Raw genomic sequence first — 144,179 nt, 5'->3', positions numbered from 1 at the left:
AGGTGCAGGAGCTGTAGAATGTGGGGGCAACTCTGATTGACCCAGGGCCCGAAATCCTCGGCGTCGGGAGGACGTGTTCTGTCCCAAGGTCCGACTGGGTCCTGGCTTCCACTATGTTAACCCAGTGTGCCGTCAGCGAGATGTACCGTCCCTGCCCACAAGCACTGGTCCACATGTCCTGGTTAGGTGGACTTTCCCCGTAACTGCATTGTTGAGGGCATGGCTAATGTTGTGGGACACGTGCTTGTGTAATGCGGGGACTGCATACCGAGAAAAATAGTGGCGCCTGGGGACTGAGTACCAAGGGACGGCCGCCGTCATCAGGTTGTGGAAAGCTTCCATCTCCACGAGCCTAAAAGGCAAGATTTCGAGCGCAAGCATTCGCGAAATGTGTGAATTTAGTAGTGAGGCCTGTGTGGCGTTGGCTGCGTATTTGCGCTTGCATTCCAAGGACTGGGGTAGGGACAACTGAACGCTGCGCTGGGACAAGGACTTGGACGTGTTTGCTAATAGTCCTACTTGAGAGTGTGCCACGACAGGTGCAGGGCAGGATGCATCTTCGCATGCGCCATGGACAGAGGATTGGCTTGCACGCACAGCAGAAGAAGCAGTGGTCACCCGCAGACATTGTTCCTGGACCCTGAGGTTCGGCCCACTTAGTCGGTTGCTTTGCTGCCATGTGCCTGATCATGCTGGTGGTGGTCAGGCTTGTAGTTTTGCTACCCCTGCTGATGCTGGCCTGGCAGGTGGTGCAAGTGGCCTTTTTAGGATTATCGGCAGAGTCTTTAAAAAACAACCAGACTTGGGAAGACCTAACAGTTGTACTGGCAACTTCCTTCGTGTTGATGTTACGGGGAACGTTTGCCCGCCTGCTGTCTGCGGCCACCACACTGCTTCTTCCTGCCTGTTGTGGTGCTACACCTCCCTCCCCCTGTGTGCTGCTGTCCTTGCTCTGTATGTCCCCCTGCCAGGTTGGGTCAGTTACTATTTCATCCACCACCTCGTCTTCCCCTTCCGCACCCTGGTCCTCCTCCTGACTTTCTGGCAATTGTGTCTCATCATCATCCACCTCTTGTGACAGTTTCCCACTGTCGCCTTCGTGTGACCGTGACTGCTCAAATATTTGGGCATCGCTACATGCGATCTCCTCTTGCCCCACTTCAAGTGGACCAGGCGAGAGGCCCGAATCTATAAATGGAAAAGTGAATAGCTCTTCGAAGTGTCCAAGTGTGAGATCAGTTGTCTCCGGGCACTCGGCATGGTGGGAGGAAGGAGGATCAGGGTGAGGAATATGCAGTCCAGACTCACGGCTATTGAGACTTGACCGTGTGGAAGACAGTGTGGTGGTGGTGGTGGTGGTTAAGTGACTGGAAGCATTATCCGCTATCCAACCAATAACCTTTTCACACTGCTCTGGGTTCAATAGTGGTGTTCTGCGGTCCCCTATTAATTGGAACAGGAAGGTCGAGCGAGAAGATGTGGGTGTTTGTTGTGGCACAATTTCAGCTTACCCACTGCCTCTGTCTCGTCCTCTGCATGCACCATCATCACCATCACGTCCACTTCCCCGTCCCTTGCCACGCGCCTTATCTATTTTAAATGGAGGACAATATTTTCCACATTCAGTACAAATGGCTGGATTTGAACCACAGTGATATTTGATACGTGTGATGGAAAACCACAGTTTTAAATAACTGGCCTGTAGGTAACTATTTTTAAAAGAAACCTCATGTCAATAACTTCGCTGACACACTGCAACAAAATTTCAATGGAGGCCAGAAATGGCTGAATTTTCAGCGCAATTATATGTGATCCGTGTGATGGACAAACCACAGTTTTAAATAGCTGGCTGTATTATATTCGATCCATGTGATGGACAAACAACAGTTTTAAATAGCTTGCCTGTAGATAACTATTGTTAACAACGACCTTGTGTCAATAACTTCGCTGAAACACTGCAACAAAATTTCAATGGAGGCCTGAAATGGCTGAATTTTCAGCGCAATTATATGTGATCCGTGTGACGGACAAGCCACAGTTTTAAATAGCTTGCCTGTAGGTATCTATTTTTAACAGCGACCTTGTGTCAATAACTTCGCTGACACACTGCAACTAAATTTCAATGGAGGCCAGGAAATGCAGAATTTTCAGTGCACTTATATTTGATCCGTGTGACGGACAAACCACAGTTTTAAATAGTTTGCCTGTAGGTAGCTATTTTTAACATTGACCTCTTGTCAATAACTTCGCTGACACACTGCAACAAAATTTCAATGGAGGCCAGAAATGGCAGAATTTTCAGCGCAATTATATGTGATCCGTGTGACATACAAACCACAGTTTTAAATAGATGGATTTTTAGCGCTGTAATATGGAAAGGATCTGGCTGTATTCTGCAGTGCCAACAAGCAAATGGAGGAGAAAAACAGCTGATCTTCACCTGATGAACTCCAGTGAACTCAGTCCCAGCAGCAGAGCACTATTCACTGAAACGAGTGATTATACTCCTGTCAGTATATAGTGCTGTCTTCTACAACAGTCACATCAGTGATTGCTGATGTGACTGCTGTAGATGTGACCCAGATCTTGTAGATGTGACCCAGATAATGGCGGCAGACAGGTGAGCGACATGGTTGTTTTTTATTTTTGGCTTCTTACAGCAGATGATGGCTTCGGGGATTGGGCATTAGGTGACTATACAGTGTTTTTTATCTTTAAATAAAAGATTAAAACTGTGTGTAATTATATTTAAAATAAAATACTTTATTCTGGCCATGGCTTTATTTAAAAAACATCAAAAATCTTACTACGGGGTTTAGTAGTTTATTATATCTTATAGCCTCATGTCAGCAGCCTATACAAGGCTGACATGAACCTCAACATTATTACCCCACTCACCACCACTACACGACAGTGGGAAGAGCAGAGGCCAAGTGCCAGATTTGGCCGATCTTAAGGATGCGCCAGTTCTGGGGCTGCTGAGGGCTGATATTATTAGCCTCGGAGGGGGCTAGTATCCATGGCCCCTTCATTGGTTATTAATATCAGCCCATAGTTGTCTGCCTATCCCTTTCTGGTTAGATTTTATAGGGGGACCCTACGTCAATTTTTTTCTGGGGTCCCCCTATTATCTAGCCAGTAAAGGCTAAGCAAACAGCTGTGGGCTGTTATTAATAGCCAGGGAACATTTTGGGCTAATGGCCCCGTCCCCGGCTACTAATATCAGATACCAGCGGTCAGTTTTCCCTCTACTGGTTATGAAAATTACTCGGGAGCCCACGCCATTTTTTTTAAATTTTAGGCTATGTGTCCACGATCCAGACGTAGCAGCGCTTTGGAGTCAGCATATTTTTGCTGCGTCCAAAACTCTGCGTTCTATTGATAACAGGTAATCCGCATGTGTTCACTGAACCATGTGGATTTACCGCATTCAATGCATTGTAGTGGTCAAATTTCTGTTGCGGACACTAGCGACTCTGCAAGTGAATTTGACATTCTGTGGTCCTGAAAGACGCGCCATATGTTAGTGTCCACGGGTGATCCGCAACCTCAGATGCACACATAGTGGATATGGGATGTCTAGAAATCCCATCCACTATGCTGTAACATCTGTCCACTGCAGGTTTGATGCTGCATAAACACGCAGCTTCAAACCGGCAGCATTTCCTGATCATGGGCACATGCCCAAACTCACCCGCAGCATGTCAATTTCTGTAGCAGATTTTGACTTATTGAAATGTCATTACTAGTGTTGAGCATTCCGATACTGAAATATCGGGTATCGACCGATATTCGCTGTATCGGAGTTCCGATACTGAGTTCCGATACTTTTACAATATCGAATACCGGAATCGGAAGTTCACATAATGCCTGCGCGCTGCAGTATCTCTGAAGGATGACAAGCTGGATGGCAGCGCTCAGCTGCAATCCAGCCTGTCATCAGAATGCCATCCCAGCGTGGGAGAATTCTCCTGCTCAAGCGCTGACATTACATTATCTCCCTTACATTACAATTAAATGGAATAGCAGGAATTAATATTTTTTTAAGACGTTAATGCCACAGCCATGGTGGTTGTGGCATTACAGTGGTTGCCCAAATCGATGGGAACAGTGCTCACAGTGAAACATGAAAAGCCGGCAATTCATCAGCGGCATATACCGGTACCCGACAATTTAGAACAGAAAGAATAGAGCTTCACACATAGATTAGATAGATAGAAACATGTCAGTCACATATATAATAAGTACAGTGACAGTGTTGGTAACTGTAATTGTCATTTAGTGTTAAAGGATTTATTTAAAAAAATAATAGTGTTTTCATGCACTGTCTCTTTAAAAAAGCCGGCCGGCAATTCAGCATCGGTACCCGACAATTTAGAAGAGAAAGAATAGAGCATCACACATAGATTAGATAGATAGAAACATGTCAGTCACATATATAATAAGTACAGTGACAGTGTTGGTAACTGTAATTGTCATTTAGTGTTAAAGGATTTATTTAAAAAAATAATAGTGTTTTCATGCACTGTCTCTTTAAAAAAGCCGGCCGGCAATTCAGCATCGGTACCCGACAATTTAGAAGAGAAAGAATAGAGCATCACACATAGATTAGATAGATAGAAACATGTCAGTCACATATATAATAAGTACAGTGACAGTGTTGGTTACTGTACTTGTCATTTAGTGTTAAAATAAAGGATTTATTAAAAAAAAAATTGGCGTAGGGTTCCCCATAATTTTAGTCTCTAGCGGAGGTTAAGCAGACGGCTGGGGCAGATGTTTGAAGCCTGGGAAGGGGGTAATACCCACGGAGCTTCCCAGGCTACTAATATCAGCCCCCAGCTGAATACCTAGCCTTTACTAGCTATTAAAATGGGGGACCCCAAAAAAAAGACGTGGGGTCCCCCCTATTTTAATAGCTAGCAAAGGCTAGGCAGACAGCTGGGGGCTGATATTAATAGCCCAGGAAGGGTGCCATGAATATTGGCCCCCTCCCAGGCTAGAAACACCAGCCGTCAGCCGCCCCAGAAATGGCACATCCATAGGATGCGCCAATTCTGGCACTTAGCCTCGCTCTTCCCACTGCCCTGTAGCGGTGACAGTGGGGTAATAGGGTTGGGGTTGATGTCAGCTTATAATGCCAGCTGACATCAAGCCCAGGTTAGTAATGGAGAGGCGTCTATAAGACACCCACATTACTAACCCCATAGTCAAAGTTAAAAAAAACCACAAACACCCAGAATAAAGTCCCTTAATTGAAATAAACACACAATTCTTTATTGTTCTAAATTAAACCATACTTACCATCACGCCCATTCCAGCTGAAGCCAACGATCTCCTGCAATAAAAGAAAAATAATAAACCAACATCATCCTTACCTTTCAATGGTTCCCAGGACAGCTCCAGCTCTGCTACATCGAGATGACAGGCTGGACCGCAGCAGAAAGCTGCCATCCAGCCTGTCATCCCGCAGACACTGAGAAGCGCAGGCATGCTTGCGCTCCTCAGTGTCAGGCTGTGACGGCATCCAGATGAGCCGAGTCTCTCACGCTCACCGCATGCGCAGGAAAATTCTCCCATGCTGTCAGTGACGTGCATGAGTTGAGCTCATGTCCAATGAACTCAGCTCACCTCATGCACGTCACTGACAGCGTGGGAGAATTCTCCTGCGCATGCGGTGAGCGTGAGAGACTCGGCTCATCTGGATGCCGTCACAGCCTGACACCGAGGAGCGCAAGCATGCCTGCGCTTCTCAGTGTCTGCGGCATGGCAAGCTGGATAGCAGCTTTCTGCTGCGATCCAGCCTGTCATGTGAATGTAGCAGAGCTGAAGCTGTCCTGGGAACCATCGAAAGGTAAGGATGATGTTGCTTTATTAATTTTTCTTTTATTGCAGGAGATCGTTGGCTTCAGCTGGAATGGGCGTGACGGTAAGTATGGTTTAATTTAGAACAATAAAGAATTGTGTGTTTATTTTAATTAAAGGACTTTATTCTGGGTGTTTGTGTTTTTTTTTAACTTTGACTATGGGGTTAGTAATGGGGGTGTCTTATAGACGCCTCTCCATTACTAACCTGGGCTTGATGTCAGCTGGCATTATAGCTGACATCAACCCCAGCCCTATTACCCCACTGCCACCGCTACAGGGCAGTGGGAAGAGCGAGGCTAAGTGCCAGAATTGGCGCATCCTATGGATGCGCCATTTCTGGGACGGCTGGTGTTTCTAGCCTGGGAGGGGGCCAATATTCATGGCACCCTTCCTGGGCTATTAATATCAGCCCCCAGCTGTCTGCCTAGCCTTTGCTAGCTATTAAAATAGGGGGGACCACGTCATATTTTTTTTGTGGTCCCCCATTTTAATAGCTAGTAAAGGCTAATTATTCAGCTGGGGGCTGATATTAGTAGCCTGGGAAGCTCCGTGGGTATTACCCCCTTCCCAGGCTTCAAACATCTGCCCCAGCTGTCTGCTTAACCTCCGCTAGAGACTAAAATTACGGGGAACCCCACGCCAATTTTTTTTTTAATAAATCCTTTATTTTAACACTAAATGACAAGTACAGTAACCAACACTGTCACTGTACTTATTATATATGTGACTGACATGTTTCTATCTATCTAATCTATGTGTGAAGCTCTATTCTTTCTGTTATAAATTGTCGGGTACCGGTATATGCTGCTGCTGAATTGCCGGCTTTTCATGTTTCACTGTGAGCACTGTTCCCATCGATTTGGGCAACCACCTCCCCCAATACATTCTACATTATTGTTAGTTGTTTTCCTTCATGTAGATTTAACCTACAAGGAAAGAAAGGGTTTATTTTCATTCCGATATTTGTGTCCCATTGACTTGCATTGGTTTCCGGTATCGGAATCGGCGATATCCAATACTTTTTGGGTATCGGCCCGATCCAATCCGATCCGATATTTCCTGATATCGGAAGGTATCGCTCAACACTAGTCATTACATGTGGTCGATCTGCATGTATTGAAAAAAAAAAGTGCGGCATTAGAACACAGTGTTTTGGACGCAAATACGCTGCATCCAAACCGCCGCTGGTTGCTGATCGTGGGGACATAGCGGCTAACGAAACTACTGTGAGCTATTATTAATAACCAGGGAACATGTTTGCCTAATGGCACCTTTCTAGGCTAAAAATAGCAGCTCTCAACTGCCCCAGAAATGACATGAATGGGAATTAATGCTAATGACATTAGGGTATATGGGAGTAAGTGTCGCTGACACTGAACCCTTTGTTTAGTGATGAAGAGGTGTCAACCAAACACCCTTATTACTCAACAAACCTGTAAGTAAACAGTTAAATAAACACACACAGCGTAAAACACGTTATTTGAAATACAGCAGACACATTCTTTAATCATTTAAATTAACCAATATAGTCACCCCAGTTCTGACGGTAATCCAAGGGTTAAAGCGATGTCCGAGGTTTTTTTTTCAAATATCTTTATTTAGATCCAAAAAGCATTTATTTCTGTACAAAAACGCATCAAAAAATGCATCAAAAACACATCAAAAAATGCATCAAAAGCGCGGCAAAACACGCTTTTTTTTCTGCAACGTTTTTACTGCCAAGAGATGCAGAAACCTTAAGGAATTTTTTGCATTCAAATCCTGAACGTACGCACATACCATAATGTGCTGGGATGCTGGGTCTGCCCCCCGAAGAAGAGGACTATGGAGAAATAACACCACCAAGACACAGAGAGAGTGAGTTGAAGTTGGGACAAAGCCCTGACCAGTGGGATTAACCTCTTAAATTGGGATAGTCCCGCTCAATCCGGGATGGCTGGAAGCTATGCAAGTGATGTAGAGCGCACTCTATCACAGAGTTCTAGGCAGAACTGATCAGGGGTATAGCAACGTACCAAGTGACATAACAGAACAACGTAAGTAGAGTAAGAGTGAGGAACACTCATTTACACTATATTTAAAACCCCCAAATCATCAAATATTATTCTGACACTATATGGCAGTATTATGTTGTGGACACTGTATGACAGTATTATTTTGGCACTGCATGGGGTTATTTTTTAGACACTAAATGTGCAGCACTATATGAAAGTATTATTTTCAGAAATGAACAAATGTGCTCAAAATCTGACAAGAAAATTCTTTTTCCATCAAATTTATTTAGATGTGAATCAAAAGAGACTAAAAAAAAAAGTCGTTTATTTTGAAATGAGGACTTTCAACTCCAAAAGCATAAAAAACTGCCGAAAAGGGATGAAACACATAATAATTCACACTTGCTGTGCCCACACCTTCACTCTTTGATGATGGTGATTCCGGTATACATGCCTCCTCAATATGCGTTCTAACATCATGATGTTATGACATGCACCATCCCATATGCAACAGCGTGGGGCGATGATGATCATGATGTCAGATGCTTGTGAAGGCTTACTGGGTACCGGAAGCACGAACATAGAGTGAAGAGGAGACCGTTGCCGGAGTAGAGTGGCGACCAGCGCTGACAATAAGAGCTCACACTCTACAGGAGAGAGAAGGAGAGGACCCCGCTGACCAAAAGAGCTTACACTCTACAGGAGAGAGAGGACCCTGCTGACCATAAGAGCTTACACTCTTCAGGAGAGAGAGAGGACCCCGCTGACCAAAAGAGCTTACACTCTACAGGAGAGAGAGGACCCTGCTGACCATAAGAGCTTACATTCTTCAGGAGAGAGAGAGGACCCCGCTGACCAAAAGAGCTTACACTCTACAGGAGAGAGAGAGGGGACCCTGATGACCATAAGAGCTTACAATCTACAGGAGAGAGAGGACCCTGCTGACCATAAAAGGTTACACTCTACAGGATAGAGAGAGGACCCTGCTGACCATAAGAGCTTATACTCCACAGGAGAAAGAGAGGACACCACTGACCATAAGAGATTACACTCTACAGGAGAGAGAGAAAAGACCCTGCTGATCATAAGAGCTTAAACTCTACAGGAGAGAGGATCCCACTGATCATAAGAGTTTTCACTGTACAGGAGAGGGAGAAAGGACCCTGCTGATCATAAGAGCTTACACTGTACAGGAGAGAGAGAGGACCCCGCTGATCAGAAGAGCTTACACTCTACAGGAGAGAGGACCCCACTGACCATAAGAGCTTACATTCTACAGGAGAGAGAGGACCCCTTGACCATAAGAGCTTACACTCTACAGGAGACAGAGAGAGGACACCATTAACCATAAGAGCTTACACTCTACAGGAGAGAGAGAGGACCCCGCTGACTATAAGAGCTTACACTCTACAGGAGAGAGAGCCCCAAAGACCATAAGAGCTTACAATCTACAGGAGAGAGAAAGGACCCCACTGACCATAAGAGGTTACACTCTACATGAGACAGAGAGAGGACCCCGCTGACCATAAGAACTTACACTCTACCGGAGACAGAAGGAGGACCCCGCTGACCAAAAGAGTTTACACTCTACAGGAGAAAGAGGACCCCGCTGACCATAAGAGCTTACACTCTACAGGAGAGAGAGAGAGGACCCTGCTGACCATAAGAGCTTACACTCTACAGGAGAGAGAGAGGAACCCGCTAACCAAAAGAGCTTACACTCTACAGGAGAGAGAGAGGACCCTGCTGACCATAAGAGCTTACAATCTGCAAAAGAGAGAAAGAGAGAGAGGACTCTGCTGACCATAAGAGCTTACACTCTACAGGAGAGAGAGAGGACCCTGCTGACCAAAAGAGCTTACACTCTACAGGAGAGAGAGAGGACCCTGCTGACCATAAGAGCTTACAATCTGCAGAAGAGAGAAAGAGAGAGAGGACCCTGCTGACCATAAGAGCTTACACTCTACAGGAGAGAGAGAGGACCCCGCTGACTAAAAGAGCTTACACTCTACAGGAGAGAGAGAGGACCCTGCTGACCATAAGAGCTTACAATCTGCAGAAGAGAGAAAGAGAGAGAGGACCCTGCTGACCATAAGAGCTTACACTCTACAGGAGAGAGAGAGGATCCCGCTTACCATAAGAGCTTACACTCTATAGGAGAGAGAGAGGACCCTGCTGACCATAAGAGCTTACAATCTGCAGAAGAGAGAAAGAGAGAGAAGACCCTGCTGACCATAAGAGCTTACACTCTACAGGAGAGAGAGAGGATCCCGCTTACTATAAGAGCTTGCACTCTGCAGAAGAGAGAGACTTACTCAGTGACTCTGGAGATGGAAATGACTCTGCCGTGCAAACTGCACTAGACTGGGAACCATACTGTATGACATTGCTACAGGGCATTATGGAAAGGTCATGGGGCAATGCCATATGATGTTAGCCCGCTCCCTAATGCTTCATGCTTCATCAGTGTGGAAAATGGTAATGGGGAAGTTATTATTTGCTTGTGAATCAAATCTCAAAATTTTCAAATTCGCGCGAAACCCAAATTTCGAACTATAACATAAATTAATCCGCTCATCTCCAGCACTAACTAAAAGAAGAACAAGGCTACAATGCAAAACAGTTAAAAAACACCAAACCAAATAGACAAAAAAAGAGGCTCAAATGCAACAATGAATCGGGCATTAAGTATATTTGAAGTCCATTAGGAACTTTTCAAATTGTCAACTTGACAAACCATCCAGTTTCTTCGAAAGTCTGAAACGAGGCAGGAAAACTGTCCACAAATCCCAACAATTTTGCTTTTGTAGACTTGCTCTCTCACCCTTGGACATGTCTCTAAATCATTTCTCATGTATGCACATATACTATATATATATATATATTTTTTTTTAATGACCGTTTCCTGCAGGAAATTTACATTTGGAATTTTGTGAAGTGATTTTAATTATCTGCACTTCAAAAAAGCAATTGAAATTTGATGAGTTCATCTGGCTTCCGCATCGCACACTGTTTCCTAAATATGTCGGAGAGGCAGCTCCGCATGCACAACGTGGTGTACAGATAATTAAAAACACCTCCGAACCCCATCCAGCTCAACAATTAACAGCAATATGCTAAGTAGTAAAAGACTTTACGCTCGTTTCCAGTACTCGCCGACTGGAGATTCTGCTGTGGCGCTCAGTCACTGACGGCCAATTACATTACGCTCTCGGAGATAGTTTTGCCAAGGCCGGTTTGTTGAGCGAGGAAGACTGACATGCTCCATTGATTATGAGCTTGAATGTAAAGTTTAATTCGAAAGAAATATGCCACTTTAATGGACGAAAGACAGATGTGCTTTACTCTAGACCGCTGACAGCTAGAAAGATCGTAATGCCGAGAAATCGTTTTGTTGGCTTTTACTTTTTTTTTGTTTTCTATCAAAACTTTTATTTTTTTTATTGCTTGTAAATCTTTGGAGTTTTATGTTTGAGTTTGTTTTTTTTTTTGGTTTTTATTGAGCTGCATCATCGAATAAAATAAGAAAAGAGGATTTTTTTTTATGTCGGATTCACAAGTAAAAATATGAATAGAATACGAGAGTAGGATTTGCATAGACTCGAGACATAAAAGTCTGTTTGTTATGCCATGTCTTTACCGAGATGTTGCTTGTTCCTGTACACGATCCTTAACCTTCTCTTGTGCGTTTTGTCCTCACGTTGCATGGTTACACTGAGTTGTTTTCTTTCTTTTCGAGCTATCGATTGCCTGAGTAGCATGAAAAGAAGTCTGTGGAGTCTGAAAAGGCATTCTGATGTATAGCATGAAGGGCTTATAACAAGTCTGTGTGGCCTGAAGAGGCTGAATGTTTTATAGCATGAAAGGCTTGTAATAAGTCTGTGTGGTCTACAGAGGCAGTCTTTGCTATAGCTTGATGGGCTAATGACAAGTCTGTGTCGTTTGAAGAAGCTGCATGTTATATAGCATGAAGGACTTATAACAAGTTTGTGTAGTATTTAGTATTTGTTATTTTGCATGAAAGGCTTATAACAAGTCTTTGTAGCCTGAAAAGGTAGTCTTTTATGTAGCATGAAGGGCATATGATCAGTCTGTGCAGTTTTAAGGGGCAGTGTGTTGTATAGTATGAAGGGCTTTTAACATGTCTGTGTACCACATGAGGTAGTCTCTTATATAGCATGAAGGGCTTATGATCAGTCTGCGTAGTATTAAGAGGCAGTCTGTTATATAGTATGAAGGGCTTATAACAAGTCTGTGTAGCCCGAAGATGTAGTCTGTTATATAGCATGAAGGTCTTATGATCAGTCTGTGCAGTATTAAGAGACAGTCTTTTATATAGTATGAAGGGCTTATAACAAGTCTGTGTAGCCCGAAGACGTAATATGTTACATAGCATGAAAGTCTTATGGTCATTCTGTGTAGTACAAAGAGACAGTCTGTTTTATTGCATGAAGGGCATATAACAACACTGTGCAGCCCCAATATGTAGTCTGTTATATAGCATGAAGGGCTTATAATGTCTGCGTAGGCTAAAGAGGAGTCTGTTATATACAGTAGTATGAACGGCTCAATAACAAGTCTCTGTGACCTGAAGAGGTAGTCTGTTGTATAGCGTGAAGGAACAATTTAGTTTTATTTCATCTGTTACAAAAACTCACTAAAACACTTAGTCTGCTTCCGGCCATCATCACGCACAATGCTTGTATAAAGATAAAATACGGCATTATAACTTTTCAATTGCTTTTTTTTAAATCAATAAAATAAAAGCTATTTTTTTTCTGAGAAAAACTTTGATGTCTGAACTGAATTAATTATGATAATCAGTTTGGTTAGAATGGGTGAATTCTAATTAATTAGAAGGGTAAATTTTGCTAGTGATGTACTCCAGTCCCTGACTGGAGTGCACATCTGGCATCAGCACACCACAATTAAGATATGTTCCCAGTTCACTAATTGGCGCACACCACTAATGAATTAGGCACATCTTACTTCAGCACACCCATCGGTAAGACTGGTGTGCCCAATGCTAGTCTTCATCTATCAGGTCCTGTTTTTTTAGGTGTTTTTGGTGTGGATCCATTCTGGAGTCCTCTTCAAAAACTGCTTACAAAATGCTTGGAAATCTCTTAAAAAGTCATTGTTTTGGGAAATCCACTTTTGGAGTATGAGCAAAACTGCCACAAAAAAAGTGAACATAGTGCACAGCAATGTAAAAACGTGATTGCTGTGCACATGTTCTGTCTCTGGCTAGTGCCCAGAAAAAAAGTGCAAAATACAGCAAAAGATGACAGCAAACCCACCAGCTAAGCTGCTTCACAAAAAAGACCACTGGCGCTTTCTCAAAACCGTTTTGGCTATAAAAATTTGACAGCCCCACCGGCGGGAACAAAATATTGTGTTCACCTACTCTAAGGTGCCTAATTCTCAGGAGGGTTCTGCCTGAGACCACCAGAAAATGCTCAATATAATGAACATAGGCAGGTCTATGTAAAAAACACTCGCTGTGCACATGTTCAGTCTTTTTAGCATCTTTTAACCACTTCAAGTCTCTAAAAGCGGCATGCAGTAAAAAAGTGACATGTTCATTGTTCCGGTGTTTTTCGCTCAGAAGATGTCCGGCACTTTAGAAGTCAATGGGAAAGCTGGAAAGATGTTCAAAAGACGCCCGGACATCTTTTGGAGCATTTTTGCCATCATTTTTACTTAAGAAGCTGTCAGCGGTTTCTTCATTATACAATGGAGTGGGTGAAAAAAGGCAAATGGAAAACAGCAGTAAAAAAAGACATCACAGAAACCATCTGAAAAAAACCCCACGACAAAAAGATCAGAAAACTGCTCAGTAAAGGACAGAAAAAAATTACACAAAAGACACTTCAGTGAAAAAAAACACCAGAGTTTCCTGAAGTGTCTTCTGTTCAGCCCCTTAACACAAATTGATGGTTATTCACTTCCTGGGAAGGGGTCCTCATGTAGAGGGGGCTCAGGAGCTGAACGCCCTCCACATATGGCAGATACTGGCAATATTAAATAACCAGCATTCGTCTCCAACAGCCACGGCTGGCCCCGAATTCCAGCTGCGGCTGTTATCCATTTAAGTTCTGCTTTCAATCTCTGACAGCAGCATTTAAATGGATGACCACCTACCTTTGGCCCCCTACAACATGATCACAGTGGACTAATAGGTTACTATGAAAGCTGGAGACTGTTGAAGACCCCTGTTGCTGTCATCCCGATTCTCATATAAAGCTCAGATGTAGACTGAGCTCCATAGGAGACCAAGATTTTCACGATGTACTGTAATCAAACAATCACAGGTTCAAGTCCCCTAAGGGGGCTGAAAGATAATGTGAAAAAAAATGTTTTTAAAAATATAAATAATTTAAAAAATAATTTAAAAAATTGAAATCCCTCCTATTTAACATATTTGAAGCAAATCCTGAAGGAAACCCTGAAGCAGTTAAAAGAAGAGATTTGCTCCGGTTGAGCAGGGGACTAGCTCTCCTTAAAGGAACCAGCTGAATATGGAGTCCAATTAGCAATGCTACATGGGAAAAAAAACTATGCAAATTAATTCTCTCCCAGAACGAAAGAAAACTCTCTTGCAATTGCCAAGAAAGTAGAATTACCTATCTTAGAAGTCAATGTCTGATTTTTTGGTTTTCGTGGTTCTATCTTTTTTCATTGCTTCTTCTCATGAGCCGTAACGTTGTTTTTCATTCTTCCATCATCACAACTGTGTAAGTGACGCGCCCCCTGGGCCATGGGGATACCCGGAGCCGGGCCCTTGTAGTAGATGCTGGGGGTTGTAGTCACCGTGGCGGTGACCCGGTCCGTGACCCAGGGCGGTCAAACCAAAGGGGTAGTCTATGTGTACAAATGTTGTTAATGTCCGACTACGCCACCTGTGGATTGCGATTATCGGTAACCGCCGCTGCGAAGCGGTCCGCTGAAGCTGGTGGTATGTGCAGCAAGTGTAGTATGACTCCCCACAGGAAGAGGGTAGCTTCAGGGCAGCGCGTGTGAATGATGGTGGTTGTGCAGTGCGTCCCAGTGCAGTTAGTGCTGGCGCGGTAGGAAACACGGAGACAAGGTGGTGCAGTCCCAGGGTCTTTACTCACAGTTATTAGCTTCCAAGTTACAGACGTCAAGGCAACTTCCCACGTCGTGCTGTGCGTAGTCAGTGAGGGGTTCAGTCCACCCCCAGGTAATTCCAGAGCACTTATCAGGACCCCGTTCTGTGTACCTTTCTCTGGCCTCTTCCCGTACCTCACACCCAGCGCCACTTCTATCCGGTACTCTCGGGCCTTGGCGGGCGACGTATGTTCCGTCCCCTGGTCCTATGTGGCTACCTTCTTAGTGCAACTGGTGTGGATTATGGCTGCAGCACGTTAGACACTGCAACCGCCGGTTTCTAGTTGAGCTGACGCGCCCCTGGGCCTGTGTCGCGCTGCGTTGCGCACGCGGGAGCTTACCCGGAGCCGGATCTGTTTAGGGTTGTAGTCTCGTGGCGGTGACCCGGTCCGTGCCCAGGGAGTCAAACTGGACGGCAGTCTGTTAGCGGTAGAAAATGGTTGATGACTACGCCACCCGTTGAATGCAGCCAGGGGGCTGCTGCTGCAGGGCAGACCGCTGAGGCCGGTGGAAGGATGGTGCAGCGTGATAGTATAACCCCCAACGGGAGGGGTATGGCCTCAGGGCAGCCGACGTGGATGATGGGGGTAGCAGGAACCACTCAGAGACGGTATGGTAGCGTTCAGGGTCTTTACTGGTAACAACGATAGACCCTCCCGGAGTACTTGCTAGCGAACGGGGCCTGGTCAGTCCTTGAGCAGATGGGATCTCCCCTGGCCAGGCGTAGTTGTAGGCCTCCCAAGCTGACTGTACTCTTCTGGCTACCTTGCTAGAAGCTGATGTAAGTAGCCCACGTCCCTGAGTGTACCGTGTGGTGCTCACCCGTATGGCCGGTGACTCGGGGCCTTCTAATGGCTTCCGCTCCACGATGGCGGTGCTGGTCCCACGCGTGTGACCGGGCCTTCGGGCTTCTGGGCCAGGGGACCTGAAATCCCCTGCCTGACGGATTCTGCTGCTGGGTAGAAGTTAGTCCCCACAGCCTCGGACTCCGGGTCCGGTAAAGAATCTTCTTAGTCAGGGCGAGCTCTTTAGCTGCCAGCCCCTGACTCCTTGTGACTCTGCTGCTTCCTATGCTGCTCTTGTCTCTACTCTTCCTGGACTCACTAACCCTGCCTCAGCCCCGGGTTTATACAGGGGAAGTTCTTCCCCTCCCAAGGCTGGGCAGGAGGTGTGGCATGCACAGGATCCCTGACCAAAGGACCTCCCACCTGCTCTCAGACGTAATATCTCTATCACTGTGACAACCAGACCCCTGGGGTGTCACACTCCCCCCTAGTGAAATTTAGTACTCCGGGACTAAACACTTTTTAGAAAAATATAACAAGGTATATCAAAGAACAATAAAATACAATAAGGAAACACAATAAGATGGTCACGGATGTCCGCAACCGGGTGCAGTCTTTGAAGAAAAGTAAAGGTGTCCATTTCACCAACACAGGGAGACGTAACCAGGTAGGGGTCTGTCCTACCCCGAGTCCTTAACAGTCTCTAGTCCATCCTGGGTTACGCTCCAACTATATACAAAGGATTCCCGGTAAATCCACCGAAGACTCCTAAAAACAACTAGAAACACAAAATTACACACAAGCAACAATAAACAGGTAAACATTGTAAAACAACTTAAACATTTAGATCCTCCAACGTGCGGGTAACTGGCCTCTAGTGGCCCTAGTGGACCTACGGAGCTGACTGTCTGGCCCTGAACTACAGGGTGTAGGAGCTGTCAAGGGTAAACTGGGCAGCTGTCTACCGGCTCTTTGTCTCACTAGGGGTACGGCAGGCTCACTATAAGCAGAGGGTGGATTCTCCTGTTCCGCTTGGGTGGAGTCTTCTGCCTCCTGGACCGGCTGCTCTTCCAGCTCTACCCGTTGCTCCGTAGGTTCTTGGGATGATGGTTGGAGGAAGGTGAGTACGGGTACCACAACTGCACCATTGACTTGAGTCCAAGACCGAGGGAAGTCCCCGAGCACGGTACTAACCATATCTTCCCTTTCTTCCACGGGTCGATGGTCTTCCTGTTCCTCCTCAGGGTTCCTCAGTTGTTCGGGGCACTTCTTCAGGTGGTCCCGGGATACAATGGCTGTGGTTTCCCCTCCGTCTTTACTGATGGTACAGACCTTCGGGTTCTCGTGGCTTGAGGGCAGTACGGTGTACGGGTCCTTCTCCCACTGGTCGTCCAACTTGTGGAGCCGTCTCTTCCTCTTCAAGACCTGCTCTCCGGGTACCAGGGGAACAGCGGGAGCATACTGGTTGTAAGTCTTCTCTTGTCTTTCCCTAGCCTGACAGAGACTTCGCTCCACGCTCTCCTGTACTTTCCGGTACTGCTGCTGCCTCTCTGTGTCCCAGTCCGTTTCTGGTGAAGTGTCCTCGGGCGTCAGGACTCCCATTTCCAGGTCAACAGGTAACTTACCAGGTCTTGCCCTCATTAGGTAAGCCGGGGTACAGTTGGTGGAACCTACCGGGATGTGGTTGTATAGGTCCACCAGATCGGGCAACTTCTCAGGCCACAGACTGCGTTCTTCCAGGGGCAACGTTTTTAGAAGATCCATTACCACCTGGTTCATTTTCTCACAAAGTCCATTAGTTTGCGGATGGTAGGGTGTCGTCCTTATCTTCCGGCAGCCATACAGATTGCAGAATTCCTGGAAGACCTCCGCTTCAAAGGCAGGTCCCTGGTCCGTCAGCACTTGGTCCGGGTACCCGTGTGGACGGCAAAAGTGCTGCTGGAAGGCTCTAGCTGCTGTTCGAGCCGTTAAGTCCTTGACGGGGACGACAACCAGAAACCGGGAGTAATGATCCACGATGGTTAACGCGTAGACGTAGCCACTTCTGCTGGGGGTCAGTTTTACATGATCCAAGGCTACCAGTTCCAACGGTTGCCGGGTGACGATGGACTGCAGGGGAGTCTTCTGGCTGGCCCGGTCCTTCCTTCTCAGATTGCACGGGCCACAGTCTCTGCACCACTTCTCGATGGTTCCCCTCATGCCTACCCAGTGGAACCGCTCGCGCAGCAGGAACTCCAGCTTTTTCCACCCGAAGTGTCCAGCTCCGTCGTGGTATGCCTCCATCACCATGGCTGCGTCTCTTCGTGGCACCACTACTTGCCAGAGTAGTTCATGCGTCCTGGAGTTAACCATTCTGCGGCACAACTTCCCCTTGTAAAGGAACAGTCGACTCTTCTCTGCCCATAGTTGTTTGGCTTCCTCTGGAGCGTCTGATTCCAGGCTAGCCTCCGGGCGAGTCAGCATCTCCTTCACCAGTCGGACGGCAGGGTCGCTGTCTTGCGTTTCCGCCCAGTTGTAGTGAGGTAAGGGGTTCAACGTAGCAGCCTGCTTACTCCTTACCCGGTGGGAATACTGGATAGTCCCATGACGGTGGAACGCAGGGAGTTCAACTTCTTCCAGTCCCTCCGGATCTTCTCCTCCGTCCGGCAGGTTGGGCATCCTGGACAGGGCGTCCGCGTTGGTATTGGAGCGCCCTGCCCGGTATTTAATTGTGAACTCGTAGTTGGACAGACGGGCCATCCACCTCTGCTCCAGGGCACCGAGTCTTGCCGTGTCCAGGTGTGTCAGCGGGTTGTTATCCGTGTATACGGTGAACCGGGAAGAAGCGAGGTAATGCCTAAAGCGCTCGGTGACTGCCCATACCACGGCCAGGAACTCTAGCTTAAATGAGCTGTAATTTTCGGGGTTCCTTTCGGTGGGTCGCAGTTTTCGGCTGGCATAGGAGATTACTCGTTCTCTCCCCTGCTGAATCTGGGACAGTACAGCTCCTAGCCCGATGTTACTGGCGTCGGTGTAGAGGATGAAGGGCTGGCTATAGTCCGGGTACGCCAAGATTTCATCCCCCGTGAGGGCCATCTTCAGCTGGCGGAAGGACTCTTCTTCTAGCTTTTCCCATTTGAAGGGCGGCTTCTGGTTCTTGGCCTTCCGGGACTGGCCTATCAGGAGGTCCTGCATAGGTGCTGCCTTTTTGGTGAAACCGGGAATAAACCTTCGGTAGTAGCCTACCAACCCTAGGAACTGCCGCACTTCTTTTACGCTGGAGGGGCTTGGCCATCCCTTAATTGCGGTGATCTTATCGGGGTCGGGAGCCACTCCGTCAGCGCTCACCACGTGTCCCAGGTATTGCACCTTTGGTTTCAGGAGGTGACACTTGGAGGGTTTCACCTTTAGGCCGTAACTCGCCAGAGCTTCGAACACCTCCGCCAGGTGTTTCAGGTGGTCCTCATAAGTTTTGGAGTATACGATGACATCGTCCAGGTACAACAGGACCGTCTCGAAGTTTCTGTGGCCCAGACAGCACTCCATTAATCGTTGGAAGGTTCCTGGGGCGTTGCAGAGTCCGAACGGCATGCAGGTGAACTCGCTAAGTCCCATCGGGGTGGTGAATGCGGTCTTCTCCCGGTCCGCCTCTGCTACAGGAACCTGCCAGTACCCGCTAGTGAGATCCAAGGTAGAGAAGAAGTTAGCAGATCTTAAAGCAGCCAATGACTCCTCTATCCTTGGTAAGGGGTACGCATCCTTGTGTGTGATACGGTTGATTTTCCGGTAATCTACACACATCCTCATGGTGTTGTCTTTCTTTTTGACTAAAACTAGTGGGGCTGCCCAGGGGCTACAGCTATCCCGGATTACCCCAGCCTCCTTCATGTCTCTAAGCATCCCCTTGGCGTGTTGGTAATGTGCAGGGGGTACGGGTCGATACCTCTCTTTTATGGGAGGATGATCTCCCGTGGGGATGCGGTGTTCTACCCCCTTGACTCGCCCGAAGTCTAACGGGTGTTTACTAAACACTCTCTCATACTCTTGAACCACCCGATAGACTCCTTGTTTCTGGTGTGAGGGAGTGGAGTCAGTACCCAGATGTAGTTGCTGACACCAGTCCTCCATGTCTTTCTTAGAGCCGTTACCTTCCTCCGGGTGAGATGGAGGCAAGGGTTCCACAGATTGTATAGAATTTTGATTAGTGGTATATAATTTGGCTAGCGTGGCATACCGGGGCAGGTACACTTCCCTCTCCCCGATATTTATTATGCGAACGGGCACCCTCCCATGGCGTACATTGACCACCCCCCGTGCTGTCAAAATGGTGGGCCTACTGTCTGAGTAAACTGGTTCTACCATTGCCTGGTAATCTCTACCTCTCAGACCAATAGCTGCCCGGCACCAAATCATCATTTCACTTTTTGGGGGCATGGCAATAGGAAAAGGGTCACACATTCTTACGCTACCAATCTCACCGCCGGAGAGTTCCACTTGTTGCCGTTGCATCAGTGCCCGGATCTCTTTCTGGAGCACCCGCTGCTCGCCGGAGCTGGCATTCTTGGCAACCTGCTGTAAAAGGAAAATCACCTCTGCAAGACAATTTTCAATTACATTAGTTCCTAGAGTTATTTTTGGGTGACTCTCATGTTTGTCAATATCTACAATGATCAGTCCCTGTGCGGCCAGTTCGACTCTACCAATTTTGATGGTCACCTCTTTAAATCCGATCTGTGGCACGGGCTGACCATTGCTGGCGATGATACTCAAGTCGTCGTCAGGGTAGCGGGTAATATCCGAGTCATTCCAGTACTGCTTGAAGAGCACGTACGGGATGGTGGTGACCTGTGACCCGGTGTCCAGTAGGGCACTCATGGGAATGCCATCCAGTACCACAGGCAAGACTGGACGTCCTCCCACATATCTGTCGCGCCAGTTCGATGGGCCTGGTGATCTTTTTCCTGGGGGTTGGCCCTCTACCCCAGGTTGTGCCCGTTTAAAGAACAGTACCTTTCCATATGTCCGGGTTGATTGCAGCGGCGGCAGATGGGTCGTCCGTCCTCGCTGTATCGGTCACTGGGTCTTCCTCTGGCCGGTGGGGTCCTCCTTGGTCGACGCCACGGGATGTCCTCCGGTCCGGATGCCAGCTGGATCTTCCCTGGAGTGGAAACCTGTAAAGACTGCACAGTTCGGGTTAGCGCAGCAACGCTTTTAGCTAGCTCTTGGACCTGATGGTGTAGGTCTGGAGCCGGGTCATTGTCCAAAGCCTGCGCATCAGCTCCCACAGGCCCTGCTGACAAGGGCGCCGCCTCCTGGTAGTAAGTGGTAGTGGGGCGTCTGTGGGTCACAACGCCACCTGGTGCCGGTTCTCGGAGCACCCGGATGGCTCTGTCCTTGAACTGTGCAAATTCTAGATGAGGGTCCTGTAAGGCCATTGCCCGCAACTGGGTGCGGTGGGCATTGCAATATAAACCCTCTATAAATTGTTCGGTCAACAGCCTGTCCTCGTTTCCCACTCCATTAGGGTCGGTCTGCTTAATGGCCCTCAGGGCCTCTTGTAGGTTGAGTGCATAGTCCCTTATACTCTCATGCGCTCGCTGCTTGCACCCGTAGAATCTAAGTTTAATCTCGGCTGAGGTGCGGGTATCAAAGGTGTCCTTCAGCCGGGTTAGTATCCCTGCGACAGTCTTCCTCCCAGGTGGCCAGGATTTTACTTCCCTTTTGGCTGCCCCAGTTAGTTGGGCCACCAGGATGCTCACTTTTTGCTCTTCTGTGAGGGGGTACACCTGGAAGAGGCTATCCAGCTTTTCTCTAAAGTCATGCAGGGTATGTGACTCCCCTGAGTACTGGGGTAGCCAAGCTGCTCCCGGGATATAGGGCATGGTGAAGGGCATAACTGCAACAGCGGTAGCGCTGGCGGGGGTTGAGGCAGTGGAGCTCTCCTCCGTATCCGACATCTTCCTCCCCCCTAGTGGACCGTGGCCTACCTTGCGATGATCCTGTTCCGTAGGCCGCGGCTCCGCAGTGGATCGTCAGGGTTGAGGACCTTCCGTCGCGCTCCTGTGACGTCGGCGTCTGCTGGGCTCCTTCCAGGACCTTACGCAACGTCCGGACGTGAGGCGGGGCTTCAGTTCTCGCGCGCTTTCGGAGTCCACGCCCTCTTCTTCCCGCGCGGCGTCCTCAAGATGGCGTCCAATGGCGGGAAAACTCCACGGATGGCGGGAAGAAGGCTGAAGATGGCGCCGGATGGCGGGAAACTTCACCGATGGCGGGAAGAAGGCTGAAGATGGCGCCGGATGGCGGGAATCTTCACCACTGGTAAGTTTGAACAGTCTTTGCTTTTCAGGCACGCAGTACCCGGTGGTTGCGGGCACGTGATCCTGCCGACTACGCCAAAGTTGACGCGCCCCTGGGCCTGTGTCGCGCTGCGTTGCGCACGCGGGAGCTTACCCGGAGCCGGATCTGTTTAGGGTTGTAGTCTCGTGGCGGTGACCCGGTCCGTGCCCAGGGAGTCAAACTGGACGGCAGTCTGTTAGCGGTAGAAAATGGTTGATGACTACGCCACCCGTTGAATGCAGCCAGGGGGCTGCTGCTGCAGGGCAGACCGCTGAGGCCGGTGGAAGGATGGTGCAGCGTGATAGTATAACCCCCAACGGGAGGGGTATGGCCTCAGGGCAGCCGACGTGGATGATGGGGGTAGCAGGAACCACTCAGAGACGGTATGGTAGCGTTCAGGGTCTTTACTGGTAACAACGATAGACCCTCCCGGAGTACTTGCTAGCGAACGGGGCCTGGTCAGTCCTTGAGCAGATGGGATCTCCCCTGGCCAGGCGTAGTTGTAGGCCTCCCAAGCTGACTGTACTCTTCTGGCTACCTTGCTAGAAGCTGATGTAAGTAGCCCACGTCCCTGAGTGTACCGTGTGGTGCTCACCCGTATGGCCGGTGACTCGGGGCCTTCTAATGGCTTCCGCTCCACGATGGCGGTGCTGGTCCCACGCGTGTGACCGGGCCTTCGGGCTTCTGGGCCAGGGGACCTGAAATCCCCTGCCTGACGGATTCTGCTGCTGGGTAGAAGTTAGTCCCCACAGCCTCGGACTCCGGGTCCGGTAAAGAATCTTCTTAGTCAGGGCGAGCTCTTTAGCTGCCAGCCCCTGACTCCTTGTGACTCTGCTGCTTCCTATGCTGCTCTTGTCTCTACTCTTCCTGGACTCACTAACCCTGCCTCAGCCCCGGGTTTATACAGGGGAAGTTCTTCCCCTCCCAAGGCTGGGCAGGAGGTGTGGCATGCACAGGATCCCTGACCAAAGGACCTCCCACCTGCTCTCAGACGTAATATCTCTATCACTGTGACAACCAGACCCCTGGGGTGTCACAGAGCCTTTAACGTTTCTCCACTAGTTGAGGGATCCGGTTCCCTACTCTGGCCTCGACCCCTCTACCTCTTGGTAGCAGCGGGCGTACGGGTGGCCTTCTGCACGGCCCGTACCCCTAGGTTCCCTTCTTGACTCCCGGAGCCTTCCTGCCCCTTTCTCCTTCTTGCTTCTCTCTCCTTTCAGGCTCAGGCCTCCTGGCTAGGCCTGCTCGTGGAGCAGAGCTCATACAGAGCCTCTGCTCCCTGACTCCTCCTCAGTCTGTCTGACTGGAACTGACTACTGAACTAAGATGGCTACTCTCTTTTATACCTTTCACTATGTGCTCCCCTTAACTACTTCCTCCACGCATCCACTACATAGTTCCCCCTAACTAGGTGGTTCCCCCCACTCCAGCCAGGGATCAGGGGCAGCTGTGCTCTCCCTTAGGAGCATTGTCGCCCTGTCCCACGGAAATGTGGTGTAGTGAATGCAGTGTTAGGGTGAGATACCACACCTCTGGGTGAGATGCAATAACTCTGAAGCGACCGAACCCTCAGGGGCGCCACATAAGCACTTGATTTCTCATGGGGACGAGTGATCATTTTGAATAACACCATATAATGTCCTGGAAAATGGGAAAAAAAAATAAAAAAATTTCCATCAGCTTGAACTTTGTTGGTGGATTATAGGTTCATAATTAGGCAGAGCAGCCTAAAGACCACCTCCCCCACCAGATAATGCTGTAAGGTACGCCCCCTTGGTAAAAAACATAATAATTATCATTGATTAAAAAGGCCCATATCTCTAAAACCGTATGGTGGATTTAAAAAAAAAAAGTGGAAAACTCAGGGGAGCATCGAGAATAAAATAAGAGCAATAGCTAGCAACTTTGTATATGGTGACAGGTCCTCTTTAAGACCAGATGAGTTTGGAGTCCTAGTGGCAATGCTTCATGGTAAAGAGTATGCAAAGCAGCTCTCTTCCAGAAAGAAAGAATAATTGCCACCAATTGGAAGTTGTCTTCGTGAGATGTTTTGTTTAGTTCTGACAGAGAGATACTTTGCAATCCCCGACACTAAAACTCCGCAGACTGTTCACTAAAACTGATACCTGTCGGTAAAACAAATGTGAAAAATTTTGATTCCAAAACCCCCGGGGCTGAAGCCATAGGATTGTCATGTCTGCAGACATTTTTCACACAACTTCATCTTCTCTGCCCTTTTCCTAATCACGCTGACTTTTTAAAATATTTTGTTGCCAGTTGGATGGAAGTGTCATGTCTTCGGTGTAATTAATGATCAGACTTTGCAGGCTTTGCAGATGTCATTTCATATGGTTCATTACCCGCAAGACAGACGCTACCTTAGAGCTAAAGGTTTTGTATCGCTGGGTTCTTTATGAAGGATGAACTCATTAAGATAACCTTAACTAAAGAAGATGCGGGAACATGTCACGTTGTTCTACGCTCAAGACGTCTGGAGGGGCAACAGTGTTTTATAGGTGCCAACTATAGCCGGGGCCATCATTGAAAGTGGACACCCGGACTATAAGGCAACTGTAGAATTACCATGCAGATTCTCTGACTGCTATGTCCAAAATCAATCTTTAAACTTTTTTTTAACGCTTTTTAACTTATTAACTCTTTTTTATTTTAACTCTTTTTAATGTATTTCTGGAGGGTCATCCTTAACAAGAGTGCCTAAGATCAGCCAAACTCAACTATCTCCGGAGGCCCCATAGAGAATGAATGAAGCAGAGTTGCACACGATCGACCACCGTTTCATTCACATACATGGAACTCTTCCGAACCGCAATTCTAGGGATTGGTGGGGAACCGCTGGTCAGATCAACAGTAAATTGGACGTTGTCCTCTGTATTATAGATAGAAGATCACTTACAAGCTTGGTAAAACCCTTTTAAGGAGCATCTTTGTTGCAGAAGATTGGTACTGAGGTCTTGGAAGGCTCTTAGTAATGGGGGTTGGGACCCATCGAAAGTATGGGATCCTTGGTTAGGGAAGGAGATTTTGAAGGTCTTGCTAGATGTGGTCACATGTAACAGGGTACGAGGTAAGCAATACTGTGGTACCATGACAGTTTCCCAATGCTGGACTAGAGCAGTGTTACTGGGTATGGATTTACCACTGTCCAATGGGGACAGTGATGATATCTGTAAAGCGCTGCAAAATTAATGTAAGCAAACAAATGTGAATAGGGGGGAAGCAAAGAGGGGTAGGACAAGGGTTTAAGGAGGAAATCTGGGATTCTTTTGTCCGGGAAATATACAATGACATAGTTATGAGCTTTACATTGTGTTACAGGAAATTTAAACAAGACACACCCTGTTCCAAAAGACACCCAGCTAACCACAGAGAGCTTTTTCCAGGTTCTCACACCTCATCAGTGCACAGCTGGCTGAATAAGGGTCCTTTGACCGATGTCTTTGGGGGTACAAATTCTGCAGAGAAAAATGACTCTTAAAATGCAAGAATGAAAGAAAAAACAATTCTTGTTCTTTACACCATACCTATACTATCACATAAAACCTGTGAAAAATCAAGGTATTGCTGTCCTTAACACCATCGACCAGTTAAAACTTCTTGTAGTGCACATAACAGTTAAATATGTCCAGGAAATCTCCAGATTCTCATGTTCTTTTACTTACCATATACTCTTTTTAAGTGGGAGGTTTCTCTTTGTCAATTTTCTGCCAGCACTATAACTGCTGGGACTACCTTTCACTTCACAGCACACATTGCTCCTGTCATTGCCCAATGACTTGCTTTGCAAAAACTGAAAGCTAACCTCTCTGTTATGCCTGTTTGTTGAGTGAAAGACAATAAAGCAAGAGCAGAAAGACAAAGACACACATCCACTTCCTGTAGAGAAACTAAGACCCACTCCACTTCCTGTAGAGAGATGAAGACCTACCCCCACTTCCTGTACAGATACAACCCCCCCCACTTCCTGTAGAGACAAAGACCCGCCCACACATCCTGGACAGAAAAAAAGAACTCCAGCTTCCTGTAGAAACTAATAAACAAATGACCACCCCCACATCTTGTAGAGACAAAGACCCTTTCACTTCCTGTAGAGAAGCCCCCATTCCTGCAAAGTCAAATACCTGCCACATTAACTGTACAGAAATAAAAGACCCACCTCCATTTATCATAGAAAGACAAAAACATTTCCCATTTCCCGTAAAGAGATAAAGATCCACCCTTACTTCCTATAGAAATACAAATGCCCACCCCTATTTCCTGTAGAAAGATAAAGACCCACCCAACTTCCTGTACAGAAATAAAGAGATAGAGATATAAAGACCCACCCCCACTTTAGATAATCAAAGACCTGCTCCCACTTCCTGTAGAGAGACAAAGACCCACCCCCATTTAGTATAGAAAGACAAAGACACCCCCCACTTCCTTTAGAGAGATAAAGACCTGCCCTCACTTCCTGTACAGAGATAAAGACCCATCATTTCCCTTAAAGAGATAAAGAGCCACCCTTACTTCCTATAGAAATACAAATACTTACCCCTAGTTCCTGTAGAAAGATAAAGACCCACCCAACTTCCTGTACAGAGATAAACACCCGCCCCCATTTCCTGTAGAGAGATAAGGACACAACCACACTTTAGATAAAGACCTGCTCCCACTTCCTGTAAAGAGACAAAGACCCACCCCCATTTAGTATAGAAAGACAAAGACCCACACCCACTTTCTTTAGAGAGATAAAGACCCACCTCCACTTCCTGTACAGGAGACAAACACCCACCCCCACTTCCTGTACAGAGATAAAGACCCACCCACACTCCCTGTACAGAGATAAAGACCCATCCCCATTTCCTGTACAGAGATAAAGACCCACCCCCACTTCCTGTACAGAGATAAAGACCCACCACACTTCCTGTACAGAGATAAAGACCCACCTCCACTTCCTGTACAGAGCTAAAGACCCACCCCCACTTCCTGTACAGAGATAAAGACCCACCCCCACTTCCTGTACAGAGCTAAAGACCCACCCCCACTTCCTGTACAGAGCTAAAGACCCACCCCCATTTATTATAGAAAAATAAGGAACCGCCATCACATCTTGTAGAGACAAAGACCTCCCCCTACTTCCTGTAATTCAGAGATGGATTACACTTGACTACAAGCAGTGGATAGCCAGCTAACTAAAAGGGGGACACAAAGTGGATGGCTTTTCAAAGGATTTTTATGGGGTAAATAAACATAGTTTACAAAAAAAGTGATTTAAGGCCAATAATAGGTAGGTTCTAATGGGGTTAAAGTCCAAAAGCCGTAAGAGGAACCGGGGGCAAATAGGTTCCTATATCATTATTTAAAGACGGAGCCAAAATATTGTGTGAAAGCGTCTGAAATGTGATTGATCTTTCAGTTACTTCCATTAATCAGATTAACTCCCTAATTTAATAACATATTTTGCATCCTGAAGCATTTCTCCCTCCTCGAACAATAAAACAGTCATTACGGGGAGGACGCCAAGCTGGCGCTGGGTCTTCTTCTCCACTGCTCCTCTAACATTAAGACAAAACCGCATTAAAGAAAGTGTAATTAACAGTATCGAGCATGACGAATATAGGTGATACTTTTAGATTAATTAGCATAATTTGAATTAAATGTATGACAACAGATTTAAAGAGTCCCCGAGCTGAGGAAGACGTCTAATGATCACACCCATGTGCCCGCGACAGGTGTACGGCAAGTAAGAAGAGGAATATCTGCAGAATAATAAATAAGATTTTCATTGGAAGTACAGATACAAATGGCCGACAGCTGGCACTCCAGAAGGCAGACGCTTCTTCACAATGCCATTTTTTTTTTTTTGTTACTTTTTAAAAAAAAAAAAAATAAATGTGAAAAGTATATTTAGGCATATTTTGGGTGAATTTGAAATACAAACAAAGTATGCAAGACCATCTTCATAGACATCAGGGCTGCAACGTCACCGGGGGCACTCTAAAAAGGTCTGCAGAGAATGGCTATGTAGCCTCCGGCCCTATAGGATATATTCACACATAGATTTTTTTGATGCATTTCTTTCTGCATGAAATATGCAGGCGACAGCCAGAAAACTGTCGCGGAAATTTGGTGCATTTTTCTTTTTCATGCTAAACTGCTTTGCTTTGGAAACTTCCTGTTACTTAGCTCTGATAAAAACTTTTTTGATGAAGTCATGTGCGGATTGCATGCATTTTTTTTGGTGATTCTGCTGCATAAAAAAAAGCACTAATGGCGCTTATGCTTTTTTACCTGTGGATTTTCCTCATCTCATTGAAGTCTATGTGGAAAATCCGCAAATAAAGCAAACATTTATTGCCAAAAAGCACAATGCCCATGAGATTTATATACATCCCATACACACTTTTTGCACAATACATCCCATACACAACTGTAATCTGCTGCATTTTTAGGGCATGTAAATTTACAGCAGAAAACATTGCACCAAATACTCATCATTGAAACTTAGGTTGTAAAAGACAAATGCATTTTTTTCACACTCCTTTTTTCAGGCTCACCATTAAACATTATAAGAAAAAAAACTGCACCAAAACCCCTAGTTCAACAATGTAATTAAATGGCAGTGAGCACAAGCCACCGACCTTATCATCACAGTCAATGACTGATAACCTCAGTACTCAGTTGATAACACAGGATCCACCATTCATAATAGACGATGTCACAGCTCCCCTGCTCCCCCTCCCTTCATAATGACCTTTGCACACGCTCATTAGATGCTTCAATACAAAAAAATAGATGCACAGTCTGTTCATTGCTGCTAATGTACTGTGGGGGTCGTGATGACATTCCACTCGTCCTCCAGTCACTCCAAATTCAAACTATGAGCATGGGTCAACCATTCAAAGAATGAGTCAGACAACAAGCTGGTTCAAACTCAGAGCATGCTCAAAAGACTACTACAGACAACGTTCTCAGCAATGTTCTGTGTTTATTCCTACATACACAAAACTAAATACACTACATAATGGGGAGGGGAAAGGGGTTGTCCGGGGCGGGGTAAGCCATGAAAGTCCAGTGTCTGGCCACTCCTGATTGGTCCACATCTCCTTATCTCAGTCTCTGGGCAGATATTGCAGCCGTCAGCTTATAATCTTGTTTCGTTTCTCTGAAATAAATCTTGGCAACACTGGAACTGTCTTAGTTTAAGTTTCGATTTGAGTAATATGTAGCAAGGAAAGCTTATTGTTATATGACACAAAATGGTGGTTAGTACATAAGCAAAAAAGCGTATAAAAGTTACAAAAGTATAAAAGTTACAAAAATATATATTCTCTTTTACCCCGACATTCCCCCCTAAACACTAAGCTTTCCTTTGCTTCGGGGCCTTTGAGACTGTCCATGTGTGGGGAGAGAGGAGGTGGATTTCTTCACCCAATCATCTTAGAAACTGCCCCCTTATGGGACGCCCCCAGACAATCGAGCCCTATCCTGGGTGACACATGGAGTTCTCCCAACTGTCCCTAAACTAAATCTCTCAATTGAACTTTGTCATGGGGGGGCTGGTCAGGCTTGTTCAAAAAAAAATGTATTTCTCCATATCTTCTCTTGATTCAGAGAGGTCCCGGAGATTGGGACAGCATTGGTTATATTTTTCCTGTATAAGGGGATTATGCAGCACAGGACCACCAGGCCCAATACTAGTAGACCTCCCATTACTAGACAAACTTGTTGGAGGAATCCCTTGAGCCCTCCCAACCAACCTGAGAAAAAGGAGGTATCTACCCCTGTGTGGTAGCTGTCCACCCTGGGACAGACAGTAAGCATATGGAAAGGATATAGAAGAAGGTAGTCATCTTTTATAGACTCGTTCTGTCTCTCTTGCAGTGGGAGGCGTGAATCCAGGTGCTCTTGCCCTTAAGCTTCAGAGCCGTCGGGGTGGTGAGAAGCACAGTGTACGGTCCCTCGAACCGCGGCTGGAGGCAGTCTTTCCGGACAAACTTCTTCACATACACTAGATCGCCTGGGATGAAATCATGTACTGCATCACCTGTAGATTCTGGGAGAGAAGCAGATACTGGAGAGCGGGTGTTAGTCAATTCTCTAGACAAGGCAATCATAAATTTTACTACTCTATCATGTGTTTCAGACAACTCTTGGGGCCTAATCTCTCCTATCTTGGGTGGGGTCCCAAACAAAATTTTATAGGGAGTCAGCCCATGTTTGGCCTGAGGAGTGTGTGTGATATGATACAATACTATAGGGAGTAGGTCGGGCCAGGGGAGGGGATGATCTTGGGTCATTTTCAAGAGCTGGGTCTTGAGTGTGGAATTCATTCTCTCCACTTTGCCTGAACTGGCAGGATGGTATGGAGTGTGGAGGCCCAAAACTGTTCCCAACATGTTCCAGAGTTCTTCGTAGATATTTGCTGTGAAAGCTGGTCCTTGGTCCGATTCTATGACTTGGGGAACTCCAAATCTGTAGGCAATTTCGGTGATCAGTTTCTTGGCTGTGACTTTAGCAGTCATGTTGACAACCGGGTAGGCCTCGGGCCAGGCTGAGAACATATCCACGGCTACCAAAACGTACTCCTATTTTCCTGCTTTAGGCATTTGGATATGGTCGACTTGTATTCTCTGCCAAGGGTAGTCTGGTTTAGCCAGGTGTTGAAAAGGGACCCGTGCCGTACACGTTGGGTTGCAGGTAGCGCAGACAGAGCAGGATTTTGAGTACGCAGTCACAGTGGAAGAGATTCCGGGTGCAAAGTACAGTTTCTTGATACATGCCAAGGCTTGATTCTTTCCTCTGTGTGTAGGCCCGTGAGCCCATGCTGCCACAGCTGAGTACATGCGTCTAGGCAAGCAAGGCTTCCCATCCACTTGGTAAAGAGTCGAGTTGACCTTTGAATCTTTGTGACTTGCCAGCACGGCTCCTGCCGCTTTCCATTGCTTAACTTCTTCAGTGGGGGGTCTTCCTTTGTTCCTCACACAATTTTTCTTCAGGCATCCTGACCCCCCTGGATTCCACTCGTGTCTCCGCTGGACTTGTATGGTCTTCCGCCGGCTGTTCTTTGGCTCTTGCTCTAGTGAGCGCCACAGCTACGGTTTGCAGGGTCTCCCCCATCTCTTCTTCCTTTTCCTGCCACTTTGATGACACATTCTCTACTGCTGCAGTCTTGGCTGCTTGGTCAGCTAGGTGGTTGCCCCTGGCTTCTCTGGATTCTAGTCTTCCATGAGCCTTGACCTTGATAACAGCAACATGAATGGGTAGTTCCAGGGCCTTCATTAGGGCCTTAATCCATGAGACATGTTCCACTGGTGTACCTGCAGCTGTGATGAATCCTCTAGACTTCTACAAGAGTCCAGAATCATTGCAAATTCCATGTCCATACCTGGAATCGGTATATATATTCGCCGTTGTTCCTGCAGAGAGGTGGCAGGCCTCTGTGAGAGCCACAAGTTCAGCTTCTTGTGCAGACATGTATGGTGGTAGAGCTTCAGCCTTGAGGACTGTTAGGTCCGTTGTGACAGCATATCCCGTGTGGAACTTCCCTTGAGGGTCTGCGAGCGGATGTGCCACCATATTCTCTGGAGCAGAAGTCTCTTCCTGCAAAATTTTTATACAATCATGAGGTTCCACCAATGGACCTTCACCCTCTTCACCTTCCCCCCTAGAAGGTGGAAGCAAAGTGGCAGGATTGATAGTCAGACATCTGGTAAATGTTATATTGGAGGGCAACAATAGGGAACACTGCAGCCGCAGGTGTCTTTGGTTGGTTAGATGTTTCGGAGATGTTTGTTGCAGAACAGCTGAGAGATCATGGCCGGCCTGTATAACTAGATCATGTCCAAGGACGATATCAGCTGACTTGTCAAGGAGGATGTGAGCAGCGTGGACCGCCTTAAGGCACGTGGGGGCAGTTCGGGCGACAAGGCCGATACTTATGATCATAGCGTTGTGCTAGAACTCCAGAGGCATGACCTTCCGATTCCGAGACAAAAAAGGTGAAATGGCTGAGTATAGTCTGGTAAGCCCAAGGCCGGGGCAGAGACAACAGCCTGTTTAAGGCGGTCAAAACATAGTCTGTGTTGATGAGAAACACGTGGATCTTCAGCATGAAACCAAACTGAGCCTTCATTCTTGAGACAGTCGTACAGAGGTTGCATGAGCTTTGAGGCATCAGGGATCCAATGCCTGCAGTAAGTGATGAGGCCAAGGAAAGTCTGCATAGCGGAGTAGGTGGTTGGGAAAATGATATCCATGATGGCTTGTTTTCTTTCTTCAGTCAAATGTTTAGTACCTTGTGATATACAATATCCGAGGAAAATGACCTTGGGCAGACACCATTGGACTTTGCCTTTCGAGACTTTACAGTTAGCTGAGTGAAGAAACCAGAGAAGGGATGCTGACATCTCTGGCAAATTTTCTTCAGTGCCACAGAGTAAAAGATCATCCACATACTGTAGAAGGGTGACCTGAGGGTTCTCTTGAACCCATGGCTCCAGAATAGACTTCATAGAATGAGTGAATTGGTTAGGAGAGTTCTGGGCTTTTTGCGGAGTCCTGTTCCATGTAAGCTGTGCTCCTTGAAAGGTGAAGGCAAAAAGAAACCACGAATCTTCATGTAAGGGTATACTGAAGAAGGCGTTGGCCAGATCTAACACCGTAAACAAGGTGGCCGTTGGAGGCACCTGAGACAAGAGGGTGTTTGGGTTGGGTACCACTGGAGTTTCTAAAATGGTAGCTGCATTGACGGCTCTGAGATCCTGAACCAACCGGTATCTTGGAGGCTATCCCGGAGCGGTTTTCTTTTTTTTACAGGAAAGAGGGGTGTATTGCATGGAGATACACATCTGACAAGGACTCCTGATTCCAGGAGGGAAGCGATTTGGGTACCCAAGCTTTGTTCTTGTGCAGCCTTGAGGGGGTATTGTGGCAACCGTGGGTACCTGTGTCCAGGCTTGAGGTGTACTCGGACCGGGGGAACCTGCAGGAGGCCGACGTCCTCTGGCCCACTGGACCACAGAGAGTGAGGTTGTATGGTCATCATCATGAGAGGGAAGGCTTTAAGAACACAGCGGTCTTCAGTCCCTTGTTCGGAATGAGGGTCCCGCAAAAGAAGCTCCATACCATGGTTTCCGAAGGTAATTGTTGCCTTCATCCGCTCTAAGAGATCGGCTCCCAACAGATTGACAGAGCAAGTTTCAGAGACCAAGAATCTTGTGAGTACTCCGGTGAACGGTCCTGCAGACACAGGGACTGTGAGTGGAGAAGAAATATGTTGGCCTTCCACCCCAACACAGATGAGGGTATCCGATGATAGGGATACAGAAGGAGGGAGCTGTGCAGAGGAAATAACAGATGTGGCCGCCCCAGTGTCCACCAGGAACTCCAGTGGTTGATGGTCCCCCTGTAAAGTGACAGTCCCACAGGCGGCCGTGAGATGCGTAGCCGGGAAAGTGGACACTGGTTGACCGAGCCGTCATTGGCGTGGATGAGATGGTTCACGGGAAGGTCCATGGTTGTGTGGACCGTCATGAAATGAGCGGTCATGGTACTGTCTGCGGGTTGGACCGTCTCTGAGAATGTGATTAGGGTTACCACACTCCCAACACAACATTCGTCCTTCAGAATCACGAGGTTGTCTTCTGTTTCTAGATGGTCCCTTGTCATCTCTTCTGTCTTGTTTTCTATATGTGGGAGGAGTATCATCACCTATGCCTTTAACCATTACTCACTTGATTCCATGTTGGTTGCCAGGGGGTGGGTAGCTTTCTTGAGCTTGATATACCATGGCAGTAGCGGCTTTCTTCTTTGGCTTAGTATCCTTTTTCATTTTTAGCATTGATTTTTGGAAAGCTTTAACGATGTCCACCGCGTCGTTGAAGGAAGAAGAACGAATCTCGGGCCGTACTCTCAGGACTTCATCTCTGAGAGCGTCTTGTAGGCCATCTACTAGGGCCTGAACCAACAGGGCGGCCTGCGTCTTGACGTGAGGACTGTATCCGAGATCCTTAAAATGCATGCTGAGTCTTGCAGCATATCTTTCCACTGATTCATCAGGGTCTTGTTGAACATCTTGTACAGACCCAGCTTGATCTGACAAGCGATCCTGAGCCCAGACTTTTAACTGTTTCATGTATTCTATGCCGGATTCATACGTACTAAGGGATCCTGCTTTTGTGGAATCCATGGCCTTTTGAAAGCTCTCCGTTTTCGGCTAAGTGAGCCTGGCATTCTGCAGCCAGAGTAGAACCAGCAGCAAGGGAAATTTTGCGAGCCAATCCTCCAACATGGCTCATACAGGTGTTTGCAGGGTTGACTATGGCCCCCACCCGATGTGTAAGGATGTCACCATAGCCTATTGACAGAGTGACAGGGCGTCCTGATGGGTCTACTAGATTACGGGAGCGGCAGGGGTCCCAAACTTCTGAGAGGCTGGGGGGTGGTGTTCTTTCAGCAGTTGCTTGGAGCAAGGGCCGGAGTACGGGTAATGGATGTGGGGTGGAGGATGCCATAGGAGACGTATGGGGTAAAGGAGGGGGGGCTGGAGTATCTTGAGCCCATCCCTCATCTGGCTCCGTATCGTCTCGAGTAACAGTATGTTGGCGGAGGGAGAGCAGTCTGGCCTGAAATTCTGGGGAGTTGAGGAGGATATCCCCAGGGTTGTGAGTGACTCCCATAGGAAACAGGGGAAGCGTCTCAGCATCGTGGACTGGAGCAGAAAGTGTCACATTAGTTTCAGATGGGTGCTCTGGGACTGCGGGCTTTTCCACCTGTGCTGGTGGCTGGTAATATGCACCGGACGGATGTAGTAGTGGATATAGGCCGGATTGGGGCTTTCCGGGCCTCCCACAACAAGTAAAAGGTGTAGCAAGATGGCCGTGGGAGGGAGGAGTTAGAGTGGAAGTGGGATTGTTCTTGGAGGCAGGAAAAAGGTGTAGTAACAGGCATCAACGGGGTTACGGCCAATTTAGGGTCACATAACAAATCACATTCTGCAGCTTTCATGTATCCGAACAAAGGCTCGGCATTCTCTGTTCCCCCCTGCACCATCTACTCTAAAATGTGTCTGAGCCTGGTGCAGGAGTCCTAAATCACTCAACTTTCCCTTTCTCTGTGTAACACATTCTTTCCAAACTGAAGGCTGGAGCCTGCCTGTACTAGATTAGCTTATCATGTTATACAAATTCCTAACATTCTTCTTGCCTTCTTGCCTTCCCGTAACTCCACTAATTGGCTTAACTCCTACAGCAGCATTCCACAACTTACGAGATCTTTCAAATTTGAATATACGCAACATTTTCTTATAGAATGCAATGATCTGTCGCGACTCAGATCACTGGTGCAGTCTACAGGTCGCCACTCGTCAGTGTAGAGTACTCCTCAATACACTGATAAGACAGAGAGTACACCTCAATCTGTCCCTTCCCTAACCTTGAATGGCGACTTTACAGTACGACTCACCACGGCACCCTGACTGACAGCAGAACCCCTCCTTATGAGGTTTCTCTGTATAAGACGAAGAGTACCCCTCAATCCGTCTTTTTTCCTACTACGGCACCACCCATCAGTGTAGAGTACACCTCAATACACTGATGAGATAGAGAGTACACCTCGATCTATCTCCTTTCCTACCACGGCACCACCCGACAGTGTAGAGACACCTCAATACACTGTTTCCTAACCTTGACTTTACAGCAGTCTCTGTGTTAGACGAAGAGCACTCCTCAATTCGTCACAGATTCTTTCTTCTCCCTTACACTACAATTCAGGAATGCTTTGAAACCTCGACTATCAGTTACGGGAGGCAGCTATCTAAGAAAAGTACAGTGACCGGGGGAGGAGGAGGTGGTGTGCACACGAGCACGCGCAGGCATGCGACGTCACTCGTTTTAACACTTGCTGGTTCAGGACGTGGTGCGGGACGCCTGAGGTCTCACCACTCGACCGATCACCCACCCAGATCCAACCTGACAGCCCCACAGAAACTGCTGCGGCTGACACACAGGCAAGTGAGACATATAAAATACATCTCAACTTACCGTGTTCGATGGAGGTTGATCAGGCCTTAAATTCAGCCACCGCGGTCACCACCAGGGAAGTCAGCAATATGGGTCCGGGAGGGCGGCGTACCGCTAGCCACGCCGCACATTGAGCGCCATTTGTGGGGGTCGTGATGACATTCCACTCGTCCTCCAGTCACTCCAAATTCAAACTATGAGCATGGGTCAACCATTCAAAGAATGAGTCAGACAACAAGCTGGTTCAAACTCAGAGCATGCTCAAAAGACTACTACAGACAACGTTCTCAGCAATGTTCTGTGTTTATTCCTACATACACAAAACTAAATACACTACATAATGGGGAGGGGAAAGGGGTTGTCCGGGGCGGGGTAAGCCATGAAAGTCCAGTGTCTGGCCACTCCTGATTGGTTCACATCTCCTTATCTCAGTCTCTGGGCAGATATTGCAGCCGTCAGCTTATAATCTTGTTTCGTTTCTCTGAAATAAATCTTGGCAACACTGGAACTGTCTTAGTTTAAGTTTCGATTTGAGTAATATGTAGCAAGGAAAGCTTATTGTTATATGACACAAAATGGTGGTTAGTACATAAGCAAAAAAGCGTATAAAAGTTACAAAAGTATAAAAGTTACAAAAATATATATTCTCTTTTACCCCGACAGTACAAGTGCATTTCCTGGAATAAAATGAAGTTAGAGTCTAAATAAAGTAGCCAGTGTGAAAATGGCAAGAATTCTATTTTTTTTAATTTTAATACAGAATGTGACATGGAAAAAAAAACACATTTATCAGAAAAACCTGATTTATACAATAGATCATTTTCTGATAATATGTTCCCTTTAAGGTAGAAGATTTCCTGTGAACAAAAATGGTGACCAGGCATATGGCCCACTTCACTGAAGTTTATTCATGGGATCTGCTAAGACAGTGGCCCTTCTAGACTTGAAAAAGTGTGTGCCACACTCATTCTTGGCTGGAAAGGATCACCCTACAGGGGCGTACATAGAAATCATGGGGCCTCATAGCAGAAGCTCTAATTGGGCCGCCCCCAAATAAATAAATAAATAATTGTTGGGGTCACAGAAGAGCAGATCTCACAACTTTCCAGCATTTACACAGTAATTTTCCTCCTGCTGAAGTCCCAGATTCCTCTTTCATTTTCCCCATAAAGTATGATGCCAATAAAAGTGCCCCCCTTAAACACAGTATGATACCCCAATGGTGAATTCCTCCACATGCACAGTATAATGACCGTACTGTACCCCACCTAAACTCCCAAGGCAAAGAATGGTGACCCCCAACACAGTATGATCCCCCAACTGTGACCCCTAGATATCCCTCCATGCAGTATAATGGGCCTAAATACTGTATAATGCACTCCCCATGGTCCTCCATACAGCATAATGCACTAACCCCATGGTCCTCCACACAGTATAATGCACCCCCATGGTCCTTCATACAGCATAGTGCACCCCCCATGGTCCTCCATACAGCATAATGCACCCCCATGGTCCTACATATAGCATAATGCACTCCCCATGGTCCTCCATACAGTATAATGCACCCCCATTGTCCTCCACACAATATAATGCACTCCCCCCATGGTCCTCCATACATCATAATGCACCCTCCATGGTCATCCATACAGCATAATGCACCCCCATGGTCCTCCACACAATATAATGCACTCCGCCATGGTCCTCCATACAGTATAATGCACTCCCCCCATGGTCCTCCACACAATATAATGCACTCCCCCATGGTCCTCCATACAGCATAATGCACTCCCCATGGTCCCCCATGCAGTATAATGCACTCCCCATGGGTCTCCATACAGTATAATGCACATCCCATGGTCCTCCACACAATATAATGCACTCCCTCATGGTCCTCCATACAGCATAATACACTCCCCATGGTACCCCATGCAGTATAATGCACTCCCCATGGTTCTCCATACAGCATAATGCACTCCCATGGTCCTCTGTACAGTATGATGCACCCCCATGGTCCTCCACACAATATAATGCACCCCCCATACTGTATTATGGCCACCGGTCACTGATTTAAAAAAAATAAACACAGTACTCCCGTCTCCTGGTTCCACCCAATGCTCCAGTCTCCAGTGTGGTGTGAAGCGCCGGACATCTCAGAGCAGCGGGTGCCCTATAATGACGTCATCCCGGACACTGCTCTGACACTTCAGACATGGAGGAAGAATGATGGGGGTGGAAACATCTTCTGACTCTCCGTCCTCCTTCATCATTGCTCACACTGGGCCCTCCCTTCGGCCGACAGCACGAGCAATGATGATGGAGGAGGAAGAGTCAGCAGATGTTACCACCCCCATCATTCTGTGCGGGCAGGCAGGTCCTAACTGGCGGAGGCGGGGCCTGGTGTGGTGAGATCCCGCTGAGGCCCCCCGGCTCACGGGCCCCATAGCAGCGGCGTGACCTTCCACTATTAGCGGTATGCCAGTGTGGAGACCTACAGCCATTATGAAGGACAAGTGGTGCTGGAGCCAGGGCATGTGCTACATGTGCCTTTCATTTAATCTGGTCCTGCCCTACAGATTTTTAGTAGATTGTCCTTGCGAAGGGGCAGATTCAGGGAGCAAACTGAAAGTGGAGCCTGGAAATACTCTACTGACCACCAGTAACTTAATGCTTTTTACTTTGTACAGTATGGTGGTATTATTTGGGCACTGCATGCCTGTTTATTTGAGCACTTTATGACAGCACACTATGGAGATATATGGTGGTGTAATGTGGGACCCGTACTGATAAATGTTGTATTACAATATTATTTGCACATTGTATGGCAGTACTACTTAGGTAAATAATGGCGGTATTGAATGGACATAATACTAATCAGCATTATATGGCGGTGTTTAGATTTTTAACCTTTTCTGTGTATTTTCTTGTGATGTCTTCTGCATTTTTAGAACATAAAATCTAGTATCAAAGTATAAGAACTTAAGAATACAATAACTTTGTCCTGATGGCTGGTGCATTGCATAATAACTATAGGGCAGATTTTGTCGCCAGGTCTTGCCCCCGTACGGCCCACAGTCACAATAAAAATAACACAGAAAGATAACAGTAAATGAGTGTGGCCTAATGGGTTTCTAATTCCCTTCTACATTTATTAATAGAGTGTTTAGACAAGAAAGTCACCCTAATGATGTATAATGGTAGCTCATTATCTCATCCGCCACGTACAGACAGCTGGTGAGGGATTTCGGCTTTGAACAGGCTAATATTTTCTTGACATTGACCAGGTTCTGCTCAAAGGTGGAAGGAAGGCTTATTACTGCGCAATTAGTGATTGTCAAAAGTGAAAGAGACATAAAGTACATGGGTACGATAATGGCCCAAAAACAGAGAAAGTCTCATACTGGACGCGCAGACTTAGAATGACCATGTAGAACAGTGGTGTCAAAATAATTTTCACCGAGGACCACATTAGCATTATGGTTGGCTTCAAAGGGCCATTTGTAAGCATCAGCGCTCATGCAGACTTCTGTGCAAGACGGTACAAGCATGGACTGCATTGCACGGACTAGTTAGGGGCTATAAGAGAGCTGTCCCTGGGTAGTAGGGCTAAGAGAGCGGTCCCTGGGTAGTAGGGCCAAGAGAGATGTCCATGGATAGTAGGACTATAAGAAGGCTGTCCCTGAGTATTAGGGCCAAGATACCTGTCCCTGGGTAGTAGGGCTAAGAGAGCTGTCCTTGGGTAGTAGGGCTAAGAGAACTGTCCCTGTGTAGCAGGGCTCAGAGAGGTGCCCCTGGGTAGTAGAGCTAAGAGAGCTGTCCCTGGGTAGTAGGGCTAATAAAGCTGTCCCTGGGTAGTAGGGCTAAGAGAGCTGTCATTTGGTAGTAGGGCTAAGAGAGCTGTCCCTGGGTAGTAGGGCAAAAGGAGCTGTCCCTAGGTAGTAGGGCTAAGAGAGCTGTCGCTGGGTATTAGGGCTAAGAGAGCTGTCCCTGGTTAGTAGGGCTCAGAGAACTGTCCCTGTGTAGCAGGGCTGAGAGAGGTGCCCCTGGGTAGTAGTGCTAAGAGAGCTGTCCCTGGGTAGTAGGACTCAGAGTGCTGTCCCTGGGTAGTAGGGCTAAGAGAGCTGTCCCTGGGTAGTAGGACTCAGAGTGCTGTCCCTGGGTAGTATTGCTAAGAGAGCTGTCCCTGGGTAGTAGGGCTAAGAAAGCTGTCCCTGGGAAGTAGGGCTAAGAGAGCTGTCCCTGGGTAGTAGTGTGACGCCTCTTCTGGGAAAAAGCCCTTTATTTTACCCTGGGTGATGGGGGACTCGGAGTCGGGTCCGGTAATGGAGAGATGGAGTGCAGCTCACATACTGAGCTGCTCTCCCCTGCGCTCACATACTGTGCTGCTCTCCCCTGTGCTCACATACTGAGCTGCTCTCCCCTGTGCTCACATACTGAGCTGCTCTCCCCTGCGTTCACATACTGAGCTGCTCTCCCCTGCGCTCACATACTGAGCTGCTCTCCCCTGCGCGCACATACTGAGCTGCTCTCCCCTGCGCTCACATACTGAGCTGCTCTCCCCTTCGCTCACATACTGAGCTGCTCTCCCCTCCGCTCACATACTGAGCTGCACTCCCCTGCGCTCACATACTGAGCTGCTCTCCCCTGCGCTCACATACTGAGCTGCTCTCCCCTGCGCTCACATACTGAGCTGCTCTCCCCTGCTCTCACATACTGAGCTGCTTTTCCCTGCGCTTACATAAGGAGCTGCTCTCGCCACCACACTTACATACTGCGCTGTTATCTCTCTCCGTGCTCAAATACTGTGCTGCTCTCTCCCCCACGCTCACATACTGTGCTGCTCTCCCCTGCACTCACATTCTGAGCTGCTCTCTCCCTGCCCTCACATCCTGCGCTGCTCTATCCCCCATGCTCAGATATTTGGCTGCTCTCTCCTCCACGCTCACATACTGCGCTGCTCTCTCCACCACGCTCACATACTGTGCTGCTATCTCCCCCATGCTCAAATACTGCGCAGCTCTTTCCCCTGCGCTCACATACTGAGCTGCTTTACCCTGCACTCACATACTGCGCTGCTCTCTGCCCCACATTCACATACTGAGCTGTTATCTCCCGTGTGCTCACACATTGCTCTTCTCTCTCCCCCACGCTCACATACTGTGCTATCTATCCCGTGCTCAAATACTGCGCAGCTCTGCTCTCCCCTGCGCTCACATACTGAGCTGCTCTCCCCCGCACTCACATACTGTGCTCCTCTCTCCCCTGTGCTCACATACTGAGCTGCTCTCACTCCCGCTCTCACATACTGAGCTGTTATTTCCCCCACGCTCACATACTGACACTAAGTCTATACCGGCTCAGGATCTATCTATCGATTTATCTAAAGGAACGGACCAATAGCCCTAAAGGTTCCAAGGCTATTAATATCAGCTGACAGCTGTTTGCTTGGCCTTTACTGGTTATTATAAGAGAGACCCCCCCAAAAATTGACATGGGGTCCCCCCTATATTCACTAACCAGCAAAGGATAAACAGATAGCTGCAGGCTGATATTAATAGCCTAGGATGGGATCATTAGGCCCAAATGTTCCCTGACTATTAATAACATCCCTCAGCTGTCTAATTAGTGTTTACTGGCTAGATTACAGGGGGACCCCAGAAAAAAATGACGTATGGTCTCCCTATAAAATCTAACCAGCAAAGGCTAAACAGACTGCTGTGGACTGATATTAATATCCAAATTTGGCACTTAGCCTCAGCTCTTTCCACTTGCCATTGTGCGGTGGCAAGTGGGGTAATAGGGTTGGGGTTCATGTCAGCCTTGTATTGGCAGCTGACATGAAGCCCAGGGGTTAGTAATGGAGAGGCGAATGTAAGACGCCACCATTACTAATCCCATAGTAAAAGTTTCTTAAATAAAGACACAGCAAGAATAAAATTCTTTATTTTAAATAAAAGTCCACACCATTTTTTTTCCAAACTTATTTAAAAATAAAAAACACAGTTAATACTCACCTAACGCCCAATCTGCTGAAGCCATTATCCCCTGTAAAAAAACAAAAATAAAAAACAATCATATTCTTCACCTGTCCGACATGATTAAAGAATCCAGAGTGTCCCACCAAGCTTATCTATCTATCTATCTATCTATCTATCTATCTATCTATCTATCTATCTATCTATCTATCTATCTATCTATCTATTAGCTATCTCATATCTATCTATCTAACTGTCATTCATCTCATTCCGCACATCTTTACATTAAATGTTGTAAAAAACAAAAGTTAGAGAAAATCTGGATGCCTGCAGCAAAAAAACACTAAAAGTCCCTAATCACTTTGCATTCTTTTGTTTTCTGTTATCAGCCGTTTCAGACTGAGGAGAGACTTTCTAAAGTCTACAGTAACAAGTAAATGGAATTCCAGAACTTTTCTTGTCCCCATTATCACTACTGTATGTCCCATATCTCCAGAACCATTGCACACCATTATTTGTGACTAATACCAGCGGCTGCTTGTAGATCACTGCTGCACCATTACGAGTGGCTGAAATTAGGTTAGTGGCCCTTTAATAGCTTTTGATGATCACAGTAAATTATTCCATATTAACACTGAACCCTCTACATATGTTAAAAACTTCTATGAAAGAGATTAAAAAGTAAAGTTTATACATGTAGCTTATAATATGGGATCACTAAGAAAGACATCACAAGATAAGTAACAGTAATATCAAGTTTTATAATGACTTCCTAAATATAACCATTCCATCCAGAAATCCTATTAGTAAAAATAAATTAGTTTCTAGCAATTTATCATTAGTACTTAAATTTAAATTTATTACATTCAGATGTGATGGCTGTTTAATATTTGTTAGAAATTACTTCCATGTCCAGATATCCATACCCTGAAGAATATTGTATCCCAGATATTCATTCTTATTCATCTATGGAACAAAAACTAAATATTGCATTCAATGTCTATTTGTTTATTTTTTTAAACATTTTTTAACTTCCAGATGTAACATGGATCAGGAATATATTACAATTAAATTGCAATAAAGGGTACACATGCAGTAATTATAAGCTACCAGTGAATATACTGTGTGCTTCAATATATTACAATCATTAAGAAAAAATGCACACGTAATGATATATCTGCAATATCAGTAGTAAATAAACTTCATGGATTAGTATGCTCCAGCAGTGAGTATACTGCATAAATAAATCTATATTTATTCATCCATTAAAAAAGTATCTTAAATATTGCATCTAATGTCTATTTGTAGATTTATTTTACTTAAAGATGTGGCATAGATAGGTCAGGAATATATTACAAATATACTTCAATAAAGTGCACACATAATTACATACCACCAGTGAATAAACTGATATATTCTCAAATATTGGGGCACTACATTGCCACCCAAATTCCTTTGGTAATCTTCAGATTTCATGATGCCTTGTACACAGTCAAGGCACTAAGTGCCAGAGGCAGCAAAACAACCCCCAAACATCTTTGAACTTCCACCATATTTGACTGTAGGTCCTGTATTCTTTTCTTTGTAGGTCTCATTCCGTTTTCGGTAAACAGTAGAATGATGTGCTTTACCAAAAAGCTCTATCTTGGTCTCATCTGTCCACAAAAAGCTTTCCCAGAAGGATTTTGACTTACTCACATACATTTTGGAAAACTGCAGTCTAGCTTTTTTATGTCACTGTGTCAGCAGTGGGGTCCTCCTGGGTCTCCTGCCATAGCGTTTCATTTTATTCAAATGTCAACTCATAGTTTGTGCTGACACTAATGCACCCTGAGCCTGCAGGACAGCTTGAATTTTTTTGGAACTTGATTGGGGCTGCTTATCCACCATCTGGACTATCCTGCATTGCAACGTTTCATCAATTTTTCTCTGCCATCCACATCCAGGGAGATTAGCTACAGTGCCATGGGTTGTTAACTTCTTAATTATGTTGCGCACCATGGACAAAAGAACATCAAGATCTCTGGAGATGGACTTGAAACCTTAAGATTGTTAATATTTTTCAACAATTTTGATTCTCAAGTCCTCAGTCAGTTCTTTTCTCCTCTTTCTGTTCTCCATGCTTAGTGTGGCACACACAGACGTGTAATGCAAAGATTGAGTCAACTTCTCCCATTTTATCTGGTTTCAGGTGTGATTTTCATATTGCCCACATCTGTTACTTGCCACAGGTGAGTTTGAACGAGCATCACATGCTTGAAACAAAGTTGTTTACAAACAATTTTGAAAAAGTGCCAAGAATAAACATGTATATAACAAACAATGTGTAATTGCAATCATTTCCTAGGAGAAATTCTTCATTTTCTGGAACAATTTCAAGGGTGCCAAAACTTTCGGCCATGACTGTATTTATTCATCTATTGAAAAAAATTTAACTGAAATATTATATCCACAAAATCTATTTGTACATTTTTTTTTACTTCTAGATGTGGCATAAATCAGGAATATATGGCAAAGTTTATTCTTTACAAGATGTAAACATGCTCCTGATCAGATAAGTTCATGAACTAAATGATTGCTTTATGTCGTCATTAAATCGTTGTTATCAACATGGGATGCGCTACCGACTACATACAAGCTCTATGGGGACAGAACAATTGCATCAGCCTATGTGAACCGGCCTGTAAAGAGCCAGTTGACTTGAACAGTATATAGTCGAATTATACTTTTTTTAATGTGTCCAGATATGACATTCCTTTGGTATGTAACAAATTCCTGTTTTTTTTATTGTGTAGTTAGAATCAGAACATAAGGAAATATTCAGGCGGTACAATTGCTAGAGACAATGATAACTAAAAATCAATACAGAAATATTATTTTGAGGGAAAGTCTACAAAATTAGACAAAAGTCTCAGGCTGGTTGAGATTGGTAATGGTGACCATGTAGACTGGGGATGTGGTAGCCTTGGAGCATTTATGAATGTAGTCAGACATCACAGGGGTGGAAAGTAATGGAAATAGGTAAGTGAATAGATTTGCAGGATTCTGATCCAGCGGCCGTGTCAGTAGTCCATGGCCATTGGATAGGAGCCCTGTCAAATGCTTCCTCTCCTCTTCTTACTTGTATGACAAATGCAATATCATCCCTGCAGCGAGAAGCACACACACAATGTTGCTTCATGTCAGCTAATCAAAAAAGGCGCCATGGCTGCCGAGAGGTGGGACGAGTGTCATAGGGCTCATGTCTGATGGCCAAAGACAACTGACGTAGGTGCTGAATCAAAGTCCTACATTTTTAGTTATTTTTTTTGTATGGAGCTATGCAGTTGCCTGTGCTGCCCTGCAACGATCTCTCCCAAGGTGTCACAGATTCCCCTGCTTCCTGTGACATCACGTCAAAAGATGAATTCCTTCTCTTCTGCTCTGCTCTGTTGATGGAGCATCACTGCTGATATCAGTTTGCACAGAGCAGAGTGGAAGAGAAGGAACTGCTCTGTTGATGCGATATCACAGGAAGCAGGAGGATCGCCGCTAGGAGAGGTCTGTGACACCTCTGGGAGAGATCGTTGTAGGGCAGCACAGGCAGCTAGTTAACAATTACCTGTTGAGAACTGCTTAGCCCCATAGGAAAAAAAAAGTTTTGATAACTAGAGAGGAGCAAACCCGAACTTAAAAGTTCAGCGTTCATACAGGACAGTAAGTGTCCGGTGGTAAACGCCGAACATGAACTCTCCCCGTAAGTCCATTGCAATGTTCGGAAGAGAGATAGAGAGAGAGAAATATATATTTTTTCTTACCCAGATGCAAAGTTTGGGTCCCCATGCTTTTCAATGGGGTTCGGGTTCAAGTTAGGGTAAAGTTTCGCTACATGAAACAAACTTTGAAATAAAGTTCTGCTTGGGTACCAGAACCCGAAATTCCTCGGGTCAGCTCATCCCTACTGATAACTCCGTTACCATATGTTTGGTGGAATAGGAATTTATGAGGCCAGGAAAATTTAGGTACAGAAGTAGTAACGTTCAAGATGGCAACGTTGATCTTGTAATCAGCCTGTGCTATTTTCTTTGCATGATTAAAACCCGCACTAAGCAAATAACGAAGGTGCCGTGGCGTAATTTATAAATCTTATGTATTTTCACTTTTTCTCTAGATCTTTCTTAATCTGTTTCCGTAGAGTCACTCGTCCCCCTCCTAGCACCAGAGTTGATTGGTTTACTTGGATTCTGCAAAATTCCTACCAGCTAACTACTTTTTTGATGTACCATGAAATCCACCATTTACTGACACTAATATGCTTCATCTAGTCGTCAAATATTTTAATTTGAAAATATAAGCACCAGCACTTTGGGGATTTTCTCTCCCCTTTCGCTTTATGAATAAAGTATTTAAACAAGAGCTAACCGTTGATGAGGTTTAATTGCATCTAATTATCTCATCGGCAACATTAAGACAGATGGTGAGGGATTTATACTTATAAATATCTCGTGTGATTAATCTGATGAGGTCCATATGAGCAGATATCAATGACTTCTACATTCATGTCAGAATAGATTAACCACGGTGACCTGAGGAGACTTAGCAATATGGAATATCTATTACAGCTGCCACTCACTAGACATCTATTACAAGTTTAGACAACCGGACTGAACTTAAATGGGTCACAGATTAGAAATAAAGGGTGAAATTTTACCCAGAAACAACTGGCCCATGGGCACAACCCTAATTCGGAGCTGAGCTTCGATACCATAAATGACTCACGGGCCAGAGAGGCGCTCTTCAGGTCTTTTAGTCTTTGGGTATACCAGTTTAATGCATTTAACTACAGAAACTCCTTGGTGCTAAGTTAATCACTTCCCATTTTTAGTTGTACAACTTCACTACCATGAGCAGCACTTTGTGTTTCCATAGCTCACACCTTACAAAAACCAAAAACCTCACTGCTCACTTCTCCGGACACCTCACAGTTCCCCATACAATCCTCGGTGTCTCTTTTTACCGCTGCTAAACACTGAAACTTCTTAACTTCTTCATGCTATGCAGGAAATTCCAGCCACGACCAGGTACAAATGTATCTGTGCATGCACATCGTAGGATTGTAGAGATGTCGTGGCTTTGCTATGTGCACCTAGACATCACAACGCGTAATTTAGGCCAGGACTTCCAACAGAGACAAATCCCCGGATGTCTCTGGCGCATGCATCTTGTAAGGTCACAACTTCATGACCAACGTTATTACCTTAGGTCAAACATATGTAGGGATGTTCAGGATTGGGTCATAACCGTAAGTCCTGGACTAGCATAAAGAGGCCCATGGCTTCAGCGTGCGTTGGCAGTAAGAAAAGGCACTGAGGACTGTACGATGGATAGAAAGTGTTATGCACCTGTGTCACCCTGGCCTGGATGCCACAAGTGTAATTAAAGCTGTGTCTGAGAGCAAGGGGGAGGTTCTCTGGTCAGGGGAACATTAGCATGCAATGCCTCCTGTCTCAGGCCAGTAGGGGGAGCAGGCTGCCCCTATAAAAGCTGGTACTGGGGGCAGGGTTAGAGAGAACTGGATGGCCTGTCTCAGCATTGAGACTTGTCCCAGAGCAGAACAGGGACAGACAGTTGCACTGCACCTAAGAGGAAGTGTGGCAGGAGGATAGCCACAAGCCAGAGACAAGAGGCGAAGCAAGCCTGTCTTGGCAGATAAGAGACTGACTTCACCAGACTTTGGTGTCTGAGGCTGAGAGGATTCTACATCCTCCAGCAGAGAACCAGTCCGCAAGGGACTGTATATTCCTTGGCCTAAGAAACCTGGAGGCCCTGCCACAACAGAAGGGACCAGCAAAGCCGTACCAGGCTGGGAGCAGAAAGGAACCCACGTCGCAGGCCATACAGGCGAGAATACACGGAAAGCTCGGAAACGTGGGCTGTTACCCTATAAGGAGGAGATAGCCAGAAGGAGCGCAGAAAGCACGGTAGGCCTACACCCTCACCCTGACCAGGACCAAATTCCCCGTTGCTCTCAGACATCCAGGTCCCCCTCCTAGCCGGGACTGTTTATGGGTCAATTTACCTGTTCTAGTAAAGACCCTGGACTGCAACCTGTTATCTGTGTGCTCCTTGCTTCTCCAGCACTATCAGCACTGGGACCCTCACTACCATCACTCCCACCATCCACTACACTGCCCTGGGGCCGCACTCTTCCCGTGGGGAGTCACACCATCCCAGCTGCATATATCATCAGCCCCAGCGGTCTGCCCTGCAGCGGCGGTTCATAATGACCGCAAATCCACGGGTGGCGTAGTCGGACAAAACCAACAGCACAAAACGGACTACCACTGGCCTGACCACCCTGAGCCACGGAACTGGGTTGCCACTACAACTCCCATCGTTCCCCCTATTGCCCGGATCCGAGTGCCCCACGGCCCAGGGGGCGAGTCAGCTTTGGCGTAGTTGGCAGGATTTCGTGCCCGCAACCACCGGGTACTGCGTGCCTGAAAAAGACTTTTGTAACTTACCTGTGGCGAAGTTTCCCGCCGTCCGGAGTCGTTTCCCGCCATCCGGAGCCGATTCCCGCCATCAGGCGCCATCTTGGACCATTTCCCGCCGTCTTCTGCCGTCTTCCTGCCATCCACAGCTGCTTCCCGCCATCGGACGCCATCTTCAGGACGCCGCGCGGGAAGAAGAGGGGCGTGGACGTCAAAACCGTGCGAGATCCGAAGCTCCGCCCCACGCACCGACGCTGCGCAAGGTCCTGGAAGGGAGAGAGAGCGACGCTGACGTCATCAGGACGCGACACCAGGTCCTCGTCCATAGCAGCAGCAGCGAAGCCGCGGCCTACAGAAGAGGATCGTCGGAAGGTAGGCCACGCTTAACTAGGGGGGAGAAAGATGTCGGACACAGAGGCGCCCACTACCACCAACGCAGCTGCAGCAGCGGTGATGCCCTTTTCCCTGCCCTACATCCCTGGAGCGGCCTGGCTGCCCAAGTACTCAGGGGAGCCCCATGCCCTAACTGACTTTAAGGAAAGGCTGTACAGTTTGTTCCAGGTTTACCCCCTGACAGAGGAACAGAAGGTCAGCATATTGACAGGGCAGTTAACTGGCGCAGCCCAAAGGGAGGTAAAATCATGGCCCACTGAGGAGAAAAGGACTGTGAAGGGTATTCTGGCCCGGCTGCGGGGTACCTTTGACACACGTACCTCCGCTGAAATTAAAATGAGGTTCTATGGATGTAAGCAGCGGGCACAGGACAGCATCAGAGACTATGCCCTAAATCTGCAGGAAGTCTTGAGGGCTATCCAACAAACTGACCCTGGCAGTGTGCAGGAAGCGGATAAGCTGCTAACAGAACAATTCATAGAAGGTCTGCTGTCCAGCGCCCACAGGGCCCAGCTGCGCCTCATGTTCTTTCAGAACCCCGACCTGACCTTTGCCCAATTTAAGGACAGGGCCATAAGGGTGCTCTGTGAATCTGCAACCAGTGGCGCTATAAACCCCCGGCGCCCTGCTCTCACCTACCACCAGGAGGGGACGCCCTCCTCTATGGACCCCGTGGGGGCTGATGCACAAGCCCTGAACCAAGCCCCGTCGAAAGACCTGCACCACCAAGTCCAGGAGCTGACCAGGAGCGTCGCGACGTTGAGCAGGACCGTCCAGGTGTTGCAAGTGGACCCGTCAAGACCCATCGAGCCGGCTTCAAGTCCGGAGGATGTCCCGTGGCGTCGACAGAGGAGGATCCCGTCGTTCCGAGGGAGGCCCACAGACCGCTACGCAGAGGATGGACAGCCCATTTGCCGTCGATGCAACCAGCCCGGACACATTTCCAAGTACTGTAATTTAAACGGGTCCAACCTGGGGCAGAGGGCCAACCCCCAGGCATAAGATCACCAGGCCCTTATAATTGGCGCGATAAGTACGTTGGGGGGCGCCCGGTTTTACCCGTGGTGCTGCACAGTATCCCCATGAGCGCCTTGCTGGATACTGGGTCACAAGTAACCACTATCCCTTATGTACTTTTTAAGCAGTATTGGACTGATGCTGATATCACACGGTATCCAGACAGTAACTTGAGCATCATCGCCAGTAATGGCTTACCCGTGCCGCAGATGGGGTTCAAGGAGATGACCATTAAAATTGGTAAAGTTGAACTACCGGCACAGGGAGTGATTATTGTGGACATTGACCGTCGTGAAAGTCACCCTAAAATAACTGTGGGTACTAACGTAATTGAAAATTGTCTTTCAGAGGTAATTGTAATTCTACAACAGGTGGCAGTGAATGCTAGTTCCAGCCAACAGAGAGTCCTCAACAAGGAGATAAAAGCCCTGATGAGACGGCAGCAGGTAGAACTGTCTGGTGGTGAGATCGGTAGCGTAAGACTGAGTGACCCATTCCCCATTTCCATGCCTCCCAAAAGTGAAATGATGATCTGGTGTCGGACTGCAATCGGGTTGAGAGGTAGAGACTACCAAGCCATGGTAGAACCCGTGTACTCGGACAGCAGGCCCACCATTTTGACAGCCCGGGGGGTGGTTGATGTCCATCATGGGAGGGTGCCCGTCTGCATCCTCAACATTGGGGAGAGGGAAGTACACTTACCCAGGTACGCTACACTCGCCAAACTGTTTGTCGTCGAACACAAAGCTATCAGGGCCGTGGAACCCTTGCCTCCATCTCCTCAGGCGGAGGGTAATGGCTCCCAGAAACAAAAGGAGGACTGGTGCCAGAAACTCCATGTGGGTGCTGACTCCACTCCCCTGCACCAAAAACAAGGAGTCTACCGGGTGGTACAGGAGTACGAGAGAGTCTTTAGTAAGCACCCGCTAGACTTCGGCAGAGTAAAGGGGATAGAACACCACATCCCCACAGGGAGCCACCCACCAATAAAAGAGAGACACAGGCCTGTACCCCCTGCACATTATCAGAACGCAAAGGGCATGCTAAGAGAGATGAAAGAAGCTGGGGTCATTAGAAACAGCTGTAGCCCCTGGGCAGCCCCTTTGGTTCTGGTCAAAAAGAAAGACGGCACCATGAGAATGTGCGTGGACTATAGACAAATCAACCGTATCACTCACAAAGACGCATATCCGCTGCCTAGAATAGAGAAGTCTTTAGCCGCACTAAAATCAGCTAACTTCTTTTCTACTTTGGACCTTACTAGCGGGTACTGGCAGGTTCCTGTGGCAGAGGCTGACAAGGAGAAGACCGCCTTCACCACCCCGATGGGACTGAGCAAATTCAACTGTATGCCTTTCGGGCTCTGCAACGCACCAGGGATCTTCCAGCGGCTGATGGAATGCTGTCTAGGGCACCGAAACTTCGAGACGGTCCTCCTTTACCTGGACGACGTGATCGTCTATTCGAAAACCTACGAGGACCATCTAAAGCACCTGTCCGAGGTGTTCGAAGCCCTGGCAGGCTACGGCCTGAAGGTGAAACCATCGAAGTGTCACCTGCTGAAACCAAAGGTCCAGTACCTAGGGCACGTGGTAAGCGCGGAAGGAGTGGGCCCCGACCCTGACAAGGTCACGGCAATCAAGAGCTGGCCAAGCCCCTCGAACATCAAAGAGGTGAGACAGTTTCTCGGGTTGGTAGGCTACTACCGAAGGTTCATCCCCGGGTTCACTAAGATGGCAGCTCCTATGCAGGACCTCCTGATCGGACAGTCTAAATCCAGGAGCCAAAAGCCGCCCTTCAAGTGGGATAAACCAGAAGAGGAGTCCTTCCGCCAGCTAAAGATGGCCCTCACAGGGGACGAGATCCTGGCCTACCCTGATTATGGCCAGCCTTTCATTCTCCACACAGATGCCAGTAATGTGGGACTGGGAGCCGTACTGTCCCAAAACCAACAGGGCAGAGAAAGGATGATCGCGTACGCCAGCCGAAAGCTGAGACCCACCGAGAGGAACCCGAAGAATTACAGCTCCTTCAAGCTAGAATTCTTGGCGGTGGTGTGGGCCGTGACGGAACGCTTCAAGCATTACCTGGCCTCCGCAAAGTTCACCGTGTACACGGACAACAACCCGTTGACACACCTGGACAATGCAAGACTGGGTGCCCTAGAACAGCGGTGGATGGCCCGTCTCTCCAACTATGACTTCGTGATCAAGTACCGGGCCGGCAAAACCAATGCCAACACTGACGCCCTATCGAGGATGCCTCACTTACCTGAAGGTGACGAAGACCCAGAAGAGCTGGAGGAGGTAGAACTCCCCGCGTTTCACCGGTATGGAGCCGCTCAATACTCCCACCGCGTGAAGGAGGAGGATCTAACAACCGTGATGATAAATCCCCTACCTCACCACAGCTGGGCCGAGACCCAAGATAGTGACCCTGCCATCCGCCTGGTGAAAGATCTGCTGACCCAGGAAGATGCCCGCATAGATCCGGATGCTCCAGAGGAAGCCAAGCAGCTATGGAAAGAGAAGAGCAAGCTGTTCCTCTACGAAGGCAAGTTGTGCAGATGGATTGTCAACCACCGGACGCACGAGCTGACCTGGCAAGTCGTGGTCCCAAGGCGGGATGCAGCTATGGTCCTGGGGGCTTACCATGACACAGCGGGACACTTCGGTTGGAAGAAACTGGAGTTCCTACTAAGAGGAAGTTTCTTTTGGGTCGGCATGAGAGGAGCTGTAGAAAAATGGTGCAGAGACTGTGGCCCTTGTCACCTAAGGAGGAAGGACCGCACCAGCCAGAAGACACCCTTGAGGCCCATCGTCACCACGCAGCCTCTTGAGCTGGTAGCTCTGGACCACGTCAAATTGGCTCCAAGCCGGTCTGGATACATCTATGCCCTGACAATCGTGGACCACTATTCCCGTTTTCTCGTGGTGGTCCCGGTAAAAGACTTGACAGCCCAAACAGCGGCCAGAGCCTTCCAGCAATATTTCTGCCGTCCACACGGGTATCCGGAACAGGTCCTGACAGACCAGGGTCCAGCGTTCGAGGCTGAAATCTTCCAGGAGTTCTGCAACCTCTATGTCTGTAAGAAGATTCGTACAACGCCTTACCACCCCCAAACCAACGGGATGTGTGAGAAGATGAACAATATAGTCATTGATCTCCTGAAGACGCTGCCCCTGGAGGAACGCAGCCTGTGGCCAGAAAAACTGCCGGACCTGATAGACCTATACAACAATATCCCGGTGAATGCTACAAACTGCACCCCAGCTTACCTGATGCGAGCTAGACCAGGTAAGCTGCCCGTAGACCTGGAGATGGGAGTCCTAATACCTGAGGACACCTCCCCGGATGCAGACTGGGATACGGAAAGGCAACTGCAGTACAAGAAGGTACAGGAGAGTGTGGAGAAGAGCCTGGCCCAGGTGAGAGAGAGGCAAGAAAAACTCTTCAATCAACACGCCCCTGCTGGTCCCCTAGAACCTGGTGAGCAAGTCCTAAAGCGAAAAAGAAGGCTACATAAGTTGGACGACCAGTGGGAAAGGGAACCCTACACCGTACTGCAGTCTGACCACGACAACCCAAAGGTGTGTGTGATCACCAAGGACGGAGGAGAAACCACTAGTACCGTCTCCAGAGACCACCTCAAAAGGTGCCCCGAGCAACTCCGTAGTGCAGAAGAGGATCAGAGTGACCTTGAACCCGCAGAGGACAAGGAAGAAATGATCAGCACCGTTCTCGGAGAGTTCCCTCAGTCCTGGACTCGCATAAATGATGCCATAGTGGTACCCGTCCTGCATTTCCTGCAACCGGCACAGCAAAAACCAACACCAGAGCCGGAAGGTGAAGAGGAGCAAGCGGTTCCAGAGGCAGAAGAGCCTGTACCAGCAGCCCAGGAGAGTCAACCCTCTGCTGACAGTGAGCCTGCCATGCCTGCGGTAAGCCAAAGAACCCACAGACAGCTGCCTGCCCTACCTGTACACCCAGCTGGTAGCTGTACCCCTAACGCTAGTGGGGAAAGCCAAGTCAGTCCACCACCAGACAGTGGGTTAAGGAGGTCAACCAGGAGCACAAAGGGGCAGATACCCGCTCGCTGGAAAATATAGAGCGCGCTAAAATTGTAAATAACCCTGTTGCCAAATGTTGAATTGTTTGCCAAGTTACATGCTTGTTTGGTAATTCTGTGTTTCAGCTTCTTGCAGTTACCGTAAGGACTCACAGGTTATGGACTTTTTATAACCAGGACCTTGTATGGACTGCGTTCAGAGCCTAACCCAGGAAAGAACTAAGACTGTAAAGGACTTGGGGTAGGACAGACCCCCACCTGTTTAAGGCTCCCCGTTGTGTTGGTGATATGGACACCCGGTCACAGACCACACTGTGACCTTAAGAACTCAATCTGTGCGTCACTTTCCTGATAATGTTTTATAGTCATGTATATTGTCTTTGTTTATTGTTTAGTCCCGGAGTACTAAATTTCACTAGGGGGGAATGTGTCACCCTGTCCTGGATGCCACAAGTGTAATTAAAGCTGTGTCTGAGAGCAAGGGGGAGGTTCTCTGGTCAGGGGAACATTAGCATGCAATGCCTCCTGTCTCAGGCCAGTAGGGGGAGCTGGCTGCCCCTATAAAAGTTGGTGCTGGGGGCAGGGTTAGAGAGAACTGGATGGCCTGTCTCAGCATTGAGACTTGTCCCAGAGCAGAACAGGGACAGACAGTTGCACTGCACCTAAGAGGAAGTGTGGCAGGAGGAGAGCCACAAGCCAGAGACAAGAGGCGAAGCAAGCCTGTCTTGGCAGATAAGAGACTGACTTCACCAGACTTTGGTGTCTGAGGCTGAGAGGATTCTACATCCTCCAGCAGAGAACCAGTCCGCAAGGGACTGTATATTCCTTGGCCTAAGAAACCCGGAGGCCCTGACACAACAGAAGGGACCAGCAAAGCCGTACCAGGCTGGGAGCAGAAAGGAACCTACGTCGCAGGCGAGAATACACGGAAAGCTCGGAAACGTGGGCTGTTACCCTATAAGGAGGAGATAGCCAGAAGGAGTGCAGAAAGCACGGTAGGCCTACACCCTCACCCTGACCAGGGCCAATTTCCCCGTTGCTCTCAGACATCCAGGTCCCCCTCCTAGCCGGGACTGTTTATGGGTCAATTTACCTGTTCTAGTAAAGACCCTGGACTGCAACCTGTTGTCTGTGTGCTCCTTGCTTCTCCAGCACTATCAGCACTGGGACCCTCACTACCATAACTCCCACCATCCACTATACTGCCCTGGGGCCGCACTCTTCCCGTGGGGAGTCACACTACCCTAGCTGCACACCTCATCAGCCCCAGCGGTCTGCATGCAGCGGCGGTTCCTAATAACCGCAAATCCACGGGTGGCGTAGTCGGACATAAACATCAGCACATAACGGACTACCACTGGCCTGACCACCCTGAGCCACGGAACCGGGTTGCCACTACTACTCCCATCGTTCCCCTACTGCCCGGATCCGAGTGCCCCACGGCCCAGGGGGCGAGTCACACCTGTCTCATATCTGTGTTTTACTTCCCTCACACTGGTTCGCTAAATTCTGTGGAGGACCACGTCGGGCTTTGCAGAATACCCAGCATGCTCCCATGTGATCTTCTGCCTACGCCTATATAAGGCTCACAAAGACACACACCTGGATCTTCGTATTTAGACTTCAGTGCTATTAAGACTCTGAGTTTCTCTGTGCACCTTGACCTGCTCTGCTTGATGTCAGCAGTCTCCTGGACATCTTCTGCCTACGGTTTCCAGCATGCCAGCTGCTTGTCTGTTGTCTACTGGATGTCTCCCACCTGCCTGTGGTTTCCAGCAACCCAACTGCCTGTCTGTAGTCTCCTGCACATCTCCTGTCTACCTGTGGTCTCCTGTCCCTCAGCTATCTATGTCCTGCGTGTCTCACCCATCTTCCGCACCGACGTACGCTGACCATGTGCCACCCGGACTTCTTGCTTGAAGGATCCACCTCATCTGGTGAGCCTAACAGTGAGCAGTGGAGGTGAACAATGAGGTGAGAATTAGTTGTTTTTTTTATCTACACCTTACATTTATTGCGCTTTGGGATCCCTCAAAACCCTAGACCATCATAAGGAAGATTCAATTTGCAGATAAAAAATTTGCTGCAAATTGAATTTCCTGGTAAAATCTGTGCAATATGGCGAATCTTGTCATATCCACTCATCACCAAAACAAATCTCAGCAAGTAGTGCTGCAGCAGCTCAGGCATCATGGCTATTCCTATAATGATATTGAAAATCCAATCTAAAATATGTACAGCAGGTGAAATAAGTATTGAGCTCTAAAGACATATATTTCTAAATGTATATGGACATGAAATTCTCACCAGATGTTGGTAACAACCCATCCAATCCACATAGGCAAAGAAATCAAACCATAGATATCCGTAAATTAAGTTAAGTTGGAATAGTAAGAAATGACAAAGGGAAAACGGGTTGAACACTTAACACCAGCTGAAATCTATCAGTGATTAGAAAGCAATCCTGCCACTTAGTAAAAAATAGTATCAGCTGGTTCAACTTAAGGCCTATGAGAAGGTGTTTCATTACCAAGGTGCCACACGAAAAACATCTCATAATGGGTAAAACCAGTGAGCTGTCTCAAAACCTTTGAAGCCTTATTATTGCAACACATACTGATGGAAATGACAGAAGAATTTCTAAACCATTGAAGGTCCCAGTGAGCCCTGTTGGGGCCATAATCCGGAAGTGGAAAGAACATAATTTCACCATAAACTGTCCACGACAAGGTGCTCCCCGCAAGCTTTCAGTCAGAGGGGTGAAAAGAATTATTAGAAGGGTTGTCCAAGAGCCAAGAACCACCTGTCTTTATTAGCCTTATTTCAATGAAAACTATAAGTAATCCTCCATGGCCTGTATGCACGCTCAGCATGCAAGACTCCACTGCTGAACAAAAAGCATGTTGAAGCACTTTTAAAGTTTACTCAATCCATTTAGACAAGCCTGTGAAATACTGGGAGAATATAGTCTGGTCAGATAAGAGCAAAATTGAACTCTTTGGATGCCATAATACACACCATGTTTGGAGGCCAAAAGGCACTGCATATCACCCCAAAAACACCATACTAACAGTGAAGTTTGGAGGTGGTAACATCATGGTGTGGGGCAGTTTTTCAGCATATGGCACTGGCAAACTTCATGTGATTGAAGGAAGGATGAATGGATAAGTGTACTGAGACATTCTTGAAAAAAATCTGTTGCCATCTATCAGGATGATGAAGATGAAATGAGGGTGGACATTTCAGCAAGACAATGATCCCAAAAACACAGCCAAGGAAACTCTCAACTGGTTCCATAGAAAGAAAATAAAGCTGCTAGAATGCTGACCTGAATCCAATAGAGCGAATCACCTGACCTGAATCCAATAGAAAATTTCTGGAAGGAACTAAAGCTCAGAGTTCATATAAGGAGCTCACGGACCTTCAGGATTTGAACAGTGTTTGTGTGGAAGAATGGGCCAAAATTATACCTGAGCAATGCCTGTGACTAGTTTCTCTGTACAAGAGGCATCTTGAATCTGTCATCACCAAAAAAAGCTTGTGTATTAAGTATTAAATACATTTCAATAAGCATGTTCAATACTTTTTCCCTGTGTCATTTCTCATTATTACACATAACTTAATTTATGGACATCTATGGATGATTTCTTTGCCTGTGTGGATTGGATAGGTTGTTACCGACATCTGGTGAGAATTTCATGTCAATAGTACCTTTAGAAATATATTTACTTAGCAAATTGGTGACATGTTCAATACTTATTTCACCCTTTGTATATTAAAAAATAGATTAGAAACAAAAAATATGTTTTAATATAATTATTCTCAATAGAAAACAACATTTTCACTGATCATTTTTTTTTCTTTAAGACTGTGCCATATCGTATAATGTACAACTACGTCCTTGTAGAGTTTCCATTTAATTTATGCAAAGCTTTCTAAAATTTCAATGATACCCAAAATGTGATGAACATCCTAAACACGGAATTATGGAACCAACCTTATTTACGGCAGTTATGTGCCAAAGGCTTTGATACTATTTAGTTTCGATAAATATTTAAAGTGTATTTTGCGTTTCATTACGAGGTGTAACCACTTTAATCAGACGTTGTTCCATAGTGACAGTGGCAGACGCCGAGGTGCTGACTGTTTGCGTTTGTCATATGTATCCTTGAAAATAATTGCAATCGGTGGCGATGGTAATTAGCTGAAGAAACTAACACTAAGACCTGACTGTGCATTTATTAGACACGCGGCCGTGAGTCATTAGCTCCTGTTAGCTTTTCGGCTCTTTCGTGACAGCCATTGTTTCATAGTGTCGGAATTGTTATAATTAATTCATTGTTTATTTTATTTACTTATTTTTTTTTAACATTATGACCTTATTTATAGAGATGAGCGGATCACGAAAATTTTGAATTTTGTTTTTTTTTCTCCCAGAAATTATAATTTAATATCCCTTATTATATTTTGGGGGTTTCTACAGACCCCAGAGAATAATATCCTGAATATGTAAAAAATAAAAAAAATCCTTATATTTAGCTCTCTGCTCACCTCTCCTGACCCACTACTCCTCACCATCACCTTCTGATCCCCACAGCTTGTGCGGTAATATCCCAATCACTAGTATTAGGCTGATATTTCTGCCATTTCTGGCTTTGATGAGACCAAGGAGGGTTTTGTGCAAGCGCACGAAAGGTGACGTCATGACATCATGACGTGAGACATTCCCTTGAGCGTTCGTGCGCCAAACCAACCAATGTCTTATCAAAGAAGGAAGTCCCATCTTAGTGTGAGAGGCCTCGGGATTTCAGCGAGAGCGGCGGAAATCAGAAGATGCGATAAGGACTGAAGGGTAAAGGTGAGGAGTGGAGGGACCGGAAAGGTGAGTGGTAAGGTGAGTATAACAAGTTTTTTATTATTTCTAACCTTTTGATGATTCTTCATGGCTTAGCCATTTTGTTGATTCCCTATTGAAGAACATTACTAAAATGCCATATTTTGGCGGATATGAAGTTTTGTAATTTATTCACTCATCTCTACTTAGTTGCTTGCTTGCTACATATAAACTTTCCCTGTATTGGGATTAGAGATGAGCGAACATGTTCGGAAAATGTTCATTTTTTTCAAATTCGGCAAGAACGTTGCTCATTTGGATTCGTGTTCAGGTTCCCGAGCATTTTTTACAAAGATCAGCAGAAGTCGGCCCAAATATGAACATCCACGGTTTCCCACTGTGTGACTGGCGGTAACATCGCTACCACCATTCACAGCTCTGTGGGATCACACTGTCAGATGTCAGCGTGATCCCGCAGCTGTAACAGTGACCCGCGGTAAAAAACTTACCGTGGGTCACAAGCGCTGGCTGAGGAGACTACTTCTCCCATCAGCCGGTGCCTGCTGTCATTATTAACAGGAAGCACAGGAGCAAACACTCATCAGCCGGCGCATGCGCAGTGAAAGTAAAAAAAAAGAAGTTAAAATGAATAAATAATTATTTAAATAAAAATACTAAACACATTATACTCACCTACACCTATTCACCGATGTTCTCATCCCCAGTAAAAAATAAAAATAAATAAAAACATATACTCACCTTAACGCCTAATCCCCCATGCCCATGTCACCTGTAATAAATAAAAAGTAATAAACCACCATAATTCTTACCTATCCGCTGTAGTCCACATAATCTCGAGTGTCCCACGCAGATCTCATGAATAGGACAGCCACATCGTGATGCGTCATTGCTCCTGCAGTCTATCGCGATGATGACATCGCCGTGATGACATAATCCCGAGTGTCCCACAGAGGTCATTTGTAGGACAGTCACATCAGCAATCATTGATGTGACTGCTCTTCAAGACAGCAGGCTATACACTGACACAGGAGTGTAATCAATCCTGTGTCAGTGTACAGCACTGAGCTGCTGGGAGAGAGGTCACCGAAGTTCAATCAGCTGATGAGCTCCGGTGACCTCACTTACGGCACCACTGCTGCGTGAGAATTTTCTCAAGCGGCAGTGCAGTAAGTAAGGTCACATGAGCTCATCAGCTGATGAACTCATGTGACCTCTCTCACGCAGCTCATCGCTGATGGGAGAAGTAGTCTCCTCAGCCGGCACCTATGACCTGCGGTAAGCTTTTTACCGCGGGTCACTGTCACAGCTACGGGATCATGCAGACATCTGACAGCATGACCCCGCAGCGCTGTGACCGGCGGTAACAATGTTACCGCCGATCACAGCCCCTGTCCGCCCCTGTTTCCCACGCTGTCATGCAGATGACAGCACGGGAAACCACTGATGTTTGGGGCCCTGTTCAGGTTCGTGTTTGGGCTCGGGTGCCCAAACAGGAACATTTTATTGATGTTCAGGTTTAGTCGACGAACCCGAACATCAAAAGGTTTGCTCATCTCTAATTGGGATTTCCACATCTTGGAAATATATTTATCATGATGGCAAATTCTAGTAATGACAAACAGTACTCACATAGTGACCACAAACAGATCGGAGAGTGCTATAATTTTTATCAAACCATGCATCGCTCACATAATGCCATATTAAGCCCATATAGTGCCAATTATGCTCAGCGAGAAAGCCACAATAAGAATTGATACATGTAGTGATTGTTCCAGTAATACCAATGACTGATTATTTTTACTTTATCTTCTGTTGTAATTCACACAGAGCACATATTGAAGCAGAGGTATTATTGAGGTTCCATGTCTACTGGTCCAATGTGCCTTTTGTTGCACAAATTAGTTATGATGATGAATGTATTATAGACTTGTGCCAAAAAGATCAGATGTTTGCGCCACTTTGGTGTCTAAATGTAGAAAGTAAACGTGGTTACGAAAGTCTTGGAAGCAAAATAAATGCGACATTCCCATATCCTGATTGGCAAAATGCATGTAATACCAGGCACCAAATTAATTAATAAATCTACAATTAGCAAACTAAAAAAATCATAAACCTGGGCCTGGATTGATTAAGACTTATGTTTGACACTTCAGTCTTGATGCACAATATTCATTAAGACGCGTGTTCCTCTTAATTCATTTAGCGGTTATTTCTGCTTTGAGCACAAAGGCAAGAAATGTCAGATACTGGAAAACATTTGTGTCGTAATTTGTGCCACTTTTGGGATGGTAATTCTAAGAAATGTGTCGGCCACACACATCCATGCCCCCTCTCAACAAAGTCACGCTCACTTTTCAAAAAGTTGGAGTAGCTGGCTGGCACTGGCATAAAGATACCAAAAGTTGCACATCTATGACTTGTGCAAAAATTTTGCGACATTTCAAACAGCGTTACACTAGAATTCTGGCAAAATTCGTGAATAAATTGGACCTTTCAATTTTTAATTTAGCGTCTCTTATGAATTTATTATATTTTTACCAGTTTGTGTAAGGGACCATTCATGTCGAGGTTTGCAACGCAGTCCCAAAGCACCTGGTTTTGGTGCCCCTGAGTTTGTGTATGTTATGTAGGGGATTGCTGACTTCCCCTACACTGGAAACAAGTGGTTAGATTGCAGGGGGTCCTTGAAAATATGCGACAAATCAGGGAGACCAGAATGCGTTGTAACAAGATAAAAACATCTTTACCGGAATTTTTTAAATTGTAACAAACAATAGCAGGCACAATACTTTGAGAACATTTCTTTTGTATCATGCAGAGACCTTCTTCTTATTCGTAATGCACTCGGCATTTTGATGACACAATTTATATTCTTTACGAATGTCGGAGTACTTCCCAAGAATGCTAACTCTGGAATGCACTTTCTTTATCCTCCACTATAGGTGTACCTTCATGTCTACTCCTGGTCAGAAAAGAAACTCTTAATTTTCCAGGACCAGCTAACACAGTGCCCTTCGTAGCCCACTTCTTCTAACGCTTCCCTCAGCTCTGTTATGCTACAGCTGTGCTCACTGCATTTTTAATTCTCATGCAATCTCGGCACTACTGCCGCAGAGAAATCAGTTGCTGGTAGAACTTGTTCCAGAACTTGCTATCTTCAAAATCTTCTGTTGCTACACACACTCTTTCACATTTGTCCTTCTCCTTAATCAGCAATGCTTCTTAATCCTTCAGAAACTTCTCTCCAAGCCCTCACACTAACAGAAACCAAGTTTCTAAGTGCCAATTTAACTCTTCACACCCCGCACTAGTCCTTAACAGTTAACCTTGTCCACATCTGTCCTGTCCAGCATTACCAAGACATCCCAATGACTTGAATAGACTCTGTGTAATGCTTTGTTTCCCCTCTTGAGGCACGGCAGCAAAACTGAACTTTTAGGCATGATTCATACAGCGTATGGGGCAGTCAACCTTGGGTTAGGACACACAAGGCCAATCTATACACTGTAGTCCAAAACAGACCTCAAAACATGAATGTTTGAATGAAGCCTTACAATCGAGATTCCTGAAAAATTCCAACTGACCTCGGGAGAGGGTGTCACCAGGCGGAAAAATTGTGATCAACAAACTGTAACTTTGAAATGGAATCTGTCAGCAGGTTTTGATATGTAATATGAGAGCAGCCTAATCTACAGTGGTGGCCAAAAGTATTGGCACCCCTGCAATTCTGTCAGATAATACTCAGTTTCTTCCTGAAAATGATTGCAATCACAAATTCTTTGGTCTTATTATCTTCATTTAATTTGCTTGCAAGGAAAAAACACAAAAGAGAATGAAGCAAAAATCAAATCATTGATCATTTCACACAAAACTCCAAAAATGGGCCAGACAAAAGTATTGGCACCCTCAGCCTAATACTTGGTTGCACAACCTTTAGCCAAAATAACTGCGAACAACCGCTTCCGGTAACCATCAATGAGTTTCTTACCATGCTCTGCTGGAATTGTAGACCATTCTTCTTTGGCAAACTGCTCCAGGTCCCTGATATTTGAAGGGTGCCTTCTCCAAACTGCCATTTTGAGATCTCTCCACAGGTGTTCTATGGGATTCAGGTCTGGACTCATTGCTGGCCACCTTAGAAGTCTCCAGTGCTTTCTCTCAAACCATTTTATAGTGCTTTTGGAAGTGTGTTTTGGGTCATTGTCCTGCTTGGAAGACCCATGACCTCTGAGGGAGACCCAGCTTTCTCACACTGGGCCCTACATTATGCTGAAAAATTTGTTGGTAGTCTTCAGACTTCATAATGCCATGCACACGGTCAATCAGTCCAGTGCCAGAGGCAGCAAAGCAACCCCAAAACATCAGGGAACCTCCGCCATGTTTGACTGTAGGGACTGTGTTCTTTTCTTTGAATGCCTCTTTTTTTTCCTGTACACTCTATGTTGATGCTTTTTGCCAAAAAGCTCTACTTTTGTCTCATCTGACCAGAGAACATTCTTCCAAAACGTTTTAGGCTTTCTCAGGTAAGTTTTGGCAAACTCCAGCCTGGCTTTTTTATGTCTCGGGGTAAGAAGTGGGGTCTTCCTGGGTATCCTACCATACAGTCCCTTTTCATTCAGACGTCGACGGATAGTACGGGTTGACACTGTTGTACCCTCGGACTGCAGGGCAGCTTGAACTTATTTGGATGTTAGTCGAGGTTCTTTATCCACCATCGGCACAATCTTGCGTTGAAATCTCTCGTCAATTTTTCTTTTCCGTCCACATCTAGGGAGGTTAGCCACAGTGCCATGGGCTTTAAATTTCTTGATGACACTGCGCACGGAAGACACAGGAACATTCAGGTCTTTGTAGATGGACTTGTAGCCTTGAGATTGCTCATGCTTCCTCACAATTTGGTTTCTCAAGTCCTCAGACAGTTCTTTGGTCTTCTTTCTTTTCTCCATGCTCAATGTGGTACACACAAGGACACAGGACAGAGGTTGAGTCAACTTTAATCCATGTTAACTGGCTGCAAGTGTGATTTAGTTATTGCCAACACCTGTTAGGTGCCACAGGTAAGTTACAGGTGCTGTTAATTACACGAATTAGAGAAACATGATTTTTCAAACCGTGCCAATACTTTTGTCCACCCCCTTTTTTAGGTTTGGTGTGGAATTATATCCAATTTGGCTTTAGGACAATTCTTTTTGTGTTTTTTCATTGAAGACAACTTAAATGCAGATAATAATACCAAAGAATTTGTGATTGCAATCATTTTCAGGAAGAAACTGAGTATTATCTGACAGAATTGCAGGGGTGCCAATACTTTTGGCCACCACTGTATGTGTCACGATTCCTCCGCTCAGTGAGTGTCTGCTATGCTGTCCTATGGAAACTGGGTCATGCTGAGTTGTCAGTGTTTTGACTGACAGCTTGGCTGTCCATCCCTGTGATGACATGCTTAGTTGTCGGTGCTTTGATTGACAGCTTGGCTGTCCAATCTGGAACTGGGAGGTGCGGGACTTTCTCCAGGTGTTCTGTGTTCTGGAGATTGCCCAAGCTATTTAACTGAGCTTCTGCCCCTGATCCCTGCCACACGTAGTATGTGCTTCCTAGTGAGCGTTAGCCTGATTCTGTTGTTCTGATTTATGATCTTCTGCTGCCTGACCCTTTGGATCATGTTCTGACTATCCCTTTGTCTTGTCCTTTGGCTTTGATCCGCTATCTCTCGGTATTGACCTCAGACTGTGACCTAACTTATGCCTTTGTGTTTTCCCTTGGTTATCTACGTGCTCTATTGGTATTGACCTTAGAATGACTGACTTTTCTGCCTCATGATCTGTCCGTGAGTAGTGATTAGCGTCCATTATGTCTGGCCATATACCTTTTTTCCTGACCAATGGATCTAGTTCATGAAGTCTGTGACCAGGTGATGAATCTGACCTAGATGGTTCAGGATCTGGCCAGGGATCACCAGAGCCTAGAATCATCACACTACCAGCTGCAGGATCAGTTTAGTACTCTGAGTGCTTCCCAAAGCTCTCCGCCAGTAGTTATGTCTTCTGGACTCACTGATGTGCAGTTGACTGCCCCCAAATCAGTTGTATCATTTGCTGACAGATTTTTGGGGAAGAGGGATCAATTTAGGTTATTCAGGGAGAGATGTAAATTATTTTTTACTCTATGACCCCTGTCTATTGGGGATGAGTCCCAGCGGGTGGGTATAATCATGTCCCTATTGCGTGGCGGTCCTCAGACTTGGACATTCTCTTTGTCCCCACTGGCCCCAGAACAGTCTTCTGTTGACGCCAATTGTCCTCTGGGATTTTGTGGAACGATGCTGCTCTCAGGTGTCAGTTTTGCTGTGGCTTTATGGATACTCTTAAGGATGCTCTTGCATTGCACTCTCCACCCTTTTCTTTGGGGGAGGCCATGACTCAGGCCATTCATATGGATTGTAGAATTAGGGAGAGACGTGATGAGTGACAGGGGATTTCGGTCATTCTTCCCGATCTTCAGAAACCATTTATTGTAGAGGTGGATGCCTCAAAGGTTGGGATGGGGGCTGTTATGTTTCAAGGTTCCAAAACCCTGACTAACTTACGGCCATATGTATTTTTTTCTAGGAAATTTTCGTCTGCTGAGAGAAAGTATGATGTTGGAAATCATGAGCTGCTTGCCGTCAAGCTAGCTTTAGAAGAGTGGAGGCATTTTTTGGAGGGAGCTACTCATCAGGTCGCGGTTGTGACTGATCATAAAAATTTAGCTCATGTTCAATCTGCTAAACGTTTAACTCCTGGACAGGCCAGGTGGTCCTTGTTTTTCTCTACATTCAATTTTTTCATCACGTTTAGGCCGGGGTCTAAGAATGTTAGGGCTAACGCTTTGTCATCCAGTCTTGATTCGGTTTCTCCTCCAGAACATCATTCCTCTATTCTTCCTCAGGGTATAGTAATTTACTACACAGAAAGCTATATGTAGACTCTTTTAGTGGCCATCCATGCTTGATGACATTAAAGGTTTTGTATCCGCTTGTGAGGTTTGCGCATGTGCTTATGACGCGCCCCCTGGGCCAGTGTTGTTTGGGGGATACCCGGAGCCGGATCAGATGGGGGTTGTAGTCTCCGAGTGGCTGTGACCCGGTCCGTGCCTAGGGTGTCAAACTCCGTGTGTGGCAATCTTTACAGATGTTATTAGTTGTTCTTATTGTCGACTACGCCACCCGTTGATTTGCGGTCAATACGGCCGCCGCTGCAGCAGGGTCCGCTGAGGCTGGTGGTGTGTGTGCAGCTTCCGATAGTATAACCCCCAACGGGAGTGGTATAGCCTCAGGGGGTCAGGTGTAGAGGATGGTGGTAGTGGTGGTGCAGAGTAGATGGTAAGAAGACTCAGAGTCGGGCTGTGCAGTTCAGGGTTTTTACTTACTGCTGTTCTGTTGGTCACTCTGGCCTTGAGTGACCACCCGAGCCGTGCTGCGTCCACCAGGTCCTGGACTCGGCCAACCCCCAAGCAATTCTGGAGCGTGGTCCTGAGCTCCCTTTCTGACTGTCCTCTCTACTGGCCTTTCTCACCAGGGGTCCACTTGTGTCCGGCTCCCTCGGGCCTCTTGGTGGGTACACCTCTTCGGGGTTCCCTGACCCTATACCTGGTGTGCCTTCTTAGTGGACTTGGTGAGGGGCTGCTCCACATGTAATGTCGCAGCCTCCGGTTCTTAGCTGAGGGTTGTTTCTCTCCTCCACTAATTTGGGATCCGGTTCCCTTGCGTGCCAACCCTTCACCCTTCTGATTGTATACTGGGTTCTTGGGGTTCCTTCTTCTCCCCCTCTGGGTCCTTCTCTTTTCCTCTCTCTCTTCTCTCTGCAGGCGCTCCTGGACCTCTCTCAGGACTGACTGACTCTCTACAGAAGACTGACTGACCCTGATCTAAGATGATTCCCACCTTATATACTCCCTCTATGTGTGAGCTCAGGTGACCAGCACCCAATGAGCTCCTAGCCTTACCCAGACTGCTCCCCCTATCTGCCCCTACACTACTGGGATGTTCCACCCCCCTCCCACTCCAGCCAGGGACAGACACTGTCGTACCTGCACATAAACTGGTGGGAGTACCGTCGATCTGTCCCCCGGAAATGGGATGTATGTAGTGCATGCAGCCTACTGAGCTCAGTTCCACACTCCATCCTTACCCGGGAGTGGAATATCACACCTCTGGGTTGAGGTGCAATACCCCTGTAGCAGCCGAATCCTCAGGGTGCTACATTCCCCCCTGGTAAATCACAGCACATCCTCGGGCTGTAAGAAAACAAAACATCCACAAACATACAAATTTTCATAATAACATAAACATATAAAACATTATAAACACTTTCAGCAGCATAAACTTTTTCTTGTTCCTCCGGCCACGGTGCGACTTGTGACCGGGTAAAGTGCCACAGTCTCTGGTAGAAAAACAACAGTTTCCTATAAAACCGGTAGGGGGCGCCTTAAAAAGCGCAACTATATACAAGGGGAAATATGGCCGCTCTCAGTCCTCGGTCAGTGGGAATAGGGACACACGGGTTTCAGTTCAATTTGCTGGTCCCAACGGGGACTATATTTTAACTAGCAGCAGTAACAGTTCTTATACCCTGACGGGTAACTATTTTACAGTCTCTTTACCGTACTTTAACGACGGCGTCCTCCTGCTCCTTCTCTGTCTTCAGACCCGTCCGGGTCCTCTTGCTCCTCCTCACACCGCAGCTCCTCCTCCATCAGGCGATGTACATGGAGGGCGTAGGGTCCTTTGGCACACTTGTGCCGGGTGAACGTGACCTCGTCCCCTACATATAGGTCACGACCTCTGTGTCCCTCCGGCAGATGGCTTTCAACGTCTCTGCGGGTAACAAAGACGTCGCCGGGGGTATGATGGTCTCTTATGAAGCCCCACCCATGCTGCAGGTTGAATTTAATCACAGTTCCGGTGGTACGGGGACCATGAGCTGCACGGGGGTTCCTCCTGGTCCGGCTCTTCTGCCCTGCGCTCTGTTCCTGCAGCCGCTGCTCACGGATCCGCCTCTCTTTCCTCTCCTGGTCGAAGACCTCTAACTGCTGCTGGCAGCACTCCGCACGCTCAGCTGCGGCCGCCCGCGTTTCTTGGGTGAATCCCATGAGGTCTCCTCCGGTGGGGTCCCACTCGAACTGCGCTTCTTCCAGCGGGAGCGGGGTCCTCTTAACGGGCTTCGGAACCGGAATCAGGGGCTCATCTAGGGGTCTTTCTTTCCGGAGTCGGGGATGGTGGTACTCCGGTGGCCACACAAAGGGCTGCCCATACGGGCACGTGTGCTGGGCAAACAAGTCTTCACCCAGGTGTGGCACTCTAGATGTTGAGGGCGCGCTGGTGGAAGCGGCGCCCGGATTGACCAGGCCTTGCGACCAGGCCTGGGGCACCCTAAAGGTAAAGGGCACCGTGAAGACGGCGGCGCCCGGGTGTTCCTGGCCTTGCGACCAGGCCGGTGGCTCCGCGGAGGTAGGGGGCGCTGTTGGAATTGCGGCGCCCGGGGGCACTCGGCCTTGCGACCAGGCCGATGGTATTTCCTGCTTCGCCGCGCTCAGGGTTGGGGCGCGTGACGTCACAGGGGTCGCGGCCGCGGCTTCTGCTTGAGGCCTAGTCTGGCACGGTGACGATGCAGCGACGGGCACGGCAGGGGGAATTTCGGGCTCTGCGACGGGGAGCTGGGACAGGTACTCGGTTTCTCGGCTCGGGGTTGGGACGTCCCCTTTACCTGCCTCCGTCCGTTCAGCTCCCTTCTCGGCGCCGTCTCCTGCCTTCATTCCTCCTGCGCCATCCTCAGAGGCGGTCTGTCTCCTCGTCTCGGGTGGCGTGCTCCGCCGACGGGTTCCGGTCTGCTGGGCCATCTCACGGCTCCACTCCGTCAGCGTGTCTTGCTGCACCTGGGCCATCCTCCGTGCGAGGCCCTCCAGCGCGGTCTGTGCACACTCCCGGTCTCGGGGGAGCTGTGCTAGGATCTCCACTAAGCCTAGTGGGGTTGTTGCTTGCAGCAGGCTCCTGACCACTGGGTCGGTGCTGCCTGTCTCTCCCTCCATCTCCGGGTACGCTTTCTCTGGACTCCTCTCCAGACTTCTTGTCTCCGGGTGCGCTCTCTCCAGACTCCTCCAGGCTGCACCCATCTTCGCTCCTTTGTTCTGTCTCCGCCCACATTGAGGGTGGTCCCGGGGCAACTTAGTGATTGTCAGTTCCAGGGGCAGTTCTCTCACGCTGATGGACACTTCCAGCATTACAGTCTCTGTTGGTGGGCGCGGTTTCCGCTTTTGGCGCCATTCTTCGACCTGGCCCACGATGGGAGGTGGCCTTTTGCCACCCTCTGGCACGCCCATAATGGCGTCCGCTCTTCCAAGGCGGGAAATCTTTGGAAATGGCGGGAATCGTCTCCCAGTGGCGGGAAACTCCATGGATGGCGGGAAAAAGCTGCAAATGGCGGACAACCGGCGGGAAACGACCTGTGATGGGGTCCGTTGGCGGGGACCCTCCGGAACCGGCGGGAGACTTATTTTTGAGGTAACGGTGAACTTTCCTTCAGGCACGCAGTACCCGGTTGTTGTGGGCACGTTATCCTGCCGACTACGCCAAAGTTGACGCGCCCCCTGGGCCAGTGTTGTTTGGGGGATACCCGGAGCCGGATCAGATGGGGGTTGTAGTCTCCGAGTGGCTGTGACCCGGTCCGTGCCCAGGGTGTCAAACTCCGTGTGTGGCAGTCTTTACAGATGTTATTAGTTGTTCTTATTGTCGACTACGCCACCCGTTGATTTGCGGTCAATACGGCCGCCGCTGCAGCAGGGTCCGCTGAGGCTGGTGGTGTGTGTGCAGCTTCCGATAGTATAACCCCCAACGGGAGGGGTATAGCCTCAGGGGGTCAGGTGTAGAGGATGGTGGTAGTGGTGGTGCAGTGTAGATGGTAAGAAGACTCAGAGTCGGGCTGTGCAGTTCAGGGTTTTTACTTACTGCTGTTCTGTTGGTCACTCTGGCCTTGAGTGACCACCCGAGCCGTGCTGCGTCCACCAGGTCCTGGACTCGGCCAACCCCCAAGCAATTCTGGAGCGTGGTCCTGAGCTCCCTTTCTGACTGTCCTCTCTACTGGCCTTTCTCACCAGGGGTCCACTTGTGTCCGGCTCCCTCGGGCCTCTTGGTGGGTACACCTCTTTGGGGTTCCCTGACCCTATACCTGGTGTGCCTTCTTAGTGGACTTGGTGAGGGGCTGCTCCACATGTAATGTCGCAACCTCCGGTTCTTAGCTGAGGGTTGTTTCTCTCCTCCACTAATTTGGGATCCGGTTCCCTTGCGTGCCAACCCTTCACCCTTCTGATTGTATACTGGGTTCTTGGGGTTCCTTCTTCTCCCCCTCTGGGTCCTTCTCTTCTCCTCTCTCTCTTCTCTCTGCAGGCGCTCCTGGACCTCTCTCAGGACTGACTGACTCTCTACAGAAGACTGACTGACCCTGATCTAAGATGGTTCCCACCTTATATACTCCCTCTATGTGTGAGCTCAGGTGACCAGCACCCAATGAGCTCCTAGCCTTACCCAGACTGCTCCCCCTATCTGCCCCTACACTACTGGGATGTTCCACCCCCCTCCCACTCCAGCCAGGGACAGACACTGTCGTACCTGCACATAAACTGGTGGGAGTACCGTCGATCTGTCCCCCGGAAATGGGATGTATGTAGTGCATGCAGCCTACTGAGCTCAGTTCCACACTCCATCCTTACCCGGGAGTGGAATATCACACCTCTGGGTTGAGGTGCAATACCCCTGTAGCAGCCGAATCCTCAGGGAGCTACACTTAGATTTGTCATAGCCAGCCAGCCGGCCGGGGACTTGGCTCCATTGTCTATTCCAGAAAGACCGTGGACTCATTTGTCCGTGGATTTCATTAATGATTAGCCTTCGTCTAGTGGGAAAACTGTTATTTGGGTGGTGGTTGACCTATTCAGTAAACAAGCTCATTTTGTTCCATTATCAGGGTTACCTAATGCGGAGACCCTTTCCAGGTTATTTATCAATCATGTGGTGAGATTGCATGGCATTCTCTTGAACCTTGTATCCGATAGGGGGGTACAGTTTGTCTCCAAATTCTGGAGAGAGTTTTGTAAAAGATTTTGGATTGATCTGTCATTTTTCTCTGCTTACCATCCTGAAACCAATGGTCAGACAGAGAGGACAAATAAATCATTGGAGCAAATTCTAAGGTGCTTTGCTGCTGCTCTGCAGGAAGACTGGTTATTTTTACCTCTTGCTGAGTTCGTGTTTAGCAGATGGGTTAACCAGTCTACTGGAGTCTCGCCATCTTTTTGTAATTATGGTTTTCATCCTCATTTGGTGAATTCTCAAGGATGAGTTCTGGTTATCCGGGAGTAGAGATGCCTGGGGATGTCTGGAGGGAGGTTCAGAAGAATATTGGGGTGGCCCTGTGTTGCCAGAAACGGAAGGCTGATAGGAAACGTTCAGGTAGCTCCATATTCAAGGTTGGTGATAAGATCTGGGTTTCTTCCAAAACCATTAAATTGAAAGTGCCATCAGCAAAGATGAGTCCTAAGCTAATTGGTCCATATGAGATTATGGAAGTAGTAAACCCGGTGGCTTTCTAATTAAAACTCCCTCCTTATTTCCGCATTCCAAATGTATTCCATAAACCACTGCTAAAAGAGTTTGTCCCTTCCGTTTTTTCTCCTTCATCTCCGCCTCCACCGGTTTTTGCAAAAGATTGTTGATTCTCGGAAAGTCCGTAATTCCCTCCAGTACCTCATTCATTGGAGAGGTTATAGACTAGAGGAGAGACCCTGGGTCCCTGCTCGAGCTGTTAACACCGATCGTCTGGTGAAGGCCTTCCATCGCAGGTTTTCTGGGAAACCTGGGGGTCCGATGGCCCCACTAGAAGTGGGGGTACTGTCACAATTCCTCCGCTTAATGAGTGACTGCTATGCTGTCCTATGGAAACTGGGTCATGCTGAGTTGTCAGTGCTTTGACTGACACCTTGGCTGTCCAATCCTGTGATGGGCATGATGAGTTGTCGGTGCTTTTATTGACAGCTCGGCTGTCCAATCTGGAACTGGGAGGTGCAGGACTTTCTCTAGGTATTCGAAATTCTGAAGATTGCCCAAGCTTTTTAACTGAGCTGTCTGCCCCTGCCAGATGTAGCTTGTGCTTCCTGGTGAGTGTTAGCCTGATTGTGTTGTTCTGAGTTCTGATCTTCTGCTGCCTGACCACTGTCGTATCACCAATGGCGGCAGACAATGGGACCCATGAGCCAAGGGGGCCCGCAGCAGGCCCTCACAGCAGCAGGCTCTCCCTGCACCGGGCCCCGCCTATGCCCATTAGCACCAGGCTGCCTGCCTGCACAGAATGATGGGGGTGGAAGCGCATGCTGACGATCCCTCCTACATCATCATTGCTCGTGCTGATGGCCAGAGGGGGGCCCAGTGCATGCAATGATGATGGAGGAGGGAGCGTCAGCAGACGCTTCCACCCCCATCATTCTTCCTCGATGTCTGACTTGTCAGAGCAGCGGGCGCGATGATGTCATTACAGGGCTCCCGCTGCTCTGAGATGTCCGGCGTTTACACCGCATGCTGAGGAGACCAGAGCATTGGCTGGAACCAGGAGAGGGGAGTACTGTGTTTATTTTTTCTTAAATCAGTGACCGGTGGTCATAATACAGTATAGAGGAGTGCATTACATTGTGTGGAGAACCATGGTGGATGCATTATACAGTATGGAGGACCATGGGGGGTGCATTATACTTTATGGAGGACTATGGGGGGTGCATTATAATGTATGGAGGACCAAGGGGGTGCATTATAATGTATGGAGGACCAAGGGGGGTGCATTATACTGTATGGAGGACCATGGGGGGTGCATTATACTGTATGAAGGACCATGGGGTGCATTATACTGTACGGAGCATCATGGTTGTGCATACTACTGTATGGAAGACCATGGGGGGTGCATTATATTGTGTGGAGGACCATGGGGGAACATTATACTGTATGGAGGACCATAGGGGTGCTTTATACTGTCTGGGGGATCATGGTGGGCACATTATATTGTGTGGAGGACCATGGGGGCACATTATATTGTGTGGAAGACCATGGGGGTGCATTATACTATATGGGGTTGCATTATACTTGTATAGAGGTGGGTGTGCTTTATGTTGTTTGAAGGACCATGGGGGTGAATTATACTGTATGGAGGACCATGTGAGTGCATTATACTGTATGGAGGACCATGAGGGTGTGTAATACTATATGGAGGACCATTGGGGTGCATAATACTTTATGGAAGACATGGGGGTGCATTATACTATATGGAGGATCATGAGGGGCACATTATACTGTATGGAGGACCATGGGGGGTGCATTATACTGTATGGAGGACCATGGGGGGTGGATTATACTGTATGAAGGACCATGGGGTTGCATTATACTGTACGGAGGATCATGATTGTGCATACTAGTGTATGGAAGACCATGGGGGTGCATTATATTGTGTGGAGGACCATAGGGGTGCTTTATACTGTCTGGAGGATCATGGTGGGCGCATTATATTGTGTGGAGGACCATGAGGGCACATTATATTGTGTGGGGGTGCATTATACTATATGGGGGTGCATTATTCTTGTGAAGAGGTGGGTATGCATTATGTTGTGTGAAGGACCATGGAGGTGAATTATACTGTTTGGAGGACCATGTGAGTGCATTATACTGTATGGAGGACCATGGGGGTGTGTAATACTATATGGAGGACCATTGGGGTGCATAATACTTTATGGAAGACCATGGGGGTGCATTATACTATATGGAGGATCATGAGAGGCGCATTATACTGTATGGAGGACCATGGGGGGTGCATTATACTATATGAAGGACCATGGGGGTGCATTATACTGTCTGGAGGATCATGGTTGTGCATACTATTGTATGGAAGACCATGGGGGTGCATTATATTGCGTGGAGGACCATGGGGGTGCATTATATTGTGTGGAGGACCATGGGGGCACATTATACTGTATGGAGGACCATAGGGGTGCTTTATACTGTCTGGAGGATCATGGTGGGCGCATTATATTGTGTGGAGGACCATGGGGGCACATTATATGGTGTGGAGGACCATGGGGGTGCATTATACTATATGGGGGTGCATTATGCATGTATAAATGTGGTTGTGCATTATGTTGTGTGAAGGACCATGGGGGTGAATTATAATGTTTGGAGGATAATATGAGTGCATTATACTGTATGGAGGACCATGGGGGTGTGTAATACTATATGGAGGACCATTAGGGTGCATAATACTTTATGGAGGACCATGGGGGTGCATTATGCTATATGGACGATCATGAGGGGCGCATTATATTGTGTGGAGGACCATAGGGATAGTATTTTATTATATGGAGGACCATAGAGGGTGCATTATATTCTATGTAGGACAATGTGGAGTGCATCATACTATATGGAGGGTTATGGGGGTGCATTATACTATATGGAAAGCTATGTGGGGCTATTATAATATGTGGGGGTCCATTATACTGTATTCAAGCAATTATACAATGCGAAGGTTTGTGTGGGGTCCTTCATACTGTGTGTGGGCCATTATACTGTATGTAGGTCCGTTATAATGCATGGATAATGTGGCACCCCAGGGGTCTGGTTTTCCACAGTAATGTAATGTTATGTCTGAGAGCAGGTGGGAGGTCCTTTGGTCAGGGATCCTGTGCATGCCACACCTCCTGCCCAGTCTTGGGAGGGGAAGAACTTCCCCTGTAAAAACCCTGGGCTGAGGCAGGGTTAGTCAGTCAAGGAGAGTAGAGACAGAGAAGCAGCATAGGAAGAAACAGCAGAAGCTCATTGGGAGCAATATTACTACGAGTCAGGGGCTGGCAGCTGCAGAGCTCGCCCTGACTGAGAAGCTTTCTTACCAGACCCGGCGTCCGAGGCTGTGGGGACTAACTCTTACCCAGCAGCAGAAGCCGACCGGCAGGGGATTTCAGGTCCTCAGGCCCAGAAACCCGAAGGCACGGTCACACGCGTGGGACCAGCACCGCCATCGTGGAGCGGAAGCCATTAGAAGGCCCCGAGTCACCGGCCATACGGGTGAGCACCACACGGTACACTCAGGGACGTGGGCTACTTATATCCGCTTCTAGCAAGGTAGCCAGAAGAGTACAGTCAGTTTGGGAGGCCTACAACTCCGCCTGGCCAGGGGAGATCCCATCTGCTCAAGGACTGACCAGGCCCCGTTCACTAGCAAGTACTCCGGGAGGGTCTATCGTTGTTACCAGTAAAGACCCTGAATTACACCGCACCGTCTCTGAGTGGTTCCTGCTACCCCCATCATCCACATCTGCTGCCCTGAGGCCATACCCCTCCCGTTGGGGGTTATACCATCTACGCTGCACCATCCATCCACCGGCCTCAGCGGACTGTCCTGCAGCGGCAGCTCCATAGCTGCATTCAACGGGTGGCGTAGTCGTCCTGCATCTACCGCTGTTACATCGCCGCTCAGTTTGACTCCCTGGGCACGGACCGGGTCACCGCCACGAGACTACAACCCTCAAGAGATCCGGCTCCGGGTAAGCTCCCGCGTGCGCAACGCAGCGCGACACAGGCCCAGGGGCGCGTCAACTTTGGCGTAGTCGGCAGGATTTCGTGCCCGCAACCACCGGGTACTGCGTGCCTGAAAAAGAGACTTTTCAAACTTACCTGTGGTGAAGATTCCCGCCATCCGGCGCCATCTTCAGCCTTCTTCCCGCCATCGGTGAAGTTTCCCGCCATCCGGCGCCATCTTCTGCCTTCTTCCCGCCATCCGTGGAGTTTTCCCGCCATTGGACGCCATCTTGAGGACGCCGCGCGGGAAGAAGAGGGGCGTGGACTCCGAAAGCGCGCGAGAACTGAAGCCCCGCCTCACGTCCGGACGTTGCGTAAGGTCCTGGAAGGAGCCCAGCAGACGCCGACGTCACAGGAGCGCGACGGAAGGTCCTCAACCCTGACGATCCACTGCGGAGCCGCGGCCTACGGAACAGGATCATCGCAAGGTAGGCCACGGTCCACTAGGGGGGAGGAAGATGTCGGATACGGAGGAGAGCTTCACTGCCTCAACCCCCGCCAGCGCTACCGCTGCTGCAGTTATGCCCTTCACCATGCCCTATATCCCGGGAGCAGCTTGGCTACCCCAGTACTCAGGGGAGTCACATACCCTGCATGACTTTAGAGAAAAGCTGGATAGCCTCTTCCAGGTGTACCCCCTCACAGAAGAGCAAAAAGTGAGCATCCTGGTGGCCCAACTAACCGGGGCAGCCAAAAGGGAAGTAAAATCCTGGCCACCTGGGAGGAAGACTGTCGCAGGGATACTAACCCGGCTGAAGGACACCTTTGATACCCGCACCTCAGCCGAGATTAAGCTTAGATTCTACGGGTGCAAGCAGCGAGCGCATGAGAGTATAAGGGACTATGCACTAAACCTACAAGAGGCCCTGAGGGACATTAAGCAGACCAACCCTGATGGAGTGGGAAACGAGGACAGGCTGTTGACCGAACAGTTTATAGAGGGACTGTATTGTAATACCCACCGAACCCAGTTGCGGGCAATGGCCTTACAGGATCCCCATCTGGGCTTTGCACAGTTCAAGGACAGAGCCATCCGGGTGCTCCGAGAACCGGCACCGGGTGGCGTTGTGACCCACAAGCGCCCTGCTATCACTTACCACCAGGAGGCGGCGCCCTTGTCGGCAGGGCCTGTGGGAGCTGATGCGCAGGCTTTGGACAATGACCCGGCTCCAGACCTACACCATCAGGTCCAAGAGCTAGCTAAGAGCGTTGCTGCGCTAACCCGAACTGTGCAGTCTTTACAGGCTTCCACCCCAGGGAAGATCCAGCTGGCATCCGGACCGGAGGACATCCCGTGGCGTCGACCAAGGAGGACCCCACCGGCCAGAGGAAGACCCAGTGACCGATACAGCGAGGACGGACGACCCATCTGCCGCCGCTGCAATCAACCTGGACATATGGCAAGGTACTGTTCTTTAAACGGGCACAACCTGGGGTAGAGGGCCAACCCCCAGGAAAAAGATCACCAGGCCCATCGAACTGGCGCGACAGATATGTGGGAGGACGTCCAGTCTTGCCTGTGGTACTGGATGGCATTCCCATGAGTGCCCTACTGGACACCGGGTCACAGGTCACCACCATCCCGTACGTGCTCTTTAAGCAGTACTGGAATGACTCGGATATTACCCGCTACCCTGACGACGACTTGAGTATCATCGCCAGCAATGGCCAGCCCGTGCCACAGATCGGATTTAAAGAGGTGACCATCAAAATCGGTAGAGTCGAACTGGCAGCACAGGGACTGATCATTGTAGATATTGACAAACATGAGAGTCACCCAAAAATAACTCTAGGAACTAATGTAATTGAAAATTGTCTTGCAGAGGTGATTTTCCTTTTACAGCAGGTTGCCAAGAACGCCAGCTCCGGCGAGCAGCGGGTGCTCCAGAAAGAGATCCGGGCACTGATGCGACGGCAACAGGTGGAACTCTCCGGCGGTGAGATTGGTAGCGTAAGAATGTGTGACCCTTTTCCTATTGCCATGCCCCCAAAAAGTGAAATGATGATTTGGTGCCGGGCAGCTATTGGTCTGAGAGGTAGAGATTACCAGGCAATGGTAGAACCAGTTTACTCAGACAGTAGGCCCACCATTTTGACAGCACGGGGGGTGGTCAATGTACGCCATGGGAGGGTGCCCGTTCGCATAATCAATATCGGGGAGAGGGAAGTGTACCTGCCCCGGTATGCCACGCTAGCCAAATTATATACCATTAACCAAAATGCTATACAATCTGTGGAACCCTTGCCTCCATCTCACCCGGAGGAAGGTAACGGCTCTAAGAAAACAAAGGAGGACTGGTGTCAGCAACTACATTTGGGTACTGACTCCACTCCCTCACATCAGAAACAGGGAGTCTATCGGGTGGTTCAAGAGTACGAGAGAGTGTTTAGTAAACACCCGTTAGACTTCGGGCGAGTCAAGGGGGTAGAACACCACATCCCCACGGGAGACCATCCTCCCATAAAAGAGAGGTATCGACCCGTACCCCCTGCACACTACCAACACGCCAAGGGGATGCTTAGAGACATGAAGGAGGCTGGGGTGATCAGGGATAGCTGTAGCCCCTGGGCAGCTCCACTAGTCTTAGTCCGAAAGAAAGACAACACCATGAGGATGTGTGTAGATTACCGGAAAATCAATCGTATCACACACAAGGATGCGTACCCCTTACCAAGGATAGAGGAGTCATTGGCTGCTTTAAGATCTGCTATCTTCTTCTCTACCTTGGACCTCACTAGCGGGTACTGGCAGGTTCCTGTAGCAGAGGCGGACCGGGAGAAGACCGCATTCACCACCCCGATGGGACTTAGCGAGTACACCTGCATGCCGTTCGGACTCTGCAACGCACCGGGAACCTTCCAACGACTAATGGAGTGTTGTCTGGGCCACAGAAACTTCGAGACGGTCCTGTTGTACCTGGACGATGTCATCGTATATTCCAAGACGTATGAGGACCACCTGAAACACCTGGCGGAAGTGTTCGAAGCTCTGGCAAGTTACGGCCTAAAGGTGAAACCCTCCAAGTGTCACCTCCTGAAACCAAAGGTGCAGTACCTGGGACACGTGGTGAGCGCTGACGGAGTGGCTCCCGACCCTGATAAGATCACCGCAATTAAGGAATGGCCAAGCCCCTCCAGCGTAAAAGAAGTGCGGCAGTTCCTCGGGTTGGTAGGCTACTACCGAAGGTTTATTCCCGGTTTCACCAAAAAGGCAGCACCTATGCAGGACCTCCTGATAGGCCAGTCCCGGAAGGCCAAGAACCAGAAGCCGCCCTTTAAATGGGAGGAGCTGGAAGAAGAGTCCTTCCGCCAGCTGAAGATGGCCCTCACGGGGGACGAAATCCTGGCGTACCCGGATTATAGCCAGCCCTTTATCCTCTACACCGACGCCAGTAACATCGGGCTAGGAGCCGTACTGTCCCAGATCCAGCAGGGGAAGGAACGAGTAATCGCCTACGCCAGCCGAAAACTGCGACCCACCGAAAGGAACCCCGAGAATTACAGCTCATTTAAGTTAGAATTCCTGGCCGTAGTATGGGCAGTCACCGAGCGCTTTAAGCATTACCTCGCTTCTTCCCGGTTCACCGTGTACACGGATAACAACCCGTTGACACACCTGGACACGGCAAGACTCGGTGCCCTGGAGCAGAGGTGGATGGCCCGTCTGTCCAACTACGAGTTCACAATCAAATACCGGGCAGGACGCTCCAATACCAACGCGGACGCCCTGTCCAGGATGCCCAACCTGCCGGACGGAGGAGAAGATCCGGAGGGACTGGAAGAAGTTGAACTCCCTGCGTTCCACCGTCATGGGACTATCCAGTATTCCCACCGGGTAAGGAGTAAGCAGGCTGCTACGTTGAACCCCTTACCCCACTACAACTGGGCGGAAACGCAAGACAGCGACCCTGCCGTCCGACTGGTGAAGGAGATGCTGACTCGGCCGGAGGCTCGCCTTGAACCAGACGCTCCGGAGGAAGCCAAACAACTATGGGCAGAGAAGAGTCGACTGTTCCTTTACAAAGGGAAGTTGTGCCGCAGAATGGTTAACTCCCGGACGCATGAATTACTCTGGCAAGTAGTGGTGCCACGAAGAGACGCAGCCATGGTGATGGAGGCATACCACGATGGAGCTGGACACTTCGGGTGGAAGAAGCTGGAGTTCCTGCTGCGCGAGCGGTTCCACTGGGTAGGCATGAGGGGAACCATCGAGAAGTGGTGCAGAGACTGTGGCCCGTGCAACCTGAGAAGGAAGGACCGTGCCAGCCAGAAGACTCCCCTGCAGTCCATCGTCACCCGGCAACCGTTGGAACTGGTAGCCTTGGATCATGTAAAACTGACCCCAAGCAGAAGTGGCTACGTCTACGCGTTAACCATCGTGGATCATTACTCCCGGTTTCTGGTTGTCGTCCCCGTCAAGGACTTAACGGCTCAAACAGCAGCTAGAGCCTTCCAGCAGCACTTTTGCCGTCCACACGGGTACCCGGACCAAGTGCTGACGGACCAGGGACCTGCCTTTGAAGCGGAGGTCTTCCAGGAATTCTGCAATCTGTATGGCTGCCGGAAGATAAGGACGACACCCTACCATCCGCAAACTAATGGACTTTGTGAGAAAATGAACCAGGTGGTAATGGATCTTCTAAAAACGTTGCCCCTGGAAGAACGCAGTCTGTGGCCTGAGAAGTTGCCCGATCTGGTGGACCTATACAACCACATCCCGGTAGGTACCACCAACTGTACCCCGGCTTACCTAATGAGGGCAAGACCTGGTAAGTTACCTGTTGACCTGGAAATGGGAGTCCTGACACCCGAGGACACTTCACCAGAAACAGACTGGGACACAGAGAGGCAGCAGCAGTACCGGAGAGTACAGGAGAGCGTGGAGCGAAGTCTCTGTCAGGCTAGGGAAAGACAAGAGAAAACTTACAACCAGTATGCTCCCGCTGTTCCCCTGGTACCCGGAGAGCAGGTCTTGAAGAGGAAGAGACGGCTCCACAAGTTGGATGACCAGTGGGAGAAGGACCCGTACACCGTACTGCCCTCAAGCCACGAGAACCCGAAGGTTTGTACCATCAGTAAAGACGGAGGGGAAACCACAGCCATTGTATCCCGGGACCACCTGAAGAAGTGTCCCGAACAACTGAGGAACCCTGAAGAGGAACAAGAAGACCATCGACCCGTAGAGGAAAGGGAAGATATGGTTAGTACTGTGCTCGGGGACTTCCCTCGGTCTTGGACTCAAGTCAATGGTGCAGTTGTGGTACCCGTACTCACCTTCCTCCAACCAGCATCCCAAGCACCTACGGAGCAACAGGTAGAGCTGGAAGAACAGCCGGTCCAGGAGGCAGAAGACTCCACACAAGCAGAACAGGAGGATCAACCCTCTGCTTATAGTGAGCCTGCCGTACCCCTAGTGAGACAAAGAGCCGGTAGACAGCTGCCCAGTTTACCCTTGACAGCTCCTACACCCTGTAGTTCAGGGCCAGACAGTCAGCTCCGTAGGTCCACTAGGGCCACTAGAGGCCAGTTACCCGCACGCTGGAGGATTTGAAGTGTATAAATTGTTTTATTTATGTTTATCTGTGTATTGTTGCTTGTGTATAATTTTGTGTTTCCAGTTATTTTTAGGAATCCTTGGTGGATTTACCGGGAATCCTTGTACATAGTTGGAGCGTAACCCAGGATGGACTAGAGACTGTTAAGGACTCGGGGTAGGACAGACCCCTACCTGGTTACATCTCCCTGTTTTGGTGAAATGGACACCTTGCTTTCTTCAAAGACTACACCCGGTTACGGACATGCCGTGACCACCTTTATGTGTTTCTTCTTATTGTACTATTATTGTTGTTATATCTTGTTATGTTTTTTCTAAAATATGTTTAGTCCCGGAGTACTAAATTTCACTAGGGGGGAATGTGGCACCCCAGGGGTCTGGTTTTCCACAGTAATGTAATGTTATGTCTGAGAGCAGGTGGGAGGTCCTTTGGTCAGGGATCCTGTGCATGCCACACCTCCTGCCCAGTCTTGGGAGGGGAAGAACTTCCCCTGTAAAAACCCTGGGCTGAGGCAGGGTTAGTCAGTCAAGGAGAGTAGAGACAGAGAAGCAGCATAGGAAGAAACAGCAGAAGCTCATTGGGAGCAATATTACTACGAGTCAGGGGCTGGCAGCTGCAGAGCTCGCCCTGACTGAGAAGCTTTCTTACCGGACCCGGCGTCCGAGGCTGTGGGGACTAACTCTTACCCAGCAGCAGAAGCCGACCGGCAGGGGATTTCAGGTCCTCAGGCCCAGAAACCCGAAGGCACGGTCACACGCGTGGGACCAGCACCGCCATCGTGGAGCGGAAGCCATTAGAAGGCCCCGAGTCACCGGCCATACGGGTGAGCACCACACGGTACACTCAGGGACGTGGGCTACTTATATCCGCTTCTAGCAAGGTAGCCAGAAGAGTACAGTCAGTTTGGGAGGCCTACAACTCCGCCTGGCCAGGGGAGATCCCATCTGCTCAAGGACTGACCAGGCCCCGTTCACTAGCAAGTACTCCGGGAGGGTCTATCGTTGTTACCAGTAAAGACCCTGAATTACACCGCACCGTCTCTGAGTGGTTCCTGCTACCCCCATCATCCACATCTGCTGCCCTGAGGCCATACCCCTCCCGTTGGGGGTTATACCATCTACGCTGCACCATCCATCCACCGGCCTCAGCGGACTGTCCTGCAGCGGCAGCTCCATAGCTGCATTCAACGGGTGGCGTAGTCGTCCTGCATCTACCGCTGTTACATCGCCGCTCAGTTTGACTCCCTGGGCACGGACCGGGTCACCGCCACGAGACTACAACCCTCAAGAGATCCGGCTCCGGGTAAGCTCCCGCGTGCGCAACGCAGCGCGACACAGGCCCAGGGGCGCGTCAATAGCTTCTGTTATGGGGTACCATGACTTCTATGTATGCCCCTGTGCCTGATCCTTTGGACCGTGTTCTGACTATCCCTTTGTCTTGTCCTTTGGCTTTGATCCGCTATCTCTTGGTATTGACCCTGGACTGAGACCTGACTTATGCCTTTGTCTTTTCCCTTGGTTATCTAAGTGCTCTCTTGGTATTGACCCCGAAACACCTGACTTTTCTGCCTCACGGTCTGTCTGTAAGTAGCGACTAGCGTCACAGTAGGGGCAGAAACCCTGACTCCAGCGATGTGTCACTTACTGGGCTGCTTGGTGCAGATTTCATACAATCCCTGTTTTCTCTGCTGTAGATGAAGCACTGATCAGAATATTGAGCTGTATTTAACCCTGGCCATACCCCCAATCGGCAGCTTCCTCTGTATATTGTCATCAAACTGCAAATTATTGGTGGGGGCGGAGTTACATAGATTAGCCTGACTTGTCTGCACATGAGACCTAGTACTGTAGCAATAATCTCCTGCTGATAAAACATTGATTGTATTGAAACTACAGCACACAGCCTAGAAGTGACACATCACTAGAATCAGGCCATCTTGCTCTATATTATGCTGCTCTCAGATTAAATAGCAAAAACCTGCTGACAGAATCCCCTTAATTAGGGATTTTCTTTAGCAGTCAAATTCTTTAAGTTCAAATTTCACTTTCATGTCATAGATTTTTGAGAATTGGGTCACAGGAATATTCAAGAATGTAATAAAAAAAGCAAAAACAAATATTTTCAGCTCTTCTTTTATATTTGGATAAAATATATAAATTATTTATTTGTCGTAAAATCATATTGATTGTATAGTGCAGCATTCAGCCTTCTCGGTCCTAATTCAGGAAAAAGCAATTAAAGGAAATCATTGTATTCTCAAGTGTGTTCTTTATCATTCCATTGTGAAAGCTTTCCAATGCATTGTTTAAAATAGCTCTCAAATCCTAAGAAGACACAATAGCCTGTGCAACTAAAGTTCAAATTCCCTAAATGTTCTCTAGCAGACTTTTTTTTTTATCCATCATGCAAAACTTAAAAAAATATATATTTATTAATTAATTAAAATTGCATGCAATGTATTAATAGAACTAGAAAAATAAATAATCTTAAGTAATACTATTACTATATTGGTAATAATAATAATTATTATTGTCAGGAAACAGCTGAGGGATCACGCAGATGTCCCACCGCTGCCACCAATTTGTCGTAAACAAAATTCCGCTGCCTCCGATCTTCAGGACAATTCCGCAATTGACTGACGATCGATGGCCGAGGCCACCTCTGCTTTTGCCACTAGACAGGATATTAGACGTTTTACAGTAGGTACAGTATATATAGCATATACACATCCGATTCCAATGCATGGAATATACATACTCTATACATATGTGTATATATACAGTGAAGGAAATAAGTATTTGATCCCTTGCTGTTTTTGTAAGTTTGCCCACTGACAAAGACATGAACAGTCTATAATTTTAACATTGAGAGTAGTGTTGAGCCACCCCCGTAGTGTTCGAGTTCGGTTCGGTTCGTCGAACACCCGTGTGTTCGCCGAACTGTTCGTCGAACTGTTCGTCGAACACCTTCGAACACCGTTAAAACCAATGGCAGGCAAACAAAAACACATAGAAACACATAGAAAACACCTTCAAAGGTGTCCAAAAGCTGACAAACTGCTCAGAAGACATAACTAACACATGGAAAAGTGACAAGTACATATAGTCATGCGAAAATAAAAGAGGTGGAGGAGTAAAAGGAGGGGGAGACACAGATATAGGCATGTCATGCCCTTCTAAAATCCAAAAAGTGAGAAGCAGACACGTTCAGTCCGCTCCTGCCCGTGCCACCTCCGTGTCGCCGGGTTTGTGCCAGAGCCGCGGTGAACCCTGATGGCCAGCCCCCCTCTCCCAATACTGGTGCCTGTCCGCTGGTGGGTCGAGCGAGCCCCCCTGTGGTGGAGGCAGCTCTAAGCTTTTTAATTTAAATTGTCTCTCTAATTTGAATGAATACACTTTAAATCCATTTACAAGGATCTATTGGAGGGCAAGTCTCATGCCAGCAGCCGCGTAATTCCAGCTCCAGTAGCGTCCACTAAAGCTGCTGCAGTTAAAAAGCTTTTATAAGGATCGAGCTCGGCTGTCCACCGCAAGGCATCCTACTGCCAGTCCCAGCCCCTATGCCTTGGGGTGCCTCCTGATGCTCTTCACTAAGTATCCCATGGTCCCGAAGCATTTCCTTTGAAAAAATTAAGTGTCTAAACTACAGGTGGTGTAGCTTGCTTAACAGCCGGGATAATCCGCTGACTAGCAGACACTGCTACTAGGCACAAAGTATTTCCTGGGCTAGATGCAGTTAAAAATTTGTAATTAGATACTCTCGTTGGATGCTGAGAAAGCATTCCATAGAGTCTCCTGGCACGCCATATATGATTCTCTTAAAAAGCTTGGGGTAGGGGTCTAGGGGACCCTTTTATAGCCAAAATCACGGCCCTGTATCACAATACGTCACCTAGGCTGAAGATAAATGGAACTGTAGCACCCTGAGGGCTCGGTTGCTACAGACGTATTGCACCTCACCCAGAGGTGTGATATCTCACTCTCAGGTAAGGATGGAGTGTGGATCAGGACCCGACACCTGCATGCATTACACCACATTGCCGTGGGGCAGGGCGACCAATATGCCCCTGAGATGGGCACGACAGTCCCTGTCCCTGGCTGGAGTGGGGGGAGGGAACACTGAGGAAGGGGAACCCGGTAGTGCAGGAGCAGGGAGGAAGCAGTTCCTGGGTGCATTGAGAAGGGAGTATAAAAGGTGGGCACCATCTTAGTTCAGTGCAGAGAAGTCTGAGCAGAAGTGGCAGGGAGCAGGGGCTCTGCATAAGCTCTGCTCCGGAGGCGGGCCTAGTAACAGAGGCCCAGGCCTGGAAGAGGGAGAAGGAAGGAAGAGGAGCGGAGAAGGCTCCAGGAACGAGGAATGAAGGGATCCCAGGGGTGCGGACAGGCGATTCGCCACCGCACGCCCGAATCCACCTGCGTGGAGGGGTCAGGCCAAAGGGGGAGACCGGTCCCCGAACTAGTGGAGGCAGGAAACGACCTTGTGCTAGAAACCGGAGGCTCTGACATTTTATGTGGCGCAGCCCCTCGCTACACCCGCTAGGAAGGCACCACATAGGGTCAGGGAAACTGGCGCCAAGTTTACCAAGAGGAGGCCCGAGGCAGCCGGACAGAAGTGTTGGTAAGAAAGGCCAGACAAAGGACACACAAAGGGGGTCCTGTGAAGTGCTCCAAAGTTATCTGGGAGTTGTCTGAGCCCCTCACCTGGTGAGCACAGTACGACGTGGGCAGCCGTTACCTGCAGACGTGGTCTGGATAATAAGAACTGTGAGTAGGCCCTGAACTGCATCACTGACTCCGTGTCGTTACTGCTGCTGCCCTGCACCATCACCCCCATCCTCCGCATACACTGCCCTGAGGCTATACTCCTCCCGTGGGGAGTTATGCTACGCTCTGCTGCACCCACAACACCAGCCTCAGCGGTCTGCCCTGTAGCGGCGGTTCACTCTGACCTCAATCCACGTGTGGCGTAGTCGTACATTTAAACATCAAAACCACATAAATAGTTCCGCCACTGGTTTGACCGCCCTGAGCCACGGAACCGGATCGCCGCCACGAAGACTACAACCACCAGCATCCACCAAAAAGGGTCCGGCTCCGGGTGTCCCAAGGCCCAGGGGGTGCGTCAGAACATTTTCATCACCTTTCACAATCACCAATGGGACAAGGCAGGGATGTCCTCTGTCCCCTCTCTTATACATCCTAGTGACGGAGCACCTGCTCTCATCAATTCGCCATAACCCCAATATTAGGTGGATTGAGGTGGGAGGCACCGAGTACAAGTGCTCTCTATTTGCTGATGATGTCCTAGTATATATCACTCAATCACATATATCCATCCATGCTGTTATGGCTGAAATAGATCACTTTGTTACATGGTCAAATTTTAAAATCAATGCAGCGAAGTCTGAGGCCCTCGATGTCTCCCTCCCCAAATCCATATAGGATTCCATCCAGTCCAACTTTCCCTTTGCCTGTCCCTCACAGTGTATCAAATACTTAGGAATTCCTATTCATAGAGACCTCTCCCATCTATGTTATGTTAATTTTGGGCCCTTTATTGAACAACTCCATACAGACCACGGTTGGCAAGTTAGAACTGTAAGATTCACTACGTGAACCGCTGGTGTTTTGTGGAAAAGCACATGTACACTACGTTCCAAATTATTATGCAAAAAGTGTTTAGCAGTGATAAGGGAAGAATTTGTTTGTTTGTCAGTTAAACTCATTGATGGTGATGTGTGTCAGGGCTCTTTATATCACTGTAAGCAATTGCAGACACCTGTGCTAATTAGTTTGGCAGGTGTGTCCAATGAAAGGCAAGACTACTTAAGAAGGCTCTCTCACATTATTAAGCAGCCTACATTTTCTGCCAAAATGGGAAAGAAAAAGGATGTGTCGGCTGCTGAGAAGCAACAAATTGTGGAGTGTTTAGGTCAAGGCATGACTACAATCAACATTGTGCGATGATCAGGATGAAGTGTCTTGGCAATCAAGAAGTATGTAGCTGATTCACAGTACACACGTGTGCGTGCTGATAAGGGCAAATTGAGGACTCTTTCCTACAGGCAATTACGTCAGGTTGAAAGAGCAGCGGCAAAAAAGCCTTGTCATAGCAGCAGACAAGTTTTGAAGCTGCTTGTGCCTCCAACGTCCCCCGAACAACAAGATGCAGGGTCCTTCAGAGGTTTGCAGCTGTGCATACGCCATCCTGTCGACCTCCACTATCCACTTCACACAAGCAGAAACGGCTCCAGTGGGCCAAACATTACATGAAGACTGATTTCAAAACAGTTTTGTTCACGGATGAGTGCCGTGCAGCGCTCGATGGTCCAGATGGATGGAGTGGAGGATGGCTGGTTGATGGACACCCCACGCAAACACGGCTACAGCGCCAACAAGGAGGAGGCGGAGTAATGTTTTGGGCTGGAATCATGGGGAGAGAGATTGTCGGCCCCTTTAGGATCCCTGAAGGCGCTAAAGATGAACTCCATAATGTATGTGGATTTTCTCAAACAGCACTTCCTGCCATGGTTCAAGAAGAAGAACCGTGTATTTCACAGCAAGATCATTTTTCTGCATGATAATGCACCATCTCATGCTGCACATAAAACATCTGCATCTCTGGCTGATATGGGCATAAAAGGGGACAAACTTATGGTGTGACCCCCATGCTCCCCTGACCTGTACCCCATTCAGAACCTTTGGAGCATCATTAAAAGGAGTGTCTATGATGGCGGGAGGCAGTTCACATCTAAGCAACAGCTCTGGGAGGGTATTCTGTCCTCATGCAAAACAATTGAAGCAGAAACCATCCAAAACCTGACAAATTCAATGGACGAGAGAGTTCAGAAGCTCCTTTCGAACAAGGAGTCCTATGTGAAAATGTAACATCACCTAGAATAAAGTTTTGAGTTGAAAACTGTTTGATTTCAGTTTCTAACAACCTGCTAATGCTTATAATTTCAAAAATGACCATTTTTTTGGTCTTTATTAAAATGAAAAGGTTGATCGAAAAGTTTGGGGGATCTAAGAGTGTGGCAACCCAGTAGTCATGATTACTTTGAATTCTGACAATATGAGGGTCATGCTGCAGGTAGTGCAGCAAGAAGGCACTTATGTGTCTTGCGCATCTCGGAGCCCCAAAATTATTTTCCGGGCTAGATGCAGCTAAAAATTATTTTTAATTTTAAATCTGGTGAAGCTTTAGTATAGATGGCCTAATAGGATCAGTGCTGCACACTGCTACAAAGCCCAAATTATTTTCCAGTCAAGATACAGATAAACATGATTAGTAATTTGAAAGCTTAAAACGGTTGGTAGGGTGATTTTAACCAATCATCAAGCTTTTACTCTCCCCAGGATGACACAGGGGTAGAAAAGTCGTTTCGGATCCATGATTTGTTCATCTTTATGAACGTGAGTCTGTCTACATTATCAGTGGAGAGCCGCGTGCGCTTATCTGTCAGCACACCACCAGCAGCGCTGAACACACGTTCAGACAGAACGCTGGCTGCGGGGCATGACAAGATCTCCAAGGCGGCGTAAGTGGCTAGCTCCGGCCATTTATCCAGATTGGAAGGCCAAAAAGAGCAAGGGTCCAGTGACACAGTCGTGGCTTCAATGTTTACTTGGAGATACTCCTGTACCATCGTCTCTAGGCGTTGACTATGTGTCAGACTTCTTGTCTCCTGCGGCCTTGCAAAGGATGGGCTAAAAAAGTGGTGAAATAATTCCGCAAAATTGATGTTACCAGCAGATACTGTGGTTCTGTTACGGTTTGAGTGCTGAACACTTGACGGTCCCACGGTTGGCAAGTTGGAACTGTGAGATTCACTACGTGCACCACTGGTATTTTGTGGAAAAGCACATGTAAGATTCTGCAACAGTCTCTGCTGATACTCCTGCATGCGTGCATCCCTTTCTATGGCAGGAATAATTTCTGCAAATTTACTTTTGTACCGGGGATCTAACAGTGTGGCAACCCAGTAGTCAGGATTATTTCTAATTCTCACAATTCGAGGGTCATGTTGCAGGTAGTGCAGCAAGAAGGCACTCATGTGTGTTGCGCATCCAGGAGCACCAAGTCCCTGTTGTGTTGGTGGCGAGGTAACAATCATGCTTCCTTCCTCTGTCCTCTCCCCCCAACCTCGCACAACAGAAATGTGATCAAGGTCTCCCTCATCTGATGAGTCTTCCATCAGTTCGTCCTCCACTTCTTCCTGGGCTCCTGCACCTTCCTCACTAGTTTGGCTGCTACCATGCGCCCTGGTAAAACCATCTCCCCCACCCTCACATGCCTGCCGCCTTGGTGCTGCCGACCGTCTGGACCTTGCAGATGTTAGCCCTTCCGCATACAACTCCTCCTCCTCTACTTCCTCCACCTCCTCTTGTGCCACCACCTGACTCCGAATTCTGTTTAACATGTGCTCCAGCATGTAAATCACCGGAATAGTCATGCTGATAATGGCATCGTCAGCACTAAACATCTTCGTCGCCATTTCAAAACTGTGCAGAAGGGTGCATAGGTTCCTGATCTGAGACCACTCCTCCAGCGTGATTTACCCCACCTCTGAATCTCGTTGGCCCAGGCTATACGTCAGAACGTATTGCACCAGGGCTTGTCGGTGCTGCCACAGTCGCTGCAACATGTGCAGAGTTTAATTCCACCGGGTAGGCACATCGCATTTTAGCCGGTGAAGTGGCAGGCCCAACGACTTCTGTAGAGATGTAAGTCACTGAGCTGTGGGATGCGAACGGCGGAAGTGAGCACACAGCGACCGTGCCCTCTGCAGAAGGCCATCTAGTCTGGGATAGTGGGCTAAAAATTGCTGGACAACCAGGTTCAACACGTGAGCCATACAAGGCACGTGTGTGACATTGCCCCGGCGAAGGGCCGCACCCAGGTTTGCAGCATTGTCGCACACGGCCTTCCCTGGTTTCAGGTCCAGTGGAGACAACCATTCATGAAATTGGTTCTGCAGAGCTGACCACAACTCCTCAGCTGTGTGACTCACATTTCCCAGACATTTCAATGTAAAAACCGCCTGATGACGTTGAGCCCTACTGCCAGCATAGTAAGGAGGTGTGCAGGATCCCTTCTGCGCAGTTAGTAAGCTTGTGGCATGACCAGACAGGCTTTGGGTGCAGGTGGAAGACCGAGAGGAGGTTGAGGAGGCAGAAGCAGTGGAGGAACTTTGACATAAAGAGGATTGACGCACAACTCGTGGGGACGGCAAGACTTGGACAGCAGCCCCTTGTCCTGCTGTCACCATAGTTACCCAGTGCCCAGTCAGCGACATGTAACGCCCCTGTCCATGCCTACTCGTCCAAGTGTCTGTGGTGAAATGCAGCCTGTCACACACAGAGTTTCTCAAAGAAGCGGTGATGTTGTGTGCGACATGCTGGTGGAGCGCAGGCACACCTTTCTTTGAGAAGTAGTGCCGACTGGGCATCTGGTACTGGGGCACTGCGACGGACATAAGGTCTCGAAAATCCTCTGTGTCCACCAGGCGGAAAGGCAGCATTTCTGTAGCCAAGAGCTTGCAGATGGTGAAATTCAACCTCTTAGCTTTCTCATGGCTAGGAGGAAATGGTCTTTTACTTGTCCACATCTGAGGGACCGAGGGCTGGCTATTGTGCTTAGACGGGGTTGATAAGGGTGTCCCCGGCAAACTGCCGGTCTGTGAGGAAGATGCAGGCGGACATGTTAGGTTGCCTTGATCCAAAGGTGGTGCTATCGATGTCGGACAGCGCTCAACACCAGCTGGTGTTCCCACCTCCAAAGAAAATGATGACCTGCCAATCACGCTGGCTGTTGCGGGTAAAGAGGTGGCAGGTCTGCGCCCCAAAACAGGTGTGACTGCTGTCCCCCCAGTCACAGAGGATGAAGAGGCCGCGGATGCACAAGATATGGCAGACGGTGGTTGGCCCGGCCGGCTAGGCCGCATTGTAGCACACTGAGCTTCCCACTGCAACTTATGCTTCATGTCCATGTGCCGGTTCATGCATGAAGTACTCAAACTATGTATTTTTTGGGCTCTACTTAGCTTTTGCTGACAAATGTTACAGATAACACGAGTTGGGTCATCTTTATCGATCTGAAAAAATGCCCAGGCTATGCAAGGCTTAGCACCCATGCGACCTGAAGAGCCACCACGACTTGTGGTGAGAGGCAGAGTTGTGTTTGAGGATGCAGTTGTTGACGTGCTTCCAGTACTACGTCTCTGTCCAGGAAGGCGCAACCTGACCTCGTCGTCACTAGCATCTTCCTCCACCTCCTCTGCTGACCTCATCTCTTGGCTGACTGTGGGTTGACAGTAAGTGGGATCTCCAACCTCATCATCATCACCCTGTGCGTTATCACACCCGTCGTCCTCAGAGCCAACCTGTTCCTGCCCTGACAAAAAACTAAAGTTGTCGCTCCAATCAGGTATTTGAATCTTATCATCGTCTTCCTCATTGTCTCCACCAACAGGAGTTACAGTTTGGGAATGAGGGTCTACATTATGGTCAGAACCTTCTGCGTCTGGTCCTGGATCCGACTCATAAAGATTCTGGGCATCAGTGCAGATCATTTCCTCGTCTGGATTCACAGAAGCGCTGGAGTCGACCTCTGATTCCCAGGCTATAGTATGAGTAAACAGCTCTGCAGACTCAACCATCTGTTCTACCTCATACTCAGATGGGCAGCTGGAGATTTGGGAGCTGTGAGGAAGCAAGTGCGATTGGGGTGACACCTTTGAGGACTGGAGTATTTGTGATGTTGAAGTTGATGTGGAGGAGAGCCCACTTAAAGGAGCACTTGATATCCGTTGAAGCACCTGCTGTTTTTGTGCCTCATCTGGAATTTGTAGCGATTGGCGTGGCCGTAAGAAAGGGATCTTATCACATTGTCCGCTAAAAGAAGTAGACATTTTAGTTTGGCTGGAAGATGGTCTTTCTTCTGCAGATGTTACTGTTGCTTTAACACCTACCCCACGGACACAACCTTTTTTCCCCTTCCCAACACGCCTATTCCCCTTTCCACCAGCAGCAGGCCTTTTTCCACTCATTTTGGTGGTTAACTAATTCACAACTCTGGAGTTGTTTGCACAAAAAAACAATGGATGGTAACCGAGCAGAGCTGAGTGGCCAAACTGTGGTATTAGGCCAAAACTATTGGCTGGGTTAGATGCAGAAAAAAATTATATTCAATTTGCAACCTGATGGAGGTCAGTATAGATGGACTAATACAACAAGTCCCACACACAGCTAGAAGCCCAATATTTTTTCAGAGGTAGATGCAGAAAAAAATATATTCAGTTTGCAACCTGATGGAGGTCAGTATAGGTGGACTAATAGAACAAGTCCCACACACTGCTAGAAGGCCAAATATTTTTTCAGAGCTAGATGCAGAAAAAAATTATATTCAGTTTGCAACCTGATGGAGGTCTGTATAGATGGATTAATAGAACAAGACCCACACACAGCTAGAAGCCCAATATTTTTTCAGAGGTAGATGCAGAAAAAAATATATTCAGTTTGCAACCTGATGGAGGTCAGTATAGATGGACTAATACAACAAGTCCCACACACAGCTAGAAGCCCAATATTTTTTTAGAGGTAGATGCAGAAAAAAATATATTCAGTTTGCAACCTGATGGAGGTCAGTATAGATGGACTAATACAACAAGTCCCACACACAGCTAGAAGCCCAAATATTTTTTCAGAGGTACTGTAGATGCAGATAAAAATTATTTTTAATTTGCAACCTGATGGAGGTCAGTATAGATGGACTAATAGAGAAAGTCCGACACACTACTAGAAGGCCAAATATTTTTTCAGAGCTAGATGCAGAAAAAAATTATATTCAGTTTGCAACCTGATGGAGGTCAGTATAGATGGATTAATAGAACAAGACCCACACACAGCTAGAAGCCCAATATTTTTTCAGAGGTAGATGCAGAAAAAAATATATTCAGTTTGCAACCTGATGGAGGTCAGTATAGATGGACTAATACAACAAGACCCACACACAGCTAGAAGCCCAATATTTTTTCAGAGGTAGATGCAGAAAAAAATATATTCAGTTTGCAACCTGATGGAGGTCAGTATAGGTGGACTAATAGAACAAGTCCCACACACTGCTAGAAGGCCAAATATTTTTTCAGAGCTAGATGCAGAAAAAAATTATATTCAGTTTGCAACCTGATGGAGGTCTGTATAGATGGATTAATAGAACAAGACCCACACACAGCTAGAAGCCCAATATTTTTTCAGAGGTAGATGCAGAAAAAAATATATTCAGTTTGCAACCTGATGGAGGTCAGTATAGATGGACTAATACAACAAGTCCCACACACAGCTAGAAGCCCAAATATTTTTTCAGAGGTACTGTAGATGCAGATAAAAATTATTTTTAATTTGCAACCTGATGGAGGTCAGTATAGATGGACTAATAGAGAAAGTCCGACACACTACTAGAAGGCCAAATATTTTTTCAGAGCTAGATGCAGAAAAAAATTATATTCAGTTTGCAACCTGATGGAGGTCAGTATAGATGGATTAATAGAACAAGACCCACACACAGCTAGAAGCCCAATATGTTTTCAGAGGTAGATGCAGAAAAAAATATATTCAGTTTGCAACCTGATGGAGGTCAGTATGGATGGACTAATACAACAAGTCCCACACACAGCTAGAAGCCCAATATTTTTTCAGAGGTAGATGCAGAAAAAAATATATTCAGTTTGCAACCTGATGGAGGTCAGTATAGGTGGACTAATAGAACAAGTCCCACACACTGCTAGAAGGCCAAATATTTTTTCAGAGCTAGATGCAGAAAAAAATTAGATTCAGTTTGCAACCTGATGGAGGTCAGTATAGATGGACTAATAGAATGATGCTATGCCCAAAAGATTTTACTTCACTAGGTGCAGTAAAAAAATTGGTATTCTATACACAGGTGGTATATCTTGCAACACAGATAGGCTACTCCACTGACTAACACACTCTGCAATAGGCCAAAAAGGATTAGCTTTGCTAGATTCAGCCAAATGCTGTGAAAAAAACTTGCACAGCACTGGCACAGACCTGCCTGGCAAAAACTGATAGGAACTGATGTAACCTAGTCCTGAAAAGGACTCCAATTACAATTAGTCTTTACTCCCACAACCTATCTATTTAAGAGCACAGACCTGCCTGATAAAAGTCGTAGGAAATGCTGTAACCTAGTCCTTAAAAGGACTGCAATCACAACTATTCCCTACTCCCAAGCTATCTGTATATTTGTGCGAAAATTGGCTTGAAATTAACAAGGTATAGCGCACACAGCAACAGCGGTGCCGTCTAACACGCAGCTGCAGCAGTGAGAAAATGGTGGCGACGGGGAAAATGGCTTGGTCTTATAGGGCAAGGACATGTGACATACACTGCCAATGACACATGCCCTTGCTTGTGTGAAAAAAAGCACTTCGCTCCGTGTGTGCGCTGCTGATAGGCTGACAGATTGCACCTCCCCACTGTAAATGCGGGAAAGAGAAAAAAAAATGGAGATCTTCATTGTTCCTGCAGAGATCCATCCTCTGCCCCTCCCCCCACCCCGCTGTACACTCAAACTGCGTATTAACATTAATTTTCATCATTACTGAGAAAAAATCCAGTTATGATTTTGGTGCACGAACAGTTATCGAACATAACCTCGAACAGCCGAATTTTTCTCAAATTGTTCGTGTTCGCCGAATGGCTCGAACACCGCCCAAAACAGCTAGAATTTGAGATTGGCGAACAGTTCGAGTAGAACAACGCTCATCTCTAATTGAGAGATAGAATATCCCCCCAAAAAATCAAGAAAATCACATTGTATAAATTAGATATTTTTTTTTGCATTTTGCAGTGAGAGATTAGTATTTGATCCCTCTGGCAAACAACACTTAATACTTGGTGGCAAAACCCTTGTTGGCAAGCACAGCAGTCAGACCTTGTTTGCAGTTGATGATGAGGGATGCCCACATGTCAGGAGGAGTTTTGGTCCACTCCTCTTTGCAGATCATCTCTAAATCATTCAGCTTCAACTCCCTCCATAAGTTTTCTGTGGGATTAAGGTCTGGAGACTGGCTAGGACACTCTATGACCTTAATGTGCTTCTTTTTGAGCCACTCCTTTGTTGCCTTGGCTGTATGTTTTGGGTCATTGTCTTGCTGGAAGACCCAGCCACGTCAATATGAGGATGACAATCATTATTATTATTAATTTTGTTTTATTTTTGTTATCATACTATCATAAATGTTATACTGTATTTTTCAATGATAAGACTCACTGTTTTCCCCCCAAATTTGGGAGGAGAATTTGGGTGCATCTTATAGTCCGAATGTAGCTTGTCGGGGGTAAGGCGGCGGCAGTGTAGCAGGGTCACTGGAGCCAGGGACGCTGCTGCAGGAAATCATAAATGGCTGGAGTGGGGCGATGCTGCAGGCCCCGGGCTGGGAGGAGGGATTGTCCTGGCGGTGCAAGGCTGCGGGCCTTAGGGTTATAAAAGATGTCGGCAGTGAGGCAGGAGCGGAGTCCCCGCTCTGCTCTTTAATTTCCCGGCAGTGGGCTTCAGGAAAATGGCCGTCGGAGGCAGCTCATGCCCATATTTAGATCTCTGCTCCTCCCAGCCCGGGGCCCGCAGCATCTCCTGACTCCTGTGACCCCGCTCCACTGCCGCTGCCCCCCTTCCTGGTAAGCTGCATTAAATTTGGACTAAAAGACAGACCCCCATTTTGTTAAAACATTTTTTTTCCTATTTTCCTGCCCAAAATTTGGGGTGTGTCTTATGGACTATAAGATGCACCCCATCTTATAGTCTGCAAAATACAGAAAATTAATAAATACAATTATATGTAATATATTAATATACAATAAAAATCAATACCATTAGTCATTATTATTATATAAAAATTTAAAATCACCAGAATCAGAAAGAGCTTACAATCTAAAACCCTTTTGGTAATAGGATCACATGTTTAACATATGGGAAGAAAGTAAATTACATATAGCTAAGAAGTGAAAAAACTAATAATAGGATATCTATTGTGGAAAGAAGTCAGGAAGACTGAGATTGAAGATTCGAGAAGAAAGGAAGTGAAAATCTAATACCCTTAGAGGTAACTCTTGTTCTTTTCAGAGTAAACTGGACGTCTGCAACTAGTCGGTCTGGTGTCGATGGTCAGTTAATAGTATGGGTGAATCCTTATTAAGATGGTTCCACACCTAAGGATTGAACTTATCACTGGTTTCTTCACTGCAAATTGCCAATGTGGCAATGAAGAGGTGGAGCCTTGTATTGGTTCATTCCTCTGGGGTGGGGCCAAGTTAATCTGGATTCATCTTTTCTATTGATATAACCCCAGAGCATAATAAATGTGAGATGTACAAAAGAAAAAAAATTCTTATACTCACCTTACCGTTCACCTTTCCGGCCCCTACGCTCCTCACGTCACCTGTTTGATCATCACTGCATATTTTGATCACCGCGGCTCGTGCTGAAATTTTATGGATATTTCATGATGTCATGACATCACAACTTGAGCTCTGACCTTACACATGCATGTGCAAAGAGATGATTTCAGTGCAAGTGGCAGTGATCTGATGATGGGGAAGGGACCGGACGGGTGATGGTGTGGAGTGAAGGTGTCGAAGATTGGAGCAGTGAGGTGAGTATAAGGATTTTTATTTGATAGTCAGAGTGTCACGCAAGGTGTGGGAAAGACTAAGTGCAACACGAAAAGATAAGGGGAAGGGAGCCAGACACTAGGGAAAGGGGGAGTAGAGACCTCCTAGGCTAATCCGATATCACTCTGTCTCTCCTATCGTCCCTATATTGGTTCCTCACCAATCTCTGCACAGGAACCTTAAACCCTGTATTTCCCTAGAGCTAGGCCCTGGCTAGGGAAGGGTGGGGATGAGCGCTAGTCAGACCCCTCAAACAACTAAAGACAACAAGGTAGACAGACACGGGGGAATGTAACTTAGCTTGAGCTGACTTCAGAGAGATTGCACCCAAGTCCTCTTAGCACCAGAGAGGAAGTAAGAACTGCACTTGCTCCAACCTTTCACAAGGAAACATGTGAATATCACTGGTGCCGCCCTAAAGCAGACTGAAAGTATTTAAACACCCAGGCCGGCGTGTTAATTAAAGCAGGAGGGAGGTGGCCACTGGGTCCTAGATTGAGACAGCTTTTAAGAAGGTGTCTATAGTGCCAAACTAAGAAATCTCCTGCAACCAACTGCAGGGCGACTGCCTTTCACATCTGGCACACCTGTGAGAGTGTGAACTGTGATAGCAGCAGGAGAGCATTAGGACCCTGTGACTTGTGCCGGGCTGAGCTCAGAGCAGGTGCAGAGCTGGAGACCCTGTGCGTTCCGAGAGTGTCTGCTGTGTGAGAGGAGAGACAGGAAGTCTGTGAGAACTGAGCTGCAACAAGATGCTGTCTCTACACGCTTCCCTGTGGAGTTTGTTAACCCCTTTCCCTGCTTAAGAACAAGTGCTGAGCTGAGGAAAGCTGTGTGGCTCTGTGGAGTTTTGTGGAAGTCCATACTGAGTGGACTAGAGACTTTGTGCTGAAGGAGCCAAGTGTCGAGTGAGAAGGGAAAAGACTGAGGAATCCATTTTCTGTGATGGAGCATGTGGTCGGTGGTCTGGAAAAGAGTGAGTGACTGAGAGAGGAAAGAAGGGGTCCGGTGCCATTCCCATTGAGAGGATACTGACAAGCCTTGTGAAGAGATCTTCCCAGAACTTAACCTGAGGCTACAGGACTAAAGTCCCCGGCGTGTGGGCTCGGCATCGGCCGACAAGACAAGGAACCTTTGCTGATTTTGCGAACGTTGCTTTTGTTTTGGCGCCAAAGTTTTCCGGGACTAGCTGCAGCCACCGCGATTCACAGGCCTGTGATAGACTACATCTGAGGTTAACGGTACCGTAACTTTAAGATACCCGGGTATCCTTATAATAGGGGTATAAGAGCAATTGGTATAGTTTCATGCCTTGTTATTGTTAATAGTGATAAGATTGTACTCAGTGTGCCATCTCAGGGGGTCCCTATAGACCGCCCTCACTAGACTGACACTGTGTTTAGGTAAAATTGTTCCAGATTTCTAGAATAATTCACATAAGCTGGAAACCTTGAGATTGGCACATTGATTTCAGCTTTTGCGGATTGTGTGTATTTTGTAGAGACAGTGTCCCAGGTAGAACCGGAGACTGATTCATGCAATACTGAATTTTAGTCTTATCCCTGCTTTAGTAAAGAAAGTGTTGTTTATTTCTGTCTCTGTCTCAGTTTGTGACTCACTGGATCTCTCTTGGACCTCCGGTCATTACAAACCCGTGAAAGACAAAAAGGGGGTAGGGTGGAAAAGCGCAGTGCTTGTGTGAACCTGTATGGAAATGGAATATGCGTGCAGATACAGTGGTCTGCTAACCTGGGTGGGTTGTGCAGACCGCACAACCCAGGTTAAACAGCTGCTGGTGCTGATAGCGCTGCCACGATGCCTTCAGCGTCTCCTCTGGGTTAGCAGACGGAGCTTCCAATCACGTGGTTCTGGGTGGGATCACGTGGGTGATGACATCATCACAGGTCCTACAGGTCCTGCAGCTGAAAATGCATCCAGATCTCCGCAGCCCCGAGCCACAACTCCCGAGGAAAAAGTGAACAGTGTGCAAATTGAGGTGGTCAGTGGGGCGCTAGAAATTGGATAAGGCGCTGGAAAAGGATAAAACAAACCTCTTTATTGAAGTTCTAGCGCCCACAACGCGTTTCTGCAGCTATCTGCTGCCTTCATCAGGTGGAGTTATTTTCCTCCCGGTAGTCGGGCTGTCAGTGCGACGGCCACACAGTTTTAGAACACGCATACCCTGATCACTGATTAACAGCTTTTTGTCAATGCACAGGAAGCTGCCAATCAGTGGTGTGGACGGGGTTTTAAAGGGCTCTGCTACTTATGCAGCAAAGAAAACAATGTTTGTATCAAAATGGCAGAATGCAGCCCAGTAAGTGACACATTACTGGAATCAGGGTCTTTGCCCCTATATTATGCTGCTCTCAGATTATATAACAAAAGCCTGGTGACAGATTCCCTTTAAATTGAAGTAAAATGTACGCATGATAATACTATAGAGTTAAAGGGAATCTGTCGGTAGGATCAACCCTCCTAAGCCATCTATATGGGCATGCCGGTCATAGAAAGCTAAATCAAATGATACCTTGATATCTTTAAACCAATGAATGGTTCATAGAAATATTAATCTGGCACTAAGATCTTTTCAGGTCAATTGCATATTAAAAATTGTGGATTTTTCGGGAACCATTCATTTTCATACAAATATCATGGTATAACTTGATTCAACCTCCGTCTCTTCACTGCCACATTGGTAAATTGGAGAATTGAAGAAACCAGTTATAGGTTTATTCCTCAGGGGTGGATCCATCTTAATCTGGAATCATCCTCACTATCAGCTCTCTAGTAGTATCAAGGGCACAAATATACAGCTTCCTTATAGTTTCACTTCCCAAGGACTTAACCTGTAATATTAGATAATAAGAATACTAATAATAATAACATAATAATAATAACATTGTAGGGGTTGTGTGTTGAGAGATTTATATTGCCTTTACTATGAGGGCTGGAAAGAAATAGAGAGCGAACAATCAAGGCAATAAGCTCTTTCTACGGATTATAAATTGTCATGGAAGTGGTGTCATTTCTTTCTGCTTGAATCCTCTTATTTATATGTATAGATATATAAGTGCCAATATTACCTTCTATAGACAAATTGTCATGGGTTTACCGTGACAGAGAGGGGCCAGAAGACCACAGCATCTGATTTTATTTACTCTTGCACTGATCAGAAGCACTTTTCCTTCATATTAAACTATGCAGGTTTCTGTTAGCAGTGCAAGGGTTAATCTAATCAGCTTGGAGTCTCTGAAGCTTCCCAACTGTGATGTTCTCAGCTGTTCACTATTGGCCACTCCCCTCTCCTGTATAAACCCGCTTTTGGCAACCTGGATTGCCAGTGTTAAGTCTTGTAGGAGTAGGAGTGGAGTCGGTTTTTGGTAAAGACGTTTTAGAGAATGTGACTGTGACTGTTGCTTGGTGTTTTGGGTGTGTGCACAATCCATATCCTCTCCTATTTTGTTTACCTTCCTAATCTCTACAATGTTTCCCTCTGCTGTTTGTGAGTGCATATTTTGTGTGATTGGTATTTTCATTTTATACCTGTACGTCCTTCCTTGTTTGTCCAGTTTATGCATTTAAATACACTATTCCTCCCCATTACCCTGGGTGGGGGAGGGAACAGATTATGGCTGATTCACAAGAACAGCAAGGTACGGGTCCCCAGCATCTCCACCATCAGAAATTACCTGGGGAGCAGTGATAGATATGGCGCCCCTAGCATTAAGGACAGGGAAGGAGCCCCTGACCCCGGGTTATCACACAACGGAATCATGACACACAGCATGTGCTATGCAAAAAAGTTCATTTGCTGTTTGCTTCACCTAGAATAAGTCATTTTTGCCGATAAACATTGATGTTATTAATTTGTTATGTAGATGAACTCCCCAATTGGTGAAACTTACTCAGAACTATAACCATGTTTTCATTTATTTTAGACAAAGATCTATTTTCTCTCCCAAAGTAGAGTTATTGGTCCCGATTCTGGAACTCCTGACCCTACGGCTCAAACGTAGCAATGCCCCTGCCATTAGAGATGAGCGAATGTTTCAATATTTGATTCCGATTACGATCCCCGAATTTGCAATATTCGCCGATTTATTCGTCGAATGTTCGTCAAACGTTATCGAACGTCATAGGATTCAATGATTCAATCAAAAGGGCCCAAAAGCTGAAAAAACACATCAAATTAGGGGTAGACACCTATAAAGTGCCATCAATTGACCCAGAGTACAAGTACTATAATTATTATTACTATTACAGCGACATTTATTCCGTGGCGCTTTACATGTCAAGAGGTCACTGACTAGTACAAGAGGAAAGAGGACCTTGCCTGCGAAGGCGCACAAACAATCTACAAAGGATGGGTGAGGGTAAAGTAGATCAGGGTATAGCTAGTCGTGCAGCGGTATGCTGGAGCGAGGGTTACCGCAGATTGTATGCTTGTCACAAGAAGTGGGTCTTCAGCTTCCTTTTCAAGGTTTCCACAGTAGGCGACAGTCTGATGTGTTGGGGTACAACGTTATTACAGTAGGGGAGATGCACGGGACAAATCTGTAGAGAGCTTAAATCACGTTAAGCTTCCAGGAGCTCAAAACTGAGCAGATTAACCCCTGCACCGATTAATATGAAGGTGAAAGGCTTCTTTCCAATGACTGCAGGAGTGGGAGGAATTAGACGTTGTAGTCTTCTGGCTCCTCTCTGTCTCAGTAAACCCGTGACACCTTGCAAGCTTCAACACAATGTTCACAAGGTAGACAGCAGCGGTGGTCGGTCTCTTAGACAATGAGCTAACTCTTTTATGATGATAGTGTGGCTCCCCTGTGGGTCCAGTTGCCACAGAGGTACTGTATTTCATCCAGAGGTGTGGTACCCCACTCTCAGGTAAGGAGGGAGCACTACCCGGGACCCACACACTCACATCCAACACTACACCACTTCATAAGGGAAGGTCCAGATAGCTCCTCAGGGAGAGCAAAGCCTGGTCCCTGTTAGGAAGGTGGAACTAAGTAGAGGAGGTGGGTGGAGGAAGTAGTTTAGGGGAGCACTGAAGTAGCAGTATAAAAGCAAGGGTAGAAACATCTAGAAGGAGTCTGGTCCTAGGAGTGAGAGAGGAAGGGAGGACCGTGGAGGAGTAGGGCCCAGTCAGAGAGGCCCAGGAGGAGAGTGAGGAGAGAACACTGGAGCAGTGAGAGGGGCTCCAGAGATAGAAGGGATCCTAGGGGCATGGCCACTGGCTCGGGACACTGTGTGTGATGTGCAGGGCAGGAGGTAGAGAGCCAGAGCAATGAGATGACCTGGAGAGGTACACAGAAAGGGGTCCCGTTTAAGTGCGCCCAACTTGTCTGAGAGTTGGCTGGATCACTTCACCGGAGGACAGAGGACGACGTGGGCGGTTATAATTCTCCGGTTGTAACCTGGAGCATCTTGGCAACTGTGAGTAAATACTTGAAGACTGCACCCCACTTTGTCCTTGACTTAATTACTGCGCCACCTGCCTTGCAATACACCAGCAACATCTACCTCATCAAGCCCTATATACTGCCCTGGGGCCTAGCTCTACCCGTGGAGAGCTGAACCATCTCTGCTGCGTCACCAACAGCCCCAGTGGATCTGAACAGTAGCGGCAGCCACCTATAGCCGCATACCACGGGTGGCGTCACGAACTTTATTCCCCAAACACTTTATTTCTCAATTGACTTTTCACTTGATTGACCGCCCTGGGCCACGGACCGGGTCACTGCCACCGTGACTACCTCAAAAAGGACTGGCCTGGCTACCGAGTACCCCACGGCCCCCAGGGGGTGCGTCAATAGAGGACAACATCTGCAAGTAGTTTGTATGTTCTCCCCGTGTTTGCGGGGGTTTCCCCCAGGTTCACCGGCTACCTCCTCAGTAAAAAAGAAGCCATACAGGAGTGTTCACAGTTCAAAAAATTAGGGCCTGACAACACCATTTCCGTGGCCAACAGATTGGAGATCGTGGATTTCCACCTCTTAGCTTTGTCATGTGTGGGAGGAAACAATCTTTTGCATGACAGCTGTCTGCAGTGCTGAGAGAGGGCGAAGTACATAGTAACATAGTAACAAAGTTTTTAAGGTTGAAGGAAGACTAAGTCCATCTAGTTCAACCCATAGCCTAACATGTTGATCCAGAGGAAGGCAAAAAAAAAACACGTGACAAACACTAAGCTCCACATTGGGGAAAAAAAATCACTTCCTGACTCCACATACGACAATCAGAATATTTCCCTGGATCAACACCATATCAAGGAATCTAGTATATATAACCTGTAATATTATACTTTTCAAGAAAGGCATCCAGGCCCTTCTTAAATTTTAATAGTGAATCACTCATTACAACATCATGCGGCAGAGAGCTCCATAGTCTCACTGCTCTTACAGTAAAGAATCCCCGTCTGTGATTATGATTAAACCTTCTTTACTCCAGACGTAGAAGATGCCCCCTTGTCCCCGTCTCAGGCCTCAGAGTAAAAAGATCAGTAGAAAGGTCTTTGTACTGTCCCCTCATATACTTGTACATAGTAATAAGATCACCCCTAAGCCTTCGTTTTTCCAAACTAAATAACCCCAAGTATAATAACCTGTCTTGGTATTGCAGACCCCCCAGTCCTCTAATAACCTTGGTCGCTCTTCTCTGCACCCGCTCTAGTTCAGCTATGTCTTTCTTATACACCGGAGACCAGAACTGTATACAGTATTCTAAGTGTGGTTGCACTAGTGACTTGTATAGGGTTAAAATTATGTTCTCCTCATGAGCATCTATGCCTCTTTTAATGCATCCCATTATTTTATTTGCCTTTGCAGCAGCTGCCGGACACTGGCCACCAAACGTGAGCTTGTCGTCCACCAATATACCCAGGTCTTTTTCAGTGACAGTTTTGCCCAGTGTTTTACGATTAAGCATGTAATTATACATTTGCCATTTATCAGCCCTGTACTATAAAATTGTCCTCCTCTGTATTGATTACCCTGTAGAGTTTAGTGTCATCTGCAAATATTGAAATACTACTCTGTATGCCCCCTACAAGGTCATAAATAAATATCTTAAAAAGAAGGGGGCCCAATACTGACCCCTGTGGTACCCCACTGTTAACTGAGACCCAGTTTGAGTGTTTTCCATTAATAACCACCCTTTGTTTCCTATCACTGAGCCAGTTCTTAACCCACTTACATATATTTTCCCCTATCCCCATTGTTCTCATTTTATGTATCAACCTTTTGTGTGGAACCGTATCAAAAGCTTTTGAAAAGTCCATATACACAACATCCACTGCATTTCCTTGGTCCAGTCTGGAACTTACCTCCTCATAAAAGCTGATCAGATTAGTTTGACAGGAACCATCCCTCGTAAACCCATGTTGATATTGAGTCATGAGGTTATTCCTCTTCAGATACTCTAGTATAGCATCTCTTAGGAAACCCTCCAGGATTTTACCCACAGTAGAGGTTAAGCTTACTGGCCTATAATTTCCAAGTTCAGTTTTTGTCCCCTTTTTGAATATTGGCACCACATTTGCTATACACCAGTCCTGTGGTACAGACCCTGTTATTATGGAATCTTTAAAGATTAAAAATAATGGTCTATCTATGACGTTAATTAATTCCTGCAGTACTCGCGGGTGTATCCCATCCGGGCCCGGGGATTTGGCAACTTTAGTGATTTTTAGACGCCGCCGTACTTCCTGCTGGGTTAAGCAAGTGACATTTAATGGAGAATTTTTGTTATCACTAATCATGTTTTCGGTCATGTGATTTTCTTGTGTAAATACGGTTGAAAAAAAATCATTTAGCATATTGGCTTTTTCCTCATCCTCATCCACAATTTCACCCAGACTATTTTTAAGGGGGCCAACACTATCATTTTTTAGTTTCTTACTATTTATGTAGTTAAAGAATATTTTGGGATTATTTTTACTTTATCTGGCAATGATTCTCTCTGTCTCAAGCTTTGCTGCCTTGATTTGGTTTTTACAGAATTTATTTAATTTTCTGTATTTGTTTAATGCCTCATCACTACCTACTTGCTTTAGTTCCCTAAATGTTTTCTTTTTGTCACTTATTGCGCCCCTTACAGCTCTATTTAGCCATAGTGGTTTCCTTCTATTTCTAGCATGTTTATTCCCATAGGGTATATATTGTGCACAGGTCCTATTCAGGATGCTAATAAATGTCTCCCATTTGCTTTGTGCAGTTTTATGTCTCAAGATCATCTCTCAACCGTTGGAAATTTGTCTTCCTGAAGTTTAGTGTCCTTGTAACCCCTCTACTACACATCTTATTAAAGGATACATGAAAACGTATTATTTTGTGATCACTATTACCCAAATGACCCCCAACTCGTATATTTGATATGCGGTCTGACCTGTTGGTTAATATTAGGTCTAGCAGTGCCCCCCTTCTTGTTGGGTCCTGAAACAGTTGTGAAAGGTAATTGTCTCTCATAGTTGTCAAAAATCTATTACCTTTGCTGGAACTACAGATTTCTGTTCCCCAATGTATTTCAGGGTAGTTAAAGTCCCCCATAATAATGACTTCTCCTTAAGTCGCTGCTTCATCTATTTGCTTTATGAGGATATTCTCCACTGCTTCCATGATTTTTGGAGACAAACCCCTATCAGTAATTTATTATTTTTCCCCCTCCCCTTATCTCCACCCACAGGGTCTCTACATTTTCATTAGATTCACATAAATTCTCAAGCAAGATGGGTTTTAAGGATGATTTTACATATAAACACACACACACCCTCGCTTGTTTGTACGGTCATTTCTGAACAGACTATGACCCTGTAAGTTAACTGCCCAGTCATGGCTCTCATCCAGCCATGTCTCAGATATCCCCACCATGTCATAATTATTTTCCACCAAAATTAATTCTAATTCCTCCATTTTGTTGGTGAGGCTTCTGGCATTAGTATATATGCATTTTATGTATCTCTCTGTACCTCTATTCCTTCTTACTATATTGACTGTTTTAACCCCACCCCCAATTTCTTTATTTGTGCCCAGGTCACTATCTGCACTAACTTCCCCACCTATAATATGAATACCCTCCCCCCCAATCCCTAGTTTAAACACTCCTCCAACCTTCTAGCCATTTTCTCCCCCAGCACAGCTGCTCCCTCTCCATTGAGGTGCAGCCTGTTCCTAGTGTAGAACCTGTAGCCAACTGAGAAGTCGGCCCAGTTCTCCAGGAACCAAACCCCTCCTTCCTACACCAATTCCCGAGCCACTTATTGATCTCCCTAATCTCCTGTTGCCTCTCTGGCATGGTACGTGGTACAGGCAGTACTTCAGAGAATACCACCTGAAGGACATTCCACCTACCTCTAACTTTGTCATTTGTGCCAATGCGCACCATGACCGCTGGGTCCTCACCAGCCCCTCCCAGTAATCTGTCAACCCGATCAGCGATGTGCCGGACTCAAACGCCAGGTAGGCAACACACTGTTCGATGATCCCTGTCTTTGTGACACACTAGACAGAAATGTTAAGTAAAAAGAAATGTAAAGAATTAATAAAATACAGACAGCAATTCAGTCCAAATTCCTCCCTTCCAAACTCCCTGAATCCAAAGTCACTGAATCACAAGTCACACACTTACTTCTGTTCGCACTTACTCTCCGGTCACACTGAGCTCCATCACACTCACTAAGGAAGAAGATTTAAAGTGTTTTTTTTTTCCCTTTAGCAGCAATCCAACCTACAGCTCAATGCACTACCAAAGGACTCAAACGGTCAAACGGACAAACTGCTGGACCGTAAGTGAGGTGCAGGGGGACATGTTACGGTGGATTGAGAAAGATGTGGTGTGCTCGGTGAAACAAACACAGCATGCATGTCAGCTTCCGTTACAGCTGACGGGCTCTCACTTAGCCTTGGAGCTGGTAGAGAAGCAGAGGTTCTGCGGTGGGAGACCCGCGTTCCAATACTTGGCATGGTAACAGAAGAAGAAGCAGTGGATGCGGTTGATGGGGCAGCTGATGGTTGTTGAGGTCCGCTGGTCCGCATTTTATCGCAGTGAGATTCCCAGAGTAACGCATGTTAATTGCGCATGTGAAGGTTCATGCATGTAGTAGTCAAATGATTGCACTTTTTCCCTCTACTGAGTTTTCTATTGCAAAGTTTGCAGACAACGCGAGCTGGTTCATCCTTTGCGGTCTCAGAAAAGGCCCAGTCTAGGCAACCCTTGCCGCCCCAGCGAGCTGCAGACCTGCAACCACTGCTGGTCACTGCCATAGTTGTGGCTAAGGATGTGTGGCGCCCCTGAGGGTTCAGTTGCCACAAGAGGGGATACTGCATCTGTCAGCAGGTGTAGTGTCTCCTCACCCAGGTAAGGAAGGTGCATTTGTCTGGACCCTGAATCTACATTCAACACTACACACTCCTGACCTATGGGAGGCAAGTATGCACCATAGTGCTGCCTCAGCAGGATCACAAGAGAGGGGAACCAAAAGTTAGGTGAACCATGTAGTGGGTGAAGGGTAGAACACAGTTTTATTTTGCACACATGGTTTCATATTTAATAGCCAGCCATCTTAAGCACAAGGTTCTTTGATTGTGGTGTTTGCAGCTGACAGTGGCCTTGTGTAGGAGCCTGCAGTTTGCTGAAGATGCACGGTCCTCGTGCTCTGACCTTGACATGAGGAGCGGGTATGAGTTAACAGTGTCTCTATCCTGGTCAAGTTCCCTTGCTTAAGAAGGTCGGGAGCTATAGTGACAGCTCCACAAGCAAAAGGATCCCAGGGAGCACGGACGGAGCGGCGTACGCCACCTGTACTCTCCATTCTGGCCCTGCCAGAGGGACTCCTGCTGCTAGAGGGGTACCGGCCCCCGACATCTGACTTTGCCACTTCACGTCTCTGTCAGAGAAGCCCGGTAGGCTACAGAGGATCCCATCGGGTGACAGGCGGAACGGAATTGCCGCCTTACCCTATATCTGTGCATAGTCCAGAGGGAGACCCAGCCTTTGCACGCACACGGACAGGAGAGATTCAAAGGGGACTGTTAGGAACACTCGGAGGGTTCTGATCGAAGTACTTGAATACCTTGGGTGCGCTGAGCCCTCATCCCTGGTGGCCGCAGTGATCCGTGAGAAGCAGGGAGAAGTCTTGCCACTGCTTAAAAGAACTGTGAGTAAAAGACCTGGAAGACTATCCCTATGGCCTCTGGTTCCTTCATTTCTGCACTGCACAACACAGCACCTGAGTGACCCAGGACTACTCTCCCCATCCTCCTGTCACATCTGCCCCTGAGGCCCTGCTTCCCCTGTGGGGAGTTATAACATCGCCTGCTGCCACTACATCCAGCCTCAGAGGACTGCTAGCAGCGCTGGTGGCGCATCACCAGACACCACAGGTGGCGTAGTCGATAAATACCACTCAACCCTGAAAGCCCATTACTTTTTAATGTGACGGCCCTGGGTACGGAAGGGGTCCAGGCCACGACTGCCTCCCTAACATCTGACCTGGCTCCGAGTACCCCATTTCCCAGGGAAGGCTGTGAGCGTCACAACTTGGCGTAGTCGGCAGGATCGCGTGCCCGCAGCAAAGGAAGGAGATGCCCATTGCTACCGGGTACTGCGCGCCTTTTTCCACAGACTGTCGTTTTTCACTTAAAATGGCGTCCGCCCAAGAAGAACAGACGCCATAATGTGCAGAAAGGACAGCGTCTCAGCACCTCCCATCGTGGGCCTGGCTCCTCAATGGCGCCAAAAGTGCAGACCGCCCCTTCCATTAGAGACTGTCCGCGGGGTAGTGTCCGTCACCCCGGAGGGGACGACCGAAGGAGTGCCTGTCAGCCTGCTGCCCTGGAGCCGCCCCAAAAAGAGGTGGAGACGAAGGAAACAACAAGGTGCGGCCATAACAGTCCGAGACTTACCGCACCCAGCAGCAGTAATGGACGCCGCCGAGGAGAGTTCTTCCAAGTCCTCCAACGTTGGCCCACGAGCTGCTACCTCCCTCGGTATGGAGGGAATTCACCTGACCCCGGAGGAGGCCGAGTTCCTCCGCGGTGAAACGAAGGACCTGATACGGAGGGTCGAAGAGGCCGCAGCCCAGGCGGAGGAAGCCCAGGAGGCACCGTGCAGCCCCGGAACGGGTAAGGAGAAAACCCCTATCCCGGGTGCGGGACGCAACGTGGCCCTCCTGGATCTCATGCCAGCACCCCCATCCTCGGGCGCTACCCTGGGAGCAGTTGTTCGCCCCGGATCCTGAGGCCCAAGCCACCGCTGCCTCCGGAAGCCTGCTATGCCTTCCGACTCCCAGTTCAGAGGATCCCACGTTTCTTGGGCTGACCATCTGCCCCAACCCGGACTAGTCCGCACAAGGACGAGGACTTGCAGCAACCCCTGCTGTCGCTGCTACCTGCGCCTCCGGTCGCCTGCCCGGCGGTGGAAGAGATGGCCTGGGACAACCGGGGGGGGGGAATCCGTTTTATAGTCCAACGTCTGACCTCAGAGGTAAAAACCTGTCTGGAGTGGCTCTCCTGGAGGTCCAGCTCGGGATCTTCATGCCCTGCAGCCACCCCAGGGCCTACGTTGAGGGTTGGGACGGGTCCCTCATGATGCTGGACTCGCCCCTTTGGCAAAGTTTTCTAGTTATATAATGTTTTATATATTGAACTATTTAAAAGTTTGCAATGTTACAAGAAAATGAGCCTCCCATAATGGGAAGAATGTTTTAATATTGTTATATAAATGCATAAAAAGTCTGTACCATGCTTTGCTCTCTTTGCAGCCCGCGAAAGTGCTGTGTTTTACCAGGGGGGAATGTGGCGCCCCTGAGGGTTCGGTCGCCATAAGGGGGGATACTGCAGCCTGTCAGCAGGTGTAGTGTCTCCTCACTCAGGTAAGGAAGGTGCACTGGTCAGGACCCTGAATCTACATTCAACACTACACACTCCTGACCTATGGGAGGCAAGTATGCCTCAGCAGGATCACAAGTGAGGGGAACCAAAAGTTAGGGGAACCATGTAGTGGGTGAAGGGTAGAACACAGTTTTAGTTTGCACACATAGTTTCATATATAATAGCCAGCCATCTTAAGCACAAGGTTCTTTGATTGTGGTGTTTGCAGCTGACAGTGGCCTTGTGTAGGAGCCTGCAGTGTGCTGAAGATGCACGGTCCTCGTGATCTGACCTTGACACGAGGAGCGGGTATGAGTTAACAGTGTCTCTATCCCGGTCAAGTTCCCTTGCTTAAGAAGGTCGGGAGCTATAGTGACAGCTCCACAAGCAAAAGGATCCCAGGGAGCACGGATGGAGCGGCATACGCCACGTGTACTCTCCATTCTGGCCCTGCCAGAGGGACTCCTGCTGCAAGAGGGGTACCGGCCCCCGACATCTGACTTTGCCACTTCACGTCTCTGTCAGAGAAGCCCGGTAGGCTACAGTGGATCCCGACGGGTGACAGGCGGAACTGAATTGCCGCCTTACCCTATATCTGTGCATAGTCCAGAGGGAGACCCAGCCTTTGAATGCACACGGACAGGAGAGGTTCAAAGGGGACTGTTAGGAACACTCGGAGGGTCCTGATCGAGGTACTTGAATACCTTGGGTGCGCTGAGCCCTCATCCCTGGTGGCCACAGTGATCCGTGAGGAGCAGGGAGTAGCCTTGCCGCTGCTTAAAAGAACTGTGAGTAAAAGACCTGGAAGACTATCCCTATGGCCTCTGGTTCCTTCATTTCTGCACTGCACAACACAGCACCTGAGTGACCCAGGACTACTCTCCCCATCCTCCTGTCACATCTGCCCCTGAGGCCCTGCTCCGCCTGTGGGGAGTTATAACATCGCCTGCTGCCACTACATCCAGCCTCAGAGGATTGCTAGCAGCGCTGGTGGCGCATCACCAGACACCAAAGGTGGCGTAGTAGATAAATACCACTCAACCCTGAAAGCCCATTACTTTTTAATGTGACGGCCCAGGGCACGGGACGGGTCCAGGCCACGACTGCCTCCCCAACATCTGACCCTTCTCCGAGTACCCCATTTCCCAGGGAAGGCTGTGAGCGTCACAGATGTAGTGCTCCTCGTGCTTGCATCACTCCGTGTCTGTTTGATAGGATGCAACGTAACCTCCTCGTCTTCCTCCTCCACCTTCTCAAATGAGCTACTCACCTGCGTGCCTCTGGGTTCACACTAAGTTGGATGTGCAACCTCATCATCATCATCCAATGTGTTATTGACGCGCCCCCTGGGCCGTGGGGTACTCAGTGCCGGGCCGGTCGGTGCAGGGGATGTCACAGTGTCAGGTGACCCGGTCCGTGACACAGGGCGGTCAAATGAAGGGAGTATTTACAGGGGATTTGTAGTCTTTACGTGACGCCACCTGTGGTGCCTGGTCAGGGGTGACCAGCACTGCTGTGTGGACCCTGGGGGATAGATGGTGTGGCAGCTGAGATTAAACACTTCCCACAGGTGAAGCGGGCCCCCAGGGACTGAGAAAGTTCATATGGGTGATGGCGGCAGGGGAAACAGGGTGCAGAGAGTAAGCTGGCAGCAGTGATGATAGTCACGGTAATAATTCACAGAGACAGTGGGGTGCAGTCTTCAGGGTTTTACTCACGATTTTAAGACTCCAAGTTACCAGTACTAGAGTAACTTCCCACACCGTCCTGTGCTTACTCAGGAAGGGGTTCAGCAAACTCCCAGGTACCTCCGGAGTACGTAACGGGATCCCTTTCTGTGTGTTCCTTCTGGCCGTCTTCCTGCACCTCACACCCAGTGTCCCAAGCCAGTGGCCGCGGACCTTGTCGGGCGATGTCTTCTCTGTGCTCTGGGTCCTCTATGGCCACCTTTCTGGTGATATAGATGTGACTGTTGGCTGCAGCACCTGAAATGCTGCACCCTCTGGTTATGTAGCTGAGACTTGAAGAACTCTGCTAATGTTAGGGGCCGGTCCCCTCTCTGCGACCCGATCCTTCCATGTTTCTGCAGACTCGGGCGCACGGGTGGCATCCACACTGCCCGTGCCCCTAGGATCCTTTCTATCTTCCTGGAGCCTTTCTCCTGCTCCTCTCCTCAGTCTATCCTGGGCCTCTCTCACTAGGCCCTCTGTGACTGCACACTCAGTCTGTTCTGACTCACTGCTCTCCACTTCACTGACTGATCTTGCCTTTCAAGATGGCTTCTCCTTTTTATATCTTCCTTTCAAGTGCTCCCTTGACCTACCTCCTCCACCCACACCCACTACATGGTTCCCCCTCACTTGGTTCCCCCCACTCCAGCCAGGAACAGGGCTCAGCCGTGTAGCAGAGAATCTTGCCCTTCCTGCTGTCCTGGAGAAGTGTAGTGGTGGATGCAGGTGTTAAGGTCCCGGGCAGTACTCCATCCTTACCTGAGCACGAGATACCACACCTCTGGATGAGATGCAGTACCTCTGTGGCGACTGAACCCGCAGGGGCGCCACATTATCCTATTCCTCGCCCTCAGAGTCACCCTCCTCTTCTTGCCCTGACAGCACAGTACAGTAGAGGGTCAGGAAGCTGCTCGGACCCAACCTTTTTTTATTCCCCCTGTGTGGATAAGAATTTCTGCCCCAAACAATTTTAAGGGGAGATGCAGCCTGCTTTATATACCTATTTTGAGTTTATCAGGTCTGTGTGCCCCTGTGTGGAGAATAATATCTGCCCCCAAAAATTTTGCTTTATATAAAGAAAACCAATTTCTATTTTATCATGTGTTCTCCTGTGAGAATAATATCTGCACCAAACAATTAATTTAAATTGAGTATAAGTAATATAATGGGGACCGACACCTCTCCCACTACAGCCAACTCAGCAGATGGAAAGACAGTGTGTTCACATTTAAAAAAATTAGGGCCTAACAACACCATTTCCGTTGCCAACAGATAGGAGATGGTGGAGTTCAACCTCTTAGCTTTGTCATGTGTAGGATGAAACAATCTTTTACGTGACCACAAATGCATGACCGAGGGCTGGCTGCAGTGCTGAGAGAGGGCAGAGTACGGTGAACCGGACAAACTGATAGATTGTGAGTGAGGTGCAGGCGGAGATGTTACAGTGGATTGAGAAAGATGAGGTGTGCTCGGTGAAACAAGCACAGCATGCATGTCCGCTTCTGTTACAGCTGACGGGCTCTCACTCAGCCTGAGTGTAATAGTGAAATTATTGCACTTTTTCCCTCTACTGAGTTTTTTCTTGCAAAGTGTGTAGATAACATGAGTTGGCTCATCCTTTGCGGTATCAAAAAAGGCCCAGGCTAACCCTGCGAGCTGCAGACCTGTGACCTCTGATAGCCACATCCACAGTTGTGGATGCAGTGCTCCTCGTGCTTGCATCACTCTGTGTTTGCGCCATAGGGTAGAAGGTAACCTCCTCGTCTTCCTCCTCCACCTCCTCAGATGAGCTCTCGGCTGCGTGTCTCTGGGTTCACACCAAGTAAGATCTTCAACCTTGTCATCATTCAATATGTTATCCCATTCCTCACCCTCAGAGTGACCCTTCTCCTCTTGTTGCCCTGACAGCACAGTACAGTCCGCATGAGCCTTAGGTGTCTCCTCAGGCTTACCTCTCTCCCCGGGGGTTAACGTCTGGTGACGAGGGTCAGGAACCTGCTTGGATCCTACTCCGTCCTGCCCCGAATCCAGCCTAAAAAAATTTTGGGTATTGGTGCAGATGCTTTCCTCCTCTTCTTGATTCTGTGAATGTTTGGCGTACACTTCTGATGCCCATGGTATAGAATGGGTGAACAGTTCTACAGACTGGCCCATCTGTGATTCCATATAGTCAGTTGGGCACTTGAACAGTTGTGACACGGGGAGAAGCAAGGGTAATTGGGGTGCCACCTCTGTGGACTGTACTGTGTGTGATGTTGAGGTGGAGGAAGAAGAAGAGAGGGCACTTGAAGCAGCACTTGCCACCCACTGGAGCACCTGCTCAACAAGGCGTATCACTGTGCGGCTGCCAAAGAAAGGGAGTGGAGTAGCCCGTCTAGTAACAGAAGTTTTGTCAGTTGTCTTTGGATAGGACATGATGGTGTTGGTTCGCTAGTGCTTTCACTTGCATTACTTACATTACCACCTACCCCACATATACCTTGAACACCAATCCTGTTCCCCCTTTCACCATGACCTCTCTTTTTTTCCACTCATGTTGCTCAGACACTGTGGTAGGAGCATGCTATTAGCAAAACAAAATTAGATTTTTTTCCTCTGCAACAGCTCTGCACACACCTGAATTTCAGCGGCACTAAATGACAAGGTAAGATATGGCTTGCTGTATAACGTTACTAACCAAATAAAGTATTTTTTTTACTGTGGATGATGCCTGTATAACATAGGAGATATTCTCCAAACTGTTTCAAACTGAGATGCCCCTGCTGTATAATGTTAGGTACCAAACAAAGCATTTTTTTTTTACTGTGGATGAGACCTGTATAACAAAGGAGATATTCTTTAAACTATTTCAAACTGAGATGTCCCTGCTGTATAACGTTAGGAACCGAACCAAGTATTTTTTTTTACTTTGGATGAGGCCTGTATAACATACGAGATATTCTCCATACTATTTCAAACTGAGATGCCCCTGCTGTATAACGTTAGGAACTGAACAAAGTATTTTTTGTACTGTGGATGAGGTCTGTATAACATAGGAGATATTCTTCAAACTATTTCAAACTGAGATGTCCCTGCTGTATAACGTTAGGAACCAAACAAAGTATTTTTTCACTGTGGATGACACGTATATAACATAAGAGATATTCTCCAAACTATTTCAAACTGAGATCTCCCGGCTGTATAACGTTAGGAACCGAACAAAGTGTTTTTTCACTGTGGATAACGCCTATAACATAAGAGATATTCTCCAAACTATTTCAAACTCAGATCTAGCCTGCTGTATAACGTTAGGAACAGCAAAATAGATTTTTTGACTCTGCACAAGTTCAGAATACAGCTGAATTTCACCGCCACTAAAAGGACTAGGTGGCTTATAAAAAAATCTTTTTTTTTACTTTGAAAACAGCTGAGGTTCACCGCCACTAAGATAGTAGGTGGCTTTTAGCAGACTGTATCACGTTTGCCGCACACAAAAAAATCTTTGGTGGACTGTGGCTAGCAACAGAAAAAAATCTGTTTTTTTACTCTGAAAACAGTTGAAGTTTACCACCACTAATGTAGTAGCAGAGTGTATGACGTTTGCAACACGTAAAAATCTTTGGTGGACTCTGACTTCCAACAGAAATTTTTTTTTTTTTACTGTGCATACAGCTGAAGTTCACCCACCAAAAATGACAAACTGGGCTAACACAGCTTGCACTATCACATTAGCAAATGAAAAAAAAAAGGTTTTTGTGCTCTGTACTGACAAGCTCTGCAGATAGCTGACTGAATTTAAACCCCACAAAATCAAAAAGTGGCCTAAATTGGCTTGCTTTATCACATTAACAAGTGAAAAAATAGATTGAAGGTCTGCATGGAGCACAAACAGTACAACCGGTGCACAACACTGTTCTATGGCATGGGCCCTGCTCTTTCAGAATCTCAGTAATTGCACAAAAATGAAAAAAAAGTTCTGCAACGTTGATTGAACAGGTACACAGCACACGACTTATCTACACTATTTGACATTATTATGTTATTACTATTATTTATTATTACAACGACATTTATTCCATGGCGCTTTACATGTGAAAAAAGGGGTATACAAACAAAAACAATTACAATGATCTTTAACAAAACGTGACGGCAACTGGTACAAGAAGAGAGGGAACCCTGCCCGTGAGGGCTCACAGTCTACAAGGGATGGGTGAGGATATATTAGGTGGGGGTAGAGCTAGTCATGCAGCGGTATGATGTTGCAATGGTTGTAGGCTTGTCGGAAGAGGTGAGTCTTCAGGTTCCTTTTGAAGGTTTCCACGGTAGGCGAGAGTCTGATATGTTGGGGTAGAGAGTTCCAGAGTAGGGGGGATGCACGGGAGAAATCTTGTATGCGATTGTGGGAAGAGGAGATAAGAGGGGAGTAGAGCAGGAGATCTTGTGAGGATCGGAGGCTGCGTGCAGGTAAGTACCGGGAGACTAGATCACAGATTTATGGAGGAGACAGGTTGTGAATGGCTTTGTATGCCATGGTTAGGGTTTTGAACTGGAGTCTCTGGGTAATGAGGAGCCAGTGAAGAGATTGACAGAGAGGAGAGGCCGGGGAATAGCGGGGGGACAGGTGGATTAGTCGGACAGCAGAGTTTAGGATAGATTGGAGGAGTGCGAGAGTGTTAGAGGGGAGGCCACAGAGCAGGAGGTTGCAGTAGTCGAGGCAGGAGATGATGAGGGCGTGCACTAGTGTTTTTGCATATTAGTGGTTGAGGAATGTGCAGATCCGGGAGATATTTTTAAGCTGGAGTCAGCAGAAATTGGAAAGGACTTGGAGGTTTGAAGGAGAGATCAGAGTCCAGGGTTACCCCAAGGCAGCGAGCTTGCAGGACTGGGGAGAGCAGATAGCCATTGATGTTGATAGATAGGTCAGGTGGGGGGATGAATGAGATGGTGGAAAGACAATGAATTCTGTATACATGTTAAGTTTTAGAAATCTAGCAGAGATGAAGGATGAGACAGCGGACAGACACTGTGGGATTTTGGTTAGTAGGGAGGAGATGTCGGGTCTAGAGCGGTAGATCTGTGTGTCATCAGCATAGAGGTGATACTGAAAGCCATGAGGCTCTATGAGCTGTCACAGGCCTCCACAGAAGTGCCCATCTATCTAGCTAATATCTCTCATTACACAGGAGCTGGGTGCAGGAGAGCGTCTGTCTCCTGCAGTGACATGCATAATATAGCGCTGAGGGAACATGGCTGTTTTTTTGTATTGAGAGGACATGTGATTTCAGCAGCCAATTGCAGAAGCCCTTGTGTCTGGGACACTGTGGATGCTTCCTGCACTCTGATTGGCTAGCCGCACTTTCCTGACTTAACGATGAAGTGACCGTGGGCAAGGCCGCGCGTTGGTATCCATGATCTGGCCCAGCAAGATCCCCACACACAGACTCTATCTTGATAACCGTATCTTTACTTGTATACATTTTTAACACAGCAAAGAGAAAAAAACAATAAATGACAACCGTAAATATGCACAGTAATAACGTGTACTGATAAGCTGACCCTCACTGTCCCTACTCACACGTTACCAGTCCTTTACTCCAGAAGGATGTGTCCCCCGTCGCAGGCCTGTCTGTCTTTGCAGGAAGGCGTCCCAGCCGGAGAAAAAAAAACAGGAACAACAAATTTCGCTGAAAGGAGGGAATACTTCGGCATCTCGCCAGAGGTCCCGCTTACAGTCTCTCTGATCCAGATAGCAGCTCCTGTGGATTCCCTTGTGTAGTCCACACTCCAGTAGTGGGGAGTGTAACAGCTGAATCCTTCAGCAGTGCGGAAGCTGGGGAAAGCTCTGAGGAAAAGATGTCAGATAACAGCAGCCAAGTTGAGGGTATCCTCTAAGGCACACACGAGGACCTGCACACCGTCCTGGTTCTTTTCACAGACTCTCTCAGACTCTTCGCGCGCTTTTTCCTGCTTCTCACTCTGGTCACGTGACTCTCTAGGGCGGGACACAGGAGACTCAGTCTTTTTCTCTGTCATCACACCCTGCGCAGGTGCAACCTCTGGCCACAAGGTGGCAGCACCATCCTGCATAATCATTTCTGTCACAGGCTCTATTTCAATTATCACAGAACAGCCAGAGCCTGCCAGCTCACTACACGCCCCCCCACTCAAAGGTTGGCAGTCCCTGTCAACGACCGGCTCCAGGGCAGCGATGGCTGTGGATGTGACGGGGCGGCTGGGAAGAGGGCCACACATATTGGTCTCTGTAGGACTGTCCTGGAGGTACCCCTGCAGTGGTCCTCGTTGTCCGCCTAACGGGTTGGATCCCCTCTCTCCCATCAGTCACCCCACTCTCTTTCCCAGTCAACATGTCAGTAGAGGAGGTAATCGGTTCAAGTGCGTCAGTCGGACGGACAGGGGTAGGCATGCATTCAATCTCTACATCCCCGGGGTCAGTGTCTCCGACAGTATTAGTGATATCCATCTCTCTAGGTATCTCAGTAGGGGAGTCAGGCTGGGAACGGCAGGGGCGCAACATATTACGGTGCAAAGTTCGGATGCTGCCGCTGTCTTCGCCCTGCACTCGATAGACGGGGCCACCGGGGTACGGCTGTCTAATTACTCGATAGACTTCGGTCTCCCACTTGGGCCAGAGTTTCCCTTGCGGTTTCTTTATACGGACTAGGACCAGTTGGCCTACATTCAGTGGGTCCTCTTGTACCGGAAGTGGGTCAGCGTGCACTTGATCCTGGATTTGTCTCCATTCACTGGCGGTGTGTTTGTAGCCAGGAAGGATAGGTACCACAGGTATCTTCTTCAGAGCTAGACAGTTGCAACTCATGGATGCCTTTGCCTGGACGGCCAAAGAGAAAGGTGTATGGGGTGTATCCAGTGACGGAAAGGACTTGATTATTATAGGCCCACAGCAGTTCTGGGAGGAATCGAGGCCAGTCGGGCTTTTTGTCTTCAGCCAGTGTCCGGATCAGTTGTAAGAGGGTCCGGTTAAAGCGTTCACACGCGCCATTCCCTTGTGGATGGTAAGGGGTGGTCCTGGACTTCTTGATTCCATACATCCGTTGGAGTTCTTCAATGACTCGCCCTTCAAAACAAGCCCCCTGATCAGAGTGTAGCCGCTCCGGACACCCGTAGACCCGAACAAATTGCTGACAGATAGCCTGTGCAGCTGATTCGGCAGTCTGATCCCTGGTAGCAACAGCGACGGCGAATTTCGTGAAGTGGTCCACCATCACCAGACAGTACTGGTAGCCACTATTCGCCGTTCCGATCAACAGATAGTCCACCATCAACAGCTCGAGGGGCCTCGACGTCTTAATAGTCTGGACGGGGGCACGCTGCTCCGCGGACTTGTGGAATTCACAGGTACGGCATTCTTGACAGATGTTTTCAACCAGCTTACGGAGCCCCGGACAAAAAATGAACTGCTGGGTCCACCGGAGGGTCTTGTCTATGCCGAAGTGGCCGTTCCTCCTGTGAGCTTCGCCCACCATCTCATGGGCCAACTGCACCGGGACGACAATCTGCAAACACTCCTCCAGCATATGGGATAAAAGGGCCCTGCGATATAGGACTCCATCTTTCACGATCAGCCGATCCCATTGGGCAAACAGAGCCAAGGCTCCGGTCGATAGTCGGGCTCTCACTTCGGAGGGCGGTTTCTCTTGTTTATTCACATACTGTTTCAGAAAGACGTGCTCGGGATCTTGATCTTGAAGCTTGGCCCATTCTTGCTGGGACAGGGGAGATCCCACTACGGCTTCAATCCCTCCTACCGCATACTGGCGGCTATCTTCTATTTGCTTTGCGAGCCGGGCAAAGTCAGGCATCTCATCTTCCTCCAACTCTTCATCCCGGTCCCCCACTGGCGGGGATGATGTCACTCTAGACAGGCTGTCAGCATTCTGATTCTCGTTCCCCGCTCTGTATTTAATTTTGTACTGGAATCTAGAGAGCCTGGCCATCCAGCGCTGTTCCATTGCCCCTAGTTTGGCATTCTCTAGGTGGGCAAGAGGATTGTTGTCCGACATGACCAGCACCTCCGCTCCTGTCAGATAGCCGGCAAATTTCTCCGTCATAGCCCAAGTCAGAGCCAAGAGTTCCAAGCGGAAGGAGCTGTAGTTGACGGGATTCTTTTCGGTATCACGGAGAGACCTACTGGCATAGGTTATCACGCGTTCTTTATTATCTTGAACTTGAGAGAGGACCGCCCCTAGACCTTGAAGGCTGGCATCGGTGTGCAACTGGAACGGTAATGTGTAATCTGCATACGCCAGAACAGGGGGTGATGTTAGAGCAGCCTTAAGTGCCTGAAAAGATTTTTCTTGGTCAGGCCCCCAACTGATGCGTCGTCCTCTGGGACTGTTTGCGGTCCCTCGGAGAACCTCATGCAGAGGTTCAGCAAGCCGAGCAAAGTCCTTGACAAACCGATGGTAGTAGCCTGCCAGCCCCAGAAAAGCCCGGACTTCTTTGACGGTAGTTGGCTGCGGCCACTCTTGAACAGCTGCTATCTTCTCCGGAGAGGGCTGGACACCTTCGGCCGAGATCCGGTGACCCAAGTAGTCGATTTCCTGCTGGAACAGACGGCACTTGCTGGGCTTCAACTTCAAGCCGTGTCCCCTCAAGCGCTGGAACACTTGGCCAAGCTTGTGAAGATGATCCTCGAAGGTGGCGGAGTATACCACGATGTCGTCAAGGTATATCAGCATAAACTCAAAGTTAAAGTCTCCCAGACAGCATTCCATCAGTCTCTGAAAGTTCCCTGGTGCGTTATTCAAGCCGAACGGCATCCGGTCGAACTCATACAGGCCCATGGGAAGGATGAAGGCGGTCTTTTCCCTGTCCTTCTCACTCATTGGAACCTGCCAATATCCACTGGCCAGGTCTAGGGACGAAAAATATTTGGCCTTCTTCAGGGCGGTCAGTGACTCTTCGATCCGAGGAAGTGGATATGAGTCCCGGATAGTGCAAGTGTTCAGCCTACGGTAGTCTACGCAAAATCTCAGGGAACCATCTTTCTTTTTGACTATCACCACGGGTGCAGCTCATCACTGCCATATTCCTAAATCTACCTATGGCAAGTACACCAAGTAATTTTATATTTCTTTGCAAGAGGCTGCTCTTCTACCATAACAATGCATGTTCTCTGGGCCTATTGGAGATGTTTTACCCGTTACTAATTTGATCTTGAAAGTGTTTCAGTATAGTATGGCCCGGACTGCATCCCCCCATAGGGGGCTTAATGGGAGGGCCGCATGAGTCAGGAGGTCTGCTAGGCTGTAATTTGGGGTGGTAAGGGGTTAATGTAAGGAATAGAGTTTTGGGCGCGAATTTGTAGGGGAGGAGTATAGGGTCAGGGGGATAGCACGGGGTTATCTGATTGGCTAGTGGGGGGTATCTCTGTGGGGGGTATATAAGGTGAGAGGCGGTGGGGGTAGTCCATTCGGGAAAGTTTAACGTACCTGAATCTCCCGCCTACCCACCCTATTTGCTTTGCAATTTTGCATATTGTTCCTTATTAAATTGTCACAGCGGTTGGCGGAAAAGGAGGGGGGTTTTGAAGGCGGTTGCTTACATCGAAGGAGGACGGGGGAGCCCACTGCAGGGATGGGTGACTCCCATCGGTGTTAAGCGGGTGTTAAAATTTAAAACGGGTCCCTAGTGAGCGAGGTCTCAGCGGGACATTTTTGGATGGGCAACAGTCAGCTGGGTCCCCCTGGGCCGGTTGCAGTGCGGCTAGGGGTGGCATGGTGGAGCTTTTTGTTGCAGTTTTTCAAAAATGTATGGGCAACAGACAGCTGGGTCCCCCTGGGCCGGTTGTGGTGCGGCTGGGGGTGGCATGGTGGAGCTGTTTGTTGCAATTTTTTCCAAAATGGTGGAGCCTTCAATTCCCCTCCTCCTTTTCAGAGTTAATTTAATGTTAATTAATGTTATTTATGTTTACATGCTGTTATATAATAAATGAGGCTGCTGTGGCCATTATATCCAATGTCACAGTGTGGTGGTTTTTATTTATAGTAAATGTTTTTTTTTTCAGTGGGCTGCGTATAGTAGGCCGTATAGTCATACATTCCGAAGTCATGATTTTTCAGTATGCACAACATTATGTTTTTCTATGCATGGTATTAATAAAAAGGAGGGGGCTGGAGACAGCACAGCTAGGGGGAAGCCACCCATGACCGGGATTGGCCTGGAGGTTTCACCCCCCCTACAATTTTAAATGTGGCAATGGTGGGGATTGGATAGGGGAAGTTGGGGACGGGCAGTGGGAGAGTGGAATATATAGGGAAAAGTGCGGGAAAACTGCCATTCCCTTAAGAGAAGCAGACAGGATTTACCTTAGAAGATGGAGTCCGTGGAATCCCTGGTGGTCCAGCTAAGAGATGTTGCCCGTTCACGCAGTGGGGGATGGCTGGAGGCCCAGCTGTCTGCCCTGCTTGGAGCAGCCAAGGATCAGGAGGCACCGTCTGGAGCGGGGAGAAGAAGAAGGAGGACCAGGCCCCCAGAGAGACTGTCACCGGAGGTAACCACGCGCAACAGGCGCAGGCTCCGGAGCCCCTCCGGGGACCCTGCGGGTGGTGAGCGTGATGGCGCTGTCCCTGCCCGGCGCGCTCACCCCGACAGGAATCCACACTGCCGGCCTGTTGGCGCTGCACGGCGAGGATCGCGGCCCGCGCCGGAAGTCAGGGCCGCGCCGGAAGTCAGGGCCGCATCGGCCTGTGGGAGTAGCGCTGTCGGAGCCCAAGGTCCAGGCCCTGGCCGAACGGCGCATGCGTTATACAACGGGGCCGAACAGGCCAGCCCCTGCTAGTTCTGGGGGCCACAGCACTGCGAGAGGGACCAGGAGGATCGGAGGAGCTGGACACCATGAGGCAGGCACCACTGGCGATGCTCCTGTCGGGGTGTCTGCTGGGATCATCAACAGGAGACCAGGGAGGCGAGCATCTGTGGGCAGGCAGCAGTCCGGGGAACCCCTGCTGCCTGGCTCATCTGGACGACGCGGAGTGGAGGTAGAGGCGGGCAGCGACACCACGTTGCCCAGCAGCGTTCGTCCTGTCAGCGTGGACCAGGCCCGTGTGTCTAGGTCTGGAAGTCGGAGGAGGCCCAGAGCTGCTGCTAGGAGGGCAGGGAGGGCCTACAGATGGTGATCCTCGGTGAGACGCCCGTCGTCATCATCTGTGACTGTTCAGGTCCCCCCTGGTGACGTGGAGGCCTTGAGCAGCGAACCGATTCAGAGGGATCCGATTCCAGCGGCGACCGTGATGGAGGGAGAGATCGTCAGGACTCAGGATTTTCGGCTGGCGGGGACACAGCACCTGCGTGTTATGGACTGCTACAAACACCAAGGAAAGATAGGAAAACTGTCCCTACAATAGGACTAAGCTGATTCCCTACGATGCAGCGGGGGACCTGTTCCTTGTGAACAGACCCGCCTAAGTCCTCGGCTAGTCTGAACGCAGACCTATAGATATAAGGGAGGGGTCCCTACAAGAACTAAGGACTGGGATATAGTTGGACACCTCCTAGCAGAAATTGTAGCAGAGCAAAGACAAACAAACAAACAGAAGTACTAGTGGTCAAAAGACCAAGCAAACTACAGAGTAAGTTACAAAGCACCTGGCTAGCTTAAGAGTAAATGTAACACTGAAGTCCAGCAAGGCCAGGAGGGCGGAGCTGGATTAAATAGGCAAAAAGTCATGTGACCAGCAAAATGCAAAAAACTAACAGGAGGTTTCTAACACTGCGCAGCTGCGTGAGTATGATTCTATGTCTGGTTTGTCGCCCGCAGGGGCTGTATTGCTTGGGGAAGGTAGTGGTCAGGTTGCAGGGCCAAGGGGGAGGATTTTTGGCGGTCCCGGGGACGCAGAGGTATCGGGAATTAGGGATGTTTTGCACAGAATGTCGCAGATTTTGTTAAGAATGGAGGGCGGGGCAGCGAGGGGGTCATCGGCATCCCCAGTTGGAGCCTGGTTACCAGGTCAGGCTGCATTGCCACAGTCTAGCTATAGCGTGGTTGAGTCTGCGGCGGGTACAGAGGTAGCATCTACGGATGTTTCAGTGTCGGTGCAGACGGAAAAAGACACGGGAGATGCAGTTAAGCTGGATGACAGGGCTAAGGGTGAGGTTTTTGTGTGTTTCGAGGGGCCTCTGGGAGCCCATTTAAAAAAAGAGGTGAAAGAGAAAATTTGGCACGACGTATATGTCGAAATTTTCTCCCTCCTTCCCTTGGAGAAGTTTAATTTAGATAAAGGGAAGAAGGATGAGAGCAAAAAGGAAGAAGAGGAGAAGCGTAGGTGGCGCTTGATCCCCCAGACATTTGTTAATTGGCTTCAAGCATTTGCTATTCTGGCCGGGGTCATTGGGGAAAAGTTTCCAGAGAATTGCTCGGGTTTATTCTGTTATTTAGATTCTTTTGGGGAAGCGCACCGTACTTACGGGGGACAGACATGGTTGAGGTACGACGAGCAATTCAGGCAGAGGAAGGCGGTGCGGCCTGAGATTAAGTGGGATCAGAAGGATATTGATCTTTGGTTGCAAGTGATGGCCCCGGCTAGGTACGGGCAGTCCTTTCATGGGAACGGAGGTAGCAGGAGTCAATCGTCAGGACAGGGAGGGGGTAGTCAGGGAGCACAGGGAGGTAAAGAGAAGTCTGGAACGTGCTGGCAATTTAATGATGGCCAGTGCAAATACGGGAACAGCTGTAAGTTTAAACATGTCTGTTCCCATTGCAACGGGAGCTCCTATGGGGCCGCTAAGTGCTTCAAAAAAGGAAAAGGAAAGCTGCCTATGGGTGCCGGTCAAGGGGGAGACTCCAGTGAATCTGCTAGGGATGGCCCCCTTTCTAAGTAGATATCCTGATCAATTGAAGGCCAGGATTATTAGTGATGCTTTTTTGGAAGGTTTCAGGATCCCGCCACCGGATCATAAAGTCCCTTTCTCTGTTAAGAATTTGAGGTCAGCTTTGTTGCATCCAGAGGTTGTTAGTGATAAGTTGTCGAAAGAGGTGGAGTTAGGTCGGATGGCGGGACCATTTGATAATATACCGGTTGAAGGTGTGATCATTTCTCCTTTGGGGGTAGTGCCCAAGAAGGAGCTGAATAAATTTCGTTTGATTCAGCATTTGTCATATCCAAAAGGTTTTCGGTCAATGTCGGTATCGCTCCAGAATTGTGTTCGGTTGAGTACACGTCATTTGATGCGGCAGTGTCATGGGTGCAGCGGTACGGTCCGGGGTCATTGCTAGCAAAAACCGACATTGAATCGGCTTTTAGGTTACTTCCAGTTCACCCGGCTAGCATTCCTTTATTGGGTTGTTTTTGGAACAAAGGTTATTACCTTGATAGGTGTTTGCCTATGGGTTGTTCGATTTCATGTTCATTGTTTGAGACTTTCAGCACTTTTCTGGAATGGGCCGTCAGGGACGTGGCGGGGGGTGCAGTCCGTCATTAATTACCTGGATGATTGTTTGTTTATAGGTCCCCCTGATTCTTTTGTTTGTGATAATTTGTTAGCAGCCATGGTGTGGGTTGTGGAACGTTTTGGTGTCCTTTTGGCTAAAGCTAAAACGGAAGGTCCTTGTACCGTTCTGAGGTTTTTTTTTTTTGGGAATTCTGATTGATGCGGACAAAATGGAGTGTCGATTGCCCGAGGATAAATTGTCATTGCTCAGGCTGGAAGTTGAGCGAATCGGTAAATTGCGTAAGGTGACATTGAAGGAGCTGCAGTCGCTGCTTGGGAGATTGAACTTTGCTTGTAGGATCATGCCTATGGGCAGAATATTTCGTTGTAGGCTGTCAAAGGCGACAGCCGGCTTGCGGGCATCGCATCATTTCATTCGTTTGAATAGAGAGCACAGGGAGGATTTGTTGGTGTGGAAGCGTTTTTTTTTTTTTTGACAATTACAATGGCAGGTCATTGATTCAGCAGGAGTTTTTGAACAGTTTTGATTGCGAGATTTACACGGATGCGGCAGGCGGTGCGGGTTATGGGGCTTTTGTAAGGGGAAGTGGAGCGTTGGAAAATGGCCTCATTCATGGAAAGAGAGGGGTCTTACAAGAATCTTGCTCTGTTGGAATTATTCCCAATTGTAGTTGCAGTTTCGATTTGGGGTGAGTTCTTCTTGAATCTGAGAATTAGGATTCACTGAGATAATATGGGCGTGGTGGCAGTGATTAACAGCTTGTCGGCATCATCTCCTCCAGTTATTAAGTTGGTCAGGGAGCTTGTACTACGGTGTTTGGAGTTGAATGCATGGATCTCGGCGGTACATGTGCCAGGGGTACAAAATTCTATAGCGGATGCTTTGTCTCGTTTCCAGTGGGAGAGTTTTCGGGCACTGGCGCCAGATGCAGAAGTCGCAGGAGTGGAATGCCCTTCGCAGTTGTGGCAGCTGATTACGGACGAGCTGGAAGATTGATCTAGGAGTCAGTTGCGGGTTCAACCTGGTCTACTTACGAGGCATCGTGGCGAGTATGGCAAAGCTGGGTGTCCCAGTGGGGAGCGGTGGAGAGTGATGAAGATAGAACACTGGCGGTCTTGTTTTTTGTTGGTAGGGCTGCAGAGTTAGGGTGGTTGGCATCTAGAATCAGTAAATTTGTTGCTGGGCTTGCATTCGGTTTCAAATTACAGGGATTGTCTGATGTTACAAAATCATTTTTAGTCAAGCAAGCACTTAGAGGTTTTAGAAGAGATAGCGGAAGTTTGGATAAGCGTAGGCCAGTCACGTTTAGTACATTGGAAAGGCTGGGTCTTGTTTTGGAAAGGATTTGTTGTTCTATTTTCGAGGCGGCCCTGTTTAAGTTAGCTTTTTCTTTGTTTTTTTTCGGAGCGATGAGAGTAGGCGAGTTGGTCGCCCCTAGCAGGAATAGGGCGGGAGGTTTATTAGCTGAAGACATGAGTTGTTGGGCCTGGGGTATTGATTTTTGGATTAGACGCGGAAAGACTGATCAGCTAGGTAGAGGTAAGCGAGTTGTGTTGGGCCGAGTGGACGGGGCTCTGATGTGTCCAAGGAGGTGCTTGGAGGCATATTGGCAAGTGTGGTCAGGGAGCTGGCCCACTGTTATGTCATTGTGACGATACATTCCTTTCCCGGTTTCAGTTTATAGCGGTCCTTAAAAAGGGCGTTCAGGAGTTGGGCCTTAGCCCAGGAGTTTATAGTTCACATTCTTTTAGGATTGGTGCAGCTTCCGAAGCTGATAGGCGTGGCTTAGGGGCGCAGGTTATAAAGCGGATTGGTAGGTGGAGTTCGGACCGTTATTTGACATATGTTCGGCGTTAAATACCGCACGACTGAGAACAGAAAAAAGAAGAGATGCAAACTAGCAGTGATCACCCAAATAGTCACAAAGTAACCAAATATTTATCAATAGCAACAAAGATCTATAAAAATATATCAATTTATTGAATACAAATAGTTCCTGACACATATGCACAAAATAACAAACCGACAAACAAGTAAAACACCATTAAAAATAGTAGTGAGAAAACACCACTGTCTAAGGAGCCAGCTGGTACACTGAAAATGAAAATAGTAAATAGTAAATGATGATACAGTGTATAATAATATAGAGATAAGAAAAAAAAAAAAAAAAAAAAATTCTTTTTTCTTTCTTTTTTTCCTTCCTCCCTTTTGCGTAATATCAAACGCACAGGTCCAATACAATATCTGTGATGGTCAATACTACACAGACCCAGCAGTGCATGTATTAAAGAGAAGAATAGCTAACAGAAGGCATGTGGAATACACCAAAAGCCGAAACAGCAAAATATAGCTTAAGGTGCCTACAGACTGGTTAAGGCAACCAATATCAATAACAGGGAACCAAGTCAGTGGAATGACAATGCATACATAAATAAATAAATAGTCAAGTAGCACAATATCCTAACCACATAATGGGAGATGCCCCCGCATGAATAAAAAAGATGCACAGTCGCCGTAGATGGCCAAGTTTGCCCCTAAGCTAATCTATGAACATGTCTGCAGCAGGGCCTAGGACACACAGAGAAGGATAATACCGAATGGTGAGGACCAGTGCGTGAGAATACCGCACAACTGTGTTGCTTGCGAATCGTTGAATATGCTTGTTTATTATTATTCTTTTAGGTGGTGTTCCCTTGCTAGCCTGGATTTTTGGACACTCGTATTAGCATTGGGGGGCGCTGCGTGCTGACGTAAGGCGTGACGGTAGGCAATTGGGCTTTCCGAGGGAACAGGTGGTTATCAGGTGGCTACGTTTTAGGGGGATGGTTTGGAGCCGGTTTATGTCGGAGTTTCACAAAACGGCTAGATTGGACAGAACACCTGATATTCTGGTTGTACATACGGGAGGTAACGATTTGGGGGCTAGGCCCGTGAGGGAATTAATTCAGGATATCCATTTTGATTTTTGAGGTTGTGGTCTTCTTTCCGGGGGTGCTGACGGTTTGGTCGAATATAGTGCCTAGGAAAAAGTGGCGGGCGGCCAGATCTGAAAAAGGAATAAATAGGGCAAGAGTTAAATTAAACAGGGCCGTGTCCAGCTTTGTGTCCCGAAATGGTTGGATAGGTGTTAGGCATTTTGAGTTGGAATCGGGAGTGGGTAATTTCTGGCTGGAGGACGGTATGCATCTCAATGCAATCGGTATCGATCTTTGGGCCCTGGCAATTCAGGAAGGGATTGAAAGGGCGTTGGTGGCTTTGGGGCACTCATGAGCCTAAGGTTTCAGGGCTGTTCGTGGTTGGCGGGGGGTGGGGTTCTTGGAGTTGGTACCGAATTGTCGGTGGAAGGAATTTGGAAAATTCCAGGTCGTTTAAATTGAGTGGGGGGTGATCTGGCAGTCGGTTCTGGGCTCTGGACAGGGTTTTACCCTGGGAGCATTTTAGTTGGTTATGCTTTCACGGACTGTGGAAGTTTTGGTGCCCTCGAGCTGGTGTTGTACGGCTGAGGGTAATATGGCGGTTTGAGTTCTTATAGTTGATTTTAAAGCCAGATCTATTAGCTCCAAGAACCCTCCCTCCATATATATATTTATTTCATTGTTGTTTTGATTGTTATTTGTTGTTTGTTAATAAACGGCCGCTGTGGCCAAAATTATCCAACGAATAACAGGTTGTGGTGTTTTTATTCGGGGGACAGGATCTCGGGATCCTGGGGTATGGTGGGAAAAGGTGAGCCCATCAGGTAAGAAACCATATTGGCCGTACCAGGTCATGATAATTCTGCTTAAAGAAACTATACCCTCACAAAACTACCTATAGCTTAAATCAAGGTTTTAGCTTACACTTAATATTTTCACAATTCATTTTTTTTCCTTGTTATTATTCATTAAAAAAAAGATCCTGAAACATAAAATGTTTCACACTGACCAATCAGCTTTATAAAAGAATAAAACTTTCTGTTCTGAAGAAATCGCTTGTCAACAGTGATCTCAGTATCAAAAGAGGATTATAGCGACAGGTAACATCTACATATACAGTAGATAACACAGATTCCATCACTCACAGAATGTGATGTCACAGCTCACCTCCTCCTCCTGTACAATGACTGATAACACCTCTATATACAGTAGATAACACAGGATCCACCATTCACAATAGGTGATGTCACAGCTCACCTCCTCCTCCTGTACAATGATTGATAACACCTCTATATACAGTAGATAACACAGGATCCACCATTCACAATAGGTGATGTCACAGCTCTCCTCCTCCTCCTGTATGATGACTGATAGCACCTCTATATACAGTAGATACTACAGGATCCACCATTCACAATAGGTGATATCACAGCTCACCTCCTCCTCCTGTATAATGACTGATAACACCTCTATATACAGTAGATAACACAGGATCCACCATTCACAATAGGTGACGTCACAGCTCACCTCCTCCTCCTGTACAATGACTGATAACACCTCTATATACAGTAGATAACACAGGACCCACCATTCAAAATAGGTGATGTCACAGCTCACCTCCTCCTCCTGTACAATGACTGATACCACCTCTATATACAGTAGATAACACAGGATTCACCATTCACAATAGGTAATGTCACAGCTCACCTCCTCCTCCACCTGTACAATGACTGAAAACACCTCTATATACAGTAGATAACACATGATCCACCATTCACAATAGGTGATGTCACAGCTCACCTCCTCCTCCTGTACAATGACTGATAACACCTCTATGTACAGTTTATAACACAGGATTCACCATTCACAATAGGTAATGTCTCAGCTCACCTCCTCCTCCACCTGTACAATGACTGATAACACCTCTATATACAGTAGATAACACAGGATCCACCATTCACAATAGGTGATGTCACAGCTCACCTCCTCCTCCTGTATAATGACTGATAACACCTCTATATACAGTAGATAATACAGGATCCACCATTCACAATAGGTGATGTCACAGCTCACCTCCTCCTCCTGTATAATGACTGATAACACCTCTATATATATTAGATAACACAGGATCCACCATTCACAATAGAGAATGTCACAGCTCACCTCCTCCCACTTCTGTATAATGACTGATAACACCTCTATATACAGTAGATAACACAGGATCCACCATTCACAATAGGTGATGTTACAGCTCACCTCCTCCTGTACAATGACAGATAACACCTCTATATACAATAGATAACACAGGATTCACCATTCACAATAGGTGATGTCACAGCTCACCTCCTCCTTCTCCTTCTGTACAATGACTGATAACACCTCTATATACAGCAGATAACACAGGATCCACCATTCACAATAGGTGATGTCACAGCTCACCTCCTCCTCCTGTAAAATTACTTAGAACACCTCTATATACAGTAGATAACACAGGATCCAACAGTCATAATATTGAATAAGTTGGAGGCTCTTCTTCTTTAAGGTTTGGGTCTATAAAAACACAATCTTTGTGTACAGGGTTTATTGTGTTGCAAGCTTAAACCTTATTTGTTACCTGGGTGTTAAAATATTTGCACCCTAATCTGATCCATATTGGATCTAGGTAATAACAGTGTAGTACTTCATTGCCACTGTGGAAGCACTACAGGGAAATCGAGTACGTGCTGCCATGGCTTCCCAGTAGATCACAATTTAACACAGGGGGAAGAAGGGTCCAAGAATTAACCGTCACCTTATGATTTTTTAATGGCAAAAAAGCCAATCCCTTTTGGGAGTATTATTATTAATACATTTAAATTTAACAGAATAAAAACCACAAAGAAACAAAAGTTCAGAAATTCTCTAAAATTTCAGTTTTTTTCTTGCCAAATATAAAATGTAAAGCTTCTGACTTTCCTCCCCATGAACTCTTGTTTTTCTGATGCACTAAAATGTATTTTTCCCTGGGTTCCGCAGGGTATAAATAACATGTAGAAAAAGTTGTCATTTCAAGGAGATGTACACAGAAGGTGGTAGAGTTTATTGGAGCCCAGGATCCGAAGAATCCAACGTGAGCACTTGACATCTTTACTAAGTCACACTCTGCATGAATACCAATAAAGGGAAGAGCGGCTCTGATATCTTCTCACGCAGAGAGATAAGACTTTCTTGGCTCACATTTGCTGCTTTCCTGCATAATATTATTAAGGAGTGTGTCTTCATTAAACTCTCACAGGCATTGTGACATATGTGTATATAGGAAAAGAGGAGTGGAAATATGTTCTTTATTATGGAGGGGTGTGTGAAACATTTCTACAACAGCGACATCAACAAACTAGGAAGAACAAAAGTTTACTGTAATATTCTCCAATAAAATAGTTATATTATTGTTCATAGCAGCAGTATTATAGTAGTTATATTCTTGTACATAGGGAGCAGTATTATAGTAGTTATAGTCTTGTACATAGGAGCAGTATTATAGTAGTTATATTCTTGTACATAGGAGCAGTATTATAGTAGTTATATTCTTGTACATAGGGGCAGTATTATAGTAGTTATATTCTTGTATATAGGGGCAGTATTATAGTAGTTATATTCTTGTATATAGGGGCAGTATTATACAGTAGTAGTTACATTCTTGTACATAGGGGGCAGTATTATAGTAGTTATATTCTTGAACATAGGGAGCAGTATTATAGTAGTTATATTCTTGTATATAGGGGCAGTATTATACAGTAGTAGTTATATTCTTGTACATAGGGAGCAGTATTATAGTAGTTATATTCTTGTATATAGGGGCAGTATTATACAGTAGTAGTTATATTCTTGTACATAGGGAGCAGTATTATAGTAGTTATATTCTTGAACATAGGGAGCAGTATTATAGTAGTTATATTCTTGTACATAGGGGCAGTATTATAGTAGTTATATTCTTGTACATAGGAGCAGTATTATAGTAATTATATTCTTGTACATAGGGGCAGTATTATAGTAGTTATATTCTTGTACATAGGAGCAGTATTATAGTAATTATATTCTTGTACATAGGGGTAGTATTATAGTAGTTATATTCTTGTACATAGGAGCAGTATTATAGTAGTTATATTCTTGTACATAGGGAGCAGTATTATAGTAGTTATATTCTTGTACATAGGAGCAGTATTATAGTAGTTATATTCTTGTACATAGGGAGCAGTATTATAGTAGTTATATTCTTGAACATAGGGAGCAGTATTATAGTAGTTATATTCTTGTACATAGGAGCAGTATTATAGTAGTTATATTCTTGTACATAGGAGCAGTATTATAGTAGTTATATTCTTGAACATAGGGGCAGTATTATAGTAGTTATATTCTTGTACATAGGGGCAGTATTATAGTAGTTATATTCTTGTACATAGGAGCAGTATTATAGTAGTTATATTCTTGTACATAGGAGCAGTATTATAGTAGTTATATTCTTGTACATCGGGGCAGTATTATAGTAGTTATATTCTTGTATATAGGGGCAGTATTATAGTAGTTCTATTCTTGTACATAGGAGCAGTATTATAGTAGTTATATTCTTGTACATAGGGGCAGCATTATAGTAGTTATATTCTTGTACATAGGGGCAGTATTATAGTAGTTATATTCTTGTATATAGGAGCAGTATTATAGTAGTTATATTCTTGTACATAGGGGTAGTATTATAGTAGTTCTATTCTTGTATATAGGGGCAGTATTATAGTAGTTATATTCTTGTACATAGGGGCAGTATTATAGTAGTTATATTCTTGTACATAGGGGCAGTATTATAGTAGTTATATTCTTGTATATAGGGGCAGTATTATAGTAGTTCTATTCTTGTACATAGGAGCAGTATTATAGTAGTTATATTCTTGTACATAGGGGCAGTATTATAGTAGTTATATTCTTGTACATAGGGGCAGTATTATAGTAGTTATATTCTTGTACATAGGGGCAGTATTATAGTAGTTATATTCTTGTACATAGGAGCAGTATTATAGTAGTTATATTCTTGTACATAGCGGCAGTATTATAGTAGTTATATTCTTGTACATAAGGGCAGTATTATAGTAGTTATATTCTTGTATATAGGGGCAGTATTATAGTAGTTATATTCTTGTACATAGAAGCAGTATTATAGTAGTTATATTCTTGTACATAGGGGGCAGTATTATAGTAGTTATATTCTTGTACATAGGAGCAGTATTATAGTAGTTATATTCTTGTACATAGGAGCAGTATTATAGTAGTTATATTCTTGTACATAGGGGTTAGTATTAAAGTAGTTATATTCTTGAACATAGGGGTTAGTATTATAGTAGTTATATTCTTGTACATAGGGGCAGTATTATAGTAGTTATATTCTTGTATATAGGGGCAGTATTATAGTAGTTCTATTCTTGTACATAGGAGCAGTATTATAGTAGTTATATTCTTGTACATAGGGGCAGTATTATAGTAGTTATATTCTTGTACATAGGGGCAGTATTATAGTAGTTATATTCTTGTACATAGGAGCAGTATTATAGTAGTTATATTCTTGTACATAGCGGCAGTATTATAGTAGTTATATTCTTGTACATAAGGGCAGTATTATAGTAGTTATATTCTTGTATATAGGGGCAGTATTATAGTAGTTATATTCTTGTACATAGAAGCAGTATTATAGTAGTTATATTCTTGTACATAGGGGGCAGTATTATAGTAGTTATATTCTTGTACATAGGAGCAGTATTATAGTAGTTATATTCTTGTACATAGGAGCAGTATTATAGTAGTTATATTCTTGTACATAGGGGTTAGTATTATAGTAGTTATATTCTTGAACATAGGGGTTAGTATTATAGTAGTTATATTCTTGTACATAGGGACAGTATTATAGCAGTTATATTCTTGTTCATAGGGGGCAGTGTTATAGTAGTTATATTCTTGTACATAGGGGGCAGTATTATAGTAGTTATATTCTTGTATATATGGGCAGTATTATAGTAGTTATATTCTTGTACATAGGAGCAGTATTATAGTAGCTATATTCTTGTACATAGGGTCAGTATTATAGTAGTTATATTCTTGTTCATAGGGGGCAGTGTTATAGTAGTTATATTCTTGTACATAGGAGCAGTATTATAGTAGTTATATTCTTGTTCATAGTGGGCAGTGTTATAGTAGTTATATTCTTGTACATAGGGGCAGTATTATAGTAGTTATATTCTTGTTCATAGGGGGCAGTGTTATAGTAGTTATATTCTTGTACATAGGGGGCAGTTTTATAGTAGTTATATTCTTGTACATAGGAGCAGTATTATAGTAGTTATATTCTTGTACATAGGGGCAGTATTATAGTAGTTATATTCTTGTACATAGGGGCAGTATTATAGTAGTTATATTCTTGTACCTAGGGGGCAGTATTATAGTAGTTATATTCTTGTACATAGGAGCAGTATTATAGTAGTTATATTCTTGTACATAGGGGTTAGTATTATAGTAGTTATATTCTTGTACATAGGATCAGTATTATAGTAGTTATATTCTTGTACATAGGGGGCAGTATTATAGTAGTTATATTCTTGTACATAGGAGCAGTATTATAGTAGTTATATTCTTGTACATAGGGGCAGTATTATAGTAGTTATATTCTTGTACATAGGAGCAGTATTATAGTAGTTATACTCTTGTACATAAGGGCAGTATTATAGTAGTTATATTCTTGTACATAGGGACAGTATTATAGTAGTTATATTCTTGTACATAGGGGCAGTATTATAGTAGTTATATTCTTGTACATAGGGGCAGTATTATAGTAGTTATAGTCTTGTATATAGGGGCAGTATTATAGTAGTTATATTCTTGTACATAGGGGCAGTATTATAGTAGTTATATTCTTGTATATAGGGGGCAGTATTATAGTAGTTAGATTCTTCTATATAGGAGCAGTATTATAGTAGTTATATTCTTGAACATAGGGAGCAGTATTATAGTAGTTATATTCTTGTACAAAGGGAGCAGTATTATAGTAGTTATATTCTTGTACATAGGGGCAGTATTATAGTAGTTATATTCTTGTACATAGGGGCAGTATTATAGTAGTTATATTCTTGTACATAGGGGCAGTATTATAGTAGTTATATTCTTGTATATAGGGGCAGTATTATAGTAGTTATATTCTTGTACATAGGGGCAGTATTATAGTAGTTATATTCTTGTACATAGGGGCAGTATTATAGTAGTTATATTCTTGTACGTAGGAGCAGTATTATAGTAGTTATATTCTTGTACACAGGGGCAGTATTATAGTAGTTATATTCTTGTACATAGGGGCAGTATTATAGTAGTTATATTCTTGTACATAGGAGCAGTATTATAGTAGTTATATTCTTGTACATATGGGCAGTATTATAGTGGTTATATTCTTGTACATAGGGGCAGTATTATAGTAGTTATATTCTTGTACATAGGGGCAATATTATAGTAGTTCTATTCTTGTACATAGGGGCAGTATTATAGTAGTTATATTCTTGTACATAGGAGCAGTATTATAGTAGTTATATTCTTGTACATAGGGGCAGTATTATAGTAGTTATATTCTTGTACATAGGGGCAGTATTATAGTAGTTATATTCTTGTACCTAGGGGGCAGTATTATAGTAGTTATATTCTTGTACATAGGAGCAGTATTATAGTAGTTATATTCTTGTACATAGGGGTTAGTATTATAGTAGTTATATTCTTGTACATAGGATCAGTATTATAGTAGTTATATTCTTGTACATAGGGGGCAGTATTATAGTAGTTATATTCTTGTACATAGGAGCAGTATTATAGTAGTTATATTCTTGTACATAGGGGCAGTATTATAGTAGTTATATTCTTGTACATAGGAGCAGTATTATAGTAGTTATACTCTTGTACATAAGGGCAGTATTATAGTAGTTATATTCTTGTACATAGGGACAGTATTATAGTAGTTATATTCTTGTACATAGGGGCAGTATTATAGTAGTTATATTCTTGTACATAGGGGCAGTATTATAGTAGTTATAGTCTTGTATATAGGGGCAGTATTATAGTAGTTATATTCTTGTACATAGGGGCAGTATTATAGTAGTTATATTCTTGTATATAGGGGGCAGTATTATAGTAGTTAGATTCTTCTATATAGGAGCAGTATTATAGTAGTTATATTCTTGAACATAGGGAGCAGTATTATAGTAGTTATATTCTTGTACAAAGGGAGCAGTATTATAGTAGTTATATTCTTGTACATAGGGGCAGTATTATAGTAGTTATATTCTTGTACATAGGGGCAGTATTATAGTAGTTCTATTCTTGTACATAGGGGCAGTATTATAGTAGTTATATTCTTGTACATAGGGGCAGTATTATAGTAGTTATATTCCTGTACATAGGGGGCAGTATTATAGTAGTTATATTCTTGTACATATGAGCAGTATTATAGTAGTTATATTCTTGTACATAGGGAGCAGTATTATAGTAGTTATATTCTTATACATAGGAACAGTATTATAGTAGTTATATTCTTGTACATAGGGGCAGTATTATAGTAGTTATATTCTTGTACATAGGGGCAGTAGCAGTATTATAGTAGTTATATTCTTATACTATTACTATACTATTATTGTACTATATTCTGGTGTGTGTCTTGGTAGGCCCAGGTAGATGATCACATGGGAGCATGCCAGGCTGCTTGCAAAGCCTGATGTGGAGCACAAGAAAATTTAGTGGACCGGGGTGAAGGAAGCAGAGCCCAGACCTGGGACTGGTGTGTAACACTTGTACATAGGAGCAATATTGTTTACTTAGCAGTGATTTTAGCTGCGCCCGGTATGCTTGTAGGTTAATAGCGTTTTCCGACGTGACAGGATCCCTTTGAACATTTCAAACTTTAACACTCGATGAACATGACGCGCCCCCTGGGCCATATTCTTTAGGGGAATACCCGGAGCCGGATCAGATGGGGGTTGTAGTCTCCGAGTGGCTGTGACCCGGTCCGTGCCCAGGGTGTCAAACTCAGTGTTATGTGGCAGTTGGTGGGTGCGCAGCTTGGTGGAATAACCCCCAACGGGAGGGGTATAGCCTCAGGGGGGACAGGTGCAGAGGATGGGGGTTGTGGTGGTGCAGTGCAGACGGCAATGAAGACAGAGTCGGGTTGTGCAGTTAAGGGTGTTTACTTACTGCAGATGTTGTACTGGTCACTCCAGCTTCGAGTGACCACCCGAGCCGTGCTGCATCCACCAGGTCCTGGATCCAGCCAACCCCCAAACAAGTCCGGAGCGTGGCCCTGAGCTCTCCTTCTGTCCCGTTCTCTGGCCGTCCCCACCAGTGATCCACCTAGGTCCAGCTCCCTCGGGCCTTCTGTTGGGACACCCTTGGCCTTGGGTTCCCTGACCCTTCATGTGGTGTGCCTTCGGGGTGGATGTGATGGGTGACCGTGACAAACGCTGCCCACGGTCTCCGGTCTCTGGCTGGGGTGTGTTTTGCCCCCCCACCAGCTTGGGTTCCGGTACCCTGTGCCGACTCTTCACCCGGGGATTTAAGTTGGGATCTTGGAGTCCTTTTCTGCTGTTTCCCCCTCTGGGTCTCTCTCTCTCTTCTCCTCTCTCACTCTGGGTCTTTCTTCTCTGCTCTCAGACTTCCTCTCTGCAACTGACCCTGTTCTTAGTTGGTGCCCACCTTATATACACCCTCTATGTGTGAGCTCAGGTGACCAGCACCCAATGAGCTCCTATCTTTACCCAGGCTGCTCCCCCTATCTGCCCCTACACTACTTGGGATGTACCACCCCCCTCCCACTCCAGCCAGGAACAGACTCGGTCGTACCTGCACATTTCTAAGTGGGAGTACCGTCGGTCTGCTCCTCGGAAATGGGATGTGTGTAGTGCATGCAGCCTACCGAGCTCAGTTCCACACTCCATCCTTACCCGGGAGTGGAATATCACACCTCTGGGTTGAGGTGCAATACCCCTGTAGCAGCCGAATCCTCAGGGTGCTACATTCCCCTCTGGTAAATCACAGCACGTCCTCGGGCTGTAAGACATAACACCAAAAACATACAAATTTTTGCATAAACATATAAAACATATAAAACATTATATATATATAAAACATTCTCGTCGCCTCTGGCTCCTCCTCCGGTCACTGTGCAACGTGTGACCGGGTAAAGTGCGACAGTCTCTCTGGACAACTGGTTCTCCTATAAAACCAGTAGGGGGCGCTTTAGGAAGCGCAACTATATACAGGGGTATGGCCGCTCTCAGTCCTCGGCCAGTTAAGGAGGGAAAGGGAATGGCTGCTCACAGTCCTCAGCCTGTGGGATTAAGGGTAAACGGGTAAACAGTTCACTCAGCTGGTCCCAACGGGGACTATATTTGCAGTAACAGTTTCTTTATACCCCGGTCGGGTAACTATTTACATCTACTGCTCTGCCGCACTCAACGGCGTCTTCCTCCTGCTCTTTGCTTGTAGCTGGTTGTAACTTCAGACCCGTCCGGGTCCTCTTGCTCCTCCTCCTCGCACCGCAACTCCTCCTCCGTCAGGTGGTGTAGGTGGAGGGCGTAAGGTCCTTTGGCACACTTGTGCCGGGTGAAAGTGACCTCGTCTCCGATGTAGAGGTCACGACCTCTGTGCCCCTCCGGCAGATGGGACTCCACGTCTCTGCGCGTGACAAAGACGTCGCCGGGGGTGTTGTTGTCTCTAATGAAGCCCCACCCATGCTGCAGGTTAAACTTTATTACAGTCCCGGTGGTACGGGGACTGTGCGCTGCACGGGGGTCCCTCCTGGTCCGGCTCTTCTGCTCGGCACTCCGTACTTGGGCCTGCTGTTCCCGGACCCGCCTCTCTCTCCGCTCCCTCGCAAACTCTTCGAGCTGCTGTCGGCAACACTCAGCACGCTCCGCTGCAGCTGCCCTGGTTTCCTGAGTGAACCCCATTAGGTCTTCTCCGGTGGGGTCCCACTCAAATTGGGCCTCTTCAAGCGGGGGCGAGATCCGTGCCACGGGCGTCGGAGCCGGAATCAGGGGCTCACACAAGGGCCCTAGTCTCTGCTGCCGTTCCAGCTCATGGAATTCTTCGGGCCAGATGAAGGGCCGCCCGTCCGGCCATGTGAGCTGGCTGAACAAGTCCTCCCCCAGGTGTGGCACCCTTGGTTTTACGGGCGCGGGCGCGGTGGTGGTGGCGCCCGGGTTGCCCAGGCCTTGCGGCCAGGCCTGGGGCACCTGGAAGGTGAAGGGCACCGTTAGGACGGCGGCGCCCTGGGCTACCTGGCCTTGCGGCCAGGCCGGAGGCTCCGCGGAGGTAGGGGGCGCTGTTGGTGATGCGGCGCCCGGGGGTACTAGGCCTTGCGACCAGGCTGGTGGTATTTCCTGCTTTGTCACGCTCCGGGTCGAGGCGCGTGACGTCACAGGGGTCGCTGCGGCGGCTTCCAGTCGGGGCCTAGTCCATAGCGGTGACATGGCGGCTACGGGCACAGCAGGGGGACTCTCGGGCTCTGCGACGGGGAGCGGGGGCAGGTGGGCGGTTTCCCGGCTTGGGGTATAGGCGTCCCCTTTACCTGCCTCCATGCGTTCGGCTCCCTTCTCGGCGCCGTCTCCGGCCTTTGGTCCTCCCGCGCCATCCTCAGAGGCGGTCTGTTTCCTCTTCCAGGGTAGCGTGCTCCGTTGACTGGTCTCAGCTTGCTGGGCCATCTCCCGGCTCCATTCCGCCAATGTCTCTCGCTGTACCCGGGCCATCCTCCGTGCGAGGCCCTCCAGGGCAGTCTGTGCACACTCCCGGTCTCGGGGGAGCTGTGCAAGGACCTCCACTAGGCCTAGTGGGGTCGTGGTTTCTAGCAGGCTCCTGACCAACGGGTCGGTGCTGCTCTGCTCTCCTTCCTCGGTCTCTAGCAGACTCCTGGCCAGCGGGCCGGTGCTGTTCTGCTTTCTCTCCATCTCCGGGCAAGCTCCTCCGCCACTCCTCTCCAGGCTTCTTGCCTCCGGGTGCGCTCGCTCCAGACTCCTCGTTAGACTTCTTGTCTCCGGGTGCGCTCACTCCAGACTGCTCCAGGCGGCACCCATCTTCGTTCTTTTCTTTCGTCTCCTCCCACTTCGAGGGCGGTCCCGGGGCAACTCGGTGACTGTCAGCTCCAGGGGTAGTTCTTTCACGCTGACAGACACCTCCAGCATCACAGTCTCTGTTGGTGGGGGCGGTTTCCACTTTTGGCGCCATTTTCTGTCCTGGCCCACGATGGGAGGCGGCCTCTTGCCCTCCTTTGGCACGCCCATAATGGCGTCCGCTGCTCTTCCAAGGCGGGAAATCTGCGGATTTGGCGGGAAGCATCGCCCAGTGGCGGGAAACTCTGCAGATGGCGGGAACAAGCTGGAAATGGCGGACAATCGGCGGGAAACGACCTGTGATGGGGTCCAATGGCGTGGACCCTCCGGAACCGGCGGGAGACTTCTTTCTGAGGTAAATTTGCACTTTTCTTCAGGCACGCAGTACCCGGTTGTTGTGGGCACGTAATCCTGCCGACTACGCCAAAGTTGACGCGCCCCCTGGGCCATATTCTTTAGGGGAATACCCGGAGCCGGATCAGATGGGGGTTGTAGTCTCCGAGTGGCTGTGACCCGGTCCGTGCCCAGGGTGTCAAACTCAGTGTTATGTGGCAGTCCTACAGATGTTATTAAGAGTTCTTTTGTGTCGACTACGCCACCCATTGTGATGCGGTCACTGTGGCCGCCGCTGCAGCAGGGTCCGCTGAGGCTGATGGTGGGTGCGCAGCTTGGTGGAATAACCCCCAACGGGAGGGGTATAGCCTCAGGGGGGACAGGTGCAGAGGATGGGGGTTGTGGTGGTGCAGTGCAGACGGCAATGAAGACAGAGTCGGGTTGTGCAGTTAAGGGTGTTTACTTACTGCAGATGTTGTACTGGTCACTCCAGCTTCGAGTGACCACCCGAGCCGTGCTGCGTCCACCAGGTCCTGGATCCAGCCAACCCCCAAACAAGTCCGGAGCGTGGCCCTGAGCTCTCCTTCTGTCCCGTTCTCTGGCCGTCCCCACCAGTGATCCACCTAGGTCCAGCTCCCTCGGGCCTTCTGTTGGGACACCCTTGGCCTTGGGTTCCCTGACCCTTCATGTGGTGTGCCTTCGGGGTGGATGTGATGGGTGACCGTGACAAACGCTGCCCACGGTCTCCGGTCTCTGGCTGGGGTGTGTTTTGCCCCCCCACCAGCTTGGGTTCCGGTACCCTGTGCCGATTCTTCACCTGGGGATTTAAGTTGGGATCTTGGAGTCCTTTTCTGCTGTTTCCCCCTCTGGGTCTCTCTCTCTCTTCTCCTCTCTCACTCTGGGTCTTTCTTCTCTGCTCTCAGACTTCCTCTCTGCAACTGACCCTGTTCTTAGTTGGTGCCCACCTTATATACACCCTCTATGTGTGAGCTCAGGTGACCAGCACCCAATGAGCTCCTATCTTTACCCAGGCTGCTCCCCCTATCTGCCCCTACACTACTTGGGATGTACCACCCCCCTCCCACTCCAGCCAGGAACAGACTCGGTCGTACCTGCACATTTCTAAGTGGGAGTACCGTCGGTCTGCTCCTCGGAAATGGGATGTGTGTAGTGCATGCAGCCTACCGAGCTCAGTTCCACACTCCATCCTTACCCGGGAGTGGAATATCACACCTCTGGGTTGAGGTGCAATACCCCTGTAGCAGCCGAATCCTCAGGGTGCTACAAACACATATGCAGTCTTTTCCACTTAGTACTTTTTATGGGGCATGTAGGCTTACACCATCAGTCTACATACTTTGCCAGTGCATTTTACTCAAAGTCTTGGTCTTAGAAAAGCCCACGCTCACACCTGTTCATTCCCAGAGGTCTCTCTGATCTTAGGCCATCTCACACCATTGAGCTTCTTTCAAGAGTCCCACCAGGCCCTCACCTACATGTCACCTGTTTTCAGAGTGGTCCTTTCTTAGGTTCCTTTCTCCTTCTAGTTTTAGGTTCTCTTATTAGACATCTCTCATGGTGCATTCACTGGCTGGTCACCAGCTGCCAGAAATTATGTTACACACTTGTCCTAGGTATCCCTGGCTCTGCTTCCTTCATCTCTCTTCGCTGCCTTCTATTGTGCTCCACATGGGTTTTGCAGGTTGCCCGGCATGGCTCAATCACGTCATCTGCCTAATACATTTTAAGGCCCATTAAAACGTGTCTTAGGATTTAGACCTTAGACTTCTGGTTGATGTGCCACACCTTCTTCAACTTGCTTCTATCCCTGCTGAGTTCCATTTCATCCATGCTTTAGCTTCTGAAATTCCTGGGTGTGACAAGTAATCGCTTCCCACATGCCTTTCTGCTTGCTGCACAAACACCCGGGGTCCAAATGTCCACCCGGACCTGAGGCTTAGAGGATCCACCATACCAGAAAAGCCTAAACACAGAATCTCATGGACAAGCTTCTCCGGCTGGGACAGAAGAGTGGTGTCTCAGGACCCATATGGGCAGGAGGCAGTCTGGGACTAATTTGCAGGATGCAGGAAGCATAAGAGGATGCTCATGTAAGAACATTCATGAAAGATGTTTTTTTTACATGTATATAATTTCAAGGTGATTACTCTTAGGAACGTTACTAGCCCTGATTGGGTGTATCAGGTATAGGACAAGCAATCTGGAGAGTTAACCATGAGAAGCATAGCCAGATGAGCGGCTACTGTAACGGCTCATGTGCTGTATCAGGACCGAGTCAGCACAGAAGCAGATTGGCTACAAAACTCATAGAATGTTTTTATTTTTATTTATTTTTTTTTACTCTTCAGTCTCGTAATCGCCTTATGTCTATCAATAAAACCTATGTTTCCACAACTAAATGTGACTGTATGCGATGTAAGAGAGCACATTTATTTTGTGGTTGACATCTGGTGCAGAGGAATAAATTAGCAATTTAGTCTTGGAATAGAATAAAAAGGGTACTTTAATTTAACAAGTAAGGAAGTGAGATGGGAGGATTTGATGGAGAGCAAATTTGTTTAAAAAAAAAATAAAGGAAAAATCTTCCTATAAGAGAAGCTGATGAAGAAAATGAGGCATATGTGATATAAAACTACCCCCAAGTGCATCGATTTGTATAGTGGGGTATTCCTTGACTGTTTTGTTTTTTTTGTGGTGCAAAATGTGTTTTTTTATTGTAATTTATGTAACTTTTAAATGTACTGGAATAAAGCATTTATCTCTGCACCAGGACCCCGAGTTTGCTCACTTGTTCCTGCCTGCATTTCCTTGAAGGGGTATTCTTAAATTTGGAGGTTTTCCCTAATGCATAGGATGAGGAATAACTTTCTGATCACTGGTCCCCCCACTGATCCCAAGAACCAGGGCTCTATGTGAAATGTTAGTAGATCATGTGCACTGCCGCACCATCCATTCTTATGGGAGTGCCGAACACAACAGGCTAGGAAGGATAAAGTGTGTCCTTTGCGCAGCTGATGAAGATCCAAAAGAAGGGTTCCAGGAAACAGGATAAATATGATGTAGTTTATTATCAACGCATTTCAAAGTCATCTGACTTCTTCATCAGGAAAAAAGGCAACAGGCTATCTCCGATGGTCCCATTAAGAATAAATGGCAGAGCACAAGGCCAACCACTGCTCCTTTCACCATTCTTGTGATTGGTGGAGGGTCCAGCCATCAGACCCCCAGCAATCGAGAAGTTTTCCCATATCCAATGAAAAACTTCCAAACTTGAGGCAATCCCTTTATTGACTGTGATAAAATGTCCACTGGTCATGTGTGTTTTACATACTAGTGTTACTGCCCCAATGTACACCAAGTCATTAATCAGATGGCATGCATAGGGTAAGGCTATCTTCACTAGATACTGCTCTTGTGCCAAAGTAAAGGTGTTGTCCACTACTAGGACAACCCCTACTCACTCTGAAGGTTTGCCCCTGTTAAAATAAAAACACTTATACTCACCTCCCATGCCAGCGCCGTTCCAGTGGTGTCTGCACTCGCCTTCCCAGGGCTCACATGAGGTTGTTTTGCCACATGAACCCTACTCCCCAATTAACGCAGGTGTCACTGTTCCTGGCTTCAGACATATAAGTAATCAAGAGGAAGTGAGTGGTCAGTTGCAACTTTCACTTCCTGTTGATTACTTATACTTCCGAAGATTGGGACAATGACACTAGGCTGATTGGGTGCAGGGCTCACGTGACATAACAAGCGCATGTGAGCTTGGGAACGTGAATACCGACATCGATGGAATGGCGCCAGAGGGGCAAATATTCAGAGTGAGTAGGGGTTGTCCTAGTAGTGGACAACCGCTTAAACTCTGATGCATATTTCTCAAGCAAGTTGTGATATTTTTTTCAGACAATTCAGACATGCAGAAGATGGCACCTGGAACCTGTCAACAGGTTTTTCCCAATATTAACTACAGTC

The sequence above is a fragment of the Phyllobates terribilis genome, unplaced genomic scaffold (assembly GCF_046119375.1).
Source record: "Phyllobates terribilis strain yellow unplaced genomic scaffold, ASM4611937v1 Scaffold_2__4_contigs__length_985480577, whole genome shotgun sequence".
NCBI lineage: Eukaryota > Metazoa > Chordata > Amphibia > Anura > Dendrobatidae > Phyllobates > Phyllobates terribilis.
This window is presented reverse-complemented; position numbering follows the sequence as displayed.